Consider the following 123,378-nt stretch of genomic DNA (forward strand, 5'->3'; position numbering starts at 1 on the left):
CTGAGTTCTAGCCAAGTGTGAAAGCACATCATTGATCACAAAATCAGAGGTGTTCAGGTGTGTATTAATATGATTTATTGACCAGTTCCCATTTATCTATGTTTAAACCTGAGAGTATAGTTTCTCAAAAGTAGAATATCCCTTACAAAAAAGGAGCTTATTCAAGTGTCTTATACTTCTTTTAAATAAATAAATAAATAAATGAGAAAGTATACTTTCAGTCCACATTTTGTTAAATGTACTTAAAATACTCTTAAGTAATGCTTGACATCTACTGACAGCAAAGTCTAAGTATATTTGGCCTATACTTGTACTCAATCTTTTGACCAAGACATACTTAAAAGTGCAATTGAAGTATTCTTAGTAAACTTGGCTTGTTTTGATTGAGTAACCTAATAGATACTTTCTTTTACATAGTGTTACATACTGTCTTAAAATTGCATTGTTTTTAAAATATTGATTTATTAAGAAAAGGGATATGTTCCTGATTCAACATGTGATTTTTGTGTGTGTCTAGGCTAGTCCCCTGGTAGTGTACATTTACTTAAAATCTACTTAACTCTTTCCCCGCCAATCAGAGAGTTCCAGCTATCCATGTATTTACTGTTATAAGGTAGGGGACGCTATTATGCATTTTCTGAAAGAGTACTGAATCTCCGGATCAAAACCAAGGGGGTAATCTAGCGCTCGGAAAGCGTTCCACCCATAGGGGCTGCCATTGCTAACCAAGCCATCACCTGCTGTTAGCATCCCATTGACTCCCATTCATTTTTGAGTCACTTTGACAGTGAATAACTTTACATCTGAGACGTTTAAAGACTCCATTTGTCCATTGTTTATTTCTAAAGAACCACGACAATGCATAAATGGCTCTGTTACCTTGTATCTTACACTATCGCCCCGCAGAAGCTGTTTTTGTAAAAATAGGCTAACGATTGCGTCATAACCAACGCGACTCTGTCGCACAGTTGAGAAATTACCGTATAGACCTGAGGAGACGCTCGCAGGCAATCTTTTACTGTCTATGAGACAGTCGGGGGGACGTGGAGACATAAAGTCTGATAAAGGGGGAAGAATGGGGAGAAGCCCATAGTGAGCCAAAAGCAACGGGAGAAAATATTTAAACAACGTGATTCAGCTTTCACTTTCCATATCTACTAGAAGACCTACAGCTGTCCAACAGGAGGCTCACGTCACATCTACGTCCTCAAGCTCAGTCTGAGCCTGCGCAGTTCGCTCAGCCATCAGGAAGTGAGTGCCCCTAGGTTGACTTCATTATTTAGCCGTTGACGTCAATGAGGTCGCTGTGTCCATTTCTTTTACTGTCTATGATCAAAACAGGCGAAGAAGAAGCAGAAACAAGCGGTAAAAGCATTGTTTATGCACATGTAACAATTATAAATTATAACTCAATTATAACACAATCATCAAACATTTAAAAGCATCAAAACTGTCTAATTTTACCGTAATGAAATGAAATGTCGACCCAGGAAAAGGATAGGACTGTGAAGCTTTGATTAACACATTCTGCTTTATCTATGTTTTGGTTCTTCTGAATGTGACCTGGACATATTTTTTGATAAAAAGTTTTTTGTTCAAAAGATAGATTTTTATTTATTTATTAAACTTACCCACTTTCAAGATAAAAAAAAAATTATGCATTAAGCTAGAATATTTTTTGTTTAAAAGCAGAGGGTTTGTACTTAAGTTTAAAAACGAATACTTACATAGGAACATATTAATATACTTAAAGTGCAACAATGATATGTCAATAGTGAACTATAAGTGTGTAAAATAAAACTATGATATTAAGTTCACTTAAATGCATCTTACAAGTATACGTGCAGTATAAAACTAATAAACTTACTAAGAGTGCATTTCAAAGTGTACTTTTATTGATTAAAAATTGTGCTAAGCATCAGTATACTTATTAGTTCACTTGTAATAGTTGCAGTACAAACTAAAGCCGTTGAAAATTATTAAAATTATACTTTTATACACTAACAAGTTGGCCAATTTAGTACCAAGTATAGTACTGAAACAGTACACTTGCAAGTATACTGATATTAGTAGACTATACTTACTGTATAAAAGAATACTTGAACTTTACTTAAGTATACCTAATAAAATTAACTTGACGTATGTCTATTTTTTGTAAGCGATAACAGCAAACCTAATACATAGCCATCAAGAGCATGATGGAAAATAAATGCTCCAATGTTACCCCTGGTTTCACCGGTGAGTCATTTCTATGCTGTTTATCAGATGGGCAGCAGTGCAGTGGACGGTGGAAGCATTATGATTCATATGACCCCCTCCAAATTTACAATAACCAATCCAAAATAACCTCTCTACAGCTTATGAGCAAAATCGTCATGTGACGCCAGGTTTAAATGTACATGGACTAAATGCAAGACAAAAAACAGAGATAAATAGAATAGATAATACTTCCCAAAGACGTTAAATTGTTATTATTTTTTTTCTTATTAAGTTGCACGCATATACCTGAAAATATTATTTATAATTTTTTAGGGACAAGTGCAAATAAAGGTTTCCTTTTAACTCTTAAAATAAATGTATTATTATTTTTCACCACCCTTAATTTCAGCACTCTTAAAAAGTGAAAATGTGAAAGTGAAAACCCTTTTTAATCTTTTCAAACTAAAAGGGTTAAATTCAAATTCTGTTAGTTTTGTTTATATAGACCTGGCAACACTTTATTTTACAGTGTCCTTGTTACATATGTTACATTACCATAGTAATAACTGTAAATTATGCAAAATTACATGCAACAAACCCCTTAACCAAACCTGTATCATTATTGCTCAGTACTTAAATATATAATAACACTGTAACAATGACACCTTAAAGGGTTAGTTCACCCAAAAATTAAATGTATGTCATTAATGACTCACCCTAATGTCGTTCCACACCCGTAAGACCTCCGTTCATCTTCAGAACACAGTTTAAGATATTTTATATTTAGTCCGACAGCATATGTAAGTGTATGCACACTATACTGTCCATGTCCAGAAAGGGAATAAAAAGATCCTTAAAGTAGTCCATATGTGACATCGGTTAGTTAATTAGAATCTCTTGAAGCATCGAAAATACATTTTGGTCCAAAAATAACAAAAACTACGACTATTCAGCATTCTCTTCTCTTCCGCGTTTGTTTTCAAACCTCAAAAGATTCAAACTGTCATGAATCAGCGGATTGATTCATGATTCAGATCACCAGTGTCACGTGATCTTGATCATGTGTCACGTGATCTGAATCATGAATCAATCCGCTGATTCATGACTGTTAAAAACTTTATTTGAGGTTTGAAAACAAACCCGGAAGAGAAGACAATGCTGAATAAAGTCGTAGTTTTTGTTATTTTTGGACCAAAATGTATTTTCGATGCTTCAAGAGATTCTAATTAACTAAGTGATGTCACATATGGACTACTTTGAGGATGTTTTTATTACCTTTCTGGACATGGACAGTATAGTGTGCATACACTTACATATATATACATATTACATATACATTGTCGGACTAAATATAAAATATCTTAAACTGTGTTCTGAAGATGAACGGAGGTCTTGTGGGTGTGGAACGACATTAGGGTGAGTCATTAATGACATCAATTTCATTTTTGGGTGAACTAACCCTTTAAATTATCAAGTAACCTAGACCTGTATGTCTTTATATTCCAGGAAGCAAAAAAATATCTTTTAAAATCATCCAAGTGTACAGAAAAGGTCCCCTAATTGAAGATTTCTTTTGTGTGAATACATATGACTATTTTTCATCCATTTAAAATGTACATTTCAACTACTTGTTTCATATAACATATCCCTTTTTCAGTAATTATAGCGAGCTTGTGTGAAACTGGGCCAGCTCCTCATAGACTCCGCAGGAGCTCTCCTTAAAAGGCCAGGATGGATGATGTCGACTGTCTTTTTTTTCCCCTTCCACTTTCTCGCTCTCTCCCACTTATTTCTCTGAGGAGAGGCCCAGTAAGCTTTGGGAATCTCATCATGCACATCAGAGAAACTCATGATATGATGACTTACGGGAGAGGAGGTGCGTTACCACACACATAAATGATGGCCCTGGCCGTAGAAGAACCATAACGCTGAAGTGGCAGAAAGACAAAACAGATATATCTACTTGAGCAGTGTTTTCTTGTAATGATGCTGATCAAGATTGTAACAAAGTGTCATCAATTTTGACTCCAACATAAGTCCATTTGACTCCAGCTCTGCATTACAAGTCCTCTGAAGACATTCAATATCTTTGTGGGATAAACAAACTGAAATACAAGTCGTGACTCATCAGTTATCTTATCCTCAAGTGCACTGTTAATATCTGTGACTGGATTTTTGAGTCAGTGAGATTTAAAGCCCGATTCGTCTATATACTGTCTTAATTTAGACAGAGATAACCGCTAAAATTCCTCTGTAACTTGCTTTTTTTACGGAGCCTCCAAAGTTGATCTGCTCACAAAACATCTTCATTCCCACAAGAATGTTTGCGTTACATCACAACAGTTTTGTCATCATCTGAGAAACCCACAAAGTGTTCCTCAGATGAAATTCAGCCAGGTTTTTATTTTGAGGTGAACTGTCACTTTAAGTGTCATGATCAAAAGTCCATAATTCTTGGTGTGCCTCACACAGTGGTTCTGGCTCATTTGCAGCTTTGGATTGAGTTTATGAAGAGCATGTCATAAGTGGCTACAGCTCAGGCGTATGATATCGCAGCACCACTGGACCAGGGTCAGCAGGTGCACTTTTATAGGGAAATGATTGTGAAATGACTTCCCCCTCATTGCAAAAGAACAGAACAGCACAGCATTTTCTGTAGAACAATGATTTTACATTCTGAAAGGTTAATGATGTGACTTTTAATGAAAATAATAAAGTGGTTGTTTTATGTGGCTGAGCGAGTCAAATAATAAATAAATCGTTCAAGTGTGTTCTTTGAACATGTCTTGCTTGATAAGTTAAGTCACGATAATGTGGCATAAATCTGGGTTATAGAATAGTTTGCTTGCCGGTGAGCAAGTTTGATAGGTGCTATGCTTTAAACTTAAAGCCACCATAAAAACTGTATTTATAACCAATTTTACTTCTATGATGTGGTGCGATGTTCTTTGATGCAAACACAGCATACAATGTACTCCAAGTTACTCAGAAATGAATCTAAAGCTGTTGTCATTGCATTTGTAAATACCTCAGGGTTTTGTGGCTTTTAGTCCAATGTGTGTTATTTTTTTCTTGTGTTCTACTAAAAGTTAGCAGACATATGCATATATGAAGCGATAATGTATAGGCCAACCTGGAAGTTATGCATTACACTGGCTCTGTCAACAATAATAGGATTTTTCCATTGACTTTTGGATAACTGCAAAAACTAATCTCTGTGACTAACAAGATGATTGGTTTATGATTCTTACACTCTTATACACCAGTAATCTTCACAACTCAACTGAAGCCTACACTGGAAAAGTTATGACAACATATGCTTTTACATTGTTTTAACTCATCAAAATAAGTTAAGAAATGTTAAACTTGTTTTTATTAGTTATACAAGATGGAACTCATTTTTTAAGTCAGTTTAACATTATTTAAGTTGAAATAACTTAAACATCCAAGTCGATTGTACTCAAAAAGTTCAAAATTTGTCCTTTTTTTACAGTGTAAATGTAATCACCAGAAGTACACTCTTAGAAGAAAAGGTTCTATTGGTGTATATTTGGAACCCCTAAAAGGTTTAGAACCCCTTTTAAGTGCCAAAAAGGTTCTTTCTAGATCTTTCTTCCTTTCTAGGTCTTTTTAGAACCTTTTTAGCATAAAAGGTTCTTAGGAGTAAAGAACCCTATGGTTCTATATTGAACCCCAATTAATCTAATGAAGTGTACTCAACTCCAAAGAACCTTTTATGCTAAAAAGGTTCTATAATGACAAGAAAGAACACTTTTGGCACTAGGGGTTCTATATAGAACCTTTTACACTGTAAATTTTTTTTTTGGTTTTTGTTGTTCTAACTTAAAAAAGTAAGTAACCTGGTTGCCTTAAAATTTTGAGTTTATTGAAATTAAAAATTTGAGTTGATACAGTGAAATTTGTTTAATAAATAGAAACTCAAAATATTATTGTATCTGAACCACATAAAAAATGTGATAAATCATCAAAATAGCACTATTTGGCATGTTTCACTGCGTCATCAGAAATAAAACACACACAATTACCCAATATGCTTACAAAATCTTTTAATAATATTTTAATAAAGGTTGTCGAATCTCAAAATTTTTTTCATTGTATTAACTCAAAATTTTAAGGCAACCAGGTAACTTTTTTTCTAAATAATTTTTTACAGTGTAGGGGTTCTAAATATGTAGCGCCGATAGAACCTTTTAAGGTTCTATATAGAACCTTTTCTTCTAAGCGTGTAGCTAAAGTAAGGCTATAAATGAACTACACTGCAAAAAAAAAAAGGAAAAAAAATGCTTTTCTTACTTATTTATGTCATAGGTAATGATCTTACTATGATTATACCTATCATATTTTTGTCTTGTTTCTATTCCAAACATCTAAAAATTCTTAAAACAAGAAGTATTTACTAGACAAGCTAAAGTAATTGTCTTGTTTTGGGGAAAAATGACTTAAAATTAAGAGAGGTTTTGCTTAAAATAAGCAAAATAATCTGCTAATGGGGTAAGCAAAATAATAACCCCAGATTATTTTGCTTATTTTAAGCAAAAACTCTTAATTTTTAGTTATTTTTCATCAGGTGTGATGACATTAATTTCATTTTTGGGTAAACTAACCCTTTAACTGAGCAATTTGCAAATCATAGTTTATGGCTGTGACGTAAACCAATAGCTATTGGCTACATAAAAAAAAGAATGAGTCTCCCTCAACTTCCTTTTTCAAGTTTATATGTCAACAAAGGAGTCCTTAAATTCAACTGTGACCAAAACTGTTTGCCACCATAACAGGGCCTGTCTAAGGCTTCAGACAAAGGGATCACTTTCGAAAGCGCGTCTTCAGAGTGCAGATGCGAAGCTATAGCACTTTTAAGGATTCTGACACACTTTTTCCACCAGGACGTTTGAAGTGCTTCAAATATACAGCGAAAGCATAAAAAGTCTCCCCTCTTTCAGCATGGAATACATATTATGCAGACTTTTGTGTGTTTGTGAGCAACTGCCCCTTTGGCCTAAAGATGCTCTTGCCTGAAGTGTGTGTGCGGGCTGTTATTGTTTCCCGTGCAGAGGGCAGAATCTGCTAGCCATCTGCTGTTATCTCTGGAATGCCGTACTTCGCTCATGGACATATATGTACCAGTGCATTGACGTCTCTGCTATTTTTAGCCCCTACCCGCCACTGGAGGTTGTCATGATGATGTCATAGCACCTCTCAAAATATATCTGAATGTTTATCTTGGGCTGCTCTTTGGGCTAGCTTCTCATGTCATGTTTGTTTGTGTTTATTAGTGGTTTTCTCATTTTTTCCGCCATTACGGGGTTCCTCACAAGTACAGTTTGCTCTCTTCTTCTGGCTGCTGCACGGACATGGAGACATACGGTCTAAAAACTGGTATCGGTTTGTGGTAAACATACCATATTTGTGAGAATGCTATTATTGCCCATGGTGGTTTATGATAGAATTGTTGTTGTTGGATTTTGCTATTTGACCCTAATAATTTGTGTTTTTTTAGAATCAGAACAAAAGTTCACAGAGACAGGAGCCCATCTAGTCCTCTTAAGACATCAAAACCGATCTTCTCTAGGGAAAAATTATGGCACATTGAAAACCAAACACAAACCAACCAAAGTAACGTTAACAAGAGGAAAATTGAATGGATCTGATCTGAAAACGGATGATCTGAAAACACCAATAAACAAATAAGCTGCATTTTAGCAATGTCCATTTGAGATGTTCTGCTTAAAGAGTCATTCAGTCGGTGTGTGTTCTGTCAGGACGGTCAGGACTCAAGAGCCGTTTCGCTGAACAACTGAACTGCTGTGTGCTCTGAGCTGCTGAAATAAGCCAATCAGAGCAGAACTCAACATTAATATTCATGAGTCTTCCAAATAAGACAAAAACAGAGCATTACATCCTGGGATGATTTCTAAGGTTTTAAATGGACCTGTTAAACTGTATCTGGACAATTTTTGCCAATTACCGTCTATGTAGATATCAGAGAACAATTTAACATATATTGTTTCAACTCATTCTATTCTGTTTCTTGTGCGTTGTGTGAATACAATAGTTAGCTGTGTTTTTTTTGTTGTTGTAGAATATGATGTGAATAATTATATGGTTGCCTCGTATATACCTCGATTTATTTGGTGTGGCAGAAGGATAAAAATATGCAAACATATATGTATGTGTTTGTATATTTTGGCATGTGCATATGTAGGTGTGCATCTGATTTACGATGTGGTGACAGTGAAGTGAAGTGCCCGAGGGAGTTCGAGGAGTAGCACAATGACTGGTTCTACTAGTGCCATGTCACACACATATACACTCAATGCTGCAGTCAGGAGCAGATCAGAACTTGTCACAGACCGCTGATAGATTCCACTGCAGATTGAGAGGCGTCAGTCTGCAACAGGTACACAAGTAGTGAACTCACTGGCCACTTTTGGCGACCTGGATGACCTGACACTATGCCCTAACAAGGCGTGGTGTGAAGTAATATGTTTGTCCATGCTGAAAGCAAAAATGCTGAGCGAAGGGACAATCAGAAAATACTGAATGCTTGATATGCTTGATTTAATTGTGTGTCACAGATACAACTTCTAATAAATATAGCTTAAATTAGTATAAGGGTATTTTAAATTTTAACTTTATTAAATTACATTTTGCTTCATGTTTTTGATGAGACGATCTGTGCAATTTCCACCACAGCCAACCTTGACCTAGTTTAACCAACTCTATATTTAGATGCTGTCCTTAAAACTCCCTTATGCGCTCTTATTGTGACATATTCTTGTCTGTTTGATCTCGAGTGCAAAAATCATTGGGTCAGAGTGAGTTTAGTCCAGAACTAGCTGTATTATAACAGTAGACCATTTATCTTTTGTCTCATCACAGTGCAACCAAATACAGAAATGCTCTGCAAATACTCACAGTGCAACCAAATAAAAAAACCTGCTGCAAATACTCAAAACACATCCAAATACAGAAACGTACTGCAAATACTAAAAAAGCAACCAAATACAGAAACGCTCTGCAAATACTCACAGTGCAACCAAATACAGAAACACACTACAAAAACTTAAAGTGCAACCAAATACAGAAACACTCTGCAAATACTCACAACGCAACCAAATACAGAAACACACCACAAATACTCACAACACAACCAAATACAGAAACACTCTGCAAATACTCACAACACAACCAAATACAGAAACACTCTGCAAATACTCACAACACAACCAAATACAGAAACTTACTGCAAATACTCACAACGCAACCAAATACAGAAACACTCTGCAAATACTCACAACGCAACCAAATACAGAAACACGCTGCTAATACTCACAACCAAATACAGAAACACTCTGCAAATACTCACAACACAACCAAATACAGAAACACTCTGCAAATACTCACAACGCAACCAAATACAGAAAAACTCTGCAAATACTCACAACGCAACCAAATACAGAAACACTCTGCAAATACTCACAACGCAACCAAATACAGAAACACTCTGCAAATACTCACAACACAACCAAATACAGAAACACTCGGCAAATACTCACAACACATCCAAATACAGAAAAACTCTGCAAATACTCACAACACAACCAAATACAGAAACTTACTGCAAATACTCACAACACAACCAAATACAGAAACACTCTGCAAATACTCACAACACAACCAAATACAGAAACACCCTGCAAATACTCACAACGCAACCAAATACAGAAACACTCTGCAAATACTCACAACGCAACCAAATACAGAAACACACTGCAAATACTCACAACACAACCAAATACAGAAACACTCTGCAAATACTCACAACACAACCAAATACAGAAACTTACTGCAAATACTCACAACGCAACCAAATACAGAAACACTCTGCAAATACTCACAACGCAACCAAATACAGAAACACGCTGCTAATACTCACAACCAAATACAGAAACACTCTGCAAATACTCACAACACAACCAAATACAGAAACACTCTGCAAATACTCACAACGCAACCAAATACAGAAAAACTCTGCAAATACTCACAACGCAACCAAATACAGAAACACTCTGCAAATACTCACAACGCAACCAAATACAGAAACACTCTGCAAATACTCACAACACAACCAAATACAGAAACACTCGGCAAATACTCACAACACATCCAAATACAGAAAAACTCTGCAAATACTCACAACACAACCAAATACAGAAACTTACTGCAAATACTCACAACACAACCAAATACAGAAACACTCTGCAAATACTCACAACACAACCAAATACAGAAACACCCTGCAAATACTCACAACACAACCAAATACAGAAACACTCTGCAAATACTCACAACACAACCAAATACAGAAACACTCTGCAAATACTCACAACGCAACCAAATACAGAAACACTCTGCAAATACTCACAGTGCAACCAAATACAGAAACACACTACAAAAATTTAAAGTGCAACCAAATACAGAAACACACTGCAAATACTCACAACACAACCAAATACAGAAACTTACTGCAAATACTCACAACGCAACCAAATACAGAAACACTCTGCAAATACTCACAACACAACCAAATACAGAAACACACTACAAAAACTTAGATTGCAACCAAATACAGAAACACACTGCAAATACTCAAAAAACAACCAAATACAGAAACACACTACAAAAACTTAAAGTGCAACCAAATACAGAAACACTCTGCAAATACTCACAACACAACCAAATACAGAAAAACTCTGCAAATACTAATAAATAAAAAAATAAAAAACCTGCTGCAAATATTCAAAACACATCCAAATACAGAAACTTACTGCAAATACTCACAACGCAACCAAATACAGAAACACTCTGCAAATACTCACAACACAACCAAATACAGAAACACACTGCAAATACTCACAACACAACCAAATACAGAAACACACTACAAAAACTTAAAGTGCAACCAAATACAGAAACACTCTGCAAATACTCACAATGCAACCAAATACAGAAACACACCACAAATACTCAAAACACAACCAAATACAGAAACACTCTGCAAATACTCACAATGGTATTCTGGTCTCTAGACATGGCTATTCTAGACATGGCTTCTTCAGTGTAAGCCTTTGAGATTTTTTCATCAGATTTATCATCCACCAGTATTCTGGTAACATTCATGTCCAAAGTGTCACAAATGTTGTGGGACGTTACATTTTGAAATGTAATACTTCTCCTAGAAGGGTTGAAAGATCCCTAACTCTGAAGTCCAGAGTATACTTCAGGTTAGATGCAAATGCTTAGTGTACAGTATGTATATTGTGTACACTCAAAAGCATCCTCTTTCAAAAGTATACACAGTTTGACAGTGTGCGAGAACCCGGCCCTTGACGCATCTTCGTCTAAACTTTTCACTCATCTTTGTCCAGTGTCTTTGCTATTTCTCTCCAGAAGTTATGACCATTAAAATAAATGTTTTGCTGTTCGAGAAATTGTAACTTACGCAAAAGACACTCAATGCATACAGTAGCATTTAAGTTAAAAAAAAAGTATACTCTGGGTTTAAGTATAAGAAATAATATGAGTGATGCTTCCCTATGAACAAAATGAACCATAGGCATGCACACAAATCGTAACACAGCACATTATGAACAACAGACTTACATCCAATAAATGATCACTACTGAGTTTATAGGTAAGCTTGGTTCCAGTGTACTAAAAGTGAGTGAATGCCAGCTCTAGAATGTGAAGGACAGGAACTCTGAGGTAAAATAAGGGAAGAAGAGTCTCTTCTATTTATATCTGCAGTTAGAGTAGGAGGGTAGTGCTGTTACAGAACCACACAGTAGAGTCTTGCACATGTTTCCTGTTTAAAACTGGGGGCATGTTACTGTAATTTATCTAATCTGTAATGTGGTTGTGAGTAAAATAACTAACCTACTAACCTAACCACAGAGAATGTCAGGCTTAGTGGACACACCCACAGACTGCCCATATTCTGATAACCCATGCATATTCCACTCAAAACTTTGTTTGTGTCATCAAATCTTCGAACAATTCTTTTTGAGTTCTGCCTGTATACTTATGACTTTGGGATGGACAGAAATTCAAAGCCTATACACATTTTCTACTGTCTTTTTTTCTGAATAATGATTTGCTAAATAATAATTCATAAAAAATAATGAATAAATAAAAAATTCAGCTCTCAAATTGAAATTTTTCTAGTGACTGGTCGCATGTACATTTTTTAGTTGGCCAAATTGAATTTCTGTGAATTAAATTGCAACAATTCACAGAAATTTAATTAGGCCAACAGAAAAATTTAGATTTTGGAAAATTAAATTTCAATTGGAGACCTTTTTTTTTTTTACTGTGTAAAAATAATAACAATGATAATAATATTTTTATTAATATATATATATATATATATATATATATATATATATATATATATATATATATATATATATATATATATATATATATTTGGGTGTGCGTGTGTGTGTGTGCGTGTGTTGTGTGTGTGTGTGTGTGTGTGTGTGTGTGTGTGTGTGTGTGTGTGTGTGTGTGTGTGTGTGTGTGTGTGTGTGTGTGTGTGTGTGTGTGTTGCTTCTCACGTAATGTTTAGATACTTTACTGGAAACAAATAAAAATAACAAAGTCAAATTGAAAACGTATTAAAGGAAGTGTATGTAAGATTGTGGCCAAAACCGGTACTGCAGGTGTATCCCCTCTCCCCCTCCCCCCTGACTCGATGTTGCCAGATAGGCTGCAGGATCAGCAGGAACGTTTGTAGCTGCAGTTGTGGTAACTAGAGCAGAGATGGCAACCCAGATGCCGAAGCACTACTGACTTCGTGATTGGTCGATAGGTGGAGGGCGGAGCTTCAGGCCAAAACACATGTCAACATCAACATCAGTTGAGGTCTGCACCAACAACTTTTAAATGACAATATCCTGGCCGGACTACTGTTGTCAGAGATATAAGTATTTGAAATTAACATGATTTCTTAGTGTCTAGTGACATATCAGGGCCATTTTATGATTAATTGAAATACATTTCTTACATACAGTTCCTTTAAGATTATTTTTGCAGCATAGCTAAGAAAGTCATAAGGTTACCAGGTTATAAACCAGGTAATTGTGAGCTGTTTAACTATTGTCACCAGTGATTTGTTACAGAGTATGACACCTGGTTTTAGGAAGGATTGGTTTCCTGCGTAGTGACCCAATGACCTCTGACTCTTCACCTCGCAGAGAGACCTTACTGTCAACCCCACTCCTTGAAGAGAGAATGACAACTTCATTGTTGCATTGTATATTTTCCGATTAGCAACATATGAGCTTTTTTGTGCAAAAAACGTTTTTACTTAAATACACACTGACCCTTGAGATAACGCTGACTGTAGCTTGAAAGAGCTTTTTACCAAACATCCATCAAAATGGCCGTTTCTCTTCCCGTGAGATAAGTAGGAACAATCAGAGGAGCTCAAGAGCTCTTCAGCGAGAGAGACTCTAAACACACTGCACTGGTGCCACTTATCATCCCAAGCCGATAACACAGGAATACACTAATGTGCAAAATGGCTATTGTTGATATCTGAGGCAATGTTAAGCAGAAGCTCATTAGATTTCACAAATTACTGCTGTCTTTGCCAGCACCGTTCGAGTGAATGCAGCAATGATTGCTAATGGAACGGATGATAGATGTGGCTGGTTCACATTTTGCCCACTGCACTCTCGAAGTGTTTGCGCAAGCCACGGTAACCATGGTAATGAGTGGGCACAAGTGCTTCCTCATCAGAAATGTGCAGAACTACATGTCAATGCTGTTAGCTGCATTCACAGACAAATTTAACCTCACTGAAGGGAAGCTTTGCAAAAACTAAAAAAAAGATATACTTTTTGAGAGACTTGTTTGAGCTTGCACAAGTCTATTACTTCTCTCCTTCACTATAAATAGCTCACATCTCAATGAAACAAGGTTATTCTATCCATGTCTATTTTAGGCTGTCACTTCTATTTCTGCGTCTTGTATGCCTTCTGGGTGCTCGAATCATACTTCATACACTGCATGAATGAATACACCTTAATGCAGCCTTGATTTCACACACAATTACGTTCTGGAGTTTGCATTAAAAAGATGAAAACACTTCAAACATTCTTCACACTTTTCTGTTTAGCATGAGAGAAAGGTATAGCTTTGGAATGACATGAGAGTGAGATTTTTTTTTTTTTTGGTGAATTATCCCTTTAAAATTAGTTAAACTAGTTATACCCTTTTAATAGCACAGACATTTAAAGGTAATTTTATGGCTCCTGAGTTCTGATGTTTGTTACTGTTAGCACTCGTATTAGCAAAAGAACACACATTAATGTTCAACGCAACCACATGCTTGCAATGTCATTCTGTAATCATACTTGTGTAGAATATAGGTGCCTCCCAATCTGCACACTTGCCCCCCAATCTGCACACAATCTGCGCAATGATTTTATGACATTTTGTAGTATAAATAGCGTAAGTAGTGTTCACACTAAAGATTCAGAGAAGGGTCTGTCTGCATCCTGCAGTACAACAAACCAGGCCCCTGGAAATTGCACCTACAACATTACGTCCCTCACAAAGAAACAAGCGAGGATGTCATTGACTAAAACAATCTTGGAGTAAATTATTATGTTTTATCTAGAAATGTTTGTATTATGTTGCTTTCAAATCTTATTAAGTATGAAATAGCAACTAGGAGTAAAACATAAAATAAATTATACTATCAAATGAACCTAACCCCCTCACACATTTCATAATTAAAATACTTTAAAAACGAATTACAAAAAACTAAAAGGATGACTATTGCGTCTGGGTGATATGCCAACTGTATGCCTTATCACACAGTGAAAAGGAGTGTCAACATTGTATAGGGGTACGACAGCTTAACACTGGTGCAGTACCCTTAAAAGGACATACTTGTACCTTTTGTACTTCTAAAAGGTGCGTATTAGTATAGAGTACAAATACATACCTTAAGGTACTACTAGAAACATATTTGTGATAAAAAAGGTATAAATATGTCCTTGCCATTGCCCCAATGACAAGCTTTTGTACCACTAATAGTAAAAATTTTACACCCTTTTTTCTGTGTGTAAGTGGTGATAGTGAAGCTTAAAAAGCGAGGAAAGTGAGGCAGAAGAAGTGCAGTATTAGTGATTTCAGATGGAGGACTGTTTCATAGGGGGCGTAATTATTAGGGGCGTGGTTTGTAGAACTGCGGGGTGCAGTCGGACATGATTGGGCTGCGTTCCACTCCACTTTTAGACATGCACTTGCGAACTGAAGTGGAGTGGGCGAGAGAACTTAATATGGACAGACCCTCGCTCCCTTGATTTTGACCCAAGGAGGAAGTGTACTTTATATGTACACTTCAGGCAGCTTTATATACCACAATGCAACACGATTGTGATGTCACCTTAGTCTGACAAGCCAGACCCACATCAAGATGTTGGGTCTGGGAACTCGCCGTTGGCTGGGCTCAATCCGAGGGGCGGGATAAACGGTTGTCTTTCAAACTCCCTCTGCACACAATTGGATAGCGCTACAACCAACCAGAGCAACGAAGGTGAAGCAGAGCTAGTTGACAGATTAAACTTTTGCCGTATCAGCAAAACTCAGAACACATATTGACCCTTGTTGAGAATGACTTCAGTGCCATTCTTTGTTCTTTTCTCAAAGAAAAGCTTAACTCCAAGTCTTCGAGAGTCACGGCCAAAGCCGATGCGAAAGACCGCCGTTTGCCAGCTTCTTTGTTTACAAGTAGCATGCAAGCGCAACTCTGCCGTCATTATGTTAAGCCCCGCCCACCGACTCTAAACACGATGTGATTGGCCTGACCAGAGTTTGGTTTTTACAGCTCAGAAGTCTATTGAGAGTTGCTAGACTGCACTCGTGGCAGATTTTTGTGCCGCTAGGGTGCGTCTAGATTTCTTAGCTAACGTCACCGCATATCGTGTTTAATTCCCACCACAAACAACTCTATGGTATTTGAATTATTAAAAAAAAAAAAATTAAAACACTATATACATATAAAATCTCGCATTAAACAATTTTGTAAAGAAAAAAATATATAATGAATCAACTGCATAGTGGATTCCATGTGATCAATGGCTTAGGTAGTTCTAGTCCAGCCTATTGCAAAGGTCCATGCAGTACCGGGCTGTCATGCAACATAAGCAATGACGCACATTTGAGTGAACGAGATGGAGGGAAGTTAGCGAGTGAAGGGCATAATAAAAACGACCTGGAACGCAGCATTGGAGATTCCAGGAAGAAAAAACATACTTCAAATTCATTTAATCAACCGAGAAAAATCATGCACTCAAATATCATAGCTTTCTTTACATAGCCAAAGGAGAAGGGCTATCAGACACCGATGCTGCTTGAACTTATAACCTTATAAAATGAATAGTAAATATAATAAAATAATAAAAGGTCATTGTGTAATTTGGGACACAACTTATATTTATGTTCTTAGATTGTAGCATAGCAGGCTTTGCTAACCTTTTTTGCAATTATAAATTCAGAGGCTGCTTCAGACGGAGGACATGCATCGCATTTCTTTCAAAGCACATGTGGAAAGTCTGCAAGCCAATTAAAGACTATTGAATGGCAATGTGTGTTTACTTAGTATTAAGAGGCTGTCATTAATTGTACTGTAGCTTTAAATGCTGCTAAGTGAAGAAAGCGACCCTATTTCTGGCCTGGGTTTAGACTCAGCTGTTGTCTGAGTGGGGATCAACACTTGATCACTCATTCACTCATGTTCTAGCCGTCCCTTGGCCTCTAAGGTCATTTTGGCAAGGGCCTAGCCAGTAAAATAAAAGTTAGCACTGATGGCTCCATGCAGATTAGTTGAATAGCATACGGTGGCACGTCTGGCTCCAAGCGAGACGAAAGACTGCAATGTTACCTTGTGCAATATGCTCTTATACCGAGTCGAGTTGGAAATGTTACTCGATCAACATTCTTGAACAAAAAACGAAATTCCTATTTACCAATGATATTTTAGTTGGCCTTAACACTCTTGGATCATGCAATAGGAATATCTGAGGAGGTCTTAGGGGTCTTTGTAACAGCTGTGGGTGGGTGATGGGTAGAACTGCCGGATCAGTCTGAATATTTCATATTTTGTAATTATGATTTTAGCAGCATCTATATGTGTTTTAGGTTATGTAAAGGCCTGTTCACACAAAGATATTCAGAGGGAAAATTTGATACCATAAACACTTTAATTTGAATGAATGACTGTTAATGTGTCCTTACAAACTAACTGACATAAACATTTGTATGCCGATTTAATGCAATTTATTTAGTATAATTTTTTTACTGCTCCGTTATAATCTCTTTTTTCATCATACTGTGAAGAAAATGACCAAACCAATAAGATTCTCGCTTTTAATCACATGCCCTGAGGCACTGCTGTTCTTCTTATTATTCGACATTATGGTCTGAAGTTGCATGCTTTTTGTGCTTAACATTTGTGTTAGTGTGAACAGGCTTTAACACATTTCTTTTCCAAGCCCAAAGGGTTAAAGGGTTTTAGGGAATTTTAACATGAATTATGAATTTCACGTGAGGGTGAAAGATTTCCTCGCACAGATTTCATAAGTGACTTCTGTGTGAGCTGTGCTTTGCACACCACTACAGTATTGTGCCCACAAAGTTCTTTGTAATTTTGCTAATGTGACCACAACTTTTTCAGAACAGGTACTAGGTTATTTTTAATTAAGAAACATATCCCAATCTAAAAGTGAGACAAATGTTAGATATTAGTTTCAAATATTATAACACAAACCCAGACTAAATCAAAATAACTTGAGGAACTTGAACCAAAAACGCACATAAACAAACGGACAGCTGAACGCACAGCTGTGATGTCGTAGCATGTGACATATTCAGATTAAGATGCTAATATTAGTGAGAAGCAGAACTTTCAGTAACTGAACAAAGCCTACATGTAATCCGCTGATTGATAAGTATGTACATGTCTATACATGCAACTGTGGATGACTAACACACTTTCCTAGGAAAGTCGTGGGCTAATGGTTAGAGAGTCAGACTGGCACCCCGAAGGTTATGGGTTTGCTTCTCATTATTGGAAGGAAATGACTGACCCCCAATCACCCGCAACAAAATGGCTGCCCACTGCTCAAGGGGTGTGTGTGTCCACTAACTAGGATGGGACAAATTCTGAGTATAGGTAATCATACTTAGCCTTCACATATCACTAAAACGTAACAGTACCCTCCCCTGTTAAGCCCCTGTATGGTTTTTTCAGTGGTTCTTTGGGGTGGTAAAGGTGCTATACAGCACCACTGCCGTACAAATAACCTTTCAACTCCGAACACATTTTCCCTTTTTAAGAATGACTTCAGTGCCGTTCTTTGTTCTTTTCTCAGAGAAAAGCTTAACTCCAAGCATTCCAGAGTCGCGGTCAAAACTGATTCGAAAGACCGCCATTCGCCAGTTTCTGTGTTTACTAGAAGCATGCAAACACAACTCGGCAGTCGTCATTATGGCCCCGCCCACCGACTCTATACATGATGTAATTGGCCCGGCAAGAGTTTTCCGTTTACAGCTCAGAAGGGTATTGAGAGTTGCTAGACGACACTCGCAATCAGATTAGATTTACTGCCGCTAGGGTGCGTCTAGATTAATGTAAAATAAAATGCAATATGGCACCTCTCATGGGTTCTACATAGCACCATTTGACAAAGGTGCTATAAAGCACCTTTAAAGATATGGTGCTATTTGGCACTAAAAGTTGTTCCCCTATGATTACAAGCCAAGAATCACTTTTAGTGCCAAATAGCACCAATTTTTTTTAGAGTGTACATGAAAGTACTTTAGTGGTTGACTTCATTTGTATGGGAGGAATTTTATGAAATATATGCAACAATATATGCAGAAGTGAACTTTGCACATTGTGTGTTAGCTCTACTCTTTTAGAAGAGCTAAGAATGTTTGGGTTAATTGGAAATGGAATGATTTTAATAAAACCATACATGTAGTTGGCTTCAAGAACGACATCATCGGCATCACATCGATATTGGACTGGAGGGTTAAAATGAGGCTTTGGGTCTACTGGCGGTGCTCTTACAACCCTGATAAGATCAAAGGCAGGTTATTTCCATCAGAGTGATAGTGGGACATTCTAGACCAGCTGGGAGTGTGATTCTGTCACAGAAACGATATAGGAACAAAGCATAATGGCAGGGGTGTCTGGGTTCATACATAAAATTGACATTACATGGAGATCAAAATTAGAGAGCAATTTAGAAATGTTAGATTTTTTTCAGAAATATTGTAGATAGTCATTGAATAGTTTGAAGGACGATTAGCTGTGGGTATACCATTGTTCTACCAGCATGATTTACAAAATACCAAGGTACTTCAACAAAAACCTTTATTTTGTCAAAAACACCGTGATCAAAATTAGAGAACAATAACCAATGCAGCACAAAAAAAAAACATTACATCTAAAATGTGATGCTTACAGCAGTCAAAAATTAGTGGAGGCCCTTGCTTTGAATGAGCTCAGCACATCTGCGGCCACAGGACATCACTAGATACTCACACTGCTCTGGTGTGATCTTGGTTACTCTTCTTCCAGTCTCTTCCACACTTCGGGAACTGTAGTGGGTTTCTTAGCCATAACTTTGTCGCCAATGATTTTACATACCCTGCGTCCCAATTCGCATACTATCCATGCTAAATAGTATTCGAAAATAGAATTAGTATGTCCCAAATCGTAGTATGTTGAAAAGAGTATTCCAAAGATTCCCGGATGGTTTACTATTTCCGGTCCGAATTCGTAGTATGAATCGATGGGCACTCTAACGGCTGATATTGCCCACAACCCATTGCGAGTTGGACGAGGATTCGATTAGAACTACAAATGCGGATAAAAAGCGTTAAAAAACTACAAACATGACGGATGTGCGAGTTCGACGGTTAAGTAGAGAAGTTTAGGTAAAGGGGGTTGAGTGACAATCTATCAATATTTAACCCGACAAAAATATATTTATTCAGTGTTGTCCACATTATATTTCACCTGCAGCAGCATTGTGAACTTTTTTAATGACACGTTTGGTCATTAACTTTTAAATGCATCATTATATTTAAACTGCAAACACATGAGGAGAGTCTCTGACCCACAAAGACCCACACATGGTAGATCAACGAGCAGCTACATTTCTCTCCGATACGGTAGGAGATTAAACTGAATGTGGTGGATTTGAACTGTGACGAATCTGACGATGATTGACAGGGCAGATAAACGGTGACGGGATGCACGTAACTAAACGACAGAGTCCGTTAAAGATGGCGAAGTAGTATGTCCCGAAACTTGCATACTTTTCTGCTACACACTCAAAAGTATATACCTTTCCTTCACAAAAAGAGTACATACTTTTAGGACGTAGTATAAGTAGGCGAATTGGGACGCAGCAATAGATTTTCAATGGGGTTTAGATCAGACTCTCGGCTAGCCATTTCATTATTTCAATGTTCTCACTTTCAAGGAACTGCTTTACCCGTTTTGCGGTGTGATTGTCTTGCATAAAAATTGCTGGCTGATTGGGAGATGCTGATTGGAACATGAAGGAACCACATGTTGCCGAAGGAGGTTCTGATAAACAGGTTCTGAGGTTCTGCCATGTAGCTGTATAATAGGCCAAACTCCTGCTGCAGAAGCATCCCCAAAACCATGCCACTTACTCCTCCATCTTTCACTGACTTCTTTGGGCACTTTGGGTTCAATCTTTCCCCAGTTAGATGCCGAACATAATGTTTCCCATCAAACACAAATAAATTAAACTTGCATTCATCACTAAAATGAACTTTGGACCAGTTCTCCTCTGTTCACACAACATGCTCCTCAGCAAAGGTTAGTCAAGCCTTTTGGTTCTTTCTGCTGATGAGAGGCTTGGTCACTGCAGAGTGAGCATTCAGTCTGAATTCTCTTAAATGACAAGACGCTGTATGGCGAGACAGATCCTTACTGTGTTCAGCTCTGAACTGGCGAGTAATTCCAGCTGCAGTGTTGAACCTATTCCACACTGAAAGTCTCCGCATTGTCCTGTCCTCTCGAGCATTGGTCTTGCGTACCTTTTTGGGTACTTGAATGAATTATGTCTTTTAATTCTTTGTAAAAATGTCTATGTAAAGCTTCAATATTCTAGAAATTACAGATTTGGAATGACCAACTTCTTTTGCAATAGCTGAAAGGGTCATCCCTTTGGCCTTCATCAACCTGGTGTCGTAGGGTTTCAGTCACCTTAGAGTGGCTTGCCATCTTACAAAGTCAGTGAAAATTGAAATGTTTGCTTCAAGTTAAATAGGGATTGCCAGATTATTACGGAAATTAGCACCAAGTGCCAGATTAACACCCAAAGCTTGAAGGTATCTGAAAGTGTTCTCTAATTTTGACCAGCGTTATTTTTCAATTGTCTTATTTAAGTTGTAAATATTTAACTTGTGAAATATGCTTTAAAAACTTCCCTACTGCTCCTGTTAGGATCATTTAAAAAAAGACTAAGCAGTGACCTTGAAATGTAGGAAATTGTATGTTGTTCTCTAATTTGGATCTCTACTGTATGGAAATTTACCTTACTAATACTACAGTATGTAACCATGGTTCAAAATGGGTTTTTGTAGTAAAAAGGAGGTTGCTAGGGCTTTTTTCAGGTGGCTGCTACGGCATTGCTGGATGGTTGTTAGAGCGCTCTAGGTTGCTGTTAACTTGTTGCTTTAGGGTGATCTGGGTGATGTGATTGCTAAGGCATTGCTGCATTTCTAGGTGGCTGCTAGGGGGATTTGTTGTGTGCTAGAGCATTCTGGGTGATTGCTAAGGAGTTTTAGATGGTTGCTGTGCATTGCTAGGTGGATGCTGGGGTTTTTGGACAGGTGCTAGCATTGCTATGCGGTTGTTCTGATTGGTTTGTATAGGTTAGAACAGTTTCTTTGATAACTGCACTGCATCCGAAATCACACTGTCTGAGTAGGTTCTACATTTGAATTCAAACTTACTTCACCATGGTTCAAAAAGTGCAATCTTTATAGTATGAATATGAGTGGTATGAATGAAATTTGTATGTACTAAATCCACTGTCATGACCTACCGTTGCATAATTTCACTGCCTACATAAAATCCCCACCTGTGACCTCATGACAGTAAAGTGTCAATCGAACATGCTCAGCTAAAGTAGTAGGTAATACACAAACTTTTTGCTTACTTTTTTTTCAAATACTATATAGTAGGAAAGTGGTCTCTATAGGGTCCCTTCTTCAGTGTAAATTTGAAGTAACAGCATGCAAGTTGTATGATTTGATGCGTCATTTGAACTTGTTGCTCAAATGGTGTGTGGTGAGTTATAGGTTGAAGTGTAATAAACTCTCAGAAAAAAAGGTACATTGCTGTCACTGGGGCGGTACCCTAAGGTACAAAAGTGAAAAGGTACATATTTGTACCTTACTCACCCCTAAATGGTCCATATTAGTACCTTAAAAGGTACATATCAGTACTTTAGGGGTGCGTATTAGTACCTTAAAGGTACATATTAGTACCTTTTTGGTTTTGTACCTTAGGGTACCGTGCTGTCACTGGGGCGGTACCCTAAGATACAAAAGTGAAAAGGTACATATTTGTACCTTACTCACCCCTAAATGGTACATATTAGTACCTTAAAAGGTACATATCAGTACTTTAGGGGTGTGTATTAGTACCTTAAAGGTACATATTAGTACCTTTTTGGTTTTGTACCTTAGGGTACTGCCCCAGTGACACAAATGTACCTTTTTCTCGTAAAAAGCCTTGGTACGTGCCCATGTGGATGCCACAACCCCAGAAACCTCTGCCACAATAAAGTTCATTTTATTAGGTTTTACAGTCAATCAGGAGGGCGACGTTTTTGAGAAAACTCCATTACACTCTAAATACACCATCAAACAATGTTTATCCTCGACAGAAACCGAGTGGCAGAGAGGTGAGTGGAGAACACAGCTGCGTGCTAAACAAAGAGCGATGAGACTGTCTTTCCCATGCGGTCAGGTTTTTAAAGCTGCGTTACTAGAAAGCTCAACACAACAATGGAAATACAGAGTGAGAATTACAGAGATTTCTATGTATTTAGCAAAGCCTGTATTCAATATCAAGAAGAAAGGCAATATATGAATACACTGCTGTTCCAAAGTTTGGGGTCATGCATCAAATTGATCAAAAGTCACAGTAAAGACTTTGTCAAATTTCAAACAAATGCTGTTGTTTTAAACTTTAAACTATGTATTGTGGTTTCCACAAAAAGATTAAGCCGTTTTAAACTGTTTTCAACATTGATGGTAATAATAAGTAACGTTTCTTGAGCAGCAAATCATCATATAAGAATGATTTCTGAAGGATCAGGTGACGCTGAAGACTGGAGTAATGACGCTGAAAATTCAGGTTTGCCATCAGGAATAATTTGCTTTTAAAACATAATACAATAGAAAACATTTATTTTAGATTATAATAACATTTCACAGTATTACTGTTAACTGGATTTTTGATCAAATAAATGCAGTTTGGCAAAAGAAACAAAAAATCTTACTGATCCCAACTTTTGTATAATTAAGACAAATATAACTGCAAAAGAATTTGCCGTCAAACAACATGTTTTTATAAATACACCAATGTGGAAAAAGTGGAATTACTGTATATAAGAAGTTTAAACATGATTTTCAAGTCTGGAAATTAATTAAATCTTCCAAGACATGGAAAAAGCATTACATTTTATTTTATTTTCTTCATTTTTATGTATCATGCTCTGTCCTAGAAAATTTAATCAATGTGTTACATAGTGAAGAGTTAAAATAGAGCATCTTATTTATCATGCCCGACCAATTAAAAACCATGACATGTGGCTAAACTCTGCCCATTTTAGGATTTACATTTTCAGGCTAATCAAGTTTTCATGTAATGTAAATATGTTTTCGAATCTGATTCTCAATTTTGTAACTGTTTTCACAAGTTTTAAATTCATTTTAATTTCCTGAACTGCATCTTGAACAACCTTCCTAATATTCTGTTGGCCCTTTTGCTGCCAAAAGAGCCCTGACCCGTCGAGGCATAGACTCCACTATAGAAGGTGTGCAGTGGTATCTGGGACAAAGATGTTAGCAACATATCCTTTAAGTCCTATAAGTTGCAAGGTGGAGCCTCCATGGATCGGACTTGTTTGTTCAGCTCATCCTACAGATGGTCGATTAGATTGAGATCTGGGGAATCAACCCTTCAAACTTGTTGTTGTTTTCCTCAAACCATTACTGAAACATTTTTGCTTTGTGGCAAGGGCACATTATCCTGCTGAAAGAGGCCACAGCCACCAAGGAATACCGTTTCCATGAAAGGGTCTACATGGTCTGCAACAATGCTTAGGTAGGTGCTACGTGTCAAAGTAACATCCACAGGTATGGCAGGACCCAAGGTTTCCCAGCAGAACATTGGCCAAAGCATTGCACTGCCTCTGCCGGCTTACCTTCTTCTCATAGTGCATCCTGGTGCCATGTGTTCCCCAGGTAAGCAATGCACACACACCCTGCCATCCACGTAATGTAAAAGAAAACATGATTCATCAGACCAGGCCATCTTCTTCAATTGCTCCATGTGTGTGGTCCAGTTTTGATGCTCACAGGCCCACTGCTAGCACTTGTGCTGCTAAACAGCCCCATACGCAACAAACTGGGATGCACTGTGTATTCTGACACCTTTCTAACCAGCTATAACTTCTTGAGCAGTTTGAGCCACAGTAGCGCGTCTGTTTGATCGGCTCCCCACATGCATCAATGAGGTTTGGCCGCCCATTACCTTGTCGTCATTTCACCTCTGTCACTTCCTTGGACCACTTTTGATAGATACTGACCACTGCAGACCAGGAACACCCCACAAGAGCTGCAGTGGCCCTTGTCAAACTCGCTCAAATGCTTACGCTTGCCCATCTTTCAACCATCTAACACATCAACTTTGTGGACAAAATGTTCACTTGCTGCCTAATATATCCCACCGACTAACAGGTGCTGGGATGAAGAGATAATCAGTTATTCACTTCACGTTTTCACTTAAACTTCATTGAATATTTGCTTCTATCCAATCAAATCACACAATAAAAAGCAAAACCGACCAGTGCGATTTTCAAAAATGAAATTAATGTCATTAATGATTCACTCTTATGTCGTCTCACACCCGTAATAGCTCCGTTCATCTTCAGAACACAGTTTAAGATATTTTATATTTAGTCCGACAGCGTATCTAAGTGTATGCACACTATACTGTTTCTGTTTCACTATTCTGTTTCTGTTCACCATCAGCTCTGTTTCTGTTCTGTTTTTTGTGTTGGTTGATTGTTTGTAGTATTCTATATTTTTACATGTTCTTCATTTTTTGTTATTTTTTTCCCCCTTTGTTGTACTTTGAGATTCTTCGGAATGAAAAGTGCATTATAAATAAAATCTATTATTATTATTATTATTATTATTATACTGTCCATGTCCAGAAAGGGAATACAAACATCCTCAAAGTAGTCCATATGTGACATCAGTTAGTTCATTAGAATCTCTTGAAGCATCGAAAATACATTTTGGTCCAAAAATAACAAAAAATACAACTTTATTCAGCATCGTCTTCTCTTCCGCGTTTGTTTTCAAACCTCAAATAAAGATTCAAACGGTTATGAATCAGCGTATTGATTCATGATTCGGATCACGTGTCAAATTACCAAACTGCTGATATCACATTGGCGATCCTAATCATGAATCAATACGCTGATTCACGACCGTTTGAATCTTTATTTGTTATTTAATTGTTATTTTTGGACCAAAATGTATTTCCGATGCTTCAAGAGATTCTAATGAACTAACTGATGTCACATATGGACTACTTTGATGATGTTTTTATTCCCTTTCTGGACATGGACAGTATAGTGTGCATACACTTAGATACGCTGTCGGACTAAATATAAAATATCTTAAACTGTGTTCTGAAGATGAACGGAGTTATTACGGGTGTGGAACGACATTAGGGTGAGTCATTAATGACATCAATTTCATTTTTGGGTGAACTAACCCTTTAAGCCATGTAAATTTGTTGATCATGTTTGCATTATAGTGTTTAACTTGAATGGCTTACTTTGCTGGTCTATGTTGTCTTTTTTGACTCATTTTGTGAGTCAACACACCTGTAAACAATCAAATCCAGTACACAGACAGTGTTTGTACTGTTCTAGCCACACTTCAGACCAACTCCCAGATACTGCTGATTAATAGGCCAGTTACGTAAATACAGTCCACAAATTTGTAAGGTGATACACCCAAACAGTGCATGGGGAGAGGGATGGGGAGATGCAGTTGGGTCATATGACAGTCAATATGACCAATGTTAAACAAATGGTAGAGCTTTTGTGGTTAAGGAGACTTACCTCGTATGTTTTAAGGAAAAATTCCAAAGTTAGACAAGTTTAGTTTAATCTACAGCATTTGTGGCATAACGTTGACTCCTATTTGAAAATGAATGCTGCATTCATGTGGTTAATGTAATTTTGAGATGAGCTGTTCACGTCCTAGGACTCATGAATTAAGAATTATGCACTTCTATGGCAACATTATCAGTACCAAATGAAGTGGTCAGGTGGTACAGCGGTCACGTGGTACAAGTAGGAGCTCTCAGAAAATTCCCAGTTTGCAAGTTGTATTTAAGTGTGCTATGGACGTGAACACTTTTTAAACGTTAAACTATTGTAATTACATCATTAATTAAAAATGTGGATTTCAGTGAGGCCTTTGTTTCCTTGATATAACCACAAGAATGCGTGTTAACTTGGTTTTAGTGTAGAAAATGCACTACAGTGATTTGCAATTGTATTTTTGTCTTGTTTCTAGTCAAAACTTCTAAAAAATATTACATTAAGAAACAAGTAAAAATTATTGTCTTGGAATAAAATAATCTGCCAGTGGAGTAAACAAAATAATCTTGTTTAAAGATTATTTAAAAGCAAATTATTTTAAGCAAAGACTCTCTTAATTTTTAGTTATTTTCCCCCCAAAACAAGACAATTACTTTTGCTGGTCTAGTAAATACTATCTATATCTTCTTTTAATTTTTTTAGATGTTTGGACTACAAACAAGACAAACATACTAAGTAAGAAAAGCATTTTTTTTCCAGTGCAACATTGTAAATGATTGTTAAACAGCTGTATAGCTCAAATAAGACACCCATTTAACTGAAGAATTCATGTAAATGCTTTTTAAAAATTGTTAGCTTCACATTTCTGTTTGTAAATGCTTCAAACTGTCCCCATTCAACTTCCACTGTTAGTGCTGCAAACATACCCTTGATTTATTTATTTATTTTTAAAGTTGCATGTAACTGAAGTTTTTAATTCCCTATTGTGACGTATATTATAGTGAAACAGCTTCTAGAACAATAAATAATGTTGGTCCGGGCTTGATTTTGTCCATGGGGAATTGAGAGCCAGATCTCATGAAAATGCGTAAGAGCGTGCAATCTCAATGTATACGCCAAAATGAGTTTTGCCGTGCATATGGTACGCATTTTTTCGCATGCATATGATACGCACTTTATGGCGTATTATACGTACAAACCCCCACCCCCACCCCACCACCCTAATCCTACCCAAGAGCGTCATATGGACGCCATAAAGTGCGTATCATATGCATGCGAAAAACAGCGTAGCATTTGCCGTATCCATTCCAGGAGATTTCACACTCGAACTATTGATACGCATTAACATGAGATCGTGTTGGGAATTGATTGGATTGTTGTAGATTGCTATTGGTCGACCTCATGTGAGTGACAGGTTGTCCCACCCTAAACACGTCAGCAAGAGAAGAGATGATGCTGCAAGAGGGAGTGGGAGTTATTTTGATTAAAGTTTACGAGGGCATGACAAAAAAACTGTATGCATAAAAAATGTATAATTAATACTGCATTTGTGATTTCATGGTGACTTTAAAGGTGCACTATGCAACTTTCCGTCCACTGGAGGGCGCCTATTCAAAACAAAGGTGTAGTTTGATGACGCCAAGTGTGAGCGCAGTATCTTGGGACATGTGGTCTTCACCTCACAGCCGGTGAAAAATAGGACTCGGGCAGAAATCATGTTCGTGAATGCAGTTATTAACGTTACTGTAGTGTAAAGCAGAGCAGGACCGAGTGTTGTGGAGCTGAGCACGGCCGCTGGAGCGATTGTTACACAAACACACGGCTCGCGAGTACCGGGACTTTTATTATGACGGGACACAGTCGCCAGGCTCGCACACTTCCGCTTTTTCCGGTGATAATTATAAGGTAAAGCAGCTCTGTTTATCATATTAGATACATTTAAGTGTGTTTAAAATGATGTTAGGACGTTACTCTGTGTGTTCGCTTGGCGCTGCTGTGACAGTTGTTCACACTGCTAAGAGAAAAGCGCTTCTGCAGAATAAAACCGAGGGTAACGCAGATATGACGCCATTGATAGGCGACTCGCTCAAGCGCTATGCTGAAACGTCCCGGGTCATTGGTTAAAATAGCAATTTTCTCACAATTTCCAAATAGTTGGAAACATTTGGGATATTGTAAGTACTCAACTGAACAAAATATGTAACACTGGCCTAGTGGTTTTTGGATATTTTACTGCAAAAATACTACATAGTGCACCTTTAAAAGAAAAGGATGGATGGTTTGAAATAATTTTTTGTGGCAATAAACATTCTACCATAAATTCTGCTGATTGACATTCATTGCTCCTGCAGTATTCCATTAAATCTTGCCTCATGTATCAGAATGGTTGGGATGGAGAACATTGGCGTGTGGTAACTGCAGATGGATATCACAGTTGAGTTCTCCACCTGCTCAACTACAGAGGCCAATTCCTCTCATTGTGTGGTTCAAATAAGCCAGATTGGCCTTTTGATCGACAGTTTACTGGAAACAATGAGACATTTTGTTGTATAATGAGGAACTTTGCTTTGGCTGCATCAATAAGTTGTGTGTAATGATCTAATAACTAAAAAACGTGAGCCTTTTTATGAGTAATAAATGTGTTTAAATTTCATATGGGAAAGAATATTGTATTATGGATTATTTATGTAACATTCAAATTATTGACATTACAGGCATGATTCCTCATGGTTCTCGAAAAGCCAGTTGATTTTGGTGCACCAGTAAATCTAATGGACCTGACGTATCCAGCGCCCAGTGAGAGTGTATCTTGGCACCGGTTTCTGGCCCAGATATGATTTTCTAATCAACTATAAAGATCAACACACACACACACACACACACACACACACACACACACACACACACACACACACACACACACACACACACACACACACACACACACACACACACACACACACACACACACACACACACACACACACGCACACACACAGAGAGAGATTTGCCAGCAGCTGATTCATGCACTGATTGCGCTGAAATCCATTAAAGTAAGACTCCTGTCTTGAAAAGTCCACATGGGATGAAATATGATTTTGAACATCTCAAAGAACATCCCTTGCTTAGTTTTACCAGCCTTGCTGTTTATATATTTAGCATTATAAATTTCGGCCAGAAACAAAAAGTGCCATATGGGTGCTTTACATTACTATTTTATCTTTTTTTCCTCAAATCCTCATTCTCTTGCAATTAACATATAGAAGTGTGAATTACAATTAGACATTATGTCTAATCAGTGTGTAATGATCCAAGTCACAAGGTTTACGCTCGTCTCTTCATTTTCTGAATCCGTGATGACGTACACACCTGGATCGTGTCCAGCTAAAATTAGTTGGGCAATTACATTGACACTTACTGCACTTCAAGTCATAAACCTCATCATGATGATTATAGTTAGTAAGAGAGATGGCAAACATCTGAACCAGCTACCTGCTCAAACCACACATACATGGGCCTGTGCCAACAATAACGCACCACAGTGCCAAAAGAAAAATAACACTCTTTACCGGCCCGGTGGAGCGGGACCACCCCAGTCAAAAGGTTCCTGTCAACTCAATTATCCAAGCCTTCCAAGGGTAAAACGCACTTTTAAAGTAGTCAGTTTATGTTTCATTTTTCTTATCACAAAGTCACTTTTTCAAAAGCGATGGATAAATAATCTATAAAAGGAAGTAAAAAGGATGGTCATTTGAGTCCAGCACATTACATATAAGTTAGCAGGTTTGATGTTGCTTATGGCCTTTGTACCGGTACTTTTACAGTTCACTCTAAAGTGTTCACTTTTTTGCCATCTCTTTACTGTTCACAAACAATATGTGCTCAAAAATCAATGAAAATAACCTCATACATGATATACTGATTATTTTTTGGAAAACAGCAATTTCAGTTTTATTACCATTTCTGTTTTACAAAGTGCTTTAGAAACAGATTTATGCAGTATAATCAAATAAACAAGTCAATAAAACCATAAAATGCAATAGAAGGAAGCAACTTAAATAAATTGGAAAATATATTTTTGCTTACAAGTTATGTTAAACTACGTATTATAACATACAACATACCTGTATAACATACTTATGTTATATGATAAACAACTATTGCTTGATTAATATTTATTATTGTCTGAACAAAAACAGGATATTACCATGAACACACATGGCAGTACCATAGTATTTTGGACATATGAACATTTCATAGTGTTCTTTTACTGTAAATACCGTGGAGTACAGCCAAGTAGTACATTCATATAATATGTATTCACCTTATTAAAGTACAGTGGTGCAGTGGTACCATCACTTTACCATGGTAAAGTGGTGCAGTGGTACCATCACTTTACCATGGTACCACTGCAGTACGTTTTTTATTTTTTGTTAAGCCAAATATAGTTATGTAATTAGTTCCTCTGAATAAGCATGTGTAAACATTATTGCTAAGCATCTTAGAACTATGGGATGGGAATATGTTCACATTGGTCATTGTAACACTTCATTTGCCATTGCTGTGTATTTCTGCTCTAATTTCCTGAGTCTATAAAATATGTTATATACATTACAGTTAAAATGAATGGAAAAGCTACACACTTATAGCAATGGAGATGCGTTTCCATTTCTTAAAAGGTGTGAGTTGATGAGCAGACATATTTGGGTACATTTCACTTGCATATACTATTATAAAACGGACTGTTATTATGTAATTGTACAAACTGAGACGACTAAGCGCTTACTTAGGTGAAGTAAATTGTATTGTCTGTATATGAAGACATTATTGACAAAGAGTAAACATTGTGTGTAAGTGTTATTATTATTTTCCATTTCTGTTTAATATTTATTTTTCTTAATGTACGCAAATGAACATAAACGACAATAAACAACATTTTGCACTTGTACATTCTGCAAAATTGTTAATTATTAACTATTAGCCTAATTGTCTACAAAATGAAGTGAAAGACTGCTAGCATTCATATTTTTTTAAATTGCTTATCAGTTTAACAATATGGTCTGTGTTTTTATTTTACATATCTGCTGCTCTTATAGTTGTTTTATTTATTTTTAATGATATGAGGTGAAACTATTGTCAACGTTGTGAAATTGTTTTTCAAATTTGTTTATATTAAGATCATATTTAAAAATATTATTACATAGGCCTACTCTACTAGCCTTTTACTCTAATTAAGCTTTTATTATAGTATAACATATTAATATAAGATATATAATATATATTTTATCACATACTTGCCTTTTTGCTTGCATGTAAAGTGTATTTTTATTTTATTATGATTGTTATTATTATTTTTATTCAATAATATCTGCTTTTCCCGTGTTCTGTCAGCTCTAAACATCTTTGCAATGCACAGACAACTTCTGAGCTTTTTTTTCTTTACTCTCTACATTAAGATGACGTTATGCTGCAGATCCGGGGCTGACGCCGCTTGCTCTCGCGATATGTCGGCGTAACCAGGTTTTTGAGCCTTACCCCCCCTCCCCTCCAGTGTCGTCCCCTCCCACGCCCCAGCGCGCTGTGTTGGGATAGTGGCAGTATAAAGTATATCTTCCATCGGAGACAGATAAGAAGCGCCAGGCTAGAGGGGATGAAGATGGCGGACGCCAAGCAGAAAAGGAACGAACAGTTGAAGCGCTGGATAGGCTCAGAGACGGACCTTGAGCCGCCCGTCCTGAAGAAGAAGAAGACGAAGGTGAAGTTCGACGATGGCGCCGTGTTTCTGGCCGCCTGCTCGAGCGGCGATACGGAGGAGGTGCTGCGAATGCTCGACCGCGGCGCGGACATCAACTACGCCAATGTAGATGGACTCACCGCTCTGCACCAGGTAAGAAAGGCGGCTGTTGTGCACAGATCCCTGTATGAGGATGGCTTGCTTTCTGGCAGTGTTTACTCAGCCCAACACCACCAGCACCACCATCATCATCATCACGATTTTCGTCGGGCCGTTCTGCGAAACCACGTAGCCGCTGAAGCTAATTAGACTGTGATCGAAACATATATGGGCCTTTTATGTGTACTATGCTGCATAGATGATCCCGGTATAATCGTATTTGTGTGTAAATGAGTGTGTGAAGGCAGGAAGAGGACTGTCTGAGTGATTGTTGGGTGTGTGTATGTGTGTTAGCTGTTGGTTAGCCTATTAGCCGCTCAGCTCATAGATCAGTGCCAGTAGATCTACAGCACAATAACACTTGAATCTAGTTATAAAAGCACTGGGTGAATGTGTATAGGGTTTATTCTATATAGATATACTGATCCGACCGGTGAATGTGTTTTGATGCGTTAGTCCCCATTGAATTGACTGCGAAAGTGCATAGCAACCAGTTAGCACTGCCTGTACATTTGGAAAGAGGCTTTCCTGTTGACACGTATGTTGCGTTAGAGATTATTGACCGAAAATGTGGCATTTATGGAGAAAGACTGTCAACAATGCGATTATCGGTGCGGGAGGTTGAATGATATAAGATATGACTGCAAGGGAGCGCTAAAACAGTAAAAATATAGCGGGTTAAAACGATTAATTCGCTTAGAAAATTAAATACTGCTGTAATTGACTCATGTCCTTCCAAACCCAAACGGCTTTCTTACTTCTGTGAGACAAAAGATGATTTTTGGCTGAATGACAGCTCCAGTCCCCATTCACCTTTTATCATGAGTGCCGACTTGTGCTGTCAGTTCTTAAAATTCTTCTTAACCTTTAGGTTTGCCTTCCACGTTCGAAGGAAAGTCAGAAAGTTTCAAAACATGATGAAATTGAGTAAATGATGACAGATTTTTTGGTTTAGTTTTGTTTAGTGAACTGCCTCTTTAAGACGTAGTTTCCTTGGCTTGACTGTAAACATCCGTGAAAGATGTCACTTTAGTTTAGTTTTTCCATTTACAACTGTTTAACACTCTAATGTTTTTTGTTGTGGCACAGAATCATTTGTAGCAAAGAAAAATGTGCGCTTGGACACAAAGGTAATTTATGTCAGTTTACCAATATAATTAGTTTAGGGAAATTAGGATAATATAAAAGACCTTTTGTGCCATATTTGATACACCAGGTAATTCAGGGGTGATTCGAAGTAGCTTTGTAGTAGTAGTTTTTATATTTCAACTGAAGGTTCTAGGTGTCACAGATAAATAAGTCTAGGTGTCTTGCATTTTGAGCAGGAAAAGGTGGTATTTGATGGTGTAAACTGTAAACCCTGCAATGCCCTGCAATGAGTCTTCAGGGTTTGATGTGGCTGTTAGTGATGGCAGGAGGTTGTCTGTACAGGCTCATGCGTTTAAAAGCACTTGCCTTTTTTTGGGCCGGTGTTCAGACGGGGAGGAAAGAATTTGGATTTAGCTCTTGAGACCTGACCGTGACGGAGTGGAGAGGCTCCTTCCTCTATTGGGTCTGCTGTGTGAATGTATGTAGACGTGTGAGGTAGCGGAGAATTTGAGCATGTGACCAGCAGGCAGTGAGTTCATAGCGAATGGTATTTGTTTTTAAACACGCTGATCTCGCTATTAAAGACGCACAGGTTTAGTTGTGCTGGAGGCATACCGTATATAAATGATTGTTCATCTTCTGTTATCTCTTTACAATGTACTTAGTTTGACAATTGGGTCAAGATATACATTTTTGTGTTTAACACAAATGGGCCACGGGTCTGTTCTGAGAAGGGAATCGCGAATGATAAATTGCACCTAGGAGGATGCCTTATAGAAAAGCATGACTTTAAAAAAGAAGCGAAAGTGCTTTCTGTATTTTGTCATGTTTTTGTATACATTTGGTGTGTATGTCAATGGGAATACTTGTATTTGCACATTTTAGAAAGCATTTATATGAGTGACTGGTAGTGTAAAAAAATATCCACACAATGTCGTAATCCCAGTCTCCTCAATTGAATCTGATAGTATTAAGGCATTGATGAATTAATGGCAAATATTGTATTGCTGACTAAGAGTGTTAGTCTGTTTAGTTAGTACGGGATGATTAATTACACTTTAAAAAAATAAATAAAAATGCATGACACTAGTCTTTGAACAGACCAAAGACTGAAAGTCAGTTTACAATCTTCAACTTGACTAGAGATACAAGTCCAACTCTGGTCAGGGCAGGGGTAATTCAGTGTAACAAATCATGTTACTTCTCCAAGATCTTTTATTGGAAAATTCCCCCCCCCCCCCCCCCCCCCCTATTAAGCTTTGATAATTGCCTTAATCTTTTAAAGAACTGAGACGATTGTATTCAAATTGCATTTTTATAAAAATCATATGCATGTATAATTACATCATGAGAGTCAAACTAGACGACTACACAGACTCATCTCAAGATCTCTCATTTAACAGTTCATCTAGTGCCAAAATGATGAAGAAAAGATCTGTCAAGAATATACAATTCTTGAACGTTTTCAAATCAGGAATGGCAGAATCAGAATGCGTAGTTTGTGCATAAAACAAGTTTGTCAAAGCCATCTCGTTGAACGATTGTTCACTATCCCTGTGAAGATTTTCAATTGGATTGGCGTTTATTTTCGTTAGCATGCAATGTGAAGGATTTCACGCCGTTCCCTGATCATTCTGATTCAATTTCAGCAAATGAAGAACAGATTTATACTCGTGTGCATTATGTATTATGCACGTTATTGTCTCTGACGGACAGGGCGTTGAAGCCGTTCAGGCCATCATTTTCTCTTTTTGGTAAAGCGGTGATGCATTCAAAATATCCAGTATTGTGGGTTTTCCAGGAAATGCATGTTCTCCCTGGACCTCTACTACTGCGTAATGTACACATTCTTTTTTTGACGGACAATGACGTTGTGATATTCACATGATGTGAATTTGAAAGCAGGAAAGGAGGGGTTGCAAAAAGTTTTTATTTATTTTTATTGTCTTTTATAACAAAATCCAATAACTTTTATTTAAACCCATGAAAAGACAGATCCTGTGATAAATAATAGTGAAAAATCCAAAATAAAATATCTTATATATATATATATATATATATATATATATATATATATACATATATATATACATATATATATATATATATATATATATATATATATATATATATATATATATATATATACATATATACATATATACATACACACACATCAAAAGTTGGTTCAGTCAGTGTTTTGGTCACCCTGGGCTCTCCCAGCATGACTCTAATGTCACAAGCAGGCTCTAGAAGCAGGAAATGGACAGCTGCGAAGCTGCATAGAATAGTTTACTCACGGCAATGTTTTGAATGAGCCACAATTAGGTTTTATTGTTTTAACTCATGCAAAATTATGTATTGACTGCTAGTTCTCACACGAACTGCCAAACTTGGTGCTATGTTGAAGATTGAGAGAGTCTGTACTCATTTCAGTTAGCCCACACATACTGAAGGTAGAGTAGTGAAGGTAGAACAGGGACCCAATTGGGATCAACTAATACGTCCCTGATCTGGAGCGTTTCACCCAGAGTGCGAATTACCCCACCATTATTGGGGGGAACTGCTCCTTAACTTCTTCTATGACCATCCTGGTCCACTACCATATCAATCCCCACTGTGATCGCCAAGTGCAACATGTTTCATTAATATAGTATTAGGGTTCTCAGATTAAACTGCATTTATTGAACTAAAAATGTGAAATAATAGAATGTAAAAACAATACTAACCAATTAAAAACAAATTCAAAAAACATTAAGCCTCTTGTGTTTCCACAGCTTTCACTTATGTTATTATTGTTTTCAAATTCAGTTTAGTTTTAATTAGTTTTTAGAGTGTTTTTTTGTGTGAAAATGCTTAGTTTTAGTTTAGTTTTTACTAGTTTTAGTGTTAGCGACTAGTTAACTTTCTAATGAAGGCTCAGTCGCTTCTCGTATCGTCATTAACACACTGACATAATTATATTCAGAATTTAAAGGGGTCATATAATGGTACATGCACTATTACACTATTACTATTACAAATGCATCGTGTTTTAAAAAAAAAAATCTCCTTATATGTTTTCACCTGTCTGAAATCAAGCCATTCGATGTGTGATGTCACACAATCGGACGCCCCTCCGCCGACTTTTGATTGACAGCAGCGTTTCAGAAAAGTTGTTTTTCACCAGGTTAAATTTGTGATTTCTTAGAATACTAAATAGAATTTTCAATTAAAGTATATTACAAAGTTTTAATTTAGACACTAAATAATCATATTAACAAATGGCATTATATGATCCCTTATTTTATGCCACTGTGGCAAGCAGCGGGGCGAGGGACCGCGAGAGCGGGCCGGTGACAAATGGTAATGAGTAGCTGCGCGACACACACTTGTCTCGTCTCGCGGCCAAGTGACAGGCATAAAAGGAGGAGTGAAGGCAGCGAAAGACAGGAGAGGACCAGGCCTGGCTTTATGTTATGTTTCGTTTATGTTTTGTTGTGTGTGTGTGCGGGCAGTCGTCCGTAAGGGGCTGCCCGTGTTTTATTATGCGTGTGTATGGCGGGCAGTCATCCTTTCGTTTTGTTTATTTATTTTGAATTAAAGTTTGTTAAATCTTCGCCGGTTTCCGCCACCTTCCTTCCATCAACGAACCTTTTACAACCACTTTTTAATGTGTGATTGTGTAAAGGTGTTCACGAGATACCAACCTTTCGTGAACTTGCTTGAAACGTCCAACAAACACTTCGTTCTCATGGAGACGCGGTGTGCACGGAGGGGATGGGCTGTTTGTGTGCATTTTTTCGTTTTTTTTTGTTAATGATTATAACCTTAGACCCCCCCAAAGCTGATATTTCTGTCCCTTTGGGTCTTCATTGGGGGGTATAGTACCCCCTGTAATTCGAACTATGGTTTCACCGCAATCTGTGCTTTCTGCGTCAGGTAGTGAACTCATTTTGACTGCACTACAGTGTCTATCCGTGGAGGGACTTGGTGTGCTGGTTCCACTGACTTTTGTAGAAGTATGGCTGAGGTTATAAATATCACGTGCAGTCTGGCTTGCAGGCAAGAGTGCAAGAACACTAACTTTAGCACCCAGTCAACCCACATTCTGCACTGTTTAAGCTCATAGTTAAGAAACCTGGCACAGGCTTCTGTTGCCTCGGATGTTGTTTGGATTGATGTTTTCAAGCAAAAGTCATCCGCTTTGTCACAGCAATGGCATAGTATGTAGTTCATGTGGTCATGGCACACAAGAGCACTCCCACAGGAGTCATGTTTGAATCTGGCTTGATCTTAACTTGTCCTCTGAAAGGTGCACTGTGTAATGTTTATGAGGATCTATTGACAGAAATTCAATATAATATACATAACTTTTCAGTGGTAAAGACCTTACATAATGTACTGCCATGTTTTAATTACCTTAGTTAAATGAGCCATTTCTATCTCCATACACCGTGGGTCCCCTTACAATGAAGTCGCCATTTTGTGCTGCCATGTTTCTATAGTAGCCCTAAACGGACAAACTGCTCTTCAGAGTGCTAGTCACTCTTTTTGCTGACTCAGGAGACGACATCTTTGTCATGTGTCGGCCACCGTAGCTTCTCTATATGCTTCGTAAGGGAGGAATTTACAACCGGGGTGCCGTCTGACGAGAGCAGTGGTGCCTTGGAAAAGGTGCATTTGCACCGCGGTTCATCTCACATCTGATGACTCATATTTAATATCGGTTGTAACTTGAAAATAAAGCTTTATGTATGTTTGTATGTTATGTATGTCATCACCTGGGTATATTCGCCAGAAGACGCGAGTGAGAACTCTCGCTCACTGTGAGAAGATCTGTCTCTGTGCACTCGTCCGAAAGCGCGCAAACGTCTCACAGCACGCAAATATTGAGTTATCTTTCAAGTCTTGCGCATAAACAGACAAACTCACACAGAAAGTATATCAACATGTCCATCTTGATGAATATCCAAGCAGAGATATTGTCTGTAAATGCCTTAAGTGAACTGTATAGAGTCGAGAAAGACGACACGTAATCCTTGCATTGGGTCTTAAAGGGCCAGTAGCCTTTACTCGTCTGTTTTCAGTCAAACAAAACATCACTCACTGCTCGATTGACTAGATTGTGTAAATTTAATAAGGATTAATCTTTAATTTAAACAGTGAAATATGCAGTTATTTTACATTTGATTACTTTATTCAATTTCTTTACCTAAAAACGAATGTTAGACCTAGTTTATTTTATTAGTATATTTGCTCAATAGTATTTATTTGCATGCTGCTTGTATTTAAGTTATTTGTTATTATTTTCTTTATTTTTATTTGACAGTTGTCCTTTTTTCCCTGAACACAGTAAATACAGAACCGTTTTTTCAGAATTATTTTTAAATATAATATAAAAAATAAGACATTTTTTTACAACCTTTGCATTAACATTATTACCATAATATCATTTTAAAATAAGTTATTTGCATAAAATGTAAACATCATTGAAGTTTTACTCATTCTGATTTAAGTTAAAAAAATGCTGTCAAAAGTCCATATCTAGTCATATTTAAAATAAATTCTCCTAGATGGGTGTGTTGACAGATAAATGGTGTGTTTTGATGTGTATCGAATATTCCAGTTAAGCAGTTCAAGAAATTGGTTGAATTTATGTAGTGGCTTAACAACTTTGTGGAGGTGGTATGCAAATAGACCCGAGAAACGGCAGATCAAGCCCGAGGCCTAATGCGTTGGTGTCTGCAAGACTGTTCCTTAATGTTTTCCAAGGATGCGTGTTTCATAACGGCAATATCTTTCAAATTTGTGGTTTATGTACACATAATCTTAAAGTCTGTTCAGTCTGGTATGGAAGCACAGCCTGGCGGCAGCCTTTTGGTCCGAGATGTGTCATTTGCGGCATTAGTGGAATTGTCTGCAGGGCTGTCATCGGTGAGGTCAGGGTTTAGGTAGGTTTCAGTAAGAAGGTAGGTGAAGATATGCAGTCGTCCTGTGCCTGCATTCCTGCAGTGTCTCTCATTAGAAAGAACCAGAATTCCTCAGCTGTCACTTACACCCCCAGTCAAAATGGTCTCCACCTCCACAGTCACACCATTTTACTCCGTCACAAAAAGAGGCACATAATTAGGCATAATTAAGGATATTAATGAAACAATAGGTGTTATTTGTTTTTTTAATCTGTCGTTCTGTGACAGATGTGCCACACTGCCTCGTCGCATGAGTCTGTCACATTTTTCGTTTTCAACAATACAGCAAAGAGATGATGCATAAAGATGGTATGATAACTTGTTAGCTGATGTGACAGTGTCCAGGAAGAAAGCTGCTTCAAATGAAATGTAACATCTTGGACTGTTTTATTTCTGTCATCGTGTTCACCCAAACCTTTTGTTCTTCTGTGGAAGAAATTTGCACGCCATTAAAGTAGACTACATTGCAATATTATTACCACGCAAGTTCATGAGAAATGTATCAATAGCACATTTGCGAGCGAATCGGGCTGATCTTTTTAGTGAATCAGTTGTTCCGGTTCACAAATCCAATCTCATTGTTTTTTTTTCGTCTTCATGAATTCAATTCAGTCAATTCGTTTTTTTCTTCTAACTCCTACTCAAATTACCATCTTTTCCTCAAACATAATTAAGAAAACCTGCATCTTATGCCTACTTCCCTACGTAGGAGACAAATGGTGTGTTAAATGTATGACCAAATTCATAGTCATTTTGTCGTTAGTAAAAAAATAACTATATGGTGATGCATATCCTTTTCAACTCATGTTTTGGTCATATTGACCACCCCTACTACACACATGTATACTGTATAAAACAATTTTACAGTCACAAAGTGCGTTTCCTATCAAATGTAGTAGCTATCAGAGTCATTTGGACTATTTTTGATTCCTCTACTGTCATCCTTATTGAAGGCTCAGAATTATTCTAAAAGTTTCCTTTGTCTTGGAAGGCATTCAGGTTCGTATCAACATGAGGGGGTGTAAATAATGACATTTCGATGTTCTTTTAACGTCTCTGTCATCGTTTATAGTACTGCAATGTGATAATCTCAGCAGTGTCAGCATGCATTGTGAATCCTGACATTCCCAGCTGTGTCTTGAGCCGCCCAGTTGGAATGTCAGGGTTGATATCTGGTGTAGATACTCAAAGAAACACTCCTCAGGATTCTTTGTGTTGATTGTGAACTTTTGTTTGTGAAAGGTCTTGTTTTATTCTTTTCTTTACGTTGTGAGTCAGCATGGACAGCCCATTCGTTCGACGCAAGTGATTCAAAACAACAAACCCTCTACTAAAGAGAACTTGTGTTGTGTATGTTTTTTTGGAGATTTGCCACCATCAAATTTGACAGCTTTGTCAAGGTTTAGATAAACCTTTTTTTTTTCTCCAGATCTCCATGAGGTGACACACATTTGGAATGTTCTTCACATGAAACAACTGTAAATGGTTCATTTCGGATCTTGGCTGTCAGTTCCACATGATGTACTCAATAACAATACATTTAATACCCTGAAAGCCATGGTATAAAAGAGGGAGCGTTGTGGAATACTACACATCACCTGATTTGAGCAGGAGATCATTTGTATTAGGGCCTGAAATCTAAAACCAGGCCAAGGTAATTTGGACTTAAATGAACCTTAAATTAGCCTGCGTTCCTGGGGAAAAAAGGAGATGTAATTCTGTGTTCATTCGCTAAAAGTAGTAAAGGGCTCAACCCTTATGAAAACTTGCCATGCCAACCATAAATGTTGTTAGAAACCTAGGATTGCAACCATATAGCTAAATAAACTGGGTATTGCAGTATGGCTTGGTGTGATTTATCAAATTGAGAAGGATTGGATTTTTATTAAATAAATATATTATGTGCGTCCGGTTTCATAGTGAAAATATTGTTGCTGTTCATTTAAATGTATTTTACAATACAGTAGTATTATTGCAACATGTTTCTTATTTTTATACATTGTTATTTAAAGCTACAACTTTTTTATTTTATTCTTAGCTAAAGACACTTTATAATAAAAATATATGTGCTCATTAATCATCACCGCTAGATGGGGGAAAATATCACACAGTGTAGCTTTAATAATCACTGCATTCAAATATTTAATAATCACTGCATTCAAATAATAGTAATTATTTTGAATTGGTAATTTATGTGGTCTATTATAAAAAAAAATCAAAAAAGAATTGTTTGTTTGTAGTCAAAAAGTCTCAATTTTTTTCCGTTTTTTTTTTTGTGTGCATTTTAACAATATTTTTAATTTTCTATACAGATGGTCTGCACTCTCCAGCAAAATCTTTTTTTAAACATTTTTTTTATGTCTAGTCTTCTGGCAATTTTGTTGTATGTATCGGAATATATGGCAGAAAAAACAATGTGTTATTCCGTTCTAACAGAATACCATATTTACCACAGTAAAACCATGGTAAATGAAAAGAATGAAAATGTAATGTCTTTCACACTGAATAAGAAGCTTTCAGAACCTTTGTCATTATATATTCTTCTCGGGGTTACTGTTGTGTTAGTCTAGTTACTATATCTGTAGTAAAAATGTACTACTTGGTTACCAAGGTAAACCAGTTTGGTGGTAACGTATGGCACAATGTTTTGCACATTCTTTGTCTAAATAGTGATATTTTCTGATTTCTCTGTATTTCCATTGGACAATTTTATTGCCTTTGTGCTAACTCATGATGTCAGTTTAGCTCAAGACGCTCATAGTAATGTTAAGTAAAAGGGGGATGGAGTCACCATGTTTTCTCTCTGTCAGTGTATGAGCTCAGGCCTAAAGGAAATCAGTCTTGACATAAATTAGGTGTGTGGGCCATTTATTCCTCTTTGTTGGTGCAAAGGCGCGCTTTGCCGCAAGCCAAATACTGATGTCAGTGCATGTGTTTTGGCTTTGACCATACCATAATTTAGGGAATTTGGTTATTACGAGACACTGTTAAAAGCTGAAGACGGTTCAGTGGGTTTGTGTTAAAGGTATGAAATAATTTATGAATTCAATTTAACATTGTGGGTGGTTTATTAAATTGTTAGACCATTCGTTTGAGCATTTTCTGGTCCAGTGAGTGCAAATGTTATGATGACATTTTTGTCTTGAATAATTAATGTTAATTGGTTTTAAATTGGTTTCTGATGGGGTCCGTCCCATCAGCAGGTTTCTCATACATATGTAATGGTCGTGTAATTTGCATGTCACTTAATTATTCATTGTTTACTAGAAGTGGGTGGGAGTTGTCAAGATCAATCAGCATGGTACAGTTTTTAATCAAAGGTTAGCAATCTGTTCAATTGAGATTTTTATTGTGTTGGCCTTTTTCCTGTGCAATATTATGCCAAGCAGGAAATAAAATGATACTTGGCCGTCACTATGGGGTTGTGTAGTCATCAAACTCTGTCTGCTGCTTGATTGACATGCTAATGTTAGAAACCAGCACACCAACAGTTCGTGTTTTACAGTTTGTAATAAGCAGGTTTGGCCCTGTCAGGCAGGCGGTGTTGAGATATTTTCGGTTGGATATTTGAAAGGAACCCATAATCAAGGGCAGGAAGTCTGTTGAAGAAGTAAAGCTACAGCGTTGTGTCATCTGTTGACTCGTCTTCCACTGCATTTGGGTATCGCGGTGGGGTGAAAAACTGAAGCCCATTCTTTGTTTTGTCATCAATGTGACATGGCCTAGGGGTGGGAATCACCCCACAATTAACTGTGTTTAGGTGCTAAAATTCTTAATTGTTATTTTAATTGGGTTCATTTATTGGCACTTTAATTTGTAATTAATCTGAGCTGCCACCAAACTCTGGATTGTCCTCTGTTGGTTTGGACGACTATATGGCGGAGCAGGTGAACATTTTCAGACAAGCGTCACTGCAGGTTCAAACTGGTTTACACGACTATTGCTGATGCACAGAAATTCTTGAGGAATGTTTTGGAGCCTAAAGCCCACCTTGTAGCCCACAAATACACACATGATTTTGCTGTCTTAACCTTTCACGCACATGATTGCCAGCATTATCCAATCAACAAGTGTCTGCTGTTCTGTGATTGGCTTTCTTATTAGTTAATGCGTTAAAGTGTTAGTTCACCCAAAAATGAAATTGATGTCCTTAATGACTCACCCTAATGTCGTTCCACACCCGCAAGACCTCTGTTCATCTTCAGAACAGTCAGAGAGCTTTTCTATTCCTTCAATGAAGTATATGCACACTATACTGTCCATGTCCAGAAAGGTAATAAAACATCATCAAAGTAGTCCATATGTGACCTCAGTTTGTTAATTAGAATCTCTTGAAGCATCGAAAATACATTTTAGTCCACATTTAACAAAAACTACGACTTTATTCAGCATTGTCTTCTCTTCCGCATTTGTTTTCAAACCTCAAATAAAGATTCAAACAGTCATGAATCAGCGTATTGATTCATTATTCGGATCACCAATGTCACGCTATTTTAGCAGTTAAGCAGTTTGACATGCGATCCGAATCATGAATCAGTGTATTGAATCTGTACCGTTTGAATCTTTTTTTGAGGATTGAAAACAAATGCGGAAGAGAAGACAATGCTGAATAAAGTCATAGTTTTTGTGATTTTTGGACCAAAATGTATTTTCGATGCTTCAAGAGATTCTAATTAACTAACTGAAGTCACATATGGACTACTTTGATGATGTTTTTATTCCCTTTCTGGACATGGACAGTATAGTGTGCATACACTTGCATACGCTCTCGGACTAAATATAAAATGTCTTAAATTGTGTTCTGAAGATGAACGTAGGTCTTACGGGTGTGGAACGACATTAAGGTGAGTCATTAATGACATTTCATTATTGCGTGAACTAACCCTTTAAGTGTTTTTTTAAAAACTTTGCTTAGTCATTAATGGCAATGAGACATTTATTTGAGAATTACTATTGCGTGATTGTGGCTTAATGTAATTTAGTTCAGCATCTTTTTCCAGGAAATTGTCAAAAAGAATGTATTAAGCATCTTTCTTGTAAACCCCGTAACTTTCCAGGTTAGGGCTCGACAATAAGGACTGCCCAGTGGCCTGGGGCCAGCATAAACAACACAAGTGTCCAAGTTTGGGACAGTTTGTTCATTTTAGTTGTATGTTTGTTCTGTTGTATTAATTTGTACCATTGCTTGTTACCCTTCATACTAAACCTTTGCGGCTGTCATGAATTTAGTCAGTTTCTGTATTTGCTTGGGAAAAGTCTAGGCTGTATCTGAAATGGCCCCCTATACCCACATTCAATATTCCTTACAGCAGCCTATGAATTTAGTCAACTTGAGGGAGAGTAGTAAAAGTGCTGAATGCAGACATCATCTTCTAGATTTGATACATGGGTATTCTGTTGCGGTAGATGCTTTAAACTAAACATATATATATATATAAAAAATGACAACCAAAGCTGTCTTCACAGATTTTCACCCCACTGTGAAACTCAAAAGGAGTTGAAGACAAGTCAACATGTTCAGAGACAACAGATGACATAGTGTTGCATTATGGGATTGAATGAGTGCACTAATGTCCACTATGGTTTCTTACACCACCACAAATGGCTGTCCTATCACTGTATATGGGTATTGTGGGCGATTTTTGGACACAGTCCTGTATTTTCAGTGTATGGAATTCCAAGGAAGTTCTCAGAAAAAGCTGAGGAACCACTTGGGTCATCCTTCATACATGAGGCATGTCCTCTGCCCTTGGTCCAAGTGAAATGACATCATCTTAGGTTTTCCTATGCATTCCTGTCTCTTCTTTTTTTCTCGACAGGCTGTAAGGGCTCTGGCTGGCCAAGAGTCTGCAGGAAAGTGATAAATCGCATGCATGAATTCTTAACCGCTTGCAGCTCAGTTCAAGTCTGTGGTCCCGCTACACGTTTGTAAAAGGGCCAACATGGCCTGCTTCTTGGCAATAACATTTAAGAACTACTGCTTTTAAGGATAGGTCATGACGGTTGACTATAGTCTAGATATTTTTTCTTCAGCAGTGCTTTAATTAGTGTTTAAATTGTGTTATGGGGTTAGTTCACCAAAATTGAAATATGTCATTAATGACTCACCCTAATGTCGTTCCACACCCGTAAGACCTCCGCTCATCTTCAGAACACAGTTTAAGATAATTTATATTTAGTCCGACAGCATATCTAAGTGTATACACACTATACTGTCCATGTCCAGAAAGGGAATAAAAACATCATCAAAGTAGTCCATATGTGACTTCAGTTAGTTAATTAGAATCTCTTGAAGCATCGAAAATACATTTTGGTCCAAAAATCACAAAAACTACGACTTTATTCAGCATTCTCTTCTCTTCCCCATTTGTTTTCAATCCTCAAAAAAAGATTCAAACGGTCATGAATCAGTGTATTGATTCATGATTCGGATCGCATGTCAAACTGCTTAACTGCTAAAATAGCGTGACATAGGTGATCCGAATAATGAATCAATACACTTATTCATGACCGTTTGAATCTTTATTTGAGGATGTTTGTAACCAAGGTGAGAAATCAACCATTGACTTCATAGTATTTTTTCCCCTACTATGGTAGTCAATGGTTGCTCTCTCTGCTTGGTTACAAACATTTTTCCAAATATCTTCTTTTGTGTTCAGTAGAAGGAAGAAACTCATACAGGTTTAATAATAACTTGAGGTTGAGTAAATGGTGACAGCATTTTCCAGCATTTTTTTTTTAACTATCCCTTTAATAGATGTTAATGTAAAATTATAGATGCCCCAGCCATGTTCCAAAGTCTGGAAAACATGCACTTAACTCATGATGCATCATTATATTGATTGTCTAGCAATATATTGATTATCTCAGAATTGCTGTATCCTGAGCCACTTATTGTATCGTATTGTATCATATATCATATCGTGAGGTACCCGATTCCTACTCCTAATCCTAATCCTCACACTCTGTTTCAGGAATACATTTGGTAAATGTGTCTGTTGGGAATAACTTCATTTATTCTGTGGTTTTAATGTTGTGATGAAGTTCTTCTAAAAAATCTCTCCTAAACGTCAGTGAAGCACATTAAAAGGTCTCCAAAAACCTCAAAGAAGCATGTTAGAATGTGCTTCTGAGAAGTAGAATGTTCTACCTGAAATGTACTCCTCTAATGTGTTTATAGAACAGCTCAAACTATTTTGGGAGTGAGGGACCACTTTCAAAAGAGCTGAATCAGAGTGCCTAATTTACAAAAATGAGATTAACTATTTGCAGAGATTTTAACGATGTGCCACACATCTCTTCAAACAGCCGGAGACCGACAGCTTTAGATGTGCTGCTTATGGCCCACTCGCAAACAAAATTTGCTCTTATTGCTTTATAGAGACGCATCCTTAGATCGCATTGAAGCTGTCCAAACACAGAATTCTCACTCTGACTACTTGCATACTTTAGTGCAAGATTGAACCCATCTGACAATATATATGTATGTTTTGCACAATGTCAGCATGCAGAAGTTGCTAACTATTTGTTGGCGTATTGTCGCAAAATTATGAGAATTTAAAATGTGCTATTTCCCTGTATGGTTTGTGTTAAAGATGTAAATTGAGGTCAAAAACGGTAAATGAGAAATCACAATGACAAACACAGCAACACCTTGATCTTGTGTGTCCCACGCACGCGTGCGCACACAAAACAAATATTACGTTTAGAGCTGTGCGACCCTTTGCTTAACTCTTATTATTACAAAGCAGGGTCACCCTCATGTAGGTGGGCATGCAATCACTGTCCAAGTGTTTAACTACAACCACCGATAGTTGAGTCACAACGGAGAAACGTCAGCAGCGGTAGGCAGGGTCCCCGCGGAGTCTTAAAAAGTCTTAAAAAGTATTAAATTTCAGAATCAAAATATAAGGCCTTAAAAAGTCTTAAATTCGCGGAAGCATTGCGTTCTAGGTCTTAAATAATGTTAAACAGGTCTTAATTTTCCTACGTCCATGTAACGCTACCTCATTGAAATGCTCTCGCCTCCCGCAGCACGCGCGCACGTGTGTGTGTGTGTGTGTTTGTTCCGTGGTGTTTGTAGTTCTTTCTTTCGCTAGACCAGCTATTGTTCGCTCTATTACAACTACAAATTAGGCAAGCATGCCACTTATATTGCAGCCAATCAGCTTTCGTGTTATTGGCACGAGCCTCTCTTTCTGATCGTATACCCCACAGACGCATAAAACAGATTTTATTCTTCAGCTGAGTCTGACGGTTCTTGCAGTTCCGCGATCGTGAACGCGAAGGTGAATCTTCCTCACCATCTTGCATAATGACCAAATAAAAGTATAATATACCCGATTGCACTAAATAGAGTTAATAACAGTGATGTAAACTCCGAACTCCGATGTCAGACTGTAACGTTATGTGTTTGCTGCCTGTCAGCGCTCGCGCGAGTGTATTGAATGTGTTATTTCTAGGCTCATTAGCCTAACGTTACTATTGAACGATCAAATATACACATTATGCATATGTCTACATCCTGATTTGAGTTAAAAAGTTTGGGAACTGTCAGTAAGTACTGGATCTGGGCATTAGTAAGCTCTCAAAGTGAAAGCAAACTAATATTGCTGTTTTCCCCATTTGTGTTGTTTTTAAGCTCTTACACTTAAAGGAACACACCAACTTTTTTAGAAATCGGGGTTATTCTACTTTGCTACATTTAGATATGCGGGGAAATGCATTTTAAGCTAAGCTAGCGGAGACCCTGCCAAACATAAACAATGCATGCACTGAGACAAATGCATTTGCCCACATATCTAAATGGGGTTTATCCAAAAGATGTTGAATAAGCCCTATTTCTAAAAAAACAGTGGAGTGTTCCTCTTTGTATGCATGCACCTTTGTGTTGTATTTATTTTTCCTATTGTCATTTGTTTATATATAGTATATAGTATATATTTTATTACTGACCGATTACTTGATTACGTAATTACTTAATAACGTTTTACTTATATTAAGCAATTGCTTATTGCTGTGGTTTACTTTTAAGATGTTGGTCATATTTCCCACCCCAATCGATCGTGTTATTAAAGATAGATAGTGCACTACTGGAACAGCCTTTTTTGTTTTTGTAATATGCCTACCAAACAAGATTCATGCATTTTGTTAGTTTTATTGCCATGTGTGATCATTGTGCATCTAACATAATAATATGGTTAATGTTGCTTCCTAATTATGAAAAAATAAAAATGTATGAAAGTGACCACCACAAAAAAGCAAAAAATAAATTATATATATATATGCTAATCCTGGTGGGATTGAGCTATGAATAATACGTTCACTAATACTTTGTTCAATTTAAAATAAGTAATTGAGTGATTCTGGATTTCTTATGCATGTTTTTTTATTGCGCAAGATAGGTCTTAAATTTAATTCATAATGGTCTTAAAAAGGTCTTAAAAAGTCTTAAATTTGACTTGGTAAAACCTGCAGATACCCTGGGTAGGCGTCTTAGCAGTTTACTAATGACTTTCAGCGTGTGTGGGCGTGGTACGTCACGCGGGCTGACGTGATCGTGAATCGCGCACTTGTCCAGATGGAGCCAATCAAATGTTTAGAGCTCGTAGTTTGCAGTCACCAGATGTCGGAATGCTTGTTTGGGTTTTTCACAGGTTGGAGATGAGAAATACAAGTGGACTAGGGAAAACACCGACACAAATGTATACAGTCAATGCCAAAATTGCTATGGTGCAGCAGTGACTTCGGTGCAGAGGTGAAGCTCTCCTGAGCTTTTTCTTTCTTATTTGTGTGTTTTTATTAGGCGTGTTCTTTTTGCCATTTGTTTGAGTGTGGGCTTATCAGACAGTAATGGGCGGAGGGGGGCAGTCAGTTGTGAGAGTGGAAAATGGTGTTGAAAAAACCCTTTGTCAGAGTGGAACAGGAAGTAAGTGTTTATTTTTTCATTTCCTCACCAAGGCGTTAAAAGTCATCTTCATCCACTCCTAGAGCTGGCTGTTAATCACCCTTCTTTGCATGGCTGCGTACTCTTGGACCAGACTTGTCCTCTTTGCGCTTACAAGCTTGATTAAATTGGGAATGATGTTTCGCTAAGGCGTAGAGTAGGGTTGTCCTGTTCTTGCTCCTGGAGGGCCACTTTTCTGCCGAGTTTTGATCCAACGTGCTACAACACACATGCCTGGGTGTTTCTAGTAGTCTTGAAGACTTTGATATCAGCTTGTTCAGGTGTGTTTAACAAGGGTTCGAGCTAAACCCTACTAGAAGGTGGCCCTCCAGGAGCATGGTTGATCATCCCTGACAAAGAGGAAAATTTGAAGTGTTGCCAAAAGTAGGCAATCAAAACTAAGAGGCTTTTTTTCGCTTGAGCTGCAAAGAACTCTTGAACAAGGCATCAATAGACCAATGAGATTCCCTAAGAGCTGAGTCGAGTTCTTTCAGTTGAATTCACTGTATTCACAAACATGTTTTTTTTCTTCTTCTTTTTTTTCCCTACAGTACTTGCAATTTTAATGCAGGCATTCGGTGGATCTCTTACACTGAATCTACCGGTGCTCACTATGTCCTGCCTCTCCTGCTATTAATGCACTATACATATCTAAAACCCATTGAATAATCATAAAACTAAATGTGATTTTAAATGATGCTTGCGCTTTCACTTTGAGAAGTGCCGATTCAGCACTTGCACTTCAGATGATCAATGCAATCAATCACAGAATCATTTGTACACCCATGTGTACTACAGTATGTGCGTCGTTGTAAATCTGTTCATCATGTAAAGTAGGGCTGTGCAACATATCGAAATATCGCAAATGTGCATATCGCAACGGCATTCAATATCTGAGTGATTTTAATAGGCTACTTCAACATTGTGAATATACACACACAGTTATGTCAAAACGGCTGTCTTGATGATGTAAACTCAGTCAGTTATGCTTTAAGTGAACGATATCAGTCGCGGAAAGAAACCGAAATCTTGTTAATAGCATTAGCTCTTAAAGTGACGGGGCTAATACAGTAAAACTGCCGCTGTCTGTCAAACAAAGAGAAAAAAAGAAAAATCACTCTGTGCTCTTGGCCGAATAACATTTGTTGCTTTATTAAGTGTATATTTAATTAATGTGAAGACTACTGTTTTTAGTTCTTATTTTAAATTACAAAGATACATTTAAATAACAAATAACCGTCCACCCCTAGATCAGGTGTCTTTGTTTATCTGGATGTTCATTTTTAGGTTGATATAACTATATATTAGTTTTTGTATTTAAATATTGGGATTAATTTTTTTGTTTGTTTACATTGATGTTATGAAATTATATTGTCAGATTTATGACATACATTTTTGCTAAAACACTGCTTGTCACTCTCAGAAGTTGTAGAGATGCTTTCTTTACCCAGAAAGAATGTTTTACTGTTTCATTACCCATAAATGGTATCATTCTCATTTTTTAAAGAGTTTTTTTTAAATATAATTGAAATAGATTTCACACACTGATAGCAATATTGTATCGCATATCGAATTTTGCATTATTTAACAAGATATTGCATTTCACATTTTTTTTCAATATCCAACAGCCCTAATGTAAAGCCATCGTGCCTCTTTAGAAGATTTGAATTTGGATTAGACCACTAGATTTTTTTTAAATTTTTTTTATTTTTTTTTAACAAGGCCTTAGAAATGTTGTGTTTTAAATTTTAGGGGAATTTGAGGGACAGAAATCTCTCAGATTAAAAAAAATCTTGAGTGAAATCTTTGAAATGACATGAGGGTGAGTGCATGAGGACACAATTTAGATTTTTGGGTGAATTAGACCTTATGATTGAGTCTTGGATAAAACAAACTCTATATCATAGTAAGACACTGATCAGCTGGTTCGGGTGTGTTTATCTGGGGTTTATATAAACTCTGCAGGACAGTGGCCCTCCAGGACTGAGTTTGGAGAACTAGAGTTTCACCCCTGGTTTACATCAATGACACACATTGTCACATTTTTATGTTGTGATACCTCAATATAACGATACGTCATTACACCCCTACAAAATACACATCTACTCTCCCAAATGCCTCCTAAAGTTTACACTCTTCCCACTTGATGACCACGACGCATTCAAAACGCTTTTGCTCGCTTTCTATTTCATATCTTCCTTCCAGTGATCTATTATCGTCAGCAGTAGCTCCGTCTGTGGAAGAAGCCACTCAGTCAGCTGGCTCTCAGCGTCTCCTAACCCTCGTCTTTCAGTGCGTGTAATTAAACAGGTCCCTGGAGCATGACGGATCATAGGCGCTGACACCGCTGCAAGCCCTCCAACCTGACCGGACCTTTAACCATGCACATCCAAACAAACTGCATTGTTGCGCCCACCCTGGAGATCTCTGTTCTATATTTCCTTTGATAATGGGTATGGATTGATAGTGCCCCTCCACACACACATGGGCAAGTGAACCCGTTCAATCCACCAGAAGAAATGTTCCTTTAGCCTGACTTTGTGGCAGTACCCTTTAAGTTTCTTAGGTACTTATGCACCCTTTAGGAGTAGACAAGCTGGCAAGGGTGCTGACTAGGGATGAAACGGTATGGAAATTTTACCTCATGATTATAGTGACCCAAATGATCACGGTTATCAATATTATCACGTTTTTGTTCAAATAAGATAGTGTTCAAAAAGAACAGATGCACACACTGAAGTTTTATATTTGAACTGAAACTACAAATAAATCAAGCAGCTCTATGCACTTTTTTTTAAGCAAGATTCTATTCTCTGGGATTTCCTGCCTTATATTGGCCGTCGTCAATAGCACCACATAATGCATAAATAATAATTTGGTTTAAATATTATCTCTATAAATATGTTTCTTAAGCAATATTCTCATCAGTGTCCCATCAGCTATGACGCATTTAAATCTAGCATATTTTGTGTACGAGCCCAAACTGTATCCCAGTAAAATAAATCATATCCACATTGTTATATGATTTGACAGTTTATTTGATGAAATATCAAAAATCCAAAAGGTGTGCATTATACCCGACACCTAGATAGACACTTTACAGTCAGTTGTATACAACCGCACATAACATTCTGTGTAACTTTAGAGACGGTCCCTAAACTTGCAAACCTCGAACGTCAAGCCAACTTTATGCCAGTCATATTAGATGCGCTATGGTTCATCAGTGTTTGTTTTAAACTATTTTTGCTGTTGAAATAGGCTTGAACAAAAACATTCAACCGTATGCTGAATGAATCTCCTGCGTACGTCGGACGTTCATCTCTGCTTTGAGTACAGATTTCAGTGAGTGAAGCTGCGCACGCTCTGAACGAAGCTCTGGCTAATCTGAGCGCATCTGATTATTAGGCATTGCATTCATAAACTCATTAGAAACTTGTGTGATTGGTTATAATGTGCAACGCGATTATAACAGATGGCTTTTGAGGAGCCTATAATAAGTAGGTGGCTAGCAACAGTGACTAGTGTGAGTGAATGTTACACGACGCCACGACCGAAATACACCAAACAAATGGCGGCTGTTAAAGGGTTAGTTCACCCAAAAATTAAAATGAGATGTTTTAAGAAACTGAAGAAACAGATGCCTACATGTTGGATGCTCGGGGGGTAAGCAGATAAACATCTAATTGAAATTTTTGGGTGAACTATCCCTTTAATGTCAAGCCCTGATTATTATTCCTTAAATGTCACCCTAGTCGTGTCCGTTCGTCTTTGGCTCAAGCTTCACGTTATTATTTCCCAGTTTTGGTATTGAGGTCAAAGCCAACTTGCCTTGCGTTCGCAAACCTTTGCAGATTTGAAGTGTTTCCCTGTATTACAGAGACTTTCTTCTAGCATGTTCTGCTGCAGACAGGGTGTGCACCGCGAGTTTTAAAATCGTGATTATCACAGGCAGTTTTAATGGTAATTACATTTTAAACAATATTACTAATTGTAAGTAGATTTTCTCGTGGTTTATCGTGAAACCGGTAATCGTTTCATCCCTAGTGCTGACCTATTGACAAGCTCTTGCTAAGGTACAGTTTTTTCACACACGAATGGCTATGCGATTTGGCTATGAGAGCGACAGTGTTTATTTTAGCTCACTTCATCATCTACCACTTGCACATGAACAGCCGCACAACCTTCAGCGATTTAGGCCACCTGGTTTTAGCCACCACCTTAAAATGTTTGAAATTGATAATTGTTTATTCTATATAACAAAATGCCACTTGAGCATGGGACTCAAGTCCCTATATGAGAACTGGTGTCACCTGAAAGTGATTTTGTGTCTGGTGTCTGAACGCTGCCCAAAAGAATATGGCTTTGACAGCTGTCAATTTTTTCCAAACAGGTTGTATCAATTCCTCTGTCAAAGGCGTTGTTTGATCTTTCCCTATAGTGTGTAAACACCCTTAACCGCTATCTGTGTGAACGGCCCTTGACACTTCCAGAGAAATGTCACTGTTGCAGATTGTCTGCATTTTTTCTTCAATAGTCTAAATGCCAGGTCAGGGTCAGCATTATACAAAGGTACTATTCACCCTATCGGTTTAGACGTATTACCAGCCACCAACTATGGCCACAGCTCAAAGAAACACACTTGCCTCTTGCCAGCCGGTATTGTTTTGGCCGCCGGGTGCAAGCTGAAGTGCAACGTATACAGTCTCTTCCTTAATTTCCCTCTACCTCTACCTCTACCCTGCCGTCTCTTTTTCCATGGGAATCCCAGAGCCATATATGGTCGTCAGCGGCTGGCGAGGCAAAGTAAGGCTTTTGCGCGCTCCATCCCCCTCACCCTGAAGTCCAGCGTACCCCTTTCTATGGCCTCGTGCAGGAGAGCAATAGCTTTTCTTTGCATCTCACCCACCACTTTGGGTGAATCTCTCAAAACCTGTCAAGAATAGGCGTATTGATATTACCATGTCATTTTTCACCCTAAATTCCCCCATTCTCATTACTCTTAGAAACTATTACTTATATTTTTAGTGTAGTTTTTATCTATATTTATATATCTATATATAGTTTATTAGTAGCTTTTTATGCTATTGTATAGTATTTAAAATTAATAAATATAATTTTAGTTGTTTTACTGTACCACTACTAAGACTCCAATAATTGTAGATGCAGATAAACTGTAACATTTCATTGGTTGATAACCAATAAATGTGGCTAATAAACACAAATACTACAAAAAGTTCAACCATTTTAAATACTGAATTTAGAGTTTTAAGTTGGCGTTAGAATGCAAATTTATATTAAAATAGAAGAACCCTACCACCCAGCACATCACTTGTTCACTATTCTGCCATCAGGGAAGAGGTACAGAAGTAGGGGTGTAAGAAAATATCGATACACGTGAGTATCGCTATATTTTCTTTGGCGATACTGTATCGAATCTCAAAAACACTGTCGATATTTATACATTTATTTATTTACATCCAAGATTCTTGGCTTTGTGTTCGAATTAAACCATGGACTGTATACAACCCAACCACAAAAACTGCTATACTGTGAACCTTTAAAATATGTACACATAAAGAATCCTGCAGTTACTTTACTATTTCCCTTTACGTAGATTGCACAAAATAGTGATATAAATGATACTGTATTAATTAAATAAGAGTTACTTGTCATGTTTTATACATATGGTTGTTCTTTATCCTTTTAAATGAATCTTTCTAAAAAAAAAGTATAAAAATGTAGTACTATATCGTATTGTGATATGTATCGTATCGCCAGATTCTTAACAATACACAGTGCTCTACAGAAGCATTACCAGAAGAACATCACGCTTCAGAGATGGCAGCTCCAAGCTATACGATATTAAAACATGGCTTAATCCTGAAAAGCTTGAGTTCGGTTATAAATTTGTGGACTGATTTTGGCTGTGTTGCTTGCACTAAGCACTTTATGGTCTGGTCTATAACCAGTTCTTACCTAACATGCAATATGTGTTGTTTATATTTGTGTATATGTGTGTGTGCCAGTGTCAGTGTGTTGTGTTAACTATGTTAGTATACCAAGACAAATTCCTATCAACTGTATTGTTGAAATGGCTAAATAAACTTGAATCTAAGTAAAATAATATCCTCAATATACACATACATAAAATCTATTTGTTTTCTTTTAAATTTTGAGCGAAATTTTGACCATCTCACTTTTACCTGCTAATTCTTTCTCTGTTTGTTGCACATGCGCTCTCTCTCTCTTTCTGTGTGCTGCTTTCTCTTTGTACATACACACACACACACACACACACACACATGGTCACACATAGCAAAGAAGGAATTCCTTTTGTGGAAGTGGCTGTGTGCTGGTGTGTTGGTGATGTAAAGAGGAGGCGGGGCTCTGGCTGGCTCAGGGCTCGGAGCTGTGCTGTTACTTATCTGGGAATTTCTCCAGTGGTATGATAGAGCTGGGTCCCGACTGCAGCCTCGCTAGGTGGCCTCTGCCGCGGGAGAAAGCGAGCCGGCTTGAGTGGGAGTGGGTCGCCGGTAACGTCCGGAACAGGCGGCGTAGTATCATTGCTGTTGCTTTATAAGGGAGTGAATTGGATTTCCTTTTAAAGAAAACATTCCCTATCTTTTGTTATTGCATGAGCTAGTGCTGGCTCATAAAAGAAGGGAGCATTACAATTTTTATTTGGGCGCATACTTGATGTTTTTCGATTTGAACAAGCCCGTTGATGGGCTGTTTGGGTTTTTGTTAAAGATACTCAGAGGTTGTTCCTCTCGGCAATAAACATTTAGAACGACACGCTCAGTTTCATGATGGCTATAGACAGGACGTCATGAAAGTTTGCATATAGTTTGCAGAAATATTTGCTTTAAAGTCTAAAGCTAACTTAGCAACCATCTGATGCTTTTGCTGTTTGTAAAAGCAACTTCCAAAGCAAATGATGTCACGCTCTGCTTAAGGACCAGAGCTTCAAGTGAATTATCATATCTTTTGATGTTCATTATGTAATCATATTGTTGTCTTGCCTGACTAAATGTCCAATGCTTTTGAGTAAATAATTTTCAGTTGCAGAATATTGATTGGCTGGCTGTCACCACATAAAACCATTTATTTTAGCTTATGCTGTTGTGGATTTACTTCTTCTATTGAGACTAATAAGATATTTTAAAGAATCTCCAAGCTGCTCTTTTCCATATAATCAAAGCATACAGCATTACCAGGGACTGCCAACCAACAACAAGAAATCGTTTATATGGCATGACCACATAATTGTCCGGTTTGGGTGAACAATCCACAAAGTCTTCTCAACTGTTGCAGGAGTCTAGTTTATTCCATGATCCTTTAGAGGAGTTCCCCATTTTAGAGGAGCAGTACATTACCAAGAATCAAAGGACTGGAGTACGTTTGTGCAATCTGAATATGAAGGGTACATAGTTGGCCGCATAAATAGGGGAATGCCAAAGACAGTTGGCTCTCACACACGCCACCTTTCGCTTCTGTGCTTGATCGCTTTGCCATCTGCAGACATTTCTCAGCCAGTGAAGCAGCATACACCTTTTCATGTGCCCTGTCAAAAAATATACATTTTATAATAAAATGTAATGTATGTAACTTTTGTTATATACTGTATATATTTATTGTTTTTTTCCAATATGAGACAAATGTTTACTTTGACAGAAAAGAGCTATAATATAACCTATACTCATAAACTCTAGGAAATGTGCTAGCTTGCTCTTTTGTGCTTTGTATGGTTGACACAAGTAGGCTCTAAATGTAGAAGTTTAACACTTTGCTGTTGTGGAAAATAGACGCTATTGCAAAGGTCTTCCTGACTTTGAGTTGTTTATAACATTTACTGATAAGAATATAGTGGTACAATTTAAGCTATGAACTGTGGAAAACACCTCAAGAATATTTTACTGCTCAAGCACCTTTGACATGGCAGTCATAAGACTCATCCTTCTTTGAGATGTTTATAATTGCACAAGGGATGTCAAATTAATTTCAACGGCACAAATTTTATTAATGCGCGATTAACGCAGTGCGCATTTTCTGTTTGCTCAGTGGCGTAGCCTGTTGGAGAAATTCAGATAAGCCATAGACGTAAAAGATGCAGGAGCAAACATAAATAGGGAAAGAAAAGGTTTAACATTACCATTACTATTCTGAAACAAGTGCAGTTATAGCCTACATAAGCTACCATATTTTCCGTTGCATTTTTTTTAGACTCCAGGTCAAAAGAAAAGTTTTTTTACACTGAGCACATTCTCTGTAGTCCGAGCGCGATGCACTGCAAGCTCACTCTTGCTCTTATCCGAGGTAAATCATTAACACCATCACTGCTTGCAGTACATGTTATATTGAGCAAAATACATTACAATCGGCTAAAACAAATACGCAGGTTACTTTTCTGAACAAGAGCGCTCCCAAGTCTGTGTTTCTCACACTGTTCACATGAATATCGGCACAGTTGGGCGCGCGCACTCTCAAAATAGCGGCAGTCCAATAGGGAACGCGTATCTCTTAAAAGGCCCGCACTATATTCCTACTCGTTACATCATCCTCCATGGTATGGTGTGGTACTGGTGTGCTCTCAGGTCCGCATGGCAGCTTTCACATTACCAATTTTTATGCAAACTGTGCCCTGTTCTGAACTAAACTGCCAGTGTAAAAACTCATTTTATTTATATTCTTAAAATGAGAGAAATCACTGCTTATTCTTAATTTTTACACTTATTGGCTTAAGATGTGAACAAGTTCTTTGAAAAACATCTGTGACCTTTGATACATGTACTCTTCATGCTCTGTTGAGTATGGTTTCACTAATAATAAAATAAACGTACATTTGTATGAAGCATGCATATTTGTCCATCCATACCATGTTGATTAGAGTATTAAAAACTTGAAACATTCATTTAAGATACATTTACTACGGGTAAAAATGTGTGATTAATCGCAAATGAACTCATGGCAAGCATGCGATTAATTGCGATTAAATATTTTAATTGATTGACTGCCCTAAACTGCTCACATGCTATGTACTTTGTTTTTACAACTTTTCTCCACTCCTAAATGCCTTTTGATATAACAAATAAAAGTGCACAAGTTCTGTCACTGACTGATGTTTTATGTGCAAAGCAAAAAACCCAGGCGATTGTTAGTGAATATTTTCATCTTTGAAATGACAAAAAAATCAGCATTTATGTGATTTTAAAATTGAGTTTGAAATATTTACATGACATTACATGAGGACACATGGTTATTAGTTGAAATATGCATAAGATCTGCTCAACTTACTTAGACTTAAAGGAATTGTATGTAAGATTGTGGCCAGAACTGGTACTGCAATCACTATCCCCTATCCCCAGCTGTGGTAAATAGAGCATCTGGCAACCCGGATGCCGAAACACTTCTGACTTTGTGATTGGTCAATAGGTGGAGGGCGAAGCCTCAGGCCAAAACTTAACATGTCAACATCAGTTGAGGTCTGCAACAACAACTTTTAAATGACAATATCCTGGCTGGACAACTGTTGTCAGTGATATAAGTATTTGAAATGAACATGATTTCTTAATGTCTAGTGACATCATGGCCATTTTATGATTAATTAAAATACATTTCTTACATACAGTTCCTTGAAGTTTGTTGACTATATAGGGGTTAAATGGTGTGGGCCTGATTTATAGTTGCCCTAGAATGATTTGAAACAATATGTTAAATTGTTCTCTGATATCCTGATACAGTTTTACAGGTCCATTTACAACCCTAAAAATTGTCCCTGGGATGTAATGCTCTGTTTTTGGCTTATTTGGAAGGGTCGTGAATATGAATGCAGAGTTCTGCTCTGATTGGCTCTTTCACTGCACGGCTCAATGACAGCTAACACATCTATACCATCTGTCATGGCAATGATTTGACAATGATAGCCTATCAACTTTGAATCACGAACTGAACCGGGTAGTGCGTAAATATGTTGTTTACAGTAACGTTACAGTTTGACAGTAGAGTACTGATTTAAAATTTAGCCAAACAAAGTAATGTAGAATACACTACTTACTGCTTGCAGGAATATGGTTGAAATCGGCCATTTCTTCAATATCAGACGCTGAGCGAGTCCTTCTATATTGCCCCAGGTTAGAAAAATTCTCCGTGGTGAAATGGGCCAAGCAAACAAACAACTTTGAATTAAATTTGTGCGGTATCCAATTGTAAATAAACATCAACCATGACTGTTGACATTTTTTATCTGTGGGAAGGCTACGAAAAGTCCTCACGTCCCCTGCACAGCCTGGAACCTGATATTTGTGTCCATGATCTGCCGTTTTCGTTATCCTCGCATGGCGCTTGCTTACCTGCTGAACTCCTGACGGCTGCACACTGCGCAGCTTCACCTGACAATGAACATGGGCTGACATGCAAACGGTGGGGGCGTACATATTAAGGATCTCAGCGATTGCGTCACAGGTGGCGTTATGTTGAAAATAGCCTGTTTTTACATAAGATAAAAAAACTGATTTACATATGAAGGAGGAGACGATGGTGTTTGAGACTTACTGTATGTGATGTCCATGTATTGAACTCTTGTTATTTCACTATGGCAAGGTTAATTAAATTTTTCATTCTAAGGCACCTTTAAGGGTGCTTTCACACTTGGTTCGATTGCCTGGACCGAACCAGAGTTCGATTGCCTCCCCTCCCTTATTATATTTTTTGGGTCCGAACTGGGGTTCGTTTGCATCATCAAAGCAGCAGCTGTTTGCTTAGTAACGGCAGTGCGCGTTAAGGTGAAATGCATAGCGTTGCTCCCGTCACTTTTATATTTGTTTTTTTAGCCATTGGTTTTGTTACCAAAGCTTCAGTAAATTATGACGTGTATATATTGGCCGCAAATGCACTGCAAATGCTTGGAATGGAAGATGAGCAGGAACGGAAGATGAGCAGAAACAAGATCTACATCTCTCTGCTTGCAGTTTGTCAGTGACGCTCGTCAGGTAAATGAGTGAAACACACAAAACACACATTTTTATCAAATCATGTCATTAATATCGTTTCACTTCCGCAATTTAGTACAATTACGTTCACATCAGCAGCGAACCGTACCGGAGTTCACATGAAATGAACCCCAGACCACCTCTTTAAGCGGACTCTGGTACGGTTCGCGGGTGCACACCCGAGTTCAGAAGGCCGCGTTCACATCATCCAAACGAACCGAACTCTGTCGTCAATCGAACCCGGGTGCGCACCAAAAGTGCTGGTGTGAAAGTACCCTAAGAGAGCTTTCCTGGTTGGTTGAAAACCTAATGTGTTTACTCGACAACACAAAGTGTTGAATGTCAAGGATTCAACGCTAAGGATTTTTTTTCTACTGGCCTAGTGCTTTTCAGGTTGTTCTAACAGTAGTTTTCAGCACTTTTAGTAGTAATTCAAGTATCCAATTTTTCCATTCCACTGCGATACTTTTCCATTGTTTATCAACGTAAACGCACTAAACGGATGTCTTTAACTTTTGCACTCACATCTCGCTTATTTTGCAGCGTTTTGTGCATCACACAGCCTTCCAAAAATTCCTTGTACTGTCCCAGGGTTCTCGGGCAGTCCTTATTGTCGAACCCTAAGCTGAATTTCTATAAATGGTCTGGGTGGACTAGTACATCAGGTCTTTGTTTTCCATCATACATGACCTTTAGCATGTTTTTAATTTGATGATTGTTTGCCAATGGAGGACTGGTGGTGGAGGAACTGCAGAATTGGGAAAGCGTCCCAATTTTTAAGCGGAGAGTCTACAGGGGCTACTAGAGGAAGTGAGATGGGAGGGGGCTTCAAGTGTCTTCTCCCCTTGAAGTGAAGTGCTGCTATAGTTAGCTCCAAACGCTTTGTGTGATGACTTGGAAGATAATCACTCATGTTGCTGCTGCTTCACTCACAGTCAGCGGCCCATGTGTACACACACGCCCACGCACGCACACAGAGGCTGTACATCTCTCTCTACAGTGGTGGATTGAATTCACAGTTCCTTTTAAAGTATGGAAAAAGCCCAGTGTCCTTTTTCTGAACTGCAAGCGATGGCCGATTATTTGACCATGCGCCTGGTTTGTCTTGTAATGGTTGATTATAGAGTTAATTGTTTGTTGTGATGTGATTATGAATGCACTCGCTGTTTGTTTATAGCATAGTGTTACCTTCTCATGACTTTATTTGGTTAATTTGACAGAAGTAGTCAGCGAGTAAACAATAAACCTTTCCGTAAATGCCTGATGAGGCTTATGTTATTTGAACAACAAATATTTGGTGGGGGGTCGGTAATTTCGCTATTAGGAATTACTAGGTAAATTTGCGCAACACAAAAGAGGGGAATTATAATCACCCCAAAAAAATGTAATGACCATTCATAGTCTTTTACTATTCGGCAGTAGTTGCTTCACAACGGTAGAGGGTTTTCCTCTGGGTTTTAACCTATTATGGAGAGACATAATCAGCTGGTTCAGATAGACTTTTACCCCATGTTCAGGGGTCCGTAATCATGTGTTCAGAGTTTGACCATAAAGGGCCATGAGAATTGCGCTGGTTAAGCCGAACTGAAGTGCTCCAAACACAACCGCCGGCGTTCCAAAAGAAGTCGGACCCCCTCTGGCCCTCAGCTGTAAGATTTTCTTTTCATCTTCCCCTCTGCAGTGTCTGTCTCCAGGGGCTGCTGGAACAACCCTGGTGTGTTTTAAATGAATTCCCGTCTTTTATTTATTTATGTTAGTTACAAAGGGCCAACGTGACCAAACTCTTGTCGTATTATTTTTTTTTTTTCCGGACTTCATCTCCGTATACCCGTCAGTTGTATGTTTCAGGTCTGCGGATTTGCCTGTCTCTCCCAGCGTAGCCAGAGTTCTCAATGTGTTGTTTTAGGATTAGGCTGGCACATCTGATGGGCTCTATATTATTTCAGCTGTAATCTGAGCCATATTTATCCTTTATTGTGCCTTTATTAAATTAATCTTTATATAACTCACTGTAGTCAGCACTGTTGGCCTTAACCAAATTGAATACTGTGCTTGAGGAGATGTGAGGGTCACGAACCCAGCGTCTCTTTCTCAGCTTCTGTGAGGGTCATGTCCCTATTATCATCTCATGTCCATGGTTTAAAGGGATACTCCACAGCTTTTTCATATTAAACTATGTTATTCCCTTAACTAAGACAAGTTGATACATACCTCTCTTGTCTGAGTGCGTACACTTAATCGCTCTAACGCGCAGTGATGATCTTAGCCAACTAAGCCCAGTTCATTTACTATGATACCAAACAGAGATCAAGTTAGAAGCGACCAAACACCTCCACGTTTTCCCTATTTAAATACAGTTACACGAATAGCTGAACGACCAAGTATGGTGACACAAAATAAAACGTGGCACTATTCTAAGCGGGTTTAAAAGGAGAACTATAATGTATGGTGGAATAGCACTTCCGAGAGTACTTCGACTCGCCACAGTAAAAAGTCACGCCTGAAAAATCCTCCCTCACATCTCCCCCACTCTCTCACTTCTGTCAATAGGGGGGAGGGGGAGATGTCAGGGAGGATGTTTCAGCTGGGACATTTTACTGCGCTGAGTCGAAGTACTCTCAGAGACATTTTCATCATCCAGAAGCACTTTCATAATCCTCCATTGATCTCGCCTTGAACTCGCCAGGCTCGTCCTGATGCTCAACAAACATAGGGGTGTTTTGATGGTGCCACAGTGTATAAACTTCCGGGAAATCATCCTACTAATGGTTTACTATTAGCTGACTCTGCATATTACACCCTTCACTTTTAACTTACTGACTTTGCATGTGGTCGATCTTGTAAATGTTTGAGGTCTGTGTAAGACAGATTTGATTATGGTACGATGCTACTCTAAGGTATCACTTCCTGTTTTTGGCCCCCATGGTAATGTGGCACTTCAGCGGCCAATCATTTCCTTGCCCTCGCTGGCTGACGATTGGTGGAATGGACTTTCAATGGTATAAGTGACTATATAGGGGTTAAAGGGTGTGGGCCTGATTTAAGAGAGCTTTCTTGATTGGTTGAAAATCTAATGTGTTTTCAATGTTCAGGAATGCATGTTGAAGTGTGCCTTATGGGAAATGAGCGCATAATGTCTCTTCTCTTAGTGATGGGAAGTTCCCTGATGTCCTGGGTCAGATTTGCTAACTGCATTTTCTGAAAAACAGTATGGCTTTTGTAGAACTATCAGACTTGATTATATTGTCCATGCTATCCACATTATTGTCCAGATCCACTTTTATTATTATAGAAAATAATGGTGATGAAGAGGAAGTGTCCGCAAACTAGGGCTGGGTGATGCAACAGATGCTTTGTTTATTTTATTGTTGACGATTAGGGTTGGGTCATGAAATCCGGTGCCAGTATAAGTTACTATATAGTTTACTCTATTCTTCTCAGAGTTCACCGGTCACTTACTTTCATGTATTTCGTGAGACGAGGATGAATTTACGTGATGTAAAGCCGACAGATCCGACTCTGAGGTGCAAACTAACATGGCGGCACCCATCACACATTAAATATCAACTAACATGATCATTATGACAAAACACATTCACTTAAACATATTTTAATTGTAGAATATCAGATAGCTCATGACATAGGTAACAAGTTTGTGAATATTTTAAATAAAAAAAAATAGTTATCGTATCATAATAACGTTATCATACAGCTGTGTGTCGCGTGAGAAGCACGACGCGTTGCCATGGAAACAACAAGGCAAGGTGATGCGTTTTAAACATTTAGCCAGAGAATATGGTCATATTAGTGCAAAATAATGCTGAACTGAAGCTGGTTTGTAGCAGACCAAGAATACTTGGTTATTAGTGCTGTGTTTTTGTTTTTAAACTGTGTTTTGTATCTCTTTATATATTTAAGTATCTTTTAAACTTTCAATAAACTGTTCAATTTAAAGAATTAAATTAAAAATAATTCATTAAAAAGCCATTTAAAAAGCCTTTAATTTCATCCACATTCGTCTTGAGGCACTTTTTTTTTTTTTTTTTAAGTATCGGTTCAGGCACCGTTTAGGTACCGTTACCTTTTTAAAAGTACTTTACCTTTTTAAAAGGTTTGTCACCGGAATCGTAAAAAACCCAAACGATACCCAACCCTATTGACAATATAATAATTTTAAAAAATTAGGTTATCGTGCACGTCAAGATGGATTGTTTTTTAAAATCATCTCTAATTTTATAAGGCTTGTTCATCCAAAAATTAAAATTCACTGTCAACAATTACTCGCACTCTTTTCCAATCCTGAAAGACTTTTGTTCATCTTTGAAACACAAATGAAGATATTTTAATGACACCAAAGAGATTTCGTTCCCACCATTGAAAGTCCATTCTACTTGTCTGTCTATCACCAGACCAATCACAATTTAAAATTGAATATTGGTCTGGGGAGTCTGCTCTGTATTTTCTACTGCACAAGAGCAGTAGAACGCTTGACCGGATATATCTGAGACCACAATGAAAATGAAGGGCATTTTGCTCAGAAGTTGGTTCTGAGAAGTGACGCAAACAAAAATCACAGAAAAGGTCAGAAATCCAAACAAACATCTCAACTCCACCTGGATTTTTGTTCCTAGGGATAACAGATTAGTTCACCCCCCAAAAAAAGATATGAAAACATGATGAAATATTGGTTATTTAATTTAGACATTCGTATATAATGATCAACGAGCATTATTCGAATAACTCTGTACGCAGTTGGATAGTCCTTCAACCAGTCAGACCACAAGAGGCGTGATAAACGGGCAACGACCCATCGTTTCTCTATTCGTCATCATGTAAAACCCACCAATAGCGCGCCAGGTGGATAAGCCAGTCTGTGTTTGGTTCCTGCAAAAGTATAACAGAAGCAGTAGAAATTAATGTACAGGTTTCCAGACTGAGTTGCAGGGCGAAATCAAATCGCCGGCAGATCGGGCTGGGTTTACCCAGTCTACCATTCGACCAAAAAAATTATGCGTCAGAGCGTCATCTCTATCATCTCTAAAGCCGGGTACACTCTGTGCGATTTTTGGCAACGATTTGGCCATCTGAGACCAATTTTGCAAATCCTAAAAGATTCCTCTAAAATCTGAAGTCTTTGATCGTTAATTTAACATGTTCACCGGCAGCCGATTAATGACCACTGTGATCAAATTTAACCTCTGGCAGTATCAGAAGATTTGGCGCACAATCCTGCAGTGTGACTTCTCCTACGACGACCGTCAAATATCTTGGTTTTTCAATTCAAACTATGACCAAAACGTGAGCTAGAGATTTCTTTGTAGCCACCATTTCGTTCCCGTGTGTAATGCAGCTCACTATCACCGTACGCGTCATTCATTGATGATACAAAACTCCGGACGAGTTTTCTTGCGTGTGTCCGTTTTAGCGTGCCTTGTACAATCTTGTATTAATGACAGCCGAGATCCTACAGTGTGACATGTATAACATCGGGGATCATGTTCGTACAGTCTGACTAGCAACATTCACAAAGGATTTTGAAAAATCGTGCTGCAGGACCCTTAAGTCTTCTGAAGAGACATAATCTGAGTTGAGCATAAAATTAAAGCGATAGTTCACCCCAAAATAAAAATGAAGTCATCATTTACTCACTCTCAAATTGTTTCAAACCAAATGTTTCCAAAGAAATCTATTTGGAAGAATGTTTGTAACCAAGCAGATCTCAGACCCTATAGACTGCCGTAGTACTCCAATCCCCCCCAACAGTTTTCTTATTATTACTTTAATTTAGCCTTTCATTTATTCACTGATAAACACACATACATGGGGCTCATCAAATGTGGTCAACAGCAGCTCTATCGTACGTGCTTGACGCACAAGAGAAAACCTCATTGACAGTGAGGTTTGTTCTTGCACAACAGGCAAGTACGGTAGACCTTCTGTTTACAACATTTAATGAGCTCTATGTATTTGCGTTGACCACTGTGTGTATACGAATGTCTAAATTAAATAACCAATATTTCATCATGTTTTCATATCTCTTTTTTTTTGGGGTGAACTAATCTGTTATCCCTAGGAACAAAAATCCAGGTGGAGTTGAGATGTTTGTTTGGATTTCTGACCTTTTCTGTGATTTTTTTGTTTTGTTTTGTTTGCGTCACTTCTCAGAATCAACTTCTGAGCAAAATGCCCTTCATTTTCATTGTGGTCTCAGATATATCCGGTCAAGCGTTGAAAGTTTACAAAAAGGTAGGAAGTTTGTACACCGATCCTACCTCTAATTAAACTCTTGCTCAGCAGTATATACATTCTCTTTCGGCTGCTGGCGCAGTTTTCACTTAACCGTGCATTAAATTCTGCATGCATAGGTCTGGCTGCAAGAAGTGAGATGTGGTACCGTCTAAACAGAATTCCTCATATCTGTCATCAATGCATCGGCTGTAAGAGTAAAACCGAGACTTGGCATGCGCACTTCTGAAACCCTCTATTTTTAGCAGTGCGTCAGACCAGATCCTACACAGCATGGTGCTGACATTTTTGGTTACAAGGCAGATCAGCAGCTGTTTGGATGTATTTGTGGTGCTTTTGTGTATTGAAGATCACCACTTGTTCCTTAAGAGCAGCTTAAGTGCTCTATTGTTGACATTTTAGACAGGAATCCTTTTGGTTTCAATTGAACGTCACTCATCTCTCTAGTTCTGCCTTTTTCTTGTTTACCATCAGCAACATGTCTGTCAGCTGCAGAGTTCTGCTCCTTGACCAAAGGTGATTAGACAAGCATCATTATTAATATTCCATATAGTTTTTTACACACTATCTACATTTTAAGGCATTTCGTTCAGACAGAAGCCATGCAGCTTTCAGTTGGTCAACAAGATCTGCTTGAGGGAATCTTTTGCCCTCATAAGAAATACAAAATCTTGCGATTTTTCCCATTGAAATTGCTGGATTTTGCTGGTAGAATTCTGCTGAACAACATTAAATGTGACCTACCTTTAGACATTTAAACAAGCGTGTTACTTGCGTATTAAACTTAATTGTATAAATCATGCTGCTTGCTTTTACTTTCTAATCAGATTTAGATTTTTCGCCTGGATGACAAACCCACTTTAGCCATCAACAATGAGGATGACCTGCGGATTTGGGAGCCGTATGGAAGAATTTGGGATCAGTTACATTGTGTTGATTCATGCACATTCATTTTTTTCCCCTGCCAACTTAAAGGTGCACTAAACATTTTCAGAAAAATTTCCCAAAACCTCTTAGTTATATACTTTGTTTAGTTGAGCACTTGCAATATCCCAGATGTTTCCAACTATTTGTAAATCTTGAAAAAATATTTTTTTTTTTACCAATGAACCGGGATTTGTGAGGGAGTCGCTTGCCAATTGCGTCATATCTGCGTTACCCTCGGTTTACGGTTTTATTTAGCAGAATCGCTTCACTCTTAGGAGTGTGCAACGAGTTTCACAGCAGCCACTGAGTGAATGCACAGAGTAACGTCATAACATAATTTTAAACACACTCATATGTATCTAATGTGATAAACAGAGCTCTGTTACCTCATACTCATGACTGGAAAAGCGGAAATGGCGCCGATGACTGGCATAATAAAAGTCCCGCTGCTCGCGAGGCATAAGTTGCGTTCATCTTATTAACAAACCCTCCAGCGGCCTTTGCTCAGCTCCACAACACTCTGCCCAGCTCTGCTTGATACTACAGTAATGTTAAAGGAATACTTCATCGCTTTTTCATATTAAGCTATATTATTCCCTTAACTAAAACGAGTTGATGCATACCTCTCTCGTCTCAGTGCGTGCACTTAATGGCGGAATAGCACTTCTGAGAGTACTTCGACTCGGCGCAGTAAAAAGTCCCGGCTGAAAAACTGTATTTAAATAGGGAAAACGTGGAGGTGTTTGGTCTCCTCTAACTGTGAAGCGAACTGTGAATGAACTGGGCTTAGTGGGCTAAGCTAAAGGTGCATGCACAGTTAAGGGAATAACATAGTTTAATATGAAAAAGCGGTGGAGTATCCCTTTAATAATCGCAACCATGAACTTGATTTCTGCTTGAGTCCTATCTCGATTCTTTTCCACCGGCTGTGAGCTGAAGACCACATATCCCAAGATTCTGTGCTCAAACTTGACGTCATCAAATGATGCATTTGTTTTGAATAGTGACCTCTAGCGGACGGAGAAGTTACATAGTGCACCTTTTAAGCATTTCGTTTTTGGTTGATTTGGCTTCTTGTCAACTTATTAGAGAATAGAATTATACCATGATTTAGGGATGAACTGAACATGTTGGCCGATACCGATTATTCTTTTCATATTCTCTATATTGGCCAAAAAAATCAAATGTTAATATCATTTGTGAGTGCCTGAACAAAAGTCTCACCATTAAAAGTAAAACAATAAATAAAATAAAATAAAGAAAACAAGTCATTGGAAAACTTTGCTTGAAAATAAAGAAGCGAAATGCATGAGCCATAATCTAGACTGCACTTTTGCAGGGTTTTTTGTAGTTTTTTGTATTTTTTATAAATATCTGCTGAATCTCCATGTCTGTTTCTAATCCATGCTTTTCTCCAGCTCTGTCAAACTGTTTTGACGACTTGTACGCTATTGAGTCATTACATGTCTGGTCTCTGTACATGCCTGTCTGCAATCATCAGTGATGTGGGATTTGGATGAAATCCTTTGCAATTATCACTAACATTAATAGTCAGATTAGCTCCCAAATGTCTCCTGAGCGTATAGCCGAACAATCAAATAAAAAAACAGACCTCTTGTCTGTCTGGATCAGTTTGACGCCCACATACCAAATCTGTCTTCATTACACACCGATGACGTTCTTATAGCTACCCTGTGCATTTTCGGAAAGGAATTCACAGTGCAGTTTTTTTATTTCTCCCTACGCTACACACAAGTGCTTCAAGACACCAACATTGTGCTCAGAAGCACTTTGCAGAATTAAAGACATTTCCCTTGTCTTGTAGCTCAAAGTCCAGCTCTGCATTCCATGATGTGGTCACGGACTCTCACACCTGTCAGGCCTGAACAATTACAGCCATTAAGGGATTGCCATTGTTGGGCTGTGGCAATTGCTAATTTAGCTTAGGCTTATAATAAACATGGTGTGTTTTGAGGCTAGAGGGAATGCTTGCTTGCCCTAAGGGGACTGGGTAGGACACACATCCTGAGACAGGGAATGACATAAGGCTCCAGATTGAGCGTATTTTGTATCAAGTTAATTACCTAGAATGACAATAAAATGACATTGACCTATAGGGTTGTTAATTGAAAATCGATTCTAATTCTTGAATCATAGACTCAAGGTCAGGAATTCAGTTACTATAATTTCGATTCCTCCTATCAATTCCTTTGTGTGCAATTTGATGTGATTTCAAGCGCAAGAAGACTCGTTACCGGTTTTCTGTGGTGGACAAAGTCGCCACTCAAATAGTTCTCAAGCAGACAAATACACACACAATTTTTTACATATTCTTTAAGTAGTCAATTTTTAATTTGTCCTTTTAAGTAGTCAATTTTTGTCATAAGTGAACGTAAACAGTTAATAAAAGAAAACACATTTGAAATGGTATATTTGATCCATGCAGCTCTTGAAGTTTTTAGCATTAACCAAACAACAAAAGACAGAATACACTCGCTCCTCTTGACTGAACTTTTTAAATTATATTTGTAATGTATATTTTATTTATAAAGTGCAGTCAGTTATTTTACATTTGTTTACAGTTTCTTTACCTGAGTACTAGACCTAACTGGAAATTTGTGTCAATTTGTCAACTTTTGTGTCAATTTGTCAACGGAACAATTTTTGTTCAGTTGTATTTGTGCTATTGTTAGTGTTGTTTACTTGTTTTTAAGACTGCTTGAAATTGATATTAGTTAGTCAGGCAAATTGTTTCAACAGTGAAATTTTTGTTAAAATCAAAGGCAAAAGTTCCTTGTGTTGGTGTTCTTTAGATTATTGATGTTTGTTCATGATATTCAACTGCAATAAAATGTTTTTGCAAAAAGACGTAAGTGGAAAAAGAATAAATGTGAATTATATGTCTTTTTTTTAACCTCCTTGGAATCAAATACTATTATATTTATATACTATAGTGTAAATAAAGAATCAGACAACATCTTTATTTATATAATTTTATATTTTATTTTGTATGATTTCAAATCAGGCACAGAATAGTGTTCCAATTAAAAGTCAATTTAGCCAATTAAATCACTTTGGGGTCTTGAGTGGACTTAACAAGTGGACTGAATTGTTTCACGACAACATAATTCCTTAAATAAATTATTTATTATATATTTTTAATAATTTTCTCACACATACCATCCTACCACGTAACATCCAGTTGGCTAATTAAAAGCCAAGACGAAAATGTAGAACTTGATTTTTTTTTGTCTATTGATATTTGATTGGATCGTTGGATTTCTGCAATTTCGTAGTATGTGAGTGACAGTTTTTTAGGGACTATTGTCCTGCTCTTGTGCCGGTGCAAGTCATGAGGGAAGAGATACCATTGCAATGGCAAGATAATGTTTATATTTTAAGATTATGTGGGCACAAAAATAATTGAATGATATGCACAAATAAATCATGTATAATAAACACCTAAATATTCCAAAAATAAAAAGCAGCAAAAAATAAGTTCATCAAACCAGTAAAAGTTTTTCAAAAAGTCTTTGGCTAGCTGTTTGGACAGTCCTGGTTTTCTCTACCAAGCTTGACAAGGCCCTGATAAGAGCGAAGAGGCCCACACGTTTCGGTACTGTAAACAGCCCAAATTTGGGCAAGGATTTCAACTAGATAGTCGTGTGCCCTGAACGTGAGGCTGGTTTGTGTGTTTCACCCTTCGTCTTATGGTATTGACAAGGCAACCAGCCGTAAGACCAGGAGATTTTATGGGTAAGCATTCGAGAGGGGAGCACGTGGAGAACCGAGGTTGGACGCTACTCAACGTTATTAGTTTAGTCTGGCAATGGGCACTGAAAGGCCCATCTCATAAGACAATTAGCTAGTTAACATGATCGCCTTGACATAAAACTGTTTACTTAATGTAGGGATGAAGAAAATAATGTGTTGAATTGGTGAATGAGGGTAAAGTTCGTATTTTTCTGTCAGTATTGGTTTATTTTTGTTTGCTTCACAACAAGAGACCTTCACAACAAAATGGTTGCTCTGGTAACACAACTAATATAACGTGAATGTAAATTATTCCTGTAATGGCAGAGTATCATTACTCCAGTCCTGTCACATGATATTTCAGAAATCATTCTAATATGCTGATTTGCTGCTCAAGAAACCTTACTTATCAATGTTGACAATGGTTGTGCTACTTAATTGTAAACCGAGATACATGTCTTGACTGTCACTTTTGATTGTGTCCTTGCTGAATAAAAATAAATCTAATGCAAGTTAAAAAAAAAATCGGTTCTGACCTCAAACTTTTTAATAGTAGCATCTCTATATTGTCATAGCAGTGACAACGCTAGTCTCGATCAAGCTCTTTTGTCTCATCGAGTGGTGACATGCTTTAATTACAGACCTCCATATTTCCCTCAAGGGATTTTGCTTACCTGTTGACATAATGTGTCTTTGTTTGGAGGAATAGGTTCCCACTGAAGATTAATGTTTGAGCCTGAAGCTCACTTTTGGGTTTATGAAACTGTGTTTTGCTAAGGCTCTTAATCTGAAACTTGGGTAACTAAAATGCTACATGCTGCCTGAATGATGTTTGGTAAAAGTCAATGTTTTGAATAGGTTTACTCTTGGTACTCTTGCTTAGAACTCCTGTCGTCTTTTTTTCAGGCCTGCATAGATGATAATGTAGACATGGTGACCTTCCTTGTGGAGCATGGGGCCTGCATTAACCAGCCAGACAATGAGGGCTGGATCCCCCTTCATGCCGCTGCCTCCTGCGGATACCTCGACATCGCTGAGTAAGTACCGCTTCCCTTCCGCAGAAAATCTAAAGTTGTTTCTTTGTCTTCAGGCAGTTTTATGTCTCAGGGTTTGATTCTTATTATTAAAATGAACTAATTGCAACTTTGTTTAAACCGTAATTTTGTTTTTCAATGCTTTTCCAGTGCTCTAGTTTTTGTTTTATCGTTGTACCATACTAAAATATAAAAAAAAAATTAAAAAAAGCAGCTGTATTTGTAAAAAATAAAGTGTGAAAATATTGACTTTGATACACATTTTCCCATGGTCATCAAGGAGAGCCCCACTATATCTATATATATATATATATATATATATATATATATATATATATATATATATATATATATATATGTGTGTGTGTGTGTGTTTGACAGACGTTTAGAGCGCGCGCTTAATGCAAAACATATATATATATATATATATATATATATATATATATATATATATATATATATATATATATATATATATATATATATATATATATATAAATATAAATAAATATAAATAAAATATAAATAAATATAAATAAATAAATATTACAATTTACCTTACAAAGAATTCTTACAATTTATGTGTATGCTAAGTAAAGGGGGATGATGCTTAAAGAATGATTTATATTAGGGATGTCACAATATTCAATATAATATTGAACCGTTCGGTACGGCACTCAATACGCGGTGGTGAATAGCGTTTTTTTCGGTTTTGCATTTAATTCATTATTTCCATTTCCCTCCGTTTGAAATATTCCTCTCAGTTTTTTTCAGCTCTTTGTGAGTGTGCCTGTGAGTCTACACGCTGATTTGAGCAAATATCCAATCATATGCACTAAAGTTAGGGGGTGTTAGCCGCGTTTTAAAGCCTTGCCGGTTAAACATTTCATTCACATGCATGCACGCGAATGAAATGTTTAACCGACAAGGCAAGGACTGTCCAATGCGTGCATCATGCACTGTTTTGCATTAAGCGCGCGCTCTAAACGTCTGTCAAACACACGTGATTACTGGACAGTCTCACTGCGCTAATAGGCCTACTGTCAAATACACACAAGGTTAACATATTTAAACACAGTCTGTTAACCTAAAGTGAAAGTAAAATCGCGTGCGTCTATATATGAGATGTGAGCAGGTCTTCAATTGACAGCAGCAGCCGAGCATGTCCTTAAAGGGACAGTTCACCTCTAAAATTATGTTAATTTAAAAAAAGACCTTTAATACAGTAGTTTTTAATAAATGTTGTATATTGAAGACTATGCAGTTTTAATTTAATCCTACATTTATTCATTCAATTTCATGCTTAAATGCTACTGTACATCTCTGAGCTGCCGTTGCAAATCTTTATATATTTTTTTTATATTATACAATACACTGGGAATGTGTACAAGGTTTTTTTAGGTAAAGTTTTAAGTTTAAGTAAGGGTTTTCAAGTCAAGTCAATAAAAACATTTTCTCCTTAACCTTAATCAGTTCCTGTCGCCTAAGAATAGAATAGCCACACAAAAAAATGAACCGAAAAACGGTGGTTGAAAACCGAGGTATGTATTGAACCGTGGACTAACTTTATTGTTGCATCCCTAATTTATATGATACATTATATATATGCTATATATAAATCACTCATTAAGTACCATCCCCTTTACTTCACAAACACTTTGTAAGAATTTCTTACAAATTGTAAGAATATGACCAAAAATAACACAAATATGAACTGTTAACCCTAAAAGGGGTGACGTGTCCTGGAGAATACAAATATTTAAGAGGCTGTGGGGAGAGGCAGGGAAAGTGTAGGTCTCATTTCTTGGTTTCGTGTTGAAAGGGTGTTTTTTGTGAATATTTAGATCCGGCGACATTGTTTTTAAATGCTGCCCGTGAGATAAACAAAGAATGTATCAACAGTGACCACTTGTAGTGGCAAAGCTACTCACCTTCAGATAAAAGTTGATATATTTCACATATTTACAATATAATGGAGTGTACTTGCATGTTAAAAAAGTTGTTGTTAAGTGTTAGCTCATAAAATTGATGTTGAATTTTTTTGTTGTTGTATAATCTGTCTGTAAATGTGAGTATGTTCAATTTAAATTATGAGGGAATAAATTATTTAAAAATTTGGCTAGAATGTTGTAATGCGCATTTTCAATGAATTTATACCCCCAAAGGAGCGACATACCCTGGGGGATAAAAACATTAAAGGTGGCATGAACTGGCTTTAAAAAAAAATTATACTGTTGTCTGAGGTCAACAAATGATGTTTGTGTGGTTTTTACATTCAAAAACATCATAACTAATAAGTAATAGGCTATTTTCTACACTGGTTTTGAGGCTCTCTCCAAAACGCTGGGTTTTGATGGGCGTGTCACTGGAGACTTGTAAGTAAACGCCCACAGCTAGGATTAGATAAGATTTGCATATTTAATAAGCTTAAGCTCCCCTGTCAGTTCAGTGACATGAGAGAGGAGAGAATGAGGGAGAAGCGGCAACCAGAATGATTCTCTCGATCACAGGGCTCGTAAACGTCTTTATCAAACAAACACTGATTTATTTTTCATCCATCCGCAATTGATTGGACTATTATTTTTATATTACACATAACCCGCAAGATCGGACGATATAAGCGCGAACCGCACGCACACGTTCGGCGCGTGCCTCGCCCTTCAGATGTCAACTTGAGAGAGAATAGCAGATCAAAAACGAAATATAATGAGATTCATCGGCCTGCCGGGCTTTGCGAGCCCTGCGAGTCCAGCGTGCTAAAGGTATGCTCTGTTAGACACGTACACATGACTGTTCAATTACGTGATTTATTGGTACTTTACTTTTATTTCATAACTTAATAATTGACAACATAAGTACGTTGTTGCATACTTTGTTTCTTTTGCCCTTTATATATATATTGAGGTGATATACAGTGTGCACTGTCACATTTGGCACTTCCAGTGGAAGACCGCACACTACCCTTACCCTAACACACTTTTAGAGCGGTCTTGCGACCAAGCAGTTGAGAAACACTAATGTGCTAGCTATGAAATTAGCCTCAGTGAAACAAATGAGTCAGTTTAAATAACGCAAACAATATCCTCAATATCCTGACACTGTTTAGGATCATTTCCGATTTTCTTTTTAAAAATGTAAAGAATAATCAGCAAGTAAGGATGCATTGAATTGATGAAAAGTAACAGTAGACATCTATATTACAAAATATTTTGTTTTCAAAAGAATTATTTTCTTTATAACTTTCTTTTCATTAAAGAATCCAAAAAAAAAAAAAAAGAATCGTTTACGCATAAAATATTACGCATCACAGGTGAAAAAAAAAATCATGTGACAGACTGGAGTGATGGTGCTAAAAATGTAGCTTTGCCATCACAGGAATAAATTACATTTCAAAATGTATACAATAAACAACGGGTATTTACAATTGTAATTTTTCACAATATTAGCATTTTACTGTACTTTTGATCAAATAAATGCTATAAGTTGGTGAGCATAAAAAAAAAAACATAAATTAGTAGCTCACTTTTAAACGGTAGTATACAGTATATACACTGTTTGATTTGTCTACTAGCCATATCCAATAAACAAGCAACAGTGTGACAAGTGCATTTTAAACGTTGCCCGTAGTTAAAGAAACACCCACATCTTGCGAGTTGCTCAGCCGAAACATGTGATGAAATATTTAAACGCTTAAGTCTAGTATCTTTTTTTCTGCTCACAGTTCATTTGTTGATAGGGTTTTTTGCCAGCTACGTGTAACCTGGTTAAGAGGTCAGCCCAGGCTCGAAGCCCCGAGTGACCCCTGTTCTCACGCTACACCATAGTGATGTATTAGCAGCTAGCCGGTGTTGAAATCATAGCTGTGGTGCAAATGATTGGACACTCTGACACTCAACTTAAAAAGAATCTAGTTCCATTCATTAAGGAGTAATTTTAACTATAAATAACTTTTAACTTTAACTATAAATAAAAATATGATATAAGTTCATTATTTTCCATAATGATAAAAGTTCATTATTTTCCATAATGTAATGATAAAAAATGAAACGTTCATATATTTTAGATTCATTGCACACCAACTGAAATATTTCAGGTTTTTTATTGTTTTAATACTGATGATTTTGGCATACAGCTCATGAAAACTCAAAATTCCTATCTCAAAAATTTCTCTCTCTCTCTCTCTCTCTCTCTCTCTCTCTCTCTCTCTCTCTCTCTCTCTCTCTCTCTCTCTCTCTCTCTCTCTTCTCTCTCTTTATATTATATAATATTTAATAATGTTTATCTTCTGGTATGCTAAAGTGATTTATAATGCCAAGTCAGTTGTCATGAACATTTCTTGATTGAAGTTCAGACTTTGTCTTTGTTGCTGTGTTGTCAGTGTCACACTTCTATATGACGTGAGCGTTTTTAACGTTGAATTTCATTGCTTGAGCTATATTGGAGGCTTGAGATCTGTATAGGGAACACGGCACTCTAGAGAAAATATCAGCGGACTTTTAAATAGGGCAAACAGTAAAACGGAACAAGCTTACTTTTGTCCTGTATATTTGGAGTACTCTGACCTGTTTTGTGTTTGTTGATGGGACTAATATTTCCAGAACCCGAAACAGCAGTTGTCAATGTACACAGTGCAAAACACTTACAGAAGTCTTATGGTTTAGATTTTATTACAAGTATAAAGATGTTCTTCAATCAAATGGTAAATTCCTAAAGTTTCTTCTTGATAAACACCCTAAAATCTTAAAATAGCTTGTCTTTTTTTTTCTTTTTTTACCTCTAATGGGGACAAGGCTTTAGGTGGTATGGTCATATTAGCGATATTTCATGACAATAAAGGCCAGTTGTCTATTATCATTCGTGTAGCAATGCATGCAGCACAACTCACACAAAAGTCACTTTCAAACCAAGCATTTTTTGCTGGTCAACACGACAAATCTGTGTGAAACCGTTGCGAAATCTGTGTTGGGATTTTCCCTGTCACCTGGATTCCTATTGAAGTGAACAGCGTCAAATATAGAACAGGGAAATGTGTCAGAACCTTATAAATCACGAATGGGACAAACTGGGGAGCGTTTTCCGTACATCAATGTAACTCGCTGCTTAACTACCATAGTACGATGCACGTCGCAATTCTGTCATTCAACCACGTTGGTTAAAGGGGTACTTCAGCGCTGGGAAGATTAACCTGTATTTAAACTGGGTCATCAATGAAGTAGAAACGTGAAATTATTTTTGAATTTGGTGTCTTCTAGACTGAAAAAAGACAGAAAATGTATTTTTGTCTCATGGGGATGAAAGACTACAATTCCCAGAATACTTCGCTGCCCTGTGAGGCCATTCCCAAAGCCTTCAACTTGTTTACTGTGACTGAGTTGAAGAAGACACTACAATTAAAAACTGAACATGTCTGTTCAATATAATGAGTGAGTCACCGCGCGAGTATCACAGCACTAAGCACTAACTGCAGGAGTCAGATTAATGAGCTGAATGATCTCACTCCTGCAGTTCAGTCTGGCGCGTTTCAGTTCATGCCTTTGCAAGCTTAACTTTCATAGAAATTAATTTGAGAAGTTAAAAGACTTACATTGCTCACCATAGCTCCGTTTAAATGAGTGCCTGTAGCTGCCAGCTGAGCTCTCCCTGCGAGCCAAGTGTAATCTCCCATCCCTCATGCGCGGGTTCAAAACATGCGGAAATGGCTCCCTCTGCTGGCTGTAGTCTTTAGCCTTTGGGAAAACATTCCTCCTATGATGCATATATCGTCAATTTGCATCATAGGAGGAATTTTTCCATAAATAAAATGCATAAATCTCTTGTCTCAGGGGGATATGAGGGGGGAAAGCACAATCATTTGAATATACTCCAGGGTTTCTACTGATACAAAGCCATATGCTAATCACTGAACTAACCCTTTAATGATGTCACGCAGGAGGTAGAGTAATAACTGCTTTTAATTAGTTATTTTGAAATCAAATTCATGCCAGGTTTTTGGCTATAAAATATGGACATGGCACCTGTTTTTCTCAGTTTTGCTTTATTTCCAGTTTCAAATAGGCTCGTTCTTACGTACTAGAGCACATTCGCGCATGTGCACTCTTCAAAAACGGTGCTTTAAATCTCTTTTAAAAAACTTAAGACATAAAAAACTTAAGACATAAATGACATTTGTATACTCTAAAAAAATGCTGGGTTCAAAACAACCCAAGTTGTGTTGAAAATGAACAAACCCAGAAATTGGGATGTTTGAGTGGGTCCAATCAATGGGTTCAAACAACCCAATATCTGGATGTCCATTTTCAACCCATCTTGGGTGTTTTTTAACCCAGGATTTTTTAGAGTGTATGTATTCGAAATAAAAGATTGTACTAAATTTCAACTTGTTTATTTTGCTCAAGATAAGTAATTAAGTTCACATGTCATGCAAACAAGAAACTATGCAATGCCACACAATCTGTCATGGCAGCCACAAAAGTTTGCGATGCTATTTGCGAATGTCCGTTGGAACGATGAAACACAGACTGGTTGAACTATGTTGATAACGACGAATCTTGCGATCATAGTTGGCTAATGATGCTTCTGGGAAACACACCCAAGGTTGATTAGTGCAGTCACCTAACAACTGACTAGTCAGTTAAGAAATGTGTAGTTTTGCACATGCTTAATTTAAGTGTGTGCTCTGTAATTGACCACCTTGCAAAACGTTTGTTTCTGATGTCTGGTTTTACGTTGACAGAAATGAACCTCAACAAAGCAAGAACAAAGAAGGTGCGTCACGTTGTTGTCGAATGACCAGTTTCAAACAAGTTGCAAAGAACAATAGTTCAAAAGTCAAGGGCTTAGTATTCTGTACTTGCACCCAAGTTTTGCAAGAGGGTTTGATTCATATGAAGAAACTGCTAGATGAGCTGCTTTGAATATGTAAGAAGATCCAGACTGTTGTTAGGACATGTCTGTGGTCTTGTTCCCTAGTGCTGCGGTTCTTGAATCTGACATATGAGCAGAGAGGTTAGTGAGGGCGATGTGGTGTTCACGCCAAGGTTAATGCTGAACCGGGCTCTCGGACAAGAGACTGCCACTCCTTCATAACTCTAAAAGCTTATGTACTTAGTGACATGAATCAACGTTGTTAACCAGTAACAGAAGTGAAAGACCACTTTTACATTTTTATTTTTATTTAAGATGCATATCACCCCTTGAACTCTTGAGGTTTCTATGAAGGGAGTCACATAAGATGAAGCCCCATTCTGTTTATTTTCTTAAAAAAATTCCAAATTAGCACTTGTCAGTTCAATATGGATCTCTAAATGATTGTGCTAATCGCACCTGTTGCCTTTTTAAATGTCATGTCATGTCTTCGCAGGTATCTTATCAGTCAAGGTGCAAACGTCGGTGTAGTAAACAGCGAGGGAGAGACACCATTGGATATCGCAGAGGAGGAGGCCATGGAGGAGCTTTTGCAAAACGAGATCAACCGGCAAGGTACTGCTACCTCCCCTTGACACACATTTCACTGGCACTCCGAACTTCATCTTTCCTGACAGTCATTTGGCAAGGGTGTACAAGGCTTCGTGTCATGTCGGCGTCATGCCGTGGCTGAGATCATTGCTTTCTGGCGATTTTGAATCAGAGATCTTCAAATGAATTGCCTCGCACAAATGGCCAGGGGTGATATGCGCATCATGCTAAACTTTCCCAGCTGCTGTGCGCTCAAGTTGAGGCTGCAAGTCTTGGCAGGACTCCAGAGGGTGCACTGACTCAGAATTAATATTAGAGCCATGCTCAACCAGTAACGCAATACGCAACGCCCTTTCTCCTGTCCATTTTAACCTGCCTGTGGACTTGATGTCCAAGGTATATCATGCGTGTGTAAAGTCAAAGGATTTAGGGAGGTCGTTGCAGCCGTCTGTAGTGAGGTTCCTTACATAATGGAGAAACATGATCCATTTAACCCGGCGCCTATTGTAATGATCCCAAACTAGATGAAATGGTTTTTCTATTTTTGTCCTTTGCCATTCTTGATGATGAAACGGCGTCCCTCTGCTACTGATAGGCCCTGTTCAGACATGCGTTAACAGCCTGAGGTGGTGTAAGGCTCCTCGCTCACCAGGATGCAATAGCGGCAGATAATAAAGACTTTGCATTCGCTCAGGAGAGGAGGCAAGAGTGGCTGGTGATGTAGGGTGACCAAACGTCCTGTTTTCCCAGGACAGGTCTTGTTTTCAACATGACAATTCTCTATCCATACAGAGGGGGCATACTTTAAATGTATTGAAATTAATAAGGAATCTTTGAGTAAACTTTGAGTATCTCATTGCCGGGCCGAGTGTCCTGGTTTTTCGGTAATCAAAATATGGTCACCTTAGGTGATGGAGACGTACCATTTTCACTCTCTTCTGTGAAAATCTGTGAACAGGATTCCACCACACAGTTAAACAAGCTCCAAGACAAAGGTTCTTGCTGGTTGATAAACAGTGACTGGGTGGTGCAACTGTCCTGATAGCATAACGAAGAAAAAAGCCTCAGTAAAAAAATAACATTTTTATTTTAAAAATGAATTTTTAGAGAAATGTTTGTTTCTTAAAGCCACAAACTTGATTTCACAGAGCTTTTATTATGCCGCTGACGACTGCTTTTGCTTCTTCCGCTCATGCTTATGTGGGGTAACGCAGCGCTATTTTATCATATTTTATATTTTTTATTACATTATATTAGATGCATTTGAGTGTGTCTTATAATAGCCCAGCGGCTACTAGAAGACAGTCGTTGCACATTACAGTAAGCTAGACCAGTATTAGGCATGGTAAAACATGGTACTTGCCGTAAATCAAGAAAATCAGATTTAAACAATAAGACTGTATTGCGCTATATAACAATAATTTGCTTTCTGTCGATGAATGTATCCAAACAGTTGTTCAGTTCAGTTGTTTTATAGTGTTTCCATGGTTTCTACAAAATACCGAAAATGGAGGATAACGCAGATATGATGTCACTGATAGGCGACGCACAGAGACGATCCGTGTCCTGGTTAAAACTGCTTATTTCACTGGATTTAAACTTTCTTGGAAACATTTGAGTTAAAGGACAACTCCGGGGAATTTTTACGTTTATCTTGATCGTTATACCTTTGTGAGTTCAGTCTATAGAAAAAAAAACTGAGCCGGATTGGTGCTTGCAACGCGGGAGTTATTACAGTTAATGTCCAGAGCTCCCACTCAGCTAAAACGTAAAGGGTGTCTTTGTGCCTCTTAACAGACACAAAATGCAATTAAAATGTCTGTCCAACATGAACAGGTGACCTTGCATGACAACGAGATGAGTTTAGCCACTTTGCCATTCTTTAAATTCACCTAAACAGTGTTTTAGACGGCTAGCTGTAGTCTCGCGCTGAAGTCACATGGGAACTTGGTGGTAGCCGGAAAAAAAGGCAAATAGTCCAGTTGGGAAGAGCGTTGTGTGTGTAAAGCATGATTATTTTATTACTGCACATCTTTCCTCAAGCCGTGTGTGCCCAAATGGAAGGATAAATAAAGTTTACGTTACTGCCACAGTGGTTGCACCCGTCTTTAACCACGGAATGGCATTTTTCTTCAACCGGCCCCGCTGTGTAAGTTAGTCAAGCGTTCGCTGCAAATTTTCGCATTCTGTTGCCACAATTCGGAAAGGCTCAAACGTGAACCACTTCTTCTTCACGTGTGAGCCCGATCGGATCATCGCTCTACGATGTCCGGTTCATGAATTGTTCTTTTTAACCAGTTCTTTTTAGTGAACCGGGCGAAACAGTTCACCAAATCAGACTGAATCATTCTAAACGGTCTCAAATCAGCGCTGATCCCACAAGTTACTTTAGTTACTCACTTTCTGACATGAGTGACAGTCTCTTCGAATAGAAATAAATTAATGAATTATATGTTGTAACTCCAACCGTCCACTGAACAGAGACATGTTTTGGTGATACTAATACTGAGCACGCGCGTGTAACTGAACGTACAGCGGTTCTCGGATCAGCAGTGCAGAATTGAAAACCGTTTCTTTCGGACACATTAACGTAACACAATTTAAATGAAAGTCACTCTTACCATTTTTCTCAAACTGTATGGTTTCTAAACTGCAACATGGGATCTATTTACATAATCTATCCATCAAAGTTTAGGCTAAACGAGGTTTTATGCAGAAAAAGGATTGCATCATCAACTGTGGATGGCTTCAAGGCTGTCCTCCTCTGCTCGATGGTCCTGCTGGCTGGAATGACAAGGATGCCGGCAATATGGCAATATGCACGCACGTGTTGCGTGTTGTAATCACAGCGACATAAACAAATTTCCGCACACAGGAAGACGGATGTTAGGGTAATATTTTGCATTTATTTTAATCACAAAAACAAACCATTGCATCAAGTTAAACAGGCCCATTGGCTACTTACGTAATAAGCTGTTTTAAATTTAAAAGGTTCAATGTCTTATCAAGCTGACGTGACCAAGCCCGTGACCGACCCGGCCCGTCGGGCTCGGGTCGGGTATCCATCCTCTATATCACATCAGCCAATAACTGTGGCTTTTGGCTGGTTAACAGAACTCATTTTTCTCACTGTTCTGTTTCAGAATCTGACAATAGGAATCTTCCAATTCATGTTGGCTGACCAAGGCATACAAATGTTTTGTGAAGAATCATATGCCTTCCTCAGGTTCATCTTTTTTGGCTTTGGCCAGTAGTAAGCCCACAGTAGCTGCTGAAACACGAGCCCAATCTTGGTATGTGACAAGAAGACATTTCTCAGTGATCGAAAACCAAGCTTGTGCTTGTCTTTTATCGCTCCTAACAGCTCAACATGCGGCGTGAATTTGTTGATAATTGCTCTGCCCCGCTATTTGTCACACTCTTTAAGAGCATGTTATATAACATTCGCAATTCAGCCCACGCTCATGTGCATGCAGTGTTCCTCTGCCAATGGCAGCTGTCAGCTTTCAGCTTTCATTTGAGGGTTGGGCACTCTTCAGCTTTGGAGAAGAGGTGTCAGCATGCATGATGGAGCCCTGCAGACCTCCAGCACACCGTTCTGCATGCGCAGTCTTAGGACTTAAGAGACCATGACTGGTGAACCCTAATGTTTGAACAGTTGAAATGGATCATCCTTCTCCTGATCAAGGATGCCAGTCGTTCGGTGGTTAGACTAGAACAGGAGCCCACACTTTACTCCATGTATTGTAATATAAGACACAGTTCTATTCTCTGCTCAGAGATGGGATTATGTAACGCTGAGTGTTGTATAATACCTTCAACCTCTTCTAATGTGATTATCTTTTTTCCCACTCTGTCTCCTTTTGAACGAGCCTCAAGTCATGAGGTTAAACTTAAGCAGAGACCACCCCCACCACCCCCTCAGCAGGGTCGTCCCTCAGACTTATTAGCTGTTGCTCATTTCCACGGTAATCAGGTGACCGAGGTGCCTCTCCCAGCCAAAGCAAGAGACCGTTCCAGCTCCTGTTGCTTGGAAAATCAGTCAGCGGCGCTAAGTCCATCATAGATGGTGACATAATCTGTCTGATGATAACTCACTTTTGGGATGAAGAAGATTAATGTACCTTATATAAAATAGCCATAAAGTATTTGTCATGCTTCGCTTAAAGGGATAGTTCACCCAAAAAATTAAAATGTGATGTTTATCTGCTTACCCCCAGTGCATCCAAGATGAAAGTGTCTTTGTTTCTTCAGTAGAACACAAATTAAGATTTTAAGTCCGAATGTTGCAGTCTGCTAGTCATAATGCATGTGAATGGGTAACAGTTCTTTGAGAGTAAAAAAAAAACCTGTTGCTCGTGACGACACATGTCTTAAGACACAAACCTATCGGTTTCTGTGAGAAACCAAACAGTATTTATTTGTTTACCACATATCCAGACGAATCTCATATAGTGTTCCCTCCCGCTATTACTTCCGTCAAAGGAAGGTCAAACTGGCTCGATCATAACTATCCCTTTAAGGGTAAAAAGAAATACCTAAGCAGTGGTGTACTGTTAGCGAAGCTCCAGATGATGTCCACAGTACTGGGTGTGGAGTAACTGTGTCACTTTCGCATCAATTTCTAATAATATCTGTCTGCAGAGCCGCAAAGTCACAGTTTTGCCCGCGCATGCACAGTTTCACAACAGCGATTTTGCCCCGTGCATGTGCAGTTTCACTACAGCGGTTTCATGCTGATACATTTGATTTTGAAATCTTAATTCTGTCCTAAAGCTATCTATTGATTATTGTTGCTCCTGCTGTTATTTTTTTTGTATCTGCTGTTGCTCGGAGGCCTTCAGGCTCCTTTACTGATATAAAACAATGCTGTCATGAACACTTAAATGTTTCTTTTGCTTTTTTCTCTCCAAAAATGAACAGCCTGGTATAAGAAACACGCAATGTATTTTCAATGCCTGGTATAAAAAACAAACTTTCGAATTTTCAAAGGTTTTTATAATTATTAAATGATTAGTCTTAAGTCAAGATAAATAATTCCTTAAGTTGATTAATTCTGCCTGGGGTAAATGCATAAACCTGAACACAAATAAAACATACTTTTAGATAGGCTGAAACTGTGAGCATATTAATTTGTTGGAGACATAACTACGAATTTAATTTACATTAATTTATTATATTTACAATTAACATTAGGCCTATGTTACCATTGAGGTTGATCACTAACTTATATCTATAAAATCAAATAAGGTCAATTACAATAAATAAATAAAACTGTAGTGTTATTCCCTCCCAGTGCTGTAACATGCATCTTGAAGTCATAAGACTCTCACGACAAAGTGAACATGCGCGGTCGGAACTGCTGTGGTAAAACTGTGGTTGGGGTAAAACTGTGGCTCTGCAGTCAGACACTTCTCTCAATTTCTGCTATAAAGCAGCTCTTTAGTGTGTTCATCTTTTACTCCTGGATGTCTTACATTGAAGATCTGAACAGAAGAAATGGACTGCAGATCTACTTATGTAATTGCCACAGGGCAATAGTGGTTCACTTTAGCAAGCTTTTTCTCAAACTAACTTCGTTTTGACGTGAGTTTGTTCAGAATGACACACTAGTTCATCCTTTGATTTCGCTTGAACTATATCAGGGCCTAAAATGAATATTCTAGTTGCCATTCAATGCACTTGGCTGTCGCTTAGCGTTGTTGTGGAGGTCAGTTTGTCTCTTGCTTTTTATAGAGGTTGCATATTCTCCTGGCGCCCAGAGCACTTTTGTTCTACCTGTTTTTACTTGTTACGTGCAGCCTTGGTCTTTCAGATGAGAAAAAAAGAGCCATTATGCTCATCAGCTTTCTGTTGTACAATGCACTCGAACCTATTAAGAAGGAAAAACAAAAGCAAAGCTTTTTCACCCCATCTGTTGGCCGTGTTGAATCAGCAGAGCCACTGGTGACATCGCTACTTGTTCACCATTTTGAGCAATCCGCATCTCAAGAGCCTGTCGCGAGTATATCTTCAGCCTTTTGTCCTGGGTTGCTGAGGAGTTCTGGTGCTCCGGTTTGCACAGGCAAATAAAGAACTAATTGATACCCGTAAGCAGAGATATGTCACACGAATGGCAGCACACATATAGTTCGGTTGTGGTGGCATTGTGACCGAATGTCTGCTGAAACCCTGTTGTGTTCACAATGACATCTGGCATTCTCTCAAAAATCACCAACTCTGAAAGGGAATGGCTTTTGCAGATCACTGTTTAATAAAGCGCTGGTCAGGTGCGACACATCGCTGTATACATCTGCTAGTGACCTATTTTGTTTATTTATTAGTCCATATTAGTTATATACTAGGGCTGTAGCGATGCACTAATCTCACAATACGAAACGATACACGATATTCAGTCAATAATGCTATACGATACGATTCGATATAATTCGATACACTTACATCATTTTACGAAAGATATAAAGGGGACAGGGGGATTTTGGTGACATCTTGTGAGTGTTCCATAATTAATTGAACTGAAAAGTAAAAACATCAATTACGCAATATATGTCTCCGACTGGACAGAGAGTCTACTGCTTGCAAATGCTGGATAAAATGAATCAAAGATTTGTTGTTAAAATTAGTTTAACTTATTGAAACAGTGCAAACTGTAGCTTACAAACCTTTGAAAAGTAAATAAAGTGCAGTTTTGCAATTAATGGAGTTTTAAAAAGTAACTTTTTTTAATTTATTTTTACCTTTGTTGTTTTCTCAAAGTATTATAGTGACCATAATGTGTTAAAATGTGCCAGAAGTTATCAATATGAAAATCAGTGTCAGTACCTTTTGATTGTAATATGTGCTTCATTTGCTCCCATTCATTAAAAAATCCCGCGACTAAACAACATCCCTCAGGGCTTTTAGTTCAAATGTGTGCAGAAGCGGAGAAATATTGATAGATTCTCATATGTTTGAGTCAAATTTCTATACAGAGAACTATTATTTATTTAATCTTTATCCAAAATCCACGGATGTATCATTATGAGCGCTGTATACTGATGAACTACATTGAACTCCCTCACATAAACAAACATAGCTTCCAGAGATCGCTTACATGCAGATAGACACGTTTGAAGACACACAATTGCGACTATATGATTTCTCTGTGTTCTTTATGCCATGTTAGGTGTTTTCATAGTAGATTAGGCCTATAATGCAAGGCTATTCGACATACCTTTTATCATTGTGTATTTTCTGTCAAATTTTTTGACCCGCAGTCACATGAGATCACTGAAGGTTATGTAAAACACTCTACTGATGAAGTATAAAGTGATATGAAGTAAGTTTGGAATAACCCTATGGGGTAAACACTGCCGATTTGAATGTATCGATACTCGCGGCTAAAAAATCGATACTTTATTGGGGGAAAAATATCTATTTATTTAGCAGAATCGATAAAATCGCTCAGCCTTATTATAAATGAAATGAAATCAACTTTTTAACTCACTGGCCTATTTGGCTGTTAAATTAAATTACCAGCCATTCAGAACTTCTTCTAGCCGAAAAAAATAAAACAGATTAGCTATGGCACAGCTTTGGATCTCATACATGAATTGCTTATTCAAACTAAATCCTGTCTTCCAGCCATCTCATCCCTTCTTCTTCCATCCTCATCCTTTTTATTTTTGTTGGACAGATCAATACAGTGCAAAGAACATCAAACACCATGTGGAACAAAAACAAACACCACATTTTTTTTTTTAAATCTTGACTTGCTTCAATGCATGCATGCCATTATTTGTTGCGTATTGATGTGTATGTTCAAATAAACCAGTGATGCGCAGGTTCTGCACAATATTCTCTATTTAAATTATCATGATGACTCATGAGCAAATCTACAGCAAAGTAAGTAAACATAATAAGTAACCCCACGCCAAATTGGCTACTGATTTGACAGTGTTTTCTCACCACAGATGATTTTTGCCCGCAGTTATTGGGTGTTCATTTCAAACCCTTTAAAGGGTTAGTTCACCCCAAAAGGGTCATTTTGTCATACTTTACTTACCCTCATGTCGTTTGACAACCGTAAGATCTCCTTTCATCTTCGCAACACAAATGAAGATATTTTTGTTGAAATCCGATGGGTGAGAAAGGCCTTCATTGACACCAGTCATTTCCTCTCTCAAGACACATAAAAGGCACTAAAGCCGTCGTTACAAAGCCCATCTCACTACAGTGGCTCTACAATCATTTTATGAAGTGACGAGTATAGATTTTGTGCGCAAAAAAACGAAATAACCTATAGAAGAGGGCCAATTTCAAACCACAGCTTTGAACGGTATGAAAAAGCGTAACGATATAGGATTCGGCTCGCGTGTCAAACCACCAAACGGCTGAAATCACGTGACTTTGGCGATCCGAATCCTGAATCGATACACTGATTCATAACGCTTCATTAGTGTCAATGAAGGGCTTTCAGAGTCATCGTATTTCAACAAAAATGTCTTAATTTGTGTTCCGAAGAGGAACGGAGGTCTTACGGGTGTCGAACGACATGATGGTCTAAAGAGTTTGAGAATTACTAACTAGACATCACCTATTTACACCACAAAAGCCTATGATATTCATGCTTTACTTTATGAAGGCATGTTCTGAATTCCCATAATTTCTTCCCATGATCAGAAATTTCTCTCTACACAGCACTGCTTGTGGAATTTGTGCAGAAATTCCTACAGATTTCTTTCCCATGGACTTCAACTAAACTGATCAAAATCTGTCACTTTCATCACATCACTGTTCACTTCCCCCAGCAACCGCACCTCCCTGTCTGTCCTGTAGCCGTATAAGGGACCTGAGATGCTCCTCATTTGTAATTGTATATGCCTTCTTTTATGTTTATTATTCTGACAAAAATGGAAGGTCAAGTAGCAGTCAGTTATCTTTTTATATATAAAGCTTATACCTTGTTTTGGTACTCAGTGGAGATGTTGCTAAGAATTTTGAGACATGATTAATGGTCGCTTACTTCAAAGTCATATACTCTGATAAGTTTAGGTATAAGTTTCTATTGTTATTTGTTTTTAGCTTAATGCTGTTCAGGTCTCTACATGCCTGAGGAAGTGTCAGGGGATGTAGACTAGAGGTAAAGTGACCTATTTGGCAGTCTTTCAATATGATGTAGTTTACATGTTGTGTTTTTAAGAATTTAAGTATGCACACTTTAATATTCAGTGAATATTCTGCCACAACAAAGTTCATATTTTAGGGTTTATATTTTATTACGTACCACCAGTCAGATAGTTGTCAAAAGCTATTTTAATCCATGTAATTGTAGTTTAAATCAAACGACCAACTATTGTTCATTCATGTACAATTTGTAATAGGTGCTTTTTTTCCCCCCTCACACACACAACCTTTGTCACTAATATAGACAATCCAGGCATTCATGCATTCCTGAAACTGTTTACCTTGTTGCACTGTAGTCAACATAGTAACCCCCATGGTTGTTCACTGAGCATGATGAAATAAAGTACCATGACAACGTTTCCTATATTTTGCTTTTCAAACGGGTTTCCTTCTTGGAGATCCTGCAGTTTGGCCAGGTCAAGTATATGTACTAATCCTAAGGATCTGCCCCTCCCTCCATCTTGCTCCAGGCGTGGATATCGAGGCGGCCAGGAAAGAGGAGGAGCGGATCATGCTAAGGGATGCACGACAGTGGCTTAACAGCGGCCAGATCAACGACGTCCGGCACACCAAGTCTGGGGGGACCGCACTGCATGTGGCTGCAGCCAAGGGATACGCGGAGGTTTTAAAGTAAGTTTGCTCGCTTTCGAAAGAAAGATTGTGCCGTTTTTGCCATCCTCAAAGGATTCAGGGAACACCTGTGATAATATTTGTCTTTATTCTTTTGCCAGTATGTGAGATTTAGTAGCTAGTGAAGGTAGAAACAAATGAAACTTTGGTACCGCAGGTGTGGAGGCTTTACTTGGTCTATCCTATACTTAACCTTCAACTCTTGGTTCTTGTACGCAGGACGAGACAGTATGTAACGTGTTTATCTGTCTCCATTACAGTAGATTATCATGAGCTGTTGAACAAACACTGCTCAGGATGTATGGCAGGAGTTAGGAGTGTCTCTGTTTACGGTGCTTTCGGCCTTTGGATGTCAGAGTTGAATGACTGTGACAACTGCTCCATCTGCCGCTGCACCAAAACAACGAGATTATAATCGGATAGACTGTTGGAATCTCATAAAACTTCACATCGAATGTGTTTTTTTTGTTGTTTGTTTTTTGTTGTGACAACTAAATGTTGGCATGCACAACAGGCCTTCTAGGCAATGGAAAAATGAGCCTGTTGGTCTACACAAATGAGCAAATGAGGCCAAGCTTAGATTGCGGCACCAAAATCCAAGAAACCGAGATTTGTCTAATCTCATCATGCTATTTCTGTCGCTCTAACTGTTTGCAGGCTTTTAATCCAAGCAGGGTATGATGTAAATATTAAAGACTACGATGGCTGGACTCCGCTCCACGCTGCTGCACACTGGGGCAAAGAAGAGGCCTGCCGGATACTTGTAGAACATTTGTGTGAAATGGACATCGTCAATAAAGTGGTATGGGCTTTGTGACTCTGTCTGTGCTGCTTCAGAATCTGAATTACAATTGAAAGGTGTCCTGATTCGAATGGAACCCTAACAGTGTTACATTTTGGTTCTTAGGGTCAGACGGCGCTTGACGTGGCTGATGAAGATATCTTGGGATATTTAGAAGAGCTGCAAAAGAAACAGAATCTGGTATTTTCACACTTTTGGCATCGGGTCTTCAATTATGAACATAATTCGTCTTTGTTCTGTAGCCTTAAGCTGACATTTTCTTTTTGTTTTAGCTTCTGAGTGAAAAGAAGAATGTTAAGAAGTCTCCTTTAATAGAAACTACAACTACTGGGGACAATAATCAATCTGTGAAACAACTGATGAGGTAAATTTCTCCTGCTGAATAGAGACAACCCGCCGTGTTGTGATTGATATACTGTTTGCCCAATGGCTTGACCTTACCGTAAATGTCAAGGCCACGCACACACACACACACACACACACACACACACACACACACACACACACACACACACACACACACCTGAATTGACTAGAGCTTTTGGTGTGGACACACATCTGTTTTTCATCAAACCTGAGTCTACTTGAAAAAGTGGTCTGGGATTTGGGTCTGGTAGTATAAACAATACATTTTAAATGAAAAAAAACTGAACCGCTTCTGAGGACATATCATTTGCATCTTTGAACAGACATGCATTATTCACTACACTAACGCACTATTTCATAGCTGCTTATTTCTGTCTGGAAATAAGCATCACGTGTCATCACGTGTCACTCCCGGATAACAAAAAATGGGCAAAGAGGCGGGATGTGGGCGGAGCTTATGTGACGCAATGAGACGGCATATAAGACAGGCTATCCACCTGTCTCTCAAAGTAACCACGCCCTTAATTATGCAGAACTTTAAGGCTTTATATAATGTGACCGAATTAGTTATAAAAAAAATTCACCCCCCTCAGAGTTGTCATGAAGGGCAAAATTAGCCGTAAGGACCAAAACCACAATTTGTACCAGGCTGTAAACATGTTTTTTTTATCCTGTAAATTTGGGAATTTTAACATGGGACTCAATGAGATTCTGCTCCCTTCTGGAGCCTGTCCCTAGTGGCTAGAGGAATTGAAGTTTACATTACTTCTGTATTGCCTTCAAGAGTGATCGTGGGAGGTTGCCGCTTGGTTTGGACTTAGCAAGTGAATAAAATTACATCTTTACCCCAAAATTTTGTTAACTTAATCAACTATTTGAACAATTCAACAAATAAATCTAGCTGATCAAGAGTCACAAATATTTACAGCAGACAGCTGAATACATAGCCTTTCAATTTGATAGAACGAACAGATGACAAATAGGAATTCAAAGTTTCATCTTTGTCCAGTGTCCGCTTTATTTCTCTCCAGAAGTTACAACTGACAAATATATTTGTGTATTCTTTTAAAGGACGTGTATGTAAGATTGTGGCAAACCGCTACTGCAATCACTTTCAAATGACTGTAGAGCTGCGTATCCCTTCTCTCTCTCCCCCTCCCCCTGATTCGATGTTGCCAGATAGGCTGCAGTATCCAGCAGGAACGTTTGTAGCTGCAGCTGTGGTAACTAGAGCAGATCTGGCAACCCGGATGCTGAAACACTACTGACTTTGCGATTGGTAGATAGGTGGAGGGCGGAGCTTCAGGCCAAAACACAACATGTCAACGTCAACATCAGTTGAGGGCTGCAACAACAACTTTTAAATGACAATATCGTGACCGGACTACTGTTGTCAGTTATATAAGTATTTGAGATGAACATGATTTCTCAATGTCTAGTGACATTTTATGATGCATTGAAATACATTTCTTACATACAATTCCTTTAAACTACAGTTATGGATATCTCTTAAAGGGATAGTTCACCCAAAAATGAAAATTCTGTCATAACTTACCCTCATGTTGTTCTAACCCTGTATGAGTTTCTTTCTTCTGCTGAACACAAAAGAAGATATTTTGAAGAATGTTTGTAACAAAGCATATAGAGCAACCATTGACTACCATAGTATTTTTTTCCCTACTATGGTAGTCAATGGTTGCTCTATCTTGCTTGGGTACAAAAAATTTTTTAAATATCGTTTTTTTTTTTTGTGTTCAGCAGTGTAAGTTGTGGCAGAATTTTTTTATTTTTGGGTGAACTATCCCTTTAATGTCCTGTTAATGTCTCATCACTGTGTCACTTGTTCTTGCGATCTTCAGTAGATTGTTGTTCCGCCTCTTCCGAATGTCAAACAGTGGATGGGGCCAGTGTTCCCACCTTAGGGACGAACTGATTAGTGCAAAAAGTTCAAGGAGCGTGTATGGCACATCAGTCTGCATGTGCACCGTATATGTGTACTATGCTAATTTAGCAATCACATATTATACACATACAATAATGTACACTTTAAATTCCAAGTATTCTTGGGGCTTTTGTGTGAATAGGTCTTAAAAGTTAAAGCTTTGAGGAGTTTAAAGTAAGTGGCGATTAACCGTCGAGTGTATCTGTGCTTTAGTAAAGAAACCGTTCTACTGGAGCCAGAGAAGACTGCCCCAAGAATCGAGACTCTTGAGCCAGAGAAGGTGGATGAAGAAGAGGGGGAGGGGAAGAAGGACGAGTCTAGCTGCTCTAGTGAGGAAGAGGAGGAAGAAGACTCAGAGTCTGAGAATGAAGCAGGTATTGGAAACTTGACCACGCACACCTAGCTTTGTGGTAAATTTGGGGAAATTATTAACATGCATCTTTCTTTTATCCAGACAAGACCAAGTCTTCAATCCCGTCAAGCATTTCCAACAGTACACCTGCACCTGCTAGTATCTCCGTCACGTCGCCAACTACCCCAAGCAACCAGGTGACCACCCCGACCTCACCTACCAAAAAGGTACATCATCTGCCCTCGAATGTGCAGTCCACCATTCCGCTCCACCCAGTATCCGTCTTCCATGTTTTTACATCTTTCAGCCCACAGCAAGACATCTCCTTGGAAATATCATTCATTCTTCATGCATGTGTGTTGCGTTTGTATCTTTACAGAATGAATGTTATTGACTTTTTCAAGTTGAACAGAGTTTTTAGGCTTCATAAAAGAGTTAAAAATTAATTGTTACATGGCATCAGTGTAGCATGGTCTCAAAATTCTAAAAAGTCAGCTGATTTATATGGTTTACAGGCATATCAGTGTGCAATGAATTCTAGTGCTGTGCACCTGAGAGGAGAGAAAATGTCCTCCACACTTCTTTAGCATGTACTTGCTGCCCTCTGCTGGACCGCAAGGGAATTTCATCAATGTCAGGCTCTCAAGTTTGATGTTAGAATATGCTGTTATTCAGAACGGATATGATTTTAATGTAACTTAATATAATTTGGTCTAGCTATTGTTTGTTTTGACTTAATTTAATACTAGTAGGATTAATCATGGAGAATGGCAAGAAGACACCTGTGTTCCTGTAGTTTGTCTTCCTGTAGCTCAGCTTATACTAGCTACAGCATGATACTAGCAATGTGAGAGCTAAAGATTATCGTAACTGACTATGTTACTTCATAACCTACTCACATGCCGACTCATAATCTTTGTTTATAAATCTTAGGAGTTTTGAGAAGGTATTTTAACGTTCAGGAAGACATTTTTGTCTGTTTATGCCATCAGAAGCTTCTTTTGATGTGAGGCAGAAGTTCAAATAAATACAAAATGAATACCAATCAGTTCCATTTTATTAAGTGTATTAAAATAAAATTGTTTAGTTTTTAGTTTTAGTTCAAAATATAAAATAAATTAAAGTAAAAAACGTTTCCCGCCCAGAAATGTGCTGTAAAGCATTTCAAATGCAAAAAAAAGCATTGATTGGTATTCGCCAGCCGTTATATTAACGTTATTCAAACGTTATGTAGATTATTCTTTCTTTATTTTTAATGTTTGTTTATTTTTTATTACGCAATATATCCATGAAGAATATTTTAGTAAAATTCTGCGCTTTAACTGCATTTTAAACTTAAGTTTGCCAGCAAAACACACAACATGTTGTGACTGGGCTTTCATATATTTTCTTTTCCGTTTCTTTTTCTCTGTCACTCATGCATCATGACGTTTCTGTTTCCTTTGCTGCTGCTGCTGCTTGATTTATTTCAGTCAGGGGTTCTTTCTTTCTTCCTTTTTCTTGCTTTATCTTCACAATCATCTGTTTTTTTCTCTCTCTCTCTCTCTCTTTACTCATCATTGTGTTGTCTTGGATGGCTTTAGTCTGATAACATTACTGCCCTTGTGCCTGGGGGGGAGCCAGGCTGTCCCGCGTTGTGGCGTCAAGGCTTGCGCAAAACTGGCATTTCGCTTGTGCCCAAAAAAGTGATGGTGAGGCCTCGGTGTGTTCAGCATTGTGATTCCCGCCCGCCCTGTATGTTCCCCACATGACCACGTCCCTAACCAATCAGATAACCGCCTAATCCATCCAAAAGACCATTTCCTCTTCCTGTCACTGGCTCACTGCATGGTGTTGTCGCTGTCAGTCGTGGCTGTGATGACGTGCTGTTTGCTGTCGAAAATTATCTGTGTAATTAGTTTTATACTTGAATGTGGTGGACTAAATATGACGAGTGATATCAGTGTTGTGTGCACAATAAACTTTTTTGATAAGGGAAAATTCATTTATCATTGACTCTAAACCCTAACAGGTCACCAGGATGCTGATGAGTTAGCAAAAACTAACAATTTAATCGGAATTGGGCATGTTTGGTTTTATCTGTTGTTTTTATAATATCATTTAGTGTTTCCATAACCGTCAGATGCAGCTTTCTTTTAAGTAAAAAATTGTAAGTCAGCTTTGCTCTTCCGAAGGCGATGAAATCCACAAAACTGTTCAAAATGGCTTCGTTTTGAAATATATAAGGGCTGGGCGTTTGTTTGTTTATTGGTTTGTTTGTTTTGAAAGTATTTTATCAATTTCTAAGAAAAAAAAATATTTTTAATGACTAAAATAGTTAGTTAATCATCTACTTACTTTTACAATGAATAAAAATTTTTGTCAAAAGTTGTCTTTTAAATGTTTACATTTATTTATAAAATATTGTATTTACCCCTTTTAAATATTTAAATTGTACTATATATTATTATTTTCACAGTTAAAAAGTAAGTGGCATTAGTAATGTTGTGCAATGTTTTTGAGAGAGAGAGAGAGAGAGAGAGAGAGAGAGAGAGAGAGAGAGAGAGAGAGAGAGAGCGAGAGCATAGGCTCAAAATTACAGTCAGATTCTCAAAGTAAAAAGTCCATTCATTTTCTCCATAGGAAATATTTTTTTTTAATGGTAACTTACAAACCTTTAATGACAACCTTACTGTGAGCTATGAGGTTGTAAATCGATGGTGTTTGCTTCTGTTGTTCATGTCAGTCTGCATTATTTCAATTTAGTTTTTAATTAATCATATTTAACTGTAATTTGTGGTGGAGAAACTACATTACCCATGATGCTGTACAGAAAATTTCACCAATCATAGAGTCAAAACAAGCGAATTGCATCCCATTTATAGTTTTGTCCAATTATCAAATACTTTTAGCTTCAGATCAAAGTATTAGCAATGTTGCGATTCATGAATTAATGCTTTAACAAATACTTTTTTAAAATCCCTATAAGAAGGATTAATGGAAAAAAATACTGGCCAGGTGCTGTTTCACTCTATTGAAAATCGTTAGGCGTGAAAATATCAAAAGGTTGCCCAGCCCTCGGTCCACTGCTCCCATACATATGCCCTGCTTTGACCTGTCAAGCTGATCCGAATTCTCTGTTCTCACACCTTCTGATGCACTCCCAAAACGAACTAACTTTTGTTTTCCACCCTTCTTTATTTGTTCTTTGTCCTCCTCAGGTGAGCACACCTGCAGGGAAGGTGTCTCCTAAAGATGAGGAGAGGAAGGACGAGTCTCCTGCATCGTGGCGTCTGGGCCTGCGGAAAACCGGCAGTTACGGAGCACTGGCGGAAATCAGCACAACTAAAGAGGCACAAAAAGAGAAGGACACAGCCGGGGTGATGCGCTCGGCCTCTTCTCCTCGCCTCTCATCCTCACTGGACAACAAGGACAAGGAAAAGGTCTACCAGAATTTAGTTTAGTTTCATTTTGGGTAAAATAATCCTGTTTTTAATTGGAAGGTTGGAGCTGTTTGCATTCGATTCTTGAGTTCGTTTTATAGGCTTGTTTCCAGATCCTTGAGCCTTGAACCTTTTCATTCATGTGCACAGGAGGAGAAGGAGAAGACGCGCCTGGCGTATGTTGCTCCATCCATCCCGAGGAGACACGTTAGCACATCAGATATTGACGAAAAGGAAAACAGGTACCTCCTGATGCTCCATGTTGTCACAAAGTGTTTGTGGCTTATGCAGCACATTCGTGTTGAAAGAGAGAAGAACATAAATGAAGTGGGTTAGATGGTGTCTTTTCTACTTTGAACAATGTTTTGATAGAAGTGGGTTAGTCTAGTAGTGTAATAGATTTTTCAAGAGTGGTTCTCTGGAAACGGAGGTACTATGTATAGCTTGTGGTTCTCAGGGATTCGGCTGCTAGTCTGGTACGTAGCGGCTCATACACCAGGAGACGCTGGGAAGAAGACCTGAAGAACAGTGACGGAACGGCTTCGCAAAACAGAACCTCCAGCTATCAGCGCAGGTTAGCTTTTATTCTAGTAACAATATTTTATTGGTTAGGGACTGAGACTTTCAAAGAGATGGGCGAAAAGCTGATCGCTTCTCCCTGCTGCTGCTGCTATCTGAGACGCTTCTAGCGCATTTATTTTCCTGTCAAGCATTTATCGCAGCTGCTATCGGCCCGCATTTGTGTGACGTTTTGACTGCGATTCTAACCATCTTAATATGATAACTCATAAACTGGTGTTAGTATTGCAGTTTAGAAACATAACAAACTAACCGCTAACTTGAGTAGAACGGCAGAAGTGCGTTAATCTCGGCTCACTGTCATCACTCTTTTAGATGTTTTGAGCACGATAGCCATTTTCCAAGCATGCCTGTGCCTGTCTAAAACAGAGGTTTTCTAACTTTTTAATGCCAAGATCCCACAAACAGCTGTATATTTAGCAATATATTTTCACGTATAGACACATTTTGTGATCGTATAAAACATTGTCACTGTTTACACTAACGTTCAGAAGTTTGGGGTCAATAAGATAAGTTTCTATTTTTATTCAGTAAGCATAAAGGTGCAGCATGTAGTATTTATGAGGATCTATTGACAGAAGTGCAATATAATATACATGACTATATTTTCAGTGGCGTACAAAGACCTTACTTAATGAACCGTTAGGATTTTAATACCTTAGAGCCCATTTTGGCCCGTCATGTTTCTACAGTAGCCCAGAGTCCGGCACGGGTCTGATTTTGTAAATCCGGACCCGCCCGTACCCGCGGTGCGTTAAACCGCCACAGAGCACTAATTAAAATCCGCGCCCGACCCGCTCCGCTTAAAATAGAACCGACACCCTACCCGCACCAAAATAAAATCAGTTTAGCATATAACATTATATAGGCCTACACAATTATTGCCAGGTCATACAAAAGTAAATACAGCACCGCGCCACGTCTTTAAAATTCAATTTTCAATGAGTGTACGCACACCGGTGGCGCCATTCAGCGCCTGTCCGCGGCGACTCAGAAAGTTGTTCAAAATCCTGCCGCGCCAATGTTCTGATTTCACCCTGTGCTACAAAATGTACACATCGTGCAGCTCTTCTGTCAGAAGTGGATTCAAAACTGAGCTCTCGCGTGGCATATATAATATGCGCGTCCGGCGCTGAGCTTCCCCTCCAGTGTGCGACCCCCTTGAAGCCTTGTGTGATTTTTTTGAAAGTCAGAGAATCCTTGGAGGGCGCTCGGCGGCGGCGCGAGCACAAATAACCTGATATTGTTTTAAAAGTATTTGATTAACTTGAAATACAGGCAAGACATATTTTTGTAGATGTGTTCCTAAAAATATGCATACATTTTTTACGTTCGCACGTGACTGTTTTAATCCCGTGTTTGACCCGTGTTTCCCCCTACTCTGACCCGACCCGCACCCGTATCTGACACAGTTGGATGTTTTTCACCCGTTTCCGCAAAATTTGCGGGTCGACCGGTCGGATACCCGAACCAGTGCAGGACTCTGCAGTAGCCCTAAATGGACAAACTGCTATACAGAGCGCTAGCTACTCTGCTGTCTCAGATGACGATATCTTTGTCCTTTTTTGCCCACCGTAGTTTCCCTATGTGCACCGAAAGGGCGGGATATGCGGTGGGCGATTGCAATTCGCAACCTCACCGCTAGATGCCGTTAAATTTATACAGTGCACCTTTAAATTGATCAAAAGCGACCGTGAAGACTTTAACATTGTCACAAATAATACTTGTTCCTTTGCATTCTATTCATCACAGATTCCTGAGAAAAACTATCACGATTACCACATAAATATTAAGCAGCACATCTGTTCCCCTCATTTATAATAATAAGAAATGTTTCTTGAACAAATCAAGTTGGAATTGATTTCTGAAGGATCATGTGACTGAGGACTGGAGTAAGGATGCTGAAATTTCAGCTTTGCATCACATGAATTAATTCGTTTTTTTTATATATTCACATAGAAAACAGATTTTTAAGTTGTAATAAATATTCACAATATTTTGATAAAATAAATGCAGCCTTGGTGAGCATAAGATACGTCTTTAAAAAAACAAAACAAAAAAACGTACCTATTCCAAACCTTTGAACGGAAGTGTATTCAGCCATATTATAAAATCAAAACTACATTCAGATTTTTAGAGCTAAATAACTAGAGCTAAATAAACAAAAAATGATTAATGAATGAGTCTTTAGAAAGCTAAATGAGACAGTATTTAAATTAAATGTCTTAAATGATTTAATCAAATATATATATTTCAATAATAATTTCAGTTAACAGCCAAACTTTGACACATAAGAATACATTTTAGTGTAATTTTGTTTGAAAATCCTGGTCCAGAAGATGAAAGCACCCCAAAGCATCCAATTGATGCTTGTGTCATTGTGTAACAATGAATTTGCATGACTGCACTTGTGCTGCCTGGTTTGGTTTCACACTCTTATAACAACAAAAACAGCATGCTAATGGTTTCTAGATAACAAGAAGGTTTCTGTTTTTATGTCCAGTGAAGTTATTGATGGTATTTGATTATTTTATAAGAAACCAAGCCCCCCACCCCACAAGCGAGTCAATGCTTTAGACATATGTGTAGCATTTTGTCTATATGTGTTTGGTTTTATGTGTGTGTGTGTATTTGTCCGCTCCCTGCTAACTCACCTCTTTCACCCCGCCACTTCCACGCGGCAGTACGTCTCACACGCTAGCGTTAGGCCGCACGTCTAGCTCTCGCGACCTGCCTGCCAAATCATCCTCTGCCTCCAGCCTGGAACCTAACAACTCTAAAGCCTGGCAGCCTTCCTCCTACTACCAGTCTTACAGCATTCACCGCAGGTACCTGCCCGAGCACCGCCCAGCCAACGCACACACACACACACTTGCACTCACACACTCCATGTCCTCCATGTGTCTTTGTGTTCCCCACATGTAGTTTCTCGCCATTCTGGTGATTTATTTGTCTATATGGTGTACTGTTTTACACTATACATTAGAATGGACTTAAAATAGTGCTGGAAAATATAATAAAAATTCACAATGTATTCGCCAAGGCTGACAAGATGACAACTGTAAGTCAGTTCTAGTAGCTGTGAATTTTTTAAATTCATTATCAAATTTGATGGCACAGCAAAATATTATTTAAGAAATATTCAATCAAATATTACCTAATAGAATGGTATATTATATTGTTTTAATTTAAATATTGAATAAAAATGCCAAGGCAAAAAGATAGAACACTGAATATAAAAGAATATAGAACACTTAAAGATATTGATATTTATTTTATATTATCCAGTACTAATTGTTAATTTTATTTATTTAATTATTTGTTATGGTCTCAGGTTTTCAGAATATTTAGCTTTGCTTTGTTTTGCTTTTGATTTTGCTTGGGTTTGCTTTTGGTTTTGTTTTGTTTTGCTTTGTTTTTTATTTCTGTTTTGATTTTTGTGTATGTTTTTTTATTTTGTTTGGGTTTGCTTTGGTTTTTGGTTAGTGTTTTTATTTTATTTAATGTTTTGTTTGTTGTTTAGTTTGTTTGGTTTTGCTTTGCTTTTTATTTTTAATTTTTTGTTTGGTGTTTTGTTTTGTGCATTATGGACCTGTTTTCTCCTATGGTGTTAATTTTGAGCCTATGGTTCTCTCGCTCTCTCTCTCTCTCTCTCTCTCTCTCTCTCTCTCTCTCTCTATCTCTCTATCTCTATCTCTATCTCTATCTCTATCTCTATCTCTCTATCTCTATCTCTATCTCTATCTCTATCTCTATCTCTATCTCTATCTCTATCTCTATCTCTATCTCTATCTCTATCTCTATCTCTATCTCTATCTCTATCTCTCTATCCCTATCTCTATCTCTCTCTATCTCTCTCTCTCTCTATCTATCTCTCCCTCTATCTATCCAATGGTTTGTCTCCTGACTGTTGCTTGTGTTGCCATAGTGGCTCGTTTGGACGGAGGAACGATGATGCTTTAAGTTCCACTTCTGCCACTTCCACAACGACGACCTCCACCTCCTCTGTTACCTCACCCACAGGACATCGCAGCCTGCTGTCCAGGTACGAGCACACACACACACACACTGTCCAGGTACGAACACACACACACACCTCTTCAACTTAACTTACAAACTAAACTCTCAGAGTAGCTTCCGATAGTGAAATTTGTCAATGCGTAACAGGTATTGGTCAGAGGAGAGCGCAGACAAGGAAAAAGAGAAAGAGAAGGAGTCGGCCGCTGTCATCCCAACAATCAACACTGCAGCCACCACCACTACCACCTCCACTACTGGAACTATACTGGGCTCTGACGGACGAGAGAGACGCAGGTACACACATGCACTGCGACATCATGGAGACTGTTTTTGCTCACTATTTCTGTAGCATTTGTTCCAAAAAATTTAATTTTAAATGTTTTTTTCTTCCAAAAAGTCTCATACTTCTTCCAAAAAGTCTCAAATCAACCAGCTCGGATTTGAACCAAAACAAAGCTATTTGAATTATTAATGTCAACATTTAAATTCAGTTTGAACAGTGCATTATGCTCCGGTTCTTATTTATTCTCTAAAGCTTATTTTTACTCTCATTAAAGCTGCCCTGAAGAGCCTCATCATAAGCGCATGTTGCTTCAGCTGTCGGATTTAGTTTCTTTTGTGTTGCTTCTGTAGATCATACCTCACCCCCGTGCGTGATGAAGAGTCGGAATCTCAGAGGAAAGCCAGATCCAGACAGGCACGGCAGTCCAGGAGGTCCACACAGGCAAGTCTAGACTCTCAATCTAAACACCTCAGCAGGAACGCTCTCTAATAATAGAGAGAACCACAGTGCGGTTTGTTGTGAGATTTTAATGGTTCTTTCTTCGGCTTTTCAGTGTTGGTACGGCTTGAAGCTCAGGATATGCTTTCTGGAATTTATTACATTCTGAGCTCTGGCAGGGATTTATGGGAGAAATAATTGTTTACTGTAATAATTGTAATAATACTTACTATAAAATAATTGTTTATAGTAAGGCCATGTTTTGTCGTTTTTTTGTAAATAGGGGCTCTAAAAATTGGTGGCTAAACATAATAATTACCTGCTTCTTAATTATATATTACGTAAGGTACATGTGCAAGAGTCCTTCACCTTGTCAGCTTCATATTATATAACACTTAAGCTAAAACTAAAGGAGAAATATGTCTTAAATGTGACTGGATGAGCAAAGTTAAAGGGGTTGGTTGTGTTTATGGGGAACAGTATAACATGTCTTAATACTTCTTTTTTTTCTCTCTTTTTTTTACGCCGTATTTTTCTTATATTTGACCTTTATTCCACACTGCTGTCTCCACTGTCCTTTGAATGGCTCATTTGCTTCCTGCTTCTATGAAGCCCATCCCTCCGAAAAACGCAATGGTCTTAGATTGGTTAGATGGCCAAATGTAGTTTCCTGTATTTTTATTGGCTGAAGTGCAAGGCAAAGGTTGCTGGAAACGCCACGCCCCTTACCATTACGGGCAGAAGTCACATCTGTGGTGACTAGCAAGGGTTTATGAAGTCACCACCCCAGGAAGAAGCTTGTTGTAGTCCAAACCGGCCATTTTTGTAGGCAATAAGCTGCCATAATTTTAAAAGACAATGTCTCCTTTTGCACTGAACTTTCAGTGCTGTAACTTTGCAGATACTGTTTATGCTAAAGCAGCAACATTACACACTAACTAAAGAAAAAAAATCTGAAATCACATGCAACCACCCTTTTAAGCTGATTTTAATTGGAAATGCACAGTGTACTTGCATTAGTTATTGATATAAAATAAATGTTATATTATACAATTTTACTAAGAATATTATGTTATTGATATATTTTTACAGTAGCACAGTATCGTAGTGCCTCGCCCTGGTTCTTATTAACGTAATGTTAATAAAATGACAATATTATTGGGGTCATAAATTCAGAAATAAAATATATAATTTTAACACTTTCTTTTTCAGGGTGTGACCTTGACTGATCTTCAGGAGGCAGAGAAGACCATCGGGCGCAGTCGCCCCACACGGTCTCGAGAAGATGAGAAAGAAGAGAAGGAAAAGCAGGACAAGGAGAAACAGGAAGAGAAGAAAGAGACCGAGACCAAGGAGGACGACTATAGGTCACGCTACCGCAGCTTTGAGGAGGTGAGGAAAAACTCCCGGTCACAGAGAACGGGACAGTTTGTGGAATTTTAACTAGTATTTGTACATCACACGAGTGTCCTCTTTGTTGTCCTCCAGAAGTACCGGAGCACCTTGGGCTCGACCACCACGGCTTCCTCCACTCTGCCTTCCTCCTCTGGCAGCTCGTCTTCTCTCTACAGCACCTCCTCTCTGAACCGGCCAAACAGCCTCTCCGGCATTACTTCAACCTACAGCCGCTCCACACGTGACACTGAGAGAGGTACACATGTCCGGGACTTGTTTCATCCAACAAAAGAATACATGAAAAAATTCAATATTTATTGCGGCATGACATTTTTAAGACGATGCAAATAAAAGGTAATTACATGTACTGTTCCAAGCGCTGCAAATGCCTTAAAGGACAACTCCGGTGAAAAATGAACCTAGGGGTAATTAACAGATGGTTAACGAGTAGATCGTTCTCTGGGATGCGTTTTCATGAAAATCGAATATAAAGAGTTTTATCTCTAAAAACACATTAGCTTATAACGCTAGTGTATGGGGCATAGGGTAAATAAAATTAAATTGCAAGTTAATACCACTAACAAGGCCTTAAAATAGCCTTACACTAACACAGTAGCATAATGAGGTCCCTACATGCAAACCGAAGCATTGAGAACGTTGTAAGTGTACAAACAGTTTAATAAGAAGATACTTTATAAAGACAGAACGCTGTGCTAAGTGAGCTGGTTGATTGGAATTAAGTTTGTGAAATCGAATTACATGGAAATGCATGAATTATATCTGTTTATTAAAATATGTGGTTGACTAACTTTCTTCTGGAAACAACGGACCATATGAGATTCCAAGTCACAGTTCATAACTTAGCACAGCGTTCGTGGCTCGACTTGTCCATAAACGTGTACTGTCTTTATAAAATATCTTCTTAATAAACTTTTTGTACACTTACAAAGTTCTCAATGCTTCGGTTTGCATGTAGGGACCTCATTATGATACCGTGTTAGTGTAAGGCTATTTTGAGTTTTGTTAATGGTATTATCTAGCGATTTAATTTCACTTATCCTATAAGCTAATCTGTTTTTAGAGATAAAACTCTTTACATTCGATTTTCATGAAAACGCATCCCAGAGAACGATCTACTTGGTAACCATGTGCTAATTACCCCTAGGTTCATTTCTCACCGGAGTTGTTCTTTAATTGTCATGAAACTGTCACAGTGCAAAAAAAAAAAAAAATTAAGCTGTGTGGTCACTGTTAGTTGAGTGACATGACACAGAAAGGAAAATGAGTGATATGGTTTTGTGACGCTACAGGAACTGGCATACAGACAGGGACTTCCTTTAGTATGGCTGCAGACTGACTAAGCCAAGCTTCAGGCCGTTGAAAATCTTGCGTTCGGTAGGATTTTTATGTTTTTGAAAGAAGTCTCTCACCCAAGCTGCATTTTATTTGAGCAAAAATACACAAAAAAAAGTTACATTGTGAAATATATCCGTGCAAAATAACTTTATATTTGAATATATTTTAAAAAGTCATTTGTTTCCTGTCAGTACTCCGGTCTTCAGTATCGCATGATCTTTCAGAAATCATCAGGGTCCCTGCAGGTTCTTAAGTTTAAGGTCATGAAACATCTCAAATATCTTAAATGATAAAACAAACGTCTTAATTATAATTTTTAAGGACAATAAAAAAGGAATTGTGATGCAGCCTAGGGCTATGATTGAATGAAATAAATGTGGAACACTTCATGATCAAAGTCGCGTTCTACAGGCTCATGGTTGTAGAATAGTTTGTGATAGATGAAAACTGCACATTAGAGCAATAGATTTCTGTTGATCTGCTGTTGATTAATGTATGGTTTATTTTATGTTTTGTATATTGTAATGTGTTGTAGATGGTTTTAAGGGTGAATATTTTAGCTCCCTCATCTTTTTGCTCATAAATCAGTATTGCGTTCTGTTAAATGTCTGCCCCAGCCTGTTTAATCAAGTAAAAGAATCTGAGATGCATGATTTATTTAGAGATTTGATGGTTTTGTTCTCTAGGGATATTCATTTTATTTTAAAAACTCTGCAGATACCCTGAATCATTCTAATATGCTGATTCGGCCAAGGAATTCGTGATTTGGTCTTTTTTTTTTTTTTTGAACTTGAATATTAATTTGTCACATTCATTTATTTCCCCCGAAAAATTCGTACTGACCCCAAACTTTTGAACGGTAGTGCATTTGATTTGACATGCCGCCATATTAGTTACATTTAAACCCGTTAAATTTCGTAAAAACAGATTTTATTGCAGTATTTTTGAGATTTTTGTTCTATTAGATCAGCCGGGAAATCTATCTTACTGCTGGAGCAATATAATTCCCATAAATTAAACAGGGCTTTTCACGAGTTCTTTATGCATATTCATAGTTGCTCTGTTGTACTGATAAACAACCATGTGTCTGTTTTCTGACCAGAGTCTGATAGAAAAGAAAGAGAGGATGATAAGGACAACGAAGACAAGTCGCAGACACGCACTATACGAGAACGCAGACGACCTCGAGAGAAAAGGCGCTCGACTGGAGTGTCCTTCTCTACCCTGGATGTAAGAAACTCTAGCACATAAAGAGCTCACAAACTCACTCTCTATAGACTCGGATTCAAAAGACATGATGCTTTACAATCAGCATTCAAACAAATATTATACAAATAATATATTTCTTATTAGTAAATTGCAGTTGGCCAGAATGAAAACATACCCGCCAGCTTGCATTTATGTACCTGATTTACATTTATTTGATAGTTTTAGTTGTAAAAAATACATTTAACTAATGGATTTGGGCAAAACTTTACATTTAAGGTTCCATTAGTTAAATGTATTTTTTCATTGTTAGTTAACTAATGGGACATTATTGTAAAGTGTTAATGGATTTTGAAATGTGTTTAAATGTTACAGAGCGACGAGAACGAGCCAGAGCAGCCATCGGACTCAGATGGCAGCACTAAAGGAGAGCCTCAGGTGAACATTATCTCACCCACAGTGCATCTGCAATCAGTTAGACGAATGCTCAGTTCCTCAGTTCAGCTACTTATTGTGTTGGACTGTTTTTAAAGGACTTTAAAGTTTCTTCCCCTGCCCATCTCCGTCTTTCACCTTGTACAGTCAAAGGACAGTTTTGACTTTCCTTCATGTTTGGCACGACAAACAATTCACTGACATTACTGTGCGTCTGCTGACCCCCTCCTCCCTCTCCAACTTCCTGGAATTGTCCCAGCAGCATAAGTCTTATTAAAAGTGAAAGTCAATCGACAGTTCCGCAGTCTGTCACCTTTTACAGGAATAGTCAGTGATCAATTCTTGGCTGCAGAAAAACCACACTTCCAGCGATAAGAGAAACTACGTGGCTAGCCACATGATTCGGGCTTAGTGTGTTCTTGAGCTGTTAGTTGTGTGACTTGGGTGATGTTGTGAGTCCGGGGAGGATAAGATAAATATCCGGCATATCCTGTGCCAACTTGATCCTGGAACCAGATCACACGCAGTTGGGCGGAAAACTGGGAATGAGTGACAATTTATTAGAGTCAGGAAGACAAAGCTTTGTAGTTGACTGTTGGGTCAGTGGAAAAAGAACAGGAAACTACTTTTTGTGTGTTTGTAGAGGAATAAAAACCAGCTGACACCTTAAATCATCCTCTGATTAAACAGTTTTTCCATGTGCGCTTGCTACAGCATCTCATCTGCATTTAAATATAGCTCAAATGTGGCCCATTACAGCTAAAGATCAGTTCTTGCTTGGATGGTTCCGAATCATAAGTGTTCAGAGGGTCGCAGTATGAAAGAAAATCTAATGGAGTCTATGGGTTCTTTATGAGACAGATGTTTTTTTGTTAACTTAATAGCACACATTTCCTCTTAGTGAGCTCTTCTGCATTGAAAAGGAAGCCCTGATACAAAGCTAAGTGCTGGAGTATGCTTCCAGGGCAATCAGCTACAGGAAGCGGGCTGCACAGTCGCACGGGTCATTGCCCGAGAGCTTCTCACAGCCCAGACTCTGAGCTACGCCCCTTAACTCGGTCCGTAGTTTCCAGCCTTCAGACAACAATAAGCACAGATGAGAGGAAACTGAATATGTTTGGAATGGAATACTCTCTATGAGTTCTATCTCTATAAAATGTTTGGTAACAGACGCAATAAAGGCCAAGAGATGCTATTCGTTCGAAGAACAAACTGATGTGATGCAATTTGAACAAATCTGGCCAAAACGACTTTCGTTTTGGAGTTCAAAGTGAACTTTCAAAGTGAACGATTACATAATAGGTAGGAGTGAGATGTGGCTCCGCCTTCTGTCACATGGAATTTTTTTCTCCTGTTGAGGGCGTCAAGGTCAATTTTACATGAACACACCGGAGAGCTGCTTTATAGTTTTACATGAAGTTGTATTTCTAAAGAAACGAGACACTGACACTGTTTTTTCATTTTCAATATACGGTAAAGTGGCTAGATTTTAAGTTATCTATTGTATAAAGTGTTATATAAATAAACAATAAGTATATCCACGTTGCTTAAAGCGTTTTATATGCTTTATTAAGAAATGCTTGCTGTTTTCTTTTTTTAAAAACACAAATTTTGTTGTGTTCTTTTTGTTATTGAGAGGACCGCGCGCAGTACATAATTTATCTATTTGTCTAAACGCCACTCTGAGTATATCGCTGCTCACGTATTTTGAACTTCTCTTACCCCTAAGCGACGGACAAAAAAAGAACTCCGTCGTGAGTATATCAGGGCCTTAAAGGGATAGTTCACCCAAAAATGAATTGATGTCATTAATGACTCACCCTAATGTCGTTCCTCACCCGTAAGACCTCCGTTCATCTTCGGAACACAGTTTAAGATATTTTATATTTTAGTCGCAGAGAATAAGCAGTCTATGCACACTATACTGTCCATGTCCAGAAAGGGAATAAAAACATCCTCAAAGTAGTCCATATGTGACATCAGTTGGTTGATTAGAATCTCTTGAAGCATCGAAAATACATTTTGGTCCAAAAATAACAAAAACTACGAATTTACTCAGCATTGTCTTCTCTTCCGTGTTCCCCAAATAAAGATTCAAACGGTCATGAATCAGTGAATCGTGATTTCAGCAGTTTGGATCGCGTGTCAAACTTTCAAACTGCTGAAATCACGTGACATTGGCGATTCGAATCATTGATCGATTCACTGATTCATGACCGTTTGAATCTTTATTTTTGGACCAAAATGTATTTTCGATGCTTCAAGAGATTCTAATTAACCAACTGATGTCACATATGGACTACTTTGATGATGTTTTTATTAGCTTTCTGGACATGGACAGTATAGTGTGCATAGACAGCATATGCTCTGGGACTAAAATATCTTAAACTGTGTTCCAAAGATGAACGGAGGTCTTACGGGTGTGGAACGACATTAGGGTGAGTCATTAATGACATACATTTCATTTTTGGGTGAACTAACTCTTTAACTCTCTTTGCATTATAGAATACTGTATCTCATCCTGAGTGCTGTTACTAAAATAATTGCATACTGCATAGGACTTACTTTCAAAAATAATTGCTATCATGCCAATCCAAACTCATTCCAATACCCTGTGTGTGCTCTGAGCGGCTGGGGAATAAGATCAGACCCAGAGGTCTTGGCTGCAGATCAGGAATTCGTGGAGAAAAAGCCCCAGCAGGGCCGAGAGGTCTCAGAGCTCAGAGAGAATGAGTGGAGGAGGGACGATGACCAAAGTCCTTTTACTTCCACTTTGATAAATGTGACGTACTCTTGTTAAAGTGTCTTACTAGGTCAAAATCAAATGGATTACACCCAGATGTCTTCATACGCGTCCTTTACTGTAGAGCGGTAAATGATAGATTGCTGACCCGAACAGACTCTCATTAAATAGCAGCATTAAGCTGGCCATCAGAGCTGGGAATGAAAGCGACACAATCCATCCCAGACTAATTGATAATCTGCATTCTAGACGCTCCGATAGTCTAGACACTAGACAAACAGACGCACTAAATGCATTATGAGCATGTGATTGATTAACAGCAGGTAAAGACTTTGTAATAACTTTCTCTCTCTCTCTCTCTCTCTCTCTTCACATCCACAGAGCGACAGACTATCCAGGTACGTATCCTGAAAAGCACTTTTTTTATCATTAGGTGCTGAACTATGTCCTTTAAGATAAGCTAAATATGCTTGCATTCATTCAGTGAATTTTAAGTACCATCCGTTTCCCCCCTCAGGAATGAACCTCTCTCTACTAGCACTTCATCCTATGACCGCTACGAGTCTTATAGTAGCCGCGGCATTGGGGAGAGCCGACGGCCGTACTCGCGCACCGAAAGAGACGACACCACTGATTATAAGAAGGTACAAACATTGCACTGTATTATTACGGCCCCTTAAATAACGCTTACCTTACGGTTGAGTGTTTACCCAACATGCTCTTTCCGCTTGCAGCTTTATGAGCAGATTTTAGCTGAAAACGAGAAGCTGAAAGCTCAGTTACGTGATACAGAGCTGGAGCTGGCTGACCTGAAGCTGCAGCTGGAGAAAGCCACACAGGTGAGTTCCTTTCTTGAGAGTTATTTAAAGCTTCTTTTGCCCATTTATCATCTGCACTAGAAGCTTTAAAGCTCTGTTCACACTGTCTTTCGTTTGGAATAAAAACACAAATCGCATAAACAAAACAAGTGGTCATTTGTTTTCGTTTAATTCACTGACTTGGTCTTTTTTAAAGGAGTCCCTAAAACTCACTTCACTTTAAACTTGAATGTGAAAATGCTGTCATTTCAGTACTATTTAGTTGCATCAGACTGGAAATATCAGGGAATTTCCAGGCCGGGAAGAGAATGGAAAGCTTATATTTTATTCACAATAGAATATAGATAACATATCAAATGTTGAAAGAGACATTTTGTCATGCCAAATATTGGCTCATTTTGGATTTCATGAGAGCTACACATTCCAAAAAAGTTGGGACAGGTAGCAATAAGAGTCCGCAAAAGTTACATGTGCATATAAGGAACAGCTGAAGAACAAATGTGCAACTTATTAGGTCAATTGGCAACATGGGTAGCAAACTACAGCCAAAGGTTTTATTTCATAATGCAAAAAATCCATAGAAAAATCAGAAAGCTCACAGCTAGGTATGCTCATAATGACCGTTTAACCGTTAACCGATAGTAATAATTTTGACCGCTTAAAGGAACACTCTGGTTCATTTTCCAAGTCTCTTAGAGTTAAACAGTTGAGTTTTACCGTTTTTGAACCCATTCAGCCGATCTCTGTATCTGGCGGTAGCACTTTTAGCATAGCTTAGCATACATCATTGAATCGGATTAGACCATTAGCATCGCTCTCAAAAATGACCAAAGACTTTTTTTTCAAAGATAATATTTTTCCAATTTAAAACATCATTGTGTATTAAGACCAACGGAAAATTAAACATTTTGATTTTTAGACCGATTATAGTCTATTCTCTCATTCCTGTGTAATTATCAGAGAACTTTGCTGCCATGCCATGGGTGCAGCAACGCAGTGATATTTACGCAGAAAATAGTACCTAGCTATATCGGTCTAAAAAAATTTTTTTTCATTTTACGTTGGTCTTAGTACAGGATGTAACTACAGAAGAGTCAAGTTTTAAATAGGAAAATATAGTGAAAGTCTTTGGTCATTTTTGAGTGCGTTGCTAATGGTCTAATCCGATTCAATGATGTATGCTAAGCTATGCTAAAAGTGCTACCGCCAGATGCAGAGATCGGCTGAATGGATTCAAAAATGGTAAAACTCAACTGTTTAACTCTAAGGGACTTGGAAAATTAGCCTTTTTTCAAAAAAAAGTGGAGTGTTCCTTTAACACTATCATTTAAACGATTTAAAGTTTTTTTTGTGTGCGTTTTTTTCTCTCTCCAACCATTCAGTCTAGTTCTTTTCAAATTGTTAGTGTCATTGTTTAATGGTAAAATTTAATGTAAAAAATGTATACCGTAATTTTAATACTGCCAAAATTGCATCAGACAGGGTCATGAAAAGCCTGGAAAAAAATTTCCAGGCTGGGAAAGAATAGAAATGAATAAATGAATGATTTATTTCTAAGTTCATATACAATATTTGTATTTAATAATAATACCATGTCTGGAAATGTTGATTGGACCTCAACACCGCTCATTTGCTGTGTTTTGTTTCTAACTACAGAGGCAGGAGCGCTTTGCTGATCGGTCACAGCTGGAGATGGAGAAAAGGGTAAGAACAACTATCACTTTATACACACGTTATACACACACACGTTGTTGTCTCATAAAACATTTGTGTTGAGTTTTAATGTATCGAATCATCATTCTCCACCCAAGTTAATGGCAGTGGATGAGCAGTTGTACACTAATGCAATGATGGGGCATTAAGTCCATAAAGGATCATTTATGGATAAAGTCACATGTTAGCACGTCTCCGCTCCAATGCTGAGATTTTGGAGATGTTTAAGCACTGCTCCAGATAAATGCTGAATTCTGGGCTCCATTGGCCAAACGGTTGGTAACTGTTCCACACTGGTTTATGTCTGAAGGTTGCAGGCAGGTCTCAGGCTCAGCTGGGTGCTTTGGGTAACGTTTAACCTGAATTTAAAGTGTTTACAGCTCTGCTAGTGGCTGAATCACATGCCTCTCACAGCCCCGGGGGGTTGGAACCAAACCCCATCAGCCAATCACAATCCCTCTTTCACCTTTTGCCTATAAGTCACTAATGCAAAACACCATTCTAGACTTGTACAAGTGAACTATCATGTGAGGTGTAGAGTACGGTGTGGTTTCTCTTTCAAACATTGTATCCGCATGTGTGTGAAAATCATCTTAAAATTTGTATTTGCATCTTAAACGCAGTTCCCCCGAACTGTACAGTCAATTTCTCTTTCCCTGAACTGTACTACACATGTCTATACACACATACTGAAGCTTTTTTAATTAATATAATTATATCATAATTATTACATATAGTGAATACTGTATATTTATTTGTATTATTTATATATGTTTTACATTATACATGCAAGTAACTTGGGCATGAATAATTATTCAGACTATACTGTATTTCCAGCTCTTGATCAGCTTCACAAAGCAGTGTGTGTGTGGTTTCCTCACTTTGTTCACGTTTTGACATTCTATCACCTGATGCATCCACATGATTCTGTGTGTGTATCTCGCTGTTTGCAGTGTTAGTGGATCATGGAGTTATTAATGTGTTTTATGGTCGTGTGTGGTAACTTGTCAACTTTTGATTGTGTCTGCAGGAAAGAAGAGCTCTAGAAAGGAAGATCTCTGAGATGGAGGAGGAACTGAAGGTAGTTCTTCTTGTTCTTTTTTTCCGAAGTGTGTTTGTGTATCACTTTTGTAAAAATCGATGAAAACAAACGAAAATTTGAGGTGTGTTCCCGCGAGGTCGTTATTACCGTAATTACGAGATTCCAACTTGTAAAAAGTTTACACATCCTCGTAGAGCTCATAATTACAACTTCTTAAGATCTTCTGAGAGCTCCTACTTGTACCACCTGACTGCTGCAGATTAATTTAGGCGTTGATAGTGTTGCCATAGAAATGCATAATTCTCAGTCTAAGGATGTGAACAGCTCCAAGTTGAGCATCATGCGTTTTCATCTCGAAATTACGGTAATTACGACATGGCATCGTTCTTGATAAGGGAACTTCAAAGTCTCCATTTTGGCCTATTTTTTGGGAAATGTGTTAATTGCTCAAAAGTGTCAACTTGTATGTGTACACTAGCATATCCACCTTGTTCCTCGCCCGACTCGTAGCGGAATTATGTTTCTCATTTCTGGTCTCCAGCGTTTCTCGTCAAAGTAGCATATTTTGCGAGCTTATAATGTAACGTTTAACCTATGAAAATGGTTTTAAAAAGCGCATGGCTCCACAGTACCATCTTGGGTGCATTTGGGTGCACGTTTTGGTGCATATATGACATGAATCTGCCAGATGTTAGCTACATTGAAAACAGATGGGTGCTCTTATCCTACACACAGCTCCTGATCGGGTTAAGTTCAGAGGGTTTTGTCTTCAAAATGATAAGGGTGCATATATATATATATATATGAAAAGTTCAGATGCAAAAGCCTCTAAAAGCCACTTCGGTCAAAAATGTAATAACGATACAGAGTGAATGCTCTCAGCATATAGTATACGTTAATACAATTCTTTTACTTCAAACCCGCTAAATCCTGGCCTCCGCCCATTCAGAAGTAACAGCACTTAGGAACCTATGCATAGAAGCTTGTCAAAAATGCTTATTTTATAGGAAAACGTCAGACAGATTTAGAGGCTTTTGCATCTTCATATATATATATATATATATATATATATATATATATATATATATATATCCTTTTTTATGGGGAATATTTTAACTTAAATCCTGCTAGCCATGCTCGTTTTCTCTTGTCAGTCTTTGACATAAAATGCAAGGCATGTTATGGTGCTGTATAAGGGCATTCTTTTTACAGATGCTTTCCAGGAATTTCTTATTTATTCTTGTTTATTGCTGTTGTTGTGGCAGCTAACAACAGCACAGCTTAATCCTTCATTTATTATATTTTTTAGCAATGTTCAAAAAGATTCTGTTTAAGTCACTCTTTTTACCCCGTTTTAACAATGGGTTCCTACGGAGAACGGAACAGGACAGCATAGAAATGGAAGTCAGCTCATTGTTTGCTAAGGAAAAAGGTGGATAGATGACCTCAACTAACAGGCGTGGACTTGAAGCTGCAAAACTTTTTTCAGCTTGTTTATGTGATTTTGTGTGATGACTGAGATTGTTGTTTCACTCTGTTTATTTGATCTGGTTCATAGCAGTTTCGGACATTCTTTGAACATTGCACACGTTCTCTCTATTCTAATGTCTCTCTTCTCTATACTGTGTGTGTGTTGGTGGGTGGTAGGGTAGCAGGCTTTAATATCAAAGGTTACGCGAGCGAAACATTTTCCAGGCCTTGGTTTTAATTTTTCCTTTTCGATGATGAATTTCTGTACATTTCAGAATTGTAGCGTTCCCCATTGAAACCCCTCTTCTTTATTGTGTGTGTATCGAACTGTACTTTAAGGGCAAATTTCCCCCAGAATTGGCCTAAATCTGACAACCACATTTTTGTATATTTGGTAATGTCTTCATTAGTAAAAATTGATCTATATACAAATCAATATTTTTAATTTTTATATTTATTTTAATGTAGAAGACCATGAAACTTCGGCTCATAAATAAAAATTATGTATATACTGGTTCTGGTCGTATAATTAGAATATCATCAAAACGTTTATTTCACTAATTCCATTAAAAAAGTGAAACTTGTATATTATATTTATTCATTACACACTGACTGATATATTTCAAATATTTATTTATTTTAGCTTTGATGATTATAACTGACAACTAAAGAAAATCACAAATTCTTTATCTCAGAAAATTTGAATATTACTTAAGACTAATGCCAAGAAAGGGCTTTAGCACTGTGTGCAGGTGCCAAGTCCTTTTGGAAAATGAAATCTGCATCTGCATAAAGTTGGTCAGCAGCAGGAAGCATAAAGTGTGCTAAAACTTAGCATTTCATGCTTCAAATAGGCGAGACGCTTCTGACACTGTCTGTTGTTCAAGGGTGGCTTAACACAAGGGCGACAGCTGAAACCCATGTCTTGCATACATCAGTGCGTAGTGGTTTTTGAAGCACTGACTCCAGCTGCAGCCCACTCTTTGTGAATTTTGAATGGCTTTTGTTTCACAATTCTCTCCTGGGTGCGGTTATCCCTATTGCTTGTACACTTTTTTTCTACCACAACTTTTCCTTCCCTTCGCCTCTTTATTAATGTGCTTGGACACAGAGCTTTGTGAACAGCCACCCTCTTTTGCAATGACCTTTTGTGTCTTGCCCTCCTTGTGCAAGGTATCAATGGTCGTCTTTTGGACAACTGTCAAGTCAGCAGTCTTCCCCATGATTGTGTAGCCAACAGAACTAGACTGAGACCATTTAAAGGCCTTTGCAGGTGTTTTGAGTTAATTCGATGATTAGAGTGTGGCATCAGGTGTCTTCGATTATTGAACATTTTCTCAATATTTTCTGTTTATGATACACTGAATTTGGAATTTTCCTTTGTTGTCAATTATTATCAAAATGAAAAGAAATAAACATTTGAAATATATCAATTGTGTTATGTATGAATGTTATATGCAAGTTTCCCTTTTTAAATGGAATTAGTGAAATAAATAAACTTTTTGGTGATATTGTAATTATATGACTTTGATACACTTACACTTTGATATATGCATACATATGGTAACACTTTAGTATGGGGGGAACATATTCACTATTAACTATGACGTTTGCCTCAATAAACTCCTAATTTACTGCTTATTAATAGTTGGTAAGGTAGTTATTGTAGCAATTAAGTTTAGGTATTGGGTAAGATTAAGGGATGTAGAATAAGGTCATGCAGAATAAGGCATTGATATGTGCTTTATAAGTTCTAATATACAGCCAATATCCCAGTAATGTGCATGCTAATAAGCAACTAGTTAATAGTTAATAACTGAACCTTAAAATTCTTACCATATATATACCATATATAATTTTTTTTACTTGATTTTATTTTTTATACATTTAAGCTTAAAGGAACCGTATGTAAGAAATGTATTTCAATGAATCATAAAATGGCCGTGATATGTCACTAGACATTAAGAAATCATGTTAATTTCAAATACTTATATCACTGACAACAGTAGTCCGGCCAGGATATTGTCATTTAAAAGTTGTTGTTGCAGCCCTCAACTGATGTTGATGTTGACATGTGTTTTGGCCTGAAGCTCCGCCCTCCACCTATCGACCAATCACAAAGTCAGTAGTGTTTCAGCATCCGGGTTGCCAGATCTACTCTAGTTACCACAACTGCAGCTACAAACGTTTCTGCTGGATCCTGCAGCTTATCTGGCAACCTCGAGTCAGGTGGGAGGGAGAAGGGATGCACCTCTAGTAATTTGAAAATGATTGCAGTACCAGTTTTGGCCACATTCTTACATACACTTCCTTTAAGGTTCCTCTAGTCAGTCCCGACCTCCTGATTCAAAAGCAGTAACCTTATATTGTTTAAAATATTCTTCATTTAAAAAACAGATGTTTTGTCAAATGTCCCCATTTAGATAGCTAAGTATGTATGTGTCTGTGTACACGTGTCTTTTTTCCTTTTCAGTTCCTTCTCATTGTTTATAATTTTTAATTAGTTCTGTGATCCCATATTTTGTCCATATTTTTTTCACTCAGCAATGAACTGTTTGTTTGCGTTAATACATTCCTTTTTTCCGTGTTTATTTTTGTCTGATGTCTATCATCTCTATCATTCTCTCTCTTTCTCTGTCTGTATTTCTCCCTCTCGTAGAACCTTCCTCAGGTAAAGCAGGTGCAGTCTCTGCGCCAGTATAACGAGCGTTTGCAGGCAGAGAACAGGGCGCTGGCCCGCGTGCTCTCCAAACTCTCGCAGGGCTGCAGCCACCTGCCCGCCGCAGACCTGTAGACCCGCCCCCACCTCCTCTTACACCCCTCCTCATGCTCCATTCAGCTCCGCCCACGCCCATATAAAGGCAGGTGCTAGCCTGTGTCTGAGCTGATGCTCCGCCTCCCTCAGTGCTCTGCTTTTCTTGAAAGGGGAGGTCTTTGCGGCTTTTTTTATTATTATTATTTTTGGTATTATTTCTTTTTTATTTATTTTTACAGTACAGTTATTGCTAAGAAATAGCTACAATTTGTTTTTGGTATGTGCTTTAGAAAGGAGAAAAAAAATATTTAGCTTTTTTTCTTTCTTTTTTTGTTCATTGCAAAATTACGTAAAATAATTCCGTCAACCTTTTGTTTACAAATGACATTTTACAAATGGCAGGTTGTTAAAAAGATTAAATTAACATATTTTGTTCAGATTTTTATGAATGACATTTTTCTTTAATCTAATATTTTTTTAATATTCATTTAAAATAACATACATTTTTACAAATGATGTTACACATTGTATGTTGATATTAAAAGTAGTATTTTAATTAAATGCAGCTCATATCCATCGCACAGTTCCTGCTATTTATAAACTGTTTTTAGCAATAAATTGTCCTTTTTTCTTTTTCTTTTTTGCCGTGTTGCTGTGAAGTGCAGTTCATTTTGGATGACTCTGGCATCTTGCATGGGGTGCTTGACTGTTTTTTGTGGAATCGCAAAACTGATTCTGTGAAAACAGTTTCTCTGCTTTTTTGTTGTTGTTGCTGTTGTTGTTATTGCTTTTTTACCTTGGAGACCATTCCTTTTCCCAGATATAACAATCCCAGATATTTTGATCCTGGAGCTGAACTGCCATATATGCTGTGCCTGAGGCTAATCTAGATTGCATGGCTTCTGGAAACTCATGCATATTATAATCTACAGATTGTCGCTGTGTTATACAGAATGAGGAACATGTTTTCCTGTCAGTATACTCTTACTTTTTTTTTTATGTCTAGGTTTTTAAGTTCTGTTTCTTTTATTCAATTCTGTTTTGTGACTGACTTTAGCACTCAGCTTTTATGGACTGTTTTAATGCATTTTTCCAGTCTATAACTGCAGTACTCACAGACTGTAAATCTCTCTCTCGGGAGGTATCGTTGCACTGTTAAAATGTAATTGTAAATGGCAGGTTTATCACAAGGAAGTAGTTTATTTGTGTTCTTGGAAAACAGCAAAATTTCTTTCTCTGGCAAAAAAAAAAATCATAAAAAATAACGTTTACTCGCCCTCATATTTTTACAAACCTGTGACTTTCTTGTGTGAACTTTCAGTGTCCAGTTAGAAGAGTAGTTTTTTTAATTTTTTATCTGGGGTCAAGAAAGTCCACCTGTCCATCTATGTGGTTTACGGTCAAGAGTGAAATCTCTGTTTCAACACTGCAACCTGAAGACTGAAGCGGGCTGGGTATCAAGTAGCACTCTGTTGTGGTTTATACAGACACTTTGAGTCGCTCTTGTGTTCTAGCCACTTTATTTATCCCGTCCAGTGGAGGACACACAAAGCATCTCTGTCTGTGTGTAGAGAGAGAGAGAGAGAGAGAGAGAGAGAGGACCGGCTGGCCAAAGCGGTGTCCTCATCTTTACCGTCTATCTGAGAGTGCATGGCTAGAGTTTCCCATTGAACTGCAGTGTGCCTGTTGGTTTGTGTGAGTGTGTGTAGGTCTGCAGTCCCTTTTCTACCAAAATGGTGCTGGTGCTGGTTCTGGTGCCGAGGAATCTGCAAACTTCTTTAGAATCGGTCCTCATTTCCACTTGTTTTAGAGCCAAGTGATGTCATAAATGTTACTACTGGGGCTGGATAATATTTATTTATTTGTAATGATTTTGATTTTTTTTTTTTTTAAAGGTTTTGACATTTAAAACTTTACAGTTGGCGAGTTTGATCTTTAGTGAATCTTTTCACATTGTCCTATTCAGTGAATCATTTCAAAGCTCTTTGATTCAGCTATTCATTTACATCACTGCATGGGATTGATTTGTATTGAAGATTTTATATATATATATATATATATATATATATATATATATATATATATATATATATATATATATATATATATATATACATATAGTTTGTATTATTATTAGTGCTGCCAAAATCGACTAATATTAATTATAATTATAACTAATATAATTATATTATAAATGTCAAAAAAATCAATCTTAAATATATACATGCATGCATGTGTATAATAATTATACCCAGTACACACATATTATGTAAACAAAAACTTATTTATATATTTATTGGATGTGATTAATCGTTTTACAGCACTAATGTGTGTAAAGCTTTAATGCTTAAACATATCAAATTTAATTTATTTGAAAACTATTGCTGTTTAGTACTTGTAAGTTTTATTAGTGCATATAAATTAAATTCTGATATTAAAAAAACTACCTAAAATTGTTTGACAATTATATAGCCTTATCATTAATTATCATAAATGTGGTTATTTGAAAAACTAAAGTGTTATTTTTTTCCCCTAATTCCAGATCAGGCACCATCACCATATTAGTGTAAAAGGGGGGGTTGTGTTGGACAGTAATTGCTTGTTTGAAGGAAGGAAAGAAGGAAGGACGCAAAAAAAAAAAAACTAACTTCATCAGCGTCTAGAGACACGCGTCAACTACAAAACCACTGGTTCCCGTCTGTTAATCTAACCCTCCCCTCTCCTGTTTTCTCTTCCAGACGCTACCAGACTTGAAAGCAGACAACCAGAGACTAAAGGATGAAAACGGGGCCTTGATCCGAGTCATAAGCAAGCTTTCCAAATAGAAAAGACCCTCCCCACATCCTCCGGCAGTAACGGTATTGCACATCTAGATATTAATACGAGACAACGGCGACAAGAAGGCTCCGTCTCCCCTTCCGTTTCTCAGTCCCCAGCTCTCCCTCGCTTCTCCGCTCCACCGAACGCCCATTTGGTCCGCTCACCTCACCACTCACCACAGAACCACTGCGTTTACAGAACTAAGGAAAAGCGTAAGACGAGAGAATGGCATTGAACACTTTGCGGGCGGGGAAAGCCTCGAAAAACTATTTAACCAATAAGCCTTAGTTGTACATACGTCACTTGCATCAAATTTCTCTTGGCTGTCACAGAACACCTGATTTTATTTGTGCCACACTTTTTTTGTGAACTATCTTTATTATAATTTTTTTTGTTTGTTGTTGTTTTAGTTTTTTTTTTAGTTTTTTTTTTTTGCTCCGCTCTTTAATCTTTCTTCCTGTATAGATGCGTCATGCAACGTGCAGCTCTCTCTCCTTCCATTTCCTCTTCCTGTCCTCATCCCCTCCACACAGCGCTAGAAGTCTCGCCTCGTCCTCAGAGGCGCTGTCTCTCAGCAGAAGACTTCCCAGCATTCCACGATGCTGGCGCACGCTATCGCACACTTCCTTCTCTCTCTCTCTCTCTCTCTCTCTCTCTCTCTCTCTCTCTCTCTCTCTCTATCTCTCTATCTCTATCTCTATCTCTATCTCTATCTCTATCTCTATCTCTATCTCTATCTCTATCTCTATCTCTCGGCCCGAGAGAGACGGCTAAACCCCCTGGCTTTACCGATTAGGTGGACCTTGTGAAATCGAAGCTTTCACTTATGTGCAATATATGCATTTCTTTCGTATACAAATGCTTTAAGAATGAGTCTGTCACTAGTAAATGTTCACCTCCTCATCACTTTCGTGGCTCACCCCGGTTTCCTCCCCCTCCCCCCGACTTCTTTCTCTCGTTTCTTTGAGTTTGTAGTGTAGTCGTTGGTTTATATCTTGTACTCCTCACATTGTTTTAGCAGGTACTGAGTGAAGTTGTATATACCTGTATGTATTGTTTGAGACCAGCACATGGCATGCGTTTATGGTTCCCTGTCTGTTACTATTGAAATATACCAACTCCAGAGGACAAAGTGTGTTTTAACTATTTCCTTCTTCTTCTTTTATAGTCGAAAAAGTCATTGAATAACAATAGAGCCGCCCCCTTCAAGGGGAAGGTCTTTTCTTCTCAGTTTTAAGTGTTCACGTAAAATTGTGAGATAATAATATAATTGCTTCACTACATTTCACACATTTTATTCAGTATCTTTGGAAGAGTGCTGTTCATTTGTTTTTCATTTTACTTATTTTTTGTTTCCCTTTTCTTTTCTTTTCTTTTTTTTAAAGCTGTAGTATTAGCCAAGGTGTTGTCACTAAAAAGATCCTAGATATCGCTAACCCAGTCCTTTTTACAATGTCTACATGCACTGTCAATGCCATGTCAGGAGTCTTGCTGTCCGGTTTAGCGAACTTTTGCCACCGCATCAGATGAAGTCCATGCATCGGAAAAACGTTTTATGCATTTCAGTGGCCTTTTACTTAAAAATACTGTAGTCGGGAAAAAAAATGTCGCTGTAGTTGGACTGTCAGCTGTCTCCTCTTTGGTTTAGGTTTTTAATTTTGTTTTTTTGTTGTTTTTGTTTTCCTTTTTAAATTTCCTATCATCTTGTAAAATAGATGTGTGGCTTCATCCGTGCAAGCTGTGCTGTGACTACCAACCACTGAGAGTTAATTAAAATAAACTTGTACATTGTAAAAAATCTCTCTGCCCTTGTTGTCCTGTTTTTTCCTTAATTCTATGAAGTGAGCGTGTTTAGACATTTAACTTTTATTTTATTTTTCATTATTATTTGTTTATTATTCTACACAATAATAGGGCTACATGCACGCACGCACACACACACACACACACACACACACACACACACATATATATATATATATATATATATATATATATATATATATATATATATAAAATGTTGTTATTATTATTATTATTATTATTATTAGAGCTGTCAAGTCAATTCCAAATTAGAAGTTTTTTTACGTAATGTGTGTACTGTATAATAATGTATATATAAATACACAATATGCATATATTTACGAAATATTAGCATGTATATTCTGTATATGTATTTATATAATTTATATTATATATAAATATTAAAAAAGTACATGCGTGTATGTTTTTATTGTGTGTGTATAAATGTTTATTCAGTGTGAATGTGGGTGTGTGTGTGTGTGTATAAGTATTTGAACTCTGCTATTTTGCAAGTTCTCCCACTTAGAAATCATGGAGGGGTCTGCAATTATCATCGTAGGTGCATGTCCACTGTGAGAAACACAATCTAAAAAAAAAAAAATCCAGAAATGTATGATTTTTTTAAAACTATTTATTTGTATGATACAGCTGTAAATAAGTATTTGACCACCTGAGCAAATCGATGTTAATATTTGGTACAGTAGCCTTTGTTTGCAATTACAGAGATCAAACGTTTCCTGTAGTTTTTCACCAGGTTTGCACACTGCAGGAGGGATTTTGGCCCACTCCTCCACACAGATCTTCTCAAGATCAGTCAGGTTTCTGGCCTGTCGCTGAGAAACACAGAGTTTGAGCTCCCTCCAAAAATTCTCTGTTGGGTTTAGGTCTGGAGACAGACTAGGCCACGCCAGAACCTTGATATGCTTCTTACAGAGCCACTCCTTGGTTATCCTGGCTGTGTGCTTCGGGTCATTGTCATGTTGGAAGACCCAGCCTCGACCCATCTTCTTTGTTCCTTTTTTTTTTTTTTTTTTTTATTATAAAGATCTTGCACATTTGTCAGTTTACACTGGAGGAAAACTTCTCTGACATTTATCTGCAAAAAGCACTTGCATAATTACTCAAAACCAGGAATACAGCGTGAACCCTCGACCCATCTTCAATGCTCTAACTGAGTGAGGGAGGTTGTTCCCCAAAATGTCGCAATACATGGCCCCGGTCATCCTCTACTTAATACAGTGCAGTCGCCCTGTCCCATGTGCAGAAAAAAAACCCAAAAGCATAATGCTACCACCCCCATGCTTTACAGTAGGGATGGTGTCTGGGGATGTTACTCATTCTTCTTCCTCCAAACATGTTTAGTGGAAATATGACCAAAATGTTCTATTTTGGTCTAATCTGACCACATGACTTTCTCCCATGACTCCTCTGAATCATCCAAATGGTCACTGGCAAACTTAAGACGGGCCTGGACATGTGCTGGTTTAAGCAGGGGTACCTTGCGTGCCATGCATGATTTCAAACTGGAACCTTGGAAACGGTGGTCCCAGCTCTTCTCAGGTCATTGACCAGCTCCTCAGGTGTAGTTCTGGGCTGATTTCTCACCTTTCTTAGGATCATTGAGACCCCACGAGGTGAGATCTTGCATGGAGCCCTTAGTCCGAGGGAGATTGACAGTCATGTTTAGCTTCTTCCATTTTCTACTGATTGCTCCAACAGTGGACCTTTTTTCACCAAGCTGCTTGGCAATTTCCCCATAGCCCTTTCCAGCCTTGTGGAGGTACAATTTTGTCTCTAGTTTCTTTGGACAGCTCTTTGGTCTTGGCCATGTTAGTAGTTGGA

The 123,378-nt window shown here is 37.9% G+C and overlaps 1 protein-coding gene across 3 annotated transcripts; it reads left to right on the top strand.

Annotated features, from left to right (window-relative positions):
* The first annotated feature begins 32,250 nt into the window (after window positions 1–32,250).
* ppp1r12a (protein phosphatase 1, regulatory subunit 12A) lies at window positions 32,251–121,535 on the top strand. Of its 3 annotated transcripts, none has more exons than XM_067428537.1 (26): window positions 32,251–32,586; window positions 72,399–72,529; window positions 79,887–80,005; window positions 89,617–89,776; window positions 90,434–90,578; window positions 90,684–90,758; window positions 90,851–90,942; window positions 93,100–93,260; window positions 93,341–93,465; window positions 96,439–96,660; window positions 96,811–96,902; window positions 97,118–97,234; window positions 99,924–100,067; window positions 101,168–101,284; window positions 101,407–101,553; window positions 101,893–101,983; window positions 103,193–103,372; window positions 103,469–103,631; window positions 105,834–105,961; window positions 106,313–106,375; window positions 109,497–109,513; window positions 109,633–109,759; window positions 109,850–109,954; window positions 111,590–111,637; window positions 112,677–112,727; window positions 119,652–121,535. In XM_067428537.1, the coding sequence occupies exons 1-26, from the start codon at window positions 32,350–32,352 to the stop codon at window positions 119,736–119,738; spliced, it is 3,144 nt and encodes a 1,047-aa protein (XP_067284638.1). In that variant the 5' UTR covers window positions 32,251–32,349; the 3' UTR covers window positions 119,739–121,535. The 3 variants fall into 3 exon arrangements, with proteins under 3 accessions (XP_067284638.1, XP_067284639.1, XP_067284640.1); XM_067428538.1 differs by having other exon boundaries at window positions 93,341–93,435; XM_067428539.1 differs by lacking the exon at window positions 99,924–100,067.
* The last annotated feature ends 1,843 nt before the right edge of the window (window positions 121,536–123,378 follow it).

The sequence above is a fragment of the Pseudorasbora parva genome, chromosome 20, assembly GCF_024679245.1.
Source record: "Pseudorasbora parva isolate DD20220531a chromosome 20, ASM2467924v1, whole genome shotgun sequence".
NCBI classification, from domain to species: Eukaryota; Metazoa; Chordata; class Actinopteri; order Cypriniformes; family Gobionidae; genus Pseudorasbora; species Pseudorasbora parva.

Excerpts from the sequence above, each read along its gene's own strand:
- ppp1r12a (XM_067428537.1), top strand. The coding sequence starts at position 32,350 with ATGAAGATGGCGGACGCCAAGCAGAAAAGGAACGAACAGTTGAAGCGC. Across the intron at positions 111,638-112,676 it reads AGCTGGAGATGGAGAAAAGG|GAAAGAAGAGCTCTAGAAAG; the intron begins GTAAGAACAACT and ends TTGTGTCTGCAG. Across the intron at positions 112,728-119,651 it reads AGATGGAGGAGGAACTGAAG|ACGCTACCAGACTTGAAAGC; the intron begins GTAGTTCTTCTT and ends TTTCTCTTCCAG.